Source organism: Odontesthes bonariensis, chromosome 24 (genome assembly GCF_027942865.1).
Source record: "Odontesthes bonariensis isolate fOdoBon6 chromosome 24, fOdoBon6.hap1, whole genome shotgun sequence".
Classification (NCBI taxonomy): Eukaryota; Metazoa; Chordata; class Actinopteri; order Atheriniformes; family Atherinopsidae; genus Odontesthes; species Odontesthes bonariensis.
In genome coordinates, this window is record NC_134529.1 from 28,977,089 (window position 1) to 29,121,267 (window position 144,179).

The 144,179-nt window shown below is 41.9% G+C and overlaps 2 protein-coding genes and 3 non-coding genes across 5 annotated transcripts; 4 read left to right on the plus strand and 1 right to left on the minus strand.

Annotated features, from left to right (window-relative positions):
- The first annotated feature begins 5,192 nt into the window (after positions 1-5,192).
- trnac-gca (transfer RNA cysteine (anticodon GCA)) lies at positions 5,193-5,264 on the plus strand. Its single transcript has one exon. It is a non-coding gene; the product is annotated as a tRNA-Cys (tRNA).
- Positions 5,265-5,822: 558 nt separating this feature from the next.
- Positions 5,823-5,894, minus strand: trnac-gca (transfer RNA cysteine (anticodon GCA)). Its single transcript has one exon. It is a non-coding gene; the product is annotated as a tRNA-Cys (tRNA).
- Positions 5,895-6,016: 122 nt separating this feature from the next.
- trnac-gca (transfer RNA cysteine (anticodon GCA)) lies at positions 6,017-6,088 on the plus strand. Its single transcript has one exon. It is a non-coding gene; the product is annotated as a tRNA-Cys (tRNA).
- Positions 6,089-9,502: 3,414 nt separating this feature from the next.
- Positions 9,503-103,960, plus strand: LOC142375062 (heparan sulfate glucosamine 3-O-sulfotransferase 5). The gene is made up of 4 exons (XM_075458981.1): positions 9,503-9,782; positions 62,897-62,972; positions 92,876-93,017; positions 101,445-103,960. The coding sequence occupies exons 3-4, from the start codon at positions 92,911-92,913 to the stop codon at positions 102,373-102,375; spliced, it is 1,038 nt and encodes a 345-aa protein (XP_075315096.1). The 5' UTR covers positions 9,503-9,782; positions 62,897-62,972; positions 92,876-92,910; the 3' UTR covers positions 102,376-103,960.
- On the plus strand, positions 15,268-17,247 carry LOC142375145 (uncharacterized). The gene is made up of 2 exons (XM_075459074.1): positions 15,268-15,292; positions 15,350-17,247. The coding sequence occupies exons 1-2, from the start codon at positions 15,268-15,270 to the stop codon at positions 17,245-17,247; spliced, it is 1,923 nt and encodes a 640-aa protein (XP_075315189.1).
- Positions 103,961-144,179: the final 40,219 nt, after the last annotated feature.

Below are 144,179 nucleotides of genomic sequence, written 5' to 3' on the forward strand. Positions count from 1 at the left end.
CATGTTTTAAGATACAAGTTTCAATATTCATGGTTTAATTGAGTTATTATCACACAGCACAAAATTGCATAACAAAATTAGCAAGCATTTATTCATTGTTATATACAAAATGATGTGACATATAAGACAAAAGATGTTTCTGTAATAAAATGTGCTGGTGATATGGCCATGGCTGTTCGCCTGCAGGATATCAACAACCCCTCTCACTGTCAGTATGTCGAACACCTTCTCACTTAGTTTGACAGCAGCTTTCTTGATCTCAGTGTTGATCAAGATCAAAGAGCTGTGTCTGAGAGGAAGGATGGAAGCAGGTTGAAAAGGACCTGTGCTCATACCAACAATTATGAATGATAAGTTTTTAAAAACCTGCAAACAATCGAGGACAATAGGGTTATCTTTCAATCTCGCACACTCCAAAATTCTTGTTGAGAAAACTACTGCACCGCATTTCACCACAGCTTCACCTAACATTTAACGGACTCTTGATCTTACATTATTAAAGTTGTTTTAAATGTGTCATTTGCTGTGCTAAAAGTCTTGTTTGTTCAGCCAATACACATTGACCTATGAATCATTTAAGTACAAATGGCACCAAACTGGGTATCTTTAAACTCAATGGGCCTCATGCAAGAACATTTTCGTATTTTTATTCTAAATGTCTCTCACTCTTTTCGTACAAAGGTCTCGTACGAACACGCCACGTCAGATTCAACAAACGCTCTAATTTTGGAAAAAGTGTGTAAACAACCTGTGTAAATGATGAATGCCACCCGTGCGTATTTAAGTGCACGTGCACGAGGATAGTAGATTTACATACTCCACGCCCAAAATGATACCATATAAGGCTGTGCTTCCTCTCTCCTGTGCCAGGAAGTGTTGAGTGTTGAGTCATGAGAATGGCATCAAGGCGCAAAAAGAACAACTTTAGGGGCTCTGAGACTGAAGTTCTGCTTTCAGAGATCCAAAAAGGAAAATCTGTCATTTTCAGCAGTGTCAGCAGTGGAATTACGGGACCTGCTAAAGCCAAGAAATGGGAAGCAATTAGGAGTGCTGTTAATACCATGTCATCTGTGGTTCGTAATGTCACCGAAATAAAAAAAAAGAAATGGTTTGATATGAAAATGGCTTACAAAAAAAAAAAACGTCTCGCCCTGGCCAGGCGCTTGAGGACTGCAACTAAAGCCGTGCAATCAGTTGTTGCCTCATCATGATGGCACATTGATGGGGTGGTCCATGAGGGGGGTCTTCTGGCACCACACCTTCTGGTCTGCCTGGGCTGGTTCAGGTTGTAGGAGACCCTCGTTCATGGCAATATTGTGCAAATCTGGCATGTCTTCTCTGGGCTATAGAGCAGTTTGCCCCCCGCTGTATGGAGACACACCCACCTGGCCTTCAGCTCCGTGCGCTCCACAACAGCACGGGTGCTTTGATGCATATATGTGTGGAGTCTATTGCTCCGATTATGTTTGGCAGTCCAGCCAAAGCATGAAAGTCCCTCTTAATATGTACTTGTTGTGTGTGTATATGTATCTATATATATATATAGATATATATAAATGTAAATTTTTGGATTAGCAGTTTTGGGAATCAAATCAAATCAAATTTATTTATATAGCACATTTCATGTACAAACAATTCAAAGTGCTTTACATAAAATAAAAGCATTGCAGCAGGGAGTGGAAGAAGCATTTAAATACACAAAATAATATAAAGAGAAACAAATAAAATAATTTAAATGAATTTAAAAACAAGCAACAGTCTAGATAAGTTAAAAGATATTTAATGCATAGACACATGAGAAAAGAAATGTTTTTAACAATAGCAGTTTCAAAGATCAGTTAATTGTTACCTCTCATCACTACAACTTGGCATGCAAGAGAACCAACTCCAGAACTCCAGAACCAAAGCCCATCTGACACAATATTGTAAATGAGATTTTAATTTTTGCTGTATATCACATGTTAAACCTGCAATCCTTGGAAGAGCAGGGGGCACCCAGATTTGAACTGAGGACCTCTTGATCTGCAGTCAAATTCAATTCAATTCAAATTCAAAAATATTTTATTTATCCCAGAGGGAAATTAAATGTTGATGTAGCTCAATTAAATCAAGGAGTTATTATAGATGCTGATGGCTGTGGGCAGGAATGATTTCCTGTAGCGGTCCGTTTTGCATCCAAACTGAAGAAGCCTTTGACTGAAGAGACTCTGTTTTCCGATAACAGTCTCATGGAGAGGATGTTCAGGGTTGTCCATAATTCTCTTGATTTTATGCAAAATCCTTCTTTGCATTATTGTCTCCAGAGGTTCCACAGTCGTCCCCAGAACAGAACCAGCCTTCCTTATCAGGTTGTTGAGTCTTTTTAGGTCCCTGGTTCTGATGCTGCTGCCCCAACAGATGACGCAAGAGGAAATGACGCTCTCAACAACAGACTTGTAGAATATCTGCAACATCTTGTTGCAAACCTTGAAGGACCTTAGCTTCCTCAAGAAGTACAGTCTGCTCTGTCCTTTCTTGTAGATGGTTTCACTGTTGTGTCTCCAGTCCAGTCTGTTGTCCACATGAACACCAAGGTATTTATATTCCTCAACCACCTCCACTTCTTCTCCCATGATGGAAACAGGGTTTGATCTGACCCTGTTTCTCCTGAAATCTACAATCATCTCCTTTGTTTTGTTAACATTCAAGATGAGATGATTGTTCCCACATCATGCCACAAAGCGGTCCACCAGCTCTCTGTACTCAGCTTCTTGTCCATCTCTGATACACCCGACAACTGCAGAGTCATCTGAATATTTCTGTAGATGACAGGAGTCTGACTTGTACTGGAAGTCTGAAGTGTACAGAGTGAAAAGGAACGGTGAGAGTACAGTCCCCTGTGGTGCTCCTGTGCTGCTGATCACCTGGTTAGACACACAATTCTTCAGTCTGACAAACTGTGGTCTGTTTGTCAGGTAGTCATTAATCCAGGTGATTGTTGAGGCCTCCACCTGAGTCTTCTGGAGTTTCAGACGAAGCAGATCAGGCTGGATTGTGTTAAATGCACTGGAGAAATCAAAGAACATGATCCTCACAGTGCTGCCTGCTTTGTCCAGATTACAGTGGGTTTGTTGAAGCAGGTGTATGATAGCGTCTTCAACTCCAACTCCATGGCGATAAGCAAACTGCAGGGGGTCCTGATATGTGCTGGTTTGCTTACACAGGTGGGTCAACAGGAGTCTCTCCAGGACCTTCATGATGTGGGATGTCAGGGCAACAGGTCTGTAGTCATTGATGACTGAAGGATGAGTTTTCTTTGGTACCGGAACCAGACAGGATGTCTTCCACAACAGTGGTACCTTCTCTTGGGTCAAGCTAAGGTTGAAAAGGTGTTGCAGAATCCCACAGAGCTGCTCTGCACAGGCCTTCAGGACTCGGGGGCTGACACCATCTGGACCTGCAGCCTTGTTCCGGTTCAGTCTCTCCAACTGCCTCTTCACCTGACTTCTAGAAACAGAAAAGTGGGAGGGGGAGGCAAAGGGGACAGCAGCATCTCCTGATTTGGTTGAAGACAAACTAGTGGAAGCAGAAGAATCCATGACTGAGGTGGAGGTGGAGTTGTTACAGGAAAGCTGTGGGTCAGAGGAGGGTGGGATGTCTCTTTGGCTGGGAACAGGAGGGGAGGATGGTGAGCTTGTTCCTGAACTGAACCTGTTGAAGAATGTGTTCAGCTCATTTGCTCTGTCCAGACTTCCATCCATCCGATCCTCCCTCTGCTTGAGGCCTGTGATCTTCTTCATTCCTGAACACACATCTCTGATATTGTTCCTCTGCAGTTTACTCTCAAGCTTCTTTCTATACACCTCCTTGCTCTCTCTGATCTTGACTTTGAGCTGCTTCTGTATACTCCTCAGTAACTCCCTGTCTCGCTCCCTAAAGGCTCTTTTTTTCTTGTTCAATAGTTCCTTTAGCTCACTGGTGATCCAGGGTTTGTTATTAGGGAAGCATCTCACTGTTCTGGTGGGGATGGTGTTGTCCACACAGAAGTTTATATAGTCAGTCACACACTCAGTCATGGCATTAATGTCCTTTCCATGTGGCTTACAAAGAGAAATCCAATTGGTTGCATCAAAACAACCCTGTAAGGCTTCTTCAGCTTCATGTGACCACTTTCTAACAGTCCTTTTTGTGACAGGTAGTCTCTGGACAAGGGGTTTATATGCTGAACAGAGAAAAACAAGGTTGTGATCTGATTTACCCAGGGGAGGTCTTGATTTGGAAATGTATGAATCCTTGACATTTGTGTAAAACAAATCCAATGTCTTGTTTTCTCTGGTAGAGCAGCTGACAAACTGTTGAAAAGTTGGCAGTGTAGCAGAGAGTGAGGCATGATTAAAATCACCAGATATTGCCACAAAAGAATTGGGGTGTTGTGTCTGTATCTGAGCAACAACGGAACTGATGACATCACATGCAGTGTCGGCAACAGCTGAGGGTGGAATGTAAACAGCCACCAAAACAACACTGGTGAACTCTCTTGGCAAATAATATGGACGAAAACCTACTGCCAATAGTTCAATGTCAGGACTGCAGAGACGACTCTTCACAGTAACACGTCCTGGGTGACACCATCTGTTGTTGACAAGCACTGCCAATCCACCCCCTTTCCTTTTCCTGCTACTCTTTAAATCTCGATCTGCTCGTACAGTCAGGAAGCCCGGCAGAGAGACGCTGGAGTCGGGGATATGATCCTGCAGCCATGTCTCAGTAAAACACATAATGCTACATTCCCGATATTCTTGCTGAGTCCTTGTCAAGGCTAGAAGTTCATCCAACTTGTTAGCTAACGATCTTACATTGCCCATGATGACGGATGGCAGAGATGGTTTGAACTTCTTCTTTCTTTCTCTCCTCTTTGCTCCTGCTCTGCATCCACGACGCCTCCTTTTCAATTCCAGTGGGATTTCTGGCTTCAGTTGTCGAATTATTTCTGCTTTTCCAGTGTTAATCAGCTGCTCCCTGTTGTAAACCACCTTGTTGCTATGGTTATGCATCATAACAACAAATGCTCTACCACTGAGCTATACCCCCGTATGAAGTCTCTGTCAAGTAGTTTTTAGTAAAAGTTTCAATTCCATATGGCAGAAGCATTGACCCTCAGTTTCCCATGTCAACAAAAAAGATGTCATTGATAGAATATGAGAACTTGTCGGGGGGGTATAGCTCAGTGGTAGAGCATTTGACTGCAGATCAAGAGGTCCTCAGTTCAATTCTGGGTGCCCCCTGTAATTATGACAATATCAGGTTGGTTATCTTCTCAATACTTGAAGGAATTGAGAAAACTTTCTGAGGACTGAAGAAAAGACAAATATATTGTTTAAAGCAAACATATTAAACAGGCTGTGGGTTTATGTTGGTAGTACTAAAGTTGAGAAGTGATCAACTTAATCATTGTGTCTCAGGGCACACTGGACAGGATATTACACCATGGACTAGCATGCAACTTCACTTCACATCCATTAAAATATTGCAAAGCAACCTTTATCTGTGGACATAGCAGTGTTAGTTGCCCTATTTGGCCAGGAATTCTCTTTTCTGATAATGTGAATTTCAAGAATGAGTAATATGCACTGAGAACTTATATATATATATGTACATTTTTGGATTAGCAGTTTTGGGAAGTTAACAATAGCAGTTTCAAAGATGAGTTAATTGTTACCTCTCATCACTACAACTTGGCATGCAAGAGAACCAAATCCAAAAGCCCATCTGACATAAGATTGTAAAGAAGATTTAAATTTTTGCTGTATATCACATATTAAACCTGTAATCCTTGGAAGAGCAGGGGGCACCCAGATTTGAACTGAGAACCTCTTGATCTGCAGTCAAATGCTCTACCACTGAGCTATACCCCCCGTATGAAGTCTCTGTCAAGTAGTTTTTAGTAAAAGTTTCAATTCCATATGGCAGAAGCATTGACCCTCAGTTTCCCATGTCAACAGAAAAGACGTCCGTGACACAATATGTGTAATTGTTGGGGGGTATAGCTCAGTGGTAGAGCATTTGACTGCAGATCAAGAGGTCCTCAGTTCAATTCTGGGTGCCCCCTGCAATAATGACAATATCAGAAGCATTGACCATCGGTTTCCGATTTTAACAAAAAAGATGTCTTTGATAGAATATAAGTAATTATTGGGGGGTATCCTACGGTAGCCGACACGTGCAAACGCCGAAACAAATCCAACAATAAAATGCTGCAAGAGGAAAATGCGGCAATCACAAAAACGACCGGAGCACACGCGCTGCAAACCCCAAAACACATGCAAGAGAGAAACACTGCAAACCCCAAAACACATGCAAGAGAGAAACGCTGCAAACCCCAAAACACATGCAAGAGAGAAACTCTGCAAACTTCAAAACACAACGGAAGTTCGCCAGGCCACTAGGGGGTCTCGACCTGTGGGATAGGGGATCGACTATGGGAGATCTACCATATTAATGAAAGAGAAGAAAGTCAAAAGGTACGTTGACATTTATGTCTTTTTTAAACACTTGGCCGTAATCTTTTACCTTATTATAGCGACATAACTCCGCTGCTCTTCTATAAGAAGACTGGGCAACTCTTCTCAATATTCCCATTCCACACAAAATGCAGTTCTTCACAGCATTCAGAAGACCTACCTTCTACCTGCCATACAGTCTGCCTACCAAGAAAAACGTGACCAAATCATATCTCGGCTCGTTACAGACTCATGGTCTGAAAAGAGGCATGAACTCTGTGGTGATGCAAGGTGAGATAGTCCAGGTAAATGTTAAATTGTTACCATTTTTGGTAAATCATTCCATACACCATCATAAACCTAACCCCTGAGAAACTTAACTGATCTGTGTTTTTCTTCTAAGTTTATAGTGCAAAGTACTCAACATACTCTTTCCAAAATGACGCCACCAAGGAAATTGTCCACTTTGAATTGGTTCAGGTAATTTTTCTATGGAAACTAAAATGAACTCTGTGATAGAAGACTGCTTTCAACAGGAGAAAAAACACCTGTGAATGTACAACTTTTGAATATCCATTATGCTCTTGGTGTCAGAAACAACGAGCTGTGTCGCAATGGAAGCGTTGGGATTCCAGAGGGACCTGAACGAGTTGCTGGATTGTGGGGTAGATGTGGCCATGATGACCACAGACCGATCACCTTCCATCCGGACAATATTGAGAAAAGAATATCTATTCTCTGTTGTCCTTGTATATTGCTTGCCAAAAATAAGCGCTTGCTGCACAGTATTGACTTGTCTGAGACTGTTCCTGTTTGCACCTGTACCATTGCTACAATGTTGTGTTTTCTCACCAGTGCAGAGTTCATTCTCCTAGAACTAACACCAGAACCTCAACAAGTTACTCTAAAGTGCCCTAACACTAGAAATTTGAATCTTGTGAATTTCACTGTTTATGTTTTTATAAAAATTTGAAGAAACTGGACAGGTTGAAAACAAAAGTGTCAGGCCTAAATAATATCTCCAACAGATGAACAGTATCTGAGTTATGTCCTTAAAGCTGCAGTCTGCAGGATTTGTTGTTGTCATACGTAAAGTCCTACTTTTTGGCATTTTAAGAGTTTACATGATCTATCAGAACGCTTGAAGTTGAAAACGGTGACCTCCGTAGTCGCAAAATGCAAGAAATGCTTATTTTTTAACCGAAAAATAAAAAGTTATTCAACTTCCTGTCCCGCCCCATCAAAACACATGAGAACACATGCACGTCTACGTGCACGCCAGATGCGCATACACGACTCCTCATTCATCAACTCACCTGTCATTTGCAATCATGGAAGACACAGTAAGTAGACTAGCCCGTAATGAAGTTCAATAGTCTAGATAAATAAGCGTGGGGACAAGCCTACCTTGTATCGCGCGTGCACAATCGGTGACTGACAGGCAGCAGAGCCCAGCTCGTAACCTGACTGGTTACCTTTTACCGGTCCGGTCTGCAATTTTGTAAACAAACCTGCTGGCTTTGGAGGGACCTAGCGGGACATATAGGGAGAACTAATTTTTTTTTGTATTGGGGTATTTAATGTACTACTTTCAGAATCCCCGGACAGTTCCAGGCATTATGCTTGAAAAAGAGTTGCAGACTGCAGCTTTAAGAAATAGGAAACACAATAAAAGTATGGTTGTATTTCAGTTCATCTATACTTTAATTGATGGAGGGTCTGTCTGATGGAGGGATGAATCCTCCCCAGAGCCCGGAGCTCAACATTACTGAAGCAGTGTGGGATCATGTTGGCAGAGAACGGAACAAAAGGCAGCCCACATCCAAAGAAGAGCTTTGGGATGTCCTTCAAGAAGCCTGGAGAACTATTCCTGAAGACTCCTTAAAGAAAGGACAGAAAGCTTGTTTAATATTGAGGACCAAAATTGCCATAATAAAAAATTGACAAAATATTAGGAAATAAATTATTCACATTTTGGAACACCAAAGGGTCAACTTCTGTGTCTGTGAGTGCAGTTAACAAAACCATTCTGTCAGTCACAGTATCTACAATACTACAACCAATGATGACTCATCACTGACTGTATTATTCTGAGCTGAGTCAGCAATTTGCCTGAGTTCACCAGCAATAATAATAATAATAATACATAGGTTTTATCTCCTGATGGAAGTCATTATCTCTCACAAGAAAGTAGGGCAGAGTCAGTTGGTGTCCTGTGGATTTCTTGAGAGCTGATTGGTTGACGCTATTGACCAATCATATTTTAGACCAAGGTTAGTAATGCCCGCCTTATTACCATACACTTGAGTGGAAAAAGGGTGAAGAAAAGTAATAATGTGGAAAAGAAGGAAAATACATATGTGTAGATTAGGAAAAGTGGAAATGTGGAAAAGTGAAAATAAATAAACTAATAATACGTATAATAATAATATAACGCATACGGAAATTGTGCAAATAAAAAAATAAACGTGGACATAAAAAATAAAAAAGTGGAAAAAAGTAAGCAAAAAATTTTTTGCTTACTTTTTTCCACTTTTTTGTGTAAAAATGTAAAAACACACATATTTAATTATCTATTTTATAAAAAGATATTCTAAAATGTTAAAAAAAACTGGTGTACATTTGCAAACTTTTTGACAAAGAGCATCTTTGTCCATCCTCCCTCCTCCTCTCTCCTCCCTCCTCCTTCCTCCCTCTCCTCCTCCCTCTCCCCTCTCTCCTCCCTCCTCCTTCCTCCCTCTCCTCCTCCCTCTCCCCTCTCTCCTCCCTCCTCCCTCCTCTCTCCTCCCTCCTCCCTCTCTCCTCCCTCCTCCCTCTCACCTCTCCTCCCTCTCCCTCCTCTCTCCTCCCTCCTCCTCCCTCTCCTCCCTCTCTCCTCCCTCCTCCCCCCCCCCCCCCCCCCCTCCTGGAACAGCACGGCTCAGCCCTCCCTGCGCAGCCTCCAGACAGCAGCATCAGTGCAGCGGGCTCCACGTCTCTCTGCGGCGGGCTTTCTGGGGGGGGCGCTCTCCGGTTTGTGTGGACCTTAGAGGCGGCTTCTACCTGCCTGCTGTTAGGAAGCTGCGTCAACCGAGGAGAGACGTGACACAGACGCTGCACCCATGGCTTCCAGAGCACGCGTGCCTCACGCCGAGCAGAACGTGCGAGTTGGAGCCCACTCTCACGCCTGACTGCAACTGTCCTGTGTCCTGTGTACCCCAAACCCACGAGACTCCAAGACAGACGTGAGGCAGCTCTCAGGCTCCGCGGGGTGCCGGCTGGTCCGCCCAGCAGCCGCCGCGTCCAGGGGAGGATGCCGAGCAGGTAGAGCCGTCATCTTTTCTAGAGTTCAGGAGATTCCTCTCCCACGCTGCTCTGGCTGCAGTGATTGGAATTATTTCTTTTTACTTACCGTGTTCTTTGTAAATTCAGTATAACATACCACAACCCTTCAGGAAGGAGCAATTTCTTAACTTCGAATTGTTTTCTAGGAATAATCAAATTCAGAGCTCCAAACTTGATTTGACCCCCTTGCAGGATATTATTGCTGAACGTTTTTCAGAGACAATCAATCTGCCTTTGCTGCTTGCATACAATAAAACTCTGCTACTTAGTTTTCTTGAAGGATCATGAAGGTCCCTCCACATCTGGAAGTTGATTTGAATTCTTTCATTGACAAAGGACTCAGCTGAAACCAGACACAATGATTTAGTCTTTGTGGAGCTTTAGAAAGTAAAAAGGTTTACTTCAACATGTTTCTAACTTTCTCCTTTGGCTTAATGCTGGTGTTCCATCAGTCTTGCCCGTACTGATTTACTGTTGTCTCAGGCGACAGGTGGCTGCTTGTCATCATTACTCTGTATTAACTTTCTAACCGGGCTTCTGTTAGTAGTTAAGCGCTTGGAGCTCTGTCGCAGCTGGTGAGAATGAAGATGAAAAGGTGCACTGTGGACTGATATGACACAGGTCATTTGGCTTTGGTTTTATACTAAAATAATGATAGTGCTGCTTATGTGAACCTCTCAGCATACAAGCTTCTCTTAGTTCAGTATAACCACAACCACATTTCAAACTTGAACAGTTATTACTTCAAAAATAAATCAGAATGAAGACGAGGATGTTGGAAATTAGAGCAGCATCTATACATCCTGTGTTTTTCCTTCAACAAACAGCTGTTTTATTCATGACGTAAGAGGGTGATATTAAAAGCACTGTTTCAGATCATGCTTGTGTTGCATTCTTTGCAATAGATGCAGCGGATTGTTGTTTTAATGTACACACACAACATAAACCGGGCAAACCATCCATCCATCCATTATCTATTCCCCCTTCATCCAACTCCGGGTCGCTGGGGGACCGGAGCCTATCCCAGCTGCCAGGGGGTTAGAGGCGGGGGAAACACCTTGGACGGGTTTCCGTCCGTCACAGGGCTTGGGTAAACCAGTCCTTCTGAATTGCTCTATTTTTGCTTTTTTATTTTCGGTTGGCTCTGGTTCTGAGTCTGATATCAGCTCTGATGCTCAGCCAGTGTAATTGTTTGCCACCAGGGACAGAAGAGATGGATGGTTCAACACGTAACTGCTGATTAAGTAAGATCTGGGCTGGGGCTTTCAGAGCTGGGACCAGAGATGTGTGGAACATGGAGAATGGTTTTTTTCTTAACAAACAAACCATCAGTGTCTTTATTTTTTAAGATATAGATGGCTCGCAGTGACGTGCGGTGAGGTTGGCTGGTGAGGCACTGACTCCATCAGAATCAGAGTTACAAATGTATGAATTCAGCAGAGTAGATTATTCACCATTTGACAGCAAGGGCTGGCTAACTTGGTAGCAGCGGCAGCTAGTGGTGGCACTTCCTGCTTCCTGTCTGAGGCAGTTACCACTGCCCTGCCACTGCAAATGCTGCTGTTCGGCACGGAAGCAGGTGGCATAGATGAGATCCTTCAAAATCTCTGGGTTCTCCTTGACCTTAGCATTGTGGATGCTGATGTTCAGTCTCCGCTGTTCATCCAAAGCCAAGTCCATCCTGGAGATCCCAAAAGTTTTTAGCGCGTTCTGGCTTTGAATGTGAGTGGTGGACCGCTCATGTTTGCTGAGGCTTCTCTGCAAACTCTTCATGTCACAGTATCCCATCTGAGTCCAGTCATTGTCACAGGTTGAGATAAGAAAGAAGGGAAGCAGAAAAGGCGGTTCCTTTTCCTGTGTACCGCTCTGTTTGAAAAGAGCGGGTAATCTTCTGTCCCGTAGTCTGAAGCAAACCTTTCAGCTCCGGTGTTGATCTCCCTTTATTTATTACCTCCTGTTCTGACTGAAAGTCCAATTTAGAAAGCAGGCGGGGCCAGGGGGGACATTTTTTAAATCACTGCACTTGACTCACTAATTGTAACCATGGACTCTAAGGCTGTGTTCGAAACCGCCTACTTTTCCCACTATTCCCACTACTGCTACTAACTTTAACTTTTTTAAGTTCCCGGATGCATACTAGATTCGCCGAAATGTTGAGTATGCATCATGTGGTTACTTGTCATACTTAAACTGCCCAAGATGCAACCTAACTTGACGTCGTCGATCGTAATTTCCTGTCAAAACGGCAGTTTCAAGCTAGCTATAACGAGGGTAGGTTCATTTTGTGAAAATAACCGGAAGTGCGTTGCTCACTGCGGCTAGCTTTAGTAGCGCCGAATTCATCTGAACAAAATTGTAAATAGCCGGTATTTTGTCAGGTTTTCAACACGTTGGGGATCTAAACGACTACTTTCTCACCTAAAAATGTTTCAAATGTTGTTAAAGTTATATATTTACAGAGTTTATAGCTTAAGCAAAATCTGCTTCAGGCCGGCTGATTTCGGCTCGGGCAGGAGCGAAGTGCACTGTGTGTAAACGCTCTGCATACTGTCTGATCGATGAGTATGCCGTTTGCAAGTATGTAGTATGTAGTATGTAGTTGGCGGTTTCTAACACAGCCTAAGATTGTTGCGAGCCCGCTGTCACTTACTCTGCAGCTGCGGAGTAGCGTAAGGATTTCTGGGCTCACGAGTGCCCCCTACCTTGAGGCAAGAGAACTGCCTGCTCGCCTGGTGCCTCTTCACTGTCATTGTAAGATGGCTGAGCACACGAGACAGGTTGCACACATACAGTGGGGTGCGAAAGTTTGGGCAGCCTTGTTAATTTTCCTGATTTACCTTTATAAAGCATTGATTGTTTGGATAAAAAAAATCAGTTAAATATATCATATAGGGGACAAACACAGTGATATTTGAGAAGTGAAATGAAGTTTATATGATTTACAGAAAGTGTGCAATAATAGGTTAAACAAAAGTAGGCAGGTGCATAAATTTGGGTACTGTTGTCATTTTATTGATTTCAAAACCTTTAGAACTAATTATTGGAACTCAAATTTGTTTTGGTAAGTCCAGTGACCCTTGACCTCCATACACAGGTGACTCCAATTATGAGAAAGGGTATTTAAGGGGGGCAATTGTAAGTTTTTCTCCTCTTTGCATCTTCTCTGAAGAGTCGCAGCATGGGAGTCTCAAAACAACTTTACAATTGACCTGAAAACAAAGATTGTTCACCGTCATGGTTAGGGGAAGGATACAGAAAGCTATCTCAGAGATTTCAGCTTTCAGTCTCCACTGTGAGAAACATTGTGAGAAAATGGAAGACCACAGGCACAGTTCAAGTCAAGGCTCGACGTGGCAGACCAAGAAAAATCTCGAATAAACAGAAGCAAAGGATGTTTAGAACAGTCAGAGTCAACCCACAGAGCAGCACCAAAGACCTACAACATGATCTTGCTGCTGATGGAGTCACTGTGCATCGTTCAACTATTCGGCGCACTTTACACAAGGAGATGCTGTATGGGAGAGTGATGCAGAGGAAGCCTTTTCTCCGCCCACATCACAAACAGAGCCGCTTGAGGTATGCTAAAGCACATTTGGACAAGCCAGCTTCATTTTGGAATAAGGTGCTGTGGACTGATGAAACTAAAATAGAGTTATTTGGGCATAACAAGGGCCGTTATGCATGGAGGAAAAAGAACACAGCACTCCAAGAAAAACACCTGCTACCTACAGTAAAATTTGGTGGTGGTTCCATCATGCTGTGGGGCTGTGTGGCCAGTACAGGGACTGGGAATCTTGTTAAAGTTGAGGGACGCATGGATTCCAATCAATATCAGCAGATTCTGGAGACCAATGTCCAGGAATCAGTGACAAAGCTGAAGCTGTGCCGGGGCTGGATCTTCCAACAAGACAACGACCCTAAACACGGCTCAAAATCTACTAAAGCATCCATGCAGAGGAACAAGTACAACGTTCTGGAATGGCCATCTCAGTCCCCAGACCTGAATATTATTGAAAATCTGTGGTGTCACTTACAGAGAGCTGTCCATGCTCGGAAACCATCAAACCTGAATGAACTAGAGATGTTTTGTAAAGAAGAATGGTCTAAAATACCTTCAGCCACAATCCAGACTCTCATTAGAAGCTATAGGAAGCGTTTAGAGGCTGTTATTTCTGCAAAAGGAGGATCTACTAAATATTGAGTTTTTTTTTTTTTTTGGTGCCCAAATTTATGCACCTGCCTTCTCAAATATCACTGTGTTTGTCCCCTATATGATATATTTAACAGAATTTTTTTATCCAAACAATCAATGCTTTATAAAGGTAAATCAGGAAAATTAACAAGGCTGCCCAAACTTTCGCACCCCACTGTACATTATATACATCAGCTAAACTGTGGAAAGTCAGGGGGGCATATATTAAAAGTGTTTGACACATTTTATTGGCGACATGCAGAGAGTAACACGCTCTCATTGCATGGGAGAGCACAGTTTGTGAGGGATTGCACAATCCAAGGCGAGGCTCTGCTTGCTGCTGCCTCACTTTGCGTCTCTTCCCCGTATTTGAATGGAAATGTGAAAATTCAGCAACTCTTAATAAAAAACAATCAAAATTGTTTAAGTTAAATGGAAAATTAGTTTATAGTTCAAACCGTTTTTTTGTTTATTATATATTTTTTCCATGATGCCTCTCCTGACCGCACGGTGCTGATGGCTCGTATTTGTTTTCATCATACCAGCTGCCTCAATTGTTGCCTACAGTGAGGAACTGATTGCAAAGAATCTCTGGGGCACAGCTGATTGGCTCTATTCTTAAAATAGATGGACATGCAATAAAAAAAAAAAGTCACACCATTATAGCCATTATAGATGGGGAAGGAGTTATTATTGAAGGAGTTTGCTTTGTGCACTTGTATGTTTGTTCAAACATAGATGGAGATGGATTGTCATGGTTTCTATTCTATTTCAACTAGCCTACGACTTAACCTTCGTCTTGTGTTAGTTCCCTGTTACCATCTCTTATGTTAACGGGTCGGTTTTGACCCGTGTTTTAATTTAGTTGTAAAATACACTAAAAACAATCATCTATCATCCAATTTGTTTTCTCATCTCTTGGTTACCTTGTTAGGCTTCTTTATCCATAAAAATATGTGTTTTAATATTTTTGGTGTGGGCCCCTGGGCCTTGTTTTTGTCAGTATACCCCTCAATTTCAATAAAAACAAAAATGTAAAATGAACCTCACGAGAATCAATAAATAAAAGGTTGTTATGTCACCTGACTATTACTGAGGGGATTTAGAACACATCTCTTAAATAAATTAGTTTTATTTATTTTTTCATTTTAATATTATTAACTATAGTAACATCTATGGTGTTACGGGTCAGTTTCGACCCATATATTTACTTCAAGAAAAAGGCAAAAAAGTCTCTTTTTTTCAGCAATAGAACTTTAGTACAAATACAAAATGAAAAGCAGTCTGTTGGCTGACGGTGAACTTGTGATTTCAGTTTTGGCTCTAATTATTGCTTTATAATCTTATTTTTAAGAACTACTGGACTATTACAGCTGCTTCAGTTTGAGAGTCACTTCTGGAACAGTAACATCTGCATTTCATCGGCTTGAGAAAGGCATTATCACAGGATGTACCATTTCTGTGGTATTGTTTTCCTTGGCCATGAACATGCTGGTGAAGTCAGCAGAGGTGGAGTGTAGAGGACCACTCACCAACTCCGGTATGCGACAGCCCCCCATCAGAGCATTTATGGATGATCTGACGGTGACGACAACATCTGTCCCGGGCTGTAGATGGATCCTCCAAGGCCTGGAGCATCTCATCCGCTGGGCCTGGATGAACTTCAAGCCAGCCAAGTCCAGGTCCCTGGTGGTGAAAAAGGGGATGGTGTCAGAGAAGTACCGCTTCTCAATAGAAGACACCCAGATTCCAACTGTGGGAGAGAAGCCAGTCAAGAGCCTGGGCAAGATCTATTACTGCACCTTGAGGGACACTGCAGCACTCCAAGCAACATCAGAGGAGTTGGGAACCTGGCTGAGGGCAGTGGACAAGTCAGGGCTACCAGGCAAGTTTAAAGCCTGGCTTTACCAGCATGGTATCCTGCCTCGACTCCTCTGGCCACTGCTGGTCTACAATGTGCCAATTACCACCGTCGAGTGCTTCGAGAGGAAGGTCAGCTCTTTCCTGCGGAAGTGGTTGGGCCTACCACGAAGCCTTAGCAGCATCGCCTTGTACGGGAGGAACAACAAACTTAAACTACCCTTCAGCAGTCTGACAGAGGAGTTCATGGTTACCCGAGCAAGAGAGGTGCTGCTATATAGGGACTCCAGTGACATCAAAGTCTCCTCGGCTGGCATAGAGGTGAGGACCGGCAGGAAGTGGTGTGCTCAAGAGGCAGTAAACCAGGCCAAGTCCCGCTTGCGGCACAGCGAGCTGGTGGGAACAGTGGCAACCGGGCGGGCAGGACTAGGGAGCAACCCTAGGCCTTCCTACAACAAGGCCAAGGGGAAGGAGAGGCGTCAGCTGATCCAGGAGGAGGTCCGGGCAGGGGTGGAGGAAGTCCGCTGCAGTAGGGCTGTAGGGATGTGTCAGCAGGGGGCATGGACCCGTTGGGAGGAGGCAGCGGCCCGGAAGGTTTCGTGGACAGACTTATGGCGATCTGAGCCACACCGGATCAAATTCCTCATCCAGTCGGTCTACGATGTCCTCCCAAGCCCATCCAACCTCCACCGCTGGGGCTTGGCTGAGAACCCACTGTGCCCTCTCTGCCAAAGAGCTGGAACGCTGGAGCACATCCTGAGCTGCTGCCCAAGAGCACTAGGTGAGGGGCGCTACCGGTGGCGCCATGACCAAGTGCTACGGGTCATTGCTGAGGCCATCAGCAAAGGGATTTCCACCAGCAAACACCTACAACCAACAAGGCAGGCCATCGCCTTTGTTAGGGTTGGGGAGAAGCCACAGCAGCTCAGGAGCGAACCAGGGGGACTGCTGGCAACAGCCAGGGACTGGCAGTTGAAAGTCGACCTAGGGAGACAGCTCAAGTTTCCGGAGAACATCGCAGTGACCACACTCAGGCCAGACATGGTCCTGGTGTCGGAAACAACGAGGCAAGTGGTCCTGCTGGAGTTGACTGTCCCCTGGGAAGACAGGATAGAGGAGGCCTTTGAGAGGAAGAGGGCCAAGAATGAGGAGCTGTCCAGTGAATGCCGAAGCAGGGGATGGAGGATCCGATGCAACCCCATCGAGGTCGGATGCAGAGGATTCGCTGGCCAGTCTCTTATCAGGGCACTCAAGATGCCGGGACTGAAAGGACTGAAAAACAGGAGCGCCATCAAGAACATCAGTGACGCAGCAGAAAAGGCGTCCAGATGGCTGTGGATCAAGCGGGGCGACCCGTGGGCAAATGCTCTTAAGACACAAGCCGGGACTTGATCACCCCCGGCTGGGTCCCCTGGGCAAGGGTGTCTGTTGTGAGACCCGAAACACCCAGTGAACCCAGGTGTCAACACTGATGATGTGTCTTAAGTTGCACGAAAGTGTATGTTAGAATGAATTATAACTGGGTCGAAACCGACCCTAACAACACAAAGGTCTTAATTTCAACTAGAGCATTTTATAATTTAGTGAAAACAATTTTTTTTGTTTTATTTTGTTGAAATAGAGGTTCCTGACAAAGTCATAAAGCCTTGATACAATAAACAAATTTATATGGTTATGTTATGCATTTAAAACCTAAAAACGGGTCGGTGCCGACCCTAACACAAGACGAAGGTTAAAGACAGAACATCTTTGTTCCTTTAGCCAATGTCTTCATTTTAGTTATATCTTAAATCTGTATGAGAAAAGGTGTGCATTTTTTTTGTAAGACATAAGCACATAGCAGAACTGGCTGTATGAGTATGTATGGTGATGAGATACCATATGATTACTGTGGAAAGAAAACATGTCTATCTACTGAGTTCTTTGCCAGTCTTTTACCTAGGCTGTAGCGAGCATGTTTGTAATACTTTGGAGATTTCCTTTCAGCCTTCAGATCAAAACAATTCCAATGAAGATTCAAAGAACTGAAAAAGAGTCAAACAAAACACATTGATGTGGTGGTTAGCACTCACAGGAAGAATGTTCCTGGTTCAAATTTCAGCTGGGTTCTTTCTGAGTGGAGTTTACATGTTTCCCCGTGCATTGGTGGGTTCTCTCCTGATACTCTGGGCTTTTCCCATACTCCAAAAAATGCATTTTATGGTAAATGGTGATTTTATATTGACTGGAGGAGTGAATATGAGTGTGCCTAGTTGGTGGAGTCCAGGACGTAACCTGCCTTTTGCTCAATGGCAGATTGGATAGGCTCCTCCATGCGACCCTGAATGGATAAAGTGGGTTTGGAAAAATGATTGGATTGATGAAAACTGAAACAGAAAGCACCAAACAGAACAATCAGCTTTTTGGTCTGAAAGATGTATGCATGTAATACACGCTATGACAACTGGGATGTTTAAAAAAAAAGTTCCTGGGCCGATATGATTTGGAAGTTTTACTAAATAATAGCTGGTATTTGTGATAGCGATACTTTTTCATGGTACAGCTCGGCTCAGCTCAACACTTCACTTCTTCATTTTCCCAGTGCTGGCAGCTTCTCCTCAACAAGGGTGGGATCAGCTTTTTAGCATCGTAATGTATTGTGAAGCTATGACGAGTGATGTAACACAAAACTTCTCTCTGTGAGTCATTCTTTCACTTCACTGTAACACTGAATTTTAGAGTGCAAGTATTTGACATATGGTGAGCGTGAGAGTACCAAGTGTGTTCTACAGAGCTCACCTCCAGTTAATAAAAAACATACCCACATTTAAATCCATACTGTGGGTTTATAAATGTGCTCATTCATAGTTTGTGCGACTGGATATGTTATCTCTGTGCACAGATGGGGATATATGTGACTTTTATTCTGTTACTGTTACTCCTACAGATTCAATTCAATTCAGTTTTATTTATTAGCACCAAATCACAACAAATGTCATCTCAAGGCACCTCAATGATAGATAGATAGATAGATAGATAGATAGATAGATAGATAGATAGATAGATAGATAGTACATATGGGTTTAATCATGATCCTCCTGGCCCCCCAGTGAAGAGTTTTATAGTCTTATGGCCAGGGGGACAAAAGAGTTCTCGAGTCTCAGCTCAGAGACAGCAGCCTGCTGCTGAACATGCTCCTCTGTCTCATCACAGTTTGGTGGAGTGGGTGCTGGCCCCCCCTGGCAGTTTTTTACAGATATTAAGGGACTCCAGCCTTCTCAGGAAGTAAAGACGACTCTGTCCTTTACGGTGGATGCTGTCTGTGTTAACAGTCCAGTCCAATTTGTCATCCAGCTGCAGTCCCAGCAGGTACTTATAGGACCTGACCACTTCCACGTCAGAGCCCTCGATGGAAATGGGCTGGAGATGGGGTCTCTTCCTCCTAAAGTCCACCATCTCGCATCTCCTTGGTTTGGAGGTGTTAAGCTGGTATAGTCCAATTCAAGCCAATTAGACTCCATTCATTGTGATGAAATCCAATTAATTAAATTCAAAGTCTAATTCATACATACAGAGCCAATTTATAAAACTATTTCCTAGCTAAGGAAACCAACAGATTGCACCGAAACTTGTCTTCAGTCCAATCTCCCGTCCTGAGCGTGCCTGAGGCGCCTGTGGAGAGAAACGACTCCCTTTGAACAGGAAGAAACATCTGGCAGAACCAGAACCAGGAAGGGTGGCCGTCCGCCTCCACCAGCTGGGGTTTGAGAGGACAGAAAAGAGGGGACAACAAACACTGTAACACCATTCAAAGGACACCTGTTGGAACAGGGAAAAACGAGTTAATGACCACAATAATGTCACATGTACATAATATCATTTAAGAAATTAAACGGGGGAAAAAGAGAGCAAAGTGAGGAAAGGTGTGACATAGTAGCATAACTATGGGATGTTTCAGAGTCACCTGAGCCATCCCTAACTATAAGCTTTATCAAAAAGGAAAGTTTTAAGCCTAATCTTTAAGAGAGGGTGTCTCGGTCATTGAGAGCTTTATATGTGAGGAGAAGAATCTTAAATTCTATTCTGAATTTAACAGGGAGCCAATGAAGAGAAGCTAAAACTGGAGAAATATGATCTCTGTTAGTTCTCGTCAGAACTCTGGCTGCAGCATTTTGGATCAACTGAAGGCTTTTCAGAGAATATGTGGGACAGCCCAATAATAAAGAATTACAGTAGTCCAATCCTGAAGTGAGAAATGCATACAACATCAGTTTTGTCTGAATTTAGAAGCAGACAGTTCTGATTCATCCAGGTCTTTATGTCTTTAAGACATGCTTGTAGTCTGACCAACCTATTGGGTTCATCTGGTTTTATAGATAAGTACAACTGGGTATCATCAGCATAGCAACAGAAATTTATGCCATGCTGTCTAATAATGTTACCTAATGGAAGCATGTATAAAGTGAAAAGAATCGGTCCAAGTACAGAACCCTGAGGAACTCCATGACTTGCTCTGGTGTGTGAGGAAGATTCTTCATTTACAAGAACAAACTGAAATCTATCAGATAAATATGACTTAAACCAGCCTAATGCAGTTCCTTTAATCCCAGTAACATCCAGACTAGCGTCCAGAGCAGGGGCGCACCCCTCTACCTTCAACAAGCTCTTGAAAATTCGGCTTTTCCGAGAATATATTTATTCTCATCTTTAAAATATACTCACTTGTTAATTCTCCTTTTCCCTTGTAAGTCATTTTGGATAAATGCATCTGCTAAATACAGAAATGTTAATGTAAAATATAGTAAAAGGGCACCTACCAGGCTATGCCAGCTGATTCTCTGAACAGGTTTTGTATATTTAAAACAGTGTTTGTATTGTAGTCAGTTGATGCAACCTCTCAAGTGTTAAACTAGCTGATATTTGTATCTTGCAACCAAAAACTTTTATTGGTTTAATGATTAATCAGTTAGAGAAATAATTACGAGCACAATTGGTAAATATGGCTATTGTTAGTTTCAGACAAACACTCAACCATCTAATTAGTTCGTTGTAGGTAATTTCCTGAGGGTTTACTTTAAATGCAGACATTCCCTTTGAAAAGATGAGGTTGTGATACCCAAAGGCACTGAAATAGGTTGAATATTTATTTTCCCTCAGTTTTACCTCAACCTAAAAAGAACTTTTGCATCTCCTCAGAGTAGCACCCATACATCACGTCCCTATAACAACCAATGCATCGAGGTTAAACAATATGTTGTGTTCCTGAAAGTTTAAATTGGGCTGCCAGAGGTCATGGTAGTACACTGTTCCCAGCAGCCAGGCCATCATACTGCTCAATCCATCTTAATGATTCCTGTGGGAAGGGCTGCAGCAGACTTTGGGAAAGGACCTTAGAATCCTCTCCTGTGACCTTCTGAGAGTAACAAATGGAGCGCCTCACTGTTGGCAGACGATCCACCCAAACTCTGTATGTGAGGCTGCCAACTCCATTAAAAGTGTCTGATTTCCAGCATCACTCTTCCCTCTCTCTCACATCTGAGTTGCATTTTACTCATATTCATTTTTCAGTGTGTTTCAGAGGTGCTAATTGAATCCATCCAATATCCAGGCAAAGATCCTCCCATTGTGCCAACTTGACCTTGGTCACTGCTTCTTGTTCATTATACAAAGCAGTACACTTTGGTGAAAGTGAGACCCCACAGCATGTTGTATAATCCCTCAAATTTCATGTTTGTCAACCTGCTATGTCCAATTTACAAAGACATGTTTGGGTTGCTGCAATGTGGATTCATTTCTGCCTTAGCAAGCAATCATGGAGGCAAGTTGGGGCAGACACAGAGAGCTGCAGGGTGACATCTGATGCTGGTGCAAACATTTTCAGCTCTGAACTGACACCATTACACAAGCTCCTTACAGATGGTGATATATGACTAAGGTGTCTATAATCATGATTCACAAAGACATCCCCCTTTTTTTTTTTTTACCCCTGCCGTCCTGTTCTCCTGGGTCTGATCAAGAATGCTCTATTATCCTGCAGTCATGATTTGTGGTAGTCTGTGTTGCTGAGCATCTGAAGGACAGTGTCAAAACAATATCATAACCTCATCCATTAGCCATATGGGTTCCATTCCCCCATTCATTTAATTACCCCCCCCATCCTATTCTGCCTTTCACACACTTTGCCAGATGATGGTTTATGTTTGATATTTGTCTTATGGCAAGAAAAGAAAAACTCCAAACAAGAATAATTATTTCATGGTTTATTTTAGTTATTTATTACTGAATCTGTTATTTAATCAAATTTCATTTTAAGAATGTGAAAAAAAATGCCATCAATTTGAATTATTTTTCCCCAATTAGCAGTTTGAAAAGTTTTTGTCAGCATCATGTCAAATTTGTCAGCATCATGATTTCACAAGAGACTGTTTTGAAACCACTGTCATTTAAACATATGACAAGCACATGGTTTGAGAACAAATCCTTGTCCTATGTTGTTTACAAATGATACACATTTCTATGTGGTAAATAGTTCATTTCAAGAAATCTTGACAAGCCGATTTTCACTAGTTCCGTTGCCATTTTTCGTTGCTTATTTCAAGCAAAAACATCTTGTATTTGTTGTTTTTTTTTAACTTATTTTCGTAGGGGCATTTTTTCCAGTGATGGTCATCCAAAATGAAACAAATTAAAAAACATGTTCAGCTGGTTGGCTTTATCCAGGCTTCCATCAGTATGATCCTCTTTCAACTTAAAGCTGTGAGTTATGATCTTTTACACTGCACATCCCTCACATTGTTCTGTGCTTTCTGCTTATTTTGTACACCTCTTTGCTCTCTGTCTTTATCTCTCTATCTTCTCAGTAACTCAAAATCTTCTTTTTTTTCCATCTTCAGCAGCCATTTCAGGTCAGTGGTGATCCAGGGATTGTTATTGGGGAAGCCCCTTACTGTCTTTGTGGGAATAATACTCTCCACACAGAAGTTGATGTAATCTGTCCTTATACTCAGTCATGGCATTAATATCATATCCATGTAGCTAAAAGGTCCTACTGTTATGGGTTGCAGCTTAACAATGGGTGTATAGTTGGAAGTAAGGAGAACCAGATTATGGTCTGATTATTCTAGTAGAGGCAGGGCAGAGCAGCTGTCCAGGAGTGGGTCAGTGATATATTTGAGGTGGGATAGCACCAGGTGCTCAAATCACTTCATTACCACATTGTGGTCAGGATGACATATCTGCAGTCATTAAGTCCTGTGAGCCTTGTTTTTTTTTACAGATATATATATTTATATGTCCTGCCCCTAATTAGTTGAAATATCAAAAATAATAAATGTGGGGCGGTTGGTGGCGTAGTGGGTTAAGCAGCCACCCCATGTACAGAGGCTACAGTCCTCGCTGCAGCTGGCCCCGGTTCGACTCCCGCACCGAGCGGCCCTGTGCTGCATGTCTTTCCCCTCTCTCTGCTTCCTGTCTCTCTCAAACTGTCCTAACATTAAAGGCATAAAAAGCCCCAAAAAATACTTTTAAAATAAATAAATGTTTGATATATATATACAGTATATATATTTATATATATGATATTGGTGTCATCTCCATGTGGCTCGAAGGTTGTACTGTGGGATTGTGTGGGGATCATTGAAAACAGGTAGTTAACTTTTGGAAGTACCATCATTTTAATGGTTGCAACTCTCCCCATTAAGTGATATGAGTAATGACTTCCAACGAGTGAGATCGTCCTTTACTGTCTTTAAAAACTGAACATAATTTAGCTTTGTTAGCTCTGAGAACCTGAAGGAAATGTTTATGCCTAAATATCTAAATATCTAATATTTCCTGACTGTAAAGTGATAGCAGGTATATTCTGGAAACTACAGTTAATTGGCAGTATTGTGGTCTTAGACCAGTTGATAGAGTAGTCAGAAAGTGCTGAGAATTTATTTATGAGTGTGATTGTGTGAGTGAGAGATGTCTGTGAGTTCTGGAGGAAAAGTAATACATCATCAGCATAAAGACTCATTATTAAGGGAAGACTTTCCCTGACAATTTATAAATGGGGAAATTTTGTGGTGGGATGGATGTTTACTGTTTACTGACAGGATGTGCATATCATTCTCTGTATTTATTCAAGTCAAAAAGCAGGTTTACTTGAAGAATTAACTCCACTTAAAATGTGGATTATTTATCAACTCTCTGAGATGCGTCCCAGCAGAGTACCCTTGTAACAGATCATAGATCTATTTTGTCTGCCATTGGTGCCTTTGTCTGCACGTAGAACCAGTGATCAGGGCGTGATGCTTAATTCTTCATAGCTATCTCTTGCCATCAATGTGAGTTTTTATGGGGAGGTGCTTGTCAGTTACCATAGCAACCAATGTCGCTGGCACTGCATTGCATCCCTTGCAGGGTTGTGGATGGAGTGCTTGAAAGTATCACTAAACAGTACATTTTAAAGAGTCAAAGTCTTTCCCACCTGAGGACAGAATCAAAAAGCTTGAAATAGTAATGTTGGCAGACTTATGCTGTTTGTTGACCAAATTTCTACTCAACTTCCTGACATTGTATAAGCTGTTGAGGCTTTTTTAATTGCTAACGGATAGTTTTGACAATTTAAGGAAGTTGCAAAAGTGTCTACGAGGCAGAAACAGTGACTTACGAGAAGCAAGCCCAAAGTTTTATAGCACCTACTACTAAGTTAGCTGCTTCCACTCTTTTACAGGCTGTGTAAGAATTCTATCGAATGAAAATGTCTCACCTAACAACTTGCTTTTTTTTGTATAATGTGCTTTATGAGCATTTGTGCTATGATTTTTCTAAATGTTTGGATATATTGGTGAGTTTTACCAGTATTAAAAAGGAGAATTCAAGAGATGTTCACTTTCAGATCGGAGCCAATTTTTGGGGAGTTTTAGGGACTTGGTGAGTTAAAGGAGCACTAGGTAGCATTTTCACCTAAAATTATAGCCTTCAGGAGTTTAACAAAGGTTAAACAAGTCAAAGGTAAGCGAATGAAGCCTGTCTCGCTCCCAACAGGGGTCTGTATGCTGAAAATCCCATATGTAACTTCGGCAGGAGCGACCCGCTTCTGAAGTGTCGTGATGCGTGAGAAGAGTCGTTTGTGTTTACGGCACTTAGCTAGGTACTGTATACTAGCTGTAGTTGTAGGCTATGTGTTCGCTTGCGTTGAAGAGCCAACACCAAGCGTTTCATATTCTGCCTTTCACAGACTGAATATGAAACGTTCGATGTTGGTACTTCCCATCTTTGTGAAATTTCTCCAAGTGTGATCTTGTTCATCTACCATAGTGACCTGGGTTTTAGATCGCAAAGAGACAGATGATGACGGTGCTCTAATTCCTCCTGAGTTCGAGAAGTAGCCTAGCTTCAGAAATACACGGACTGACCTGATTATAATAAGAATAGAGTTTTGATCCGAAAAAGAATTGTTATCTACAAATGAAAATTGATTAATTTGTGATTGTAATCGGAATAGTGTAGAGCTAGTCTGCGTTTATTGCAGCGTGTGTTGGTAGTGCCTGCGCGCATCTGTCTAAGATGTAATTTTTGTAAGTGTCTGCTAATACAAAGGAATCACTCCACGAATACTCCATGATGAGGGAAGAATCCCATTCAAGATCAGCAACAGTCCATCCATACATCCATACATCCATTATCTTCAACTTGTCCGGGGGTCGGGTCGCGGGGACAGCAGCCTGAGCAGAGAAACCCAGACGAGCTGTCCCCGGCCACTTCCTCCAGCAACAGAATTATAGCATATTATCTTGAGTTCTCTCTACAGAAAATCTCTGATTATAGTATCTTACGTGGGCAGTCTACACTTGTGAATCAGATGACCTAACTGCACTGACTAAATAACACAACGGCAGCATTCGCCACGATGGTTAGTTAGTGGGTGTGTACAGGTGGGCATTTTTACGACAGTGTAGAATTTCAGTTTGACCAATAGAGATCGCTATACTGCCGCTAAACTACCTTGTATCCCTTTAAGGCCCTTAATTTTGATAAACGTGGAATGGCAAAATTAAACTTATTTGCCCACAGGCCAACAAATAGTTGAAATTTTAGTATTTTCCAACCAGAATTTCACACCTTGCAGCCAGCAAGGAAAGAGACTTTAGTCTTTAGTTATGCAGCCCTCCCTTAGATTATGGGCAGGTCCCACGCTTAATCTTTTATCAGATATGAAAATGATAGATTTACAAATGTTCCAAGTCAGTTATGAGATATTTAAATGAATGTGTTTGTATGTCTGAATGGTGTTTAAAGTTCCTGATGTGTGCCTTCAAACTGATGTGTTAAGTGAACCTGTCTCATGCAACCATTATTGCCATAAGCCTATAAGCGTATAATAGCCATTATAAGCCATAAGTCTGGCTATGACATAATGTGAAATTAAAGTTGATAATTTCTGATATAAATAATTGCTGATTAGTCTATTTTTGTTCATCTTATGCTATCATTAGTAGTTTTAGCACCTTTTATCTTCAGCATATATAGAACTATATATTTACATATATCTATATACATATGACATATATGTGAAGCTTTCAGGAAATATAATTCAAATAATACATGAATTAGTTTCAGTGGCTAAAATTGTGAAGGATTCCGTTTTTATGCTGTAAATCCAGCAGATGAAGAGTAGTCACCCATCCTGTTAGAGGACAATAGCATTTGAAGTATTTTGTCGTTGCCTTTCTGTGGTTGCTGATCTGTAGTAATATGAATCTTCTTTGTGAGCACGAAAAACACCACCAGCTTCCGAGCTTCCTTCTGTCTCTGATGTCTTTACTGATGGAACACTTTGTCTCCAGCCCAGCCTTGTTTTCAAGTATTCTTTTTACTTACATTCAATCAATAGCTGTTATCACGTGTTAATGATGAGTCATGTTATTAAATGTGCTGACCTGTGGCCATATTGTATTACCATGCTCTCTTGCACAGCCAGACTTGTGTAATTAAGGTTTAAGTAAATGCAGCTTGAGAATCAGGTTTGAGACGAAACTCAATCATAATTAGCCTTTATTATTCAGCACAGTTAAAAGTTTTAATGCTTTTTCGGTTTCTGTCACCTGAACAGATGAATGTTTTCTTTAAATTGATAGTGAGATAGAATAGAGCTGCACAAGTGGCAGCGTAATAATTTGCAGAAATGAACAACCAGTACCAGTCATCCTAATTCACTCTGTTTTCACTTTTGTATGGACTCTGTTGTAATTGTATGTTGAAGATCTAAGGCAGCCAGGCCCAGGAATGTTTACACTCATTGATGTAATATGAACAAGCTGGATGACAGTGATGCGGAATAGGGCTTTCTGTACTTTTAGTGGTTTATTCTTGAACTTACAAAATTGTAAAAAAGGTCAGATATGTGATTTAATTTGAATTTAATCAGTCAAAGGTCAGTGAACCTCTTTATATTGGCTGCCACCGATGATAATAAAAGCAAAGAATGGACCTACTTATGCTGCTCATGTGGTGTATTAAATGATACCTCACTGACTCATTTTATGCCAGGAAAAATTATGATAAGAGGGAATCAAACACTTTCACAAGAACTGGTCATGTGTGGATTTTATCAATGTGGGTTCTCTTGAGTCAGATTAGAGAAACAGAGATGCTAACCCAAGTCCCTCAACTCACCTAATCCGTAAAATTAGGGGAGAGAGGAAATGGGGAATATTTTGTTGAAATCACCGGTGGCACCCTCGGATTTTGGTTGCCACTGCAACCATTTCAAAGTTTTGTTTTAAAAAAACATTCCTCATAAAGGCTGCAAATGTTGGAAAAGAGCATTAAATGCTGATGCATTTTTTTAAATAACACAAATACTGATAATGGAACATTTCATGTCATAAATTTGAATTCAGGGCCAATAAGACTTGGAATGATTTTGGTGACTGCTGGATTGATGTGACGCTGTGACACTTTTCTTTGTTAGACGTATTGCATCACTTCCTGTTACCTTGCTTGTGTACTGTGGAATTTCTTGCTCTTCCTGGACTACTAATAATCACTTTATTTCTACCTATAACTTGCACAATTTTGCATAGTTAACTCTATTGCTTACCGTTCTGTTCTAACACACTCCTACAGATATTTAGTCTTTATTTTCACTTTTTAGCAGCGTGTCTGGTTCTCTAGCTTAGCATGGCTACCAGTTCTCTCCCTCCATCTCCTGCTTTCACCTGCTCCGTGTGTCAGATGTTTAGTTACTCCTCTGCCTCCTTTAGCGATAATGGTACATGTAACAAATGTAGTCTTTTTGTAGTTTTGGAGGTGAGGTTATCTGAATTGGAAGCTCGGCTCTGCACAGTTGAAAATCACCGATAGCGAGCCAGGTCCCTTTAGCCAGTGCGGAGCCACCTAGCGTAGTTAGCTCCATTAGCCGCCCCCCCTAGCAGAACCCGAGCAGCCGGGACCCCGGGACGTTAACTGAACAGTCTCACTCTCAAGGTGTCTCTCAAGGTGTCTATCAGAGGATGCTGTAACCAGATTTAAAGAGTTAATTCCATCATCCTTTTCTTCACTGCCATGTGCAGATATGACAGAGGACGACTACCTAAACTTTACTCCAGCAACACTTGACTCTCTTGTTGACAGCACTATAGTTTCAATGCGTACAGCACTGGACAATGTTGCCCCTCTGAAAAGGAAGGTGATCAGTCAGAAGAGGCTGGCTCCTTGGTATAATTCACAGCTGCGTGCTTTAAAGCAGACTGCAAGAAAGCTGGAGAGACAGTGGCGTTCCTCTAATTTAGAAGAGTCTCAATTAGTCTGGAAAGATAGAACTGCTTATTATTCATCATTGATAGAAGAGAATAAGAATAATCCCAGGTTTCTTTTCAGCACTGTAGCCAGTCTGACTAAGAGTCCGAGCTCTGCTGAGCCAGTTATTCCTTTAACTCTCAGCAGTGATGATTTCATGAGCTTCTTTATTAATAAAATTGTTTCTATCAGAGAGAAGATTGATGGAGTCCTTCCCACTATTATCAGTGATGTATCATCAAGTACAGCAGCTTTAGAAGTATCTTTAGAAACTGATTTGTATTTAGACGGCTTCTGCCCAGTTGATCTCTCTGAACTAACAACAGCAATAGTCTCTTCTAAACCATCAACTTGTGTTTTAGACCCAATCACAACCAGACTGTTCAAGGTTTTCCCCTTATTTGACACTTCCATATTGGATTTGATTAATCAGTCTTTGTCGACAGGATATGTACCTCAGACTTTTAAGGTTGCTGTAAATAAACCTTTACTTAAAAAACCTACTCTTGATTCAGAAGTGTTAGCTCATAATAGACCTATATCCAATCTCCCTTTTATGTCTAAAGTTCTTGAAAAAATAGTTGCAGCTCAGCTTTGTGATCACTTACACAGAAATAATCTGTTTGAAGAGTTTCAGTCAGGATTCAGAGTGCATCATAGCACAGAAACTGCACTGCTGAAAGTTACCAATGATCTCCTCTTAGCCTCTGATAGCGGACTTGTGTCTGTGCTTGTCCTGTTGGATCTCAGTGCTGCATTTGATACGGTCGATCACAGTATCTTATTACACAGACTTGAACATGTTATTGGGATTAAAGGAACTGCATTAGGCTGGTTTAAGTCATATTTATCTGATAGATTTCAGTTTGGTCTTGTAAATGAAGAATCTTCCTCACACACCAGAGTAAGTCATGGAGTTCCCCAGGGTTCTGTGCTTGGACCGATTCTTTTCACTTTATACATGCTTCCATTAGGTAACATTATAAGACAGCATGACATAAATTTCATAAATTGCATTGGGGGGGGAGGGTTTAGGCTTCACTGGAATCTTTATCTTTTTTCAGTAGAAACCTGGAATTGTCTGTTAAATTTTTCCCAACCAGTTGTTGGTTAGCAGTAGCCTTTTGCATTGCACTGATAGTGGAATCTGAACCTTAGTCTGCTGAGTCCATTTTCTGAATAGGACATACTGTCAAGTTTCAATTCAGGACCTAAAAGCAGACTCAGAAAGCAGGGCAATGATTTTGGCGATTTATTAAAAGAAAAGCAAGTAGGCAGGTGAATATGGTTTGCAAGAGTGCAAGCTCTCATGGGCCTTGATATATCCAGGGAAGGGCAGGCTGAGTGTCTTAATTCCCAGGGGCAGCTGACTTGGAGCAAAGAGTTCCACAGTAATTGTAAGGTTTCTCTCAGGCCTGACTAAATCCAGGAAGCAAGCAGGTTTGGGCGACCCAAGTTGCAAAGTCCAGGTACAAGGAGAAGTAGGTAAATAACACTGGACAAACGCATGAACATAAAAGACATTGAAATTAGGTGTCAAATTTATTGTATTTTCAGTTTACTGATTTGGCGCAGAGTGAGTGCAGTGACCAGCTATTTCTGGAGAAGGTGACTAATGAGCAGCAGCTGCAACCGGGCTCTGCACACTGGACACTGCTTCTGCAATCAAGCGCAAGAGGAAAAGTAAGAGGAGAGAGACACTGCCTCGGCTGTGCTCAGCACTCTCCAACATCATTAGGAGAATATGATTTATATTTTAATAAGAAATAAGAGAGCACGCTTAGTGTGAGGAAGATTAGACAACCATAAAGGCCATTTTTTAGCGAATGCTCTATTGAGCAACTTTATGTGAATAAAAGGCTCTTATTCAATTGTCCTTAATCCTTCACAATCCACCAACATGTCCTCATTAGTAAAGAATGAAGGGGAATTGGACTTTTCTTTTAGCGTTGGGTTGAGCACAACAACACAATTGACATTGTATTCAACTAGCCTCTAAAGATCCCCTCTTGTCTCATAAACATTATACTGCTTTATCTTTGATGCTAATGTTATTGCTGTAATGCTTAATTATTTTTTGTATCCTTTTGGTGACCTGAATACTGTCAGCAGGCTGCATCCATATTACCATCCAGAAAATCAGAAGTGAACTGCATGTGGTCCTCAAGGTAGATTATTACTGTAATTACTGTTTTAAGTGGCCTGTCCCGCAAAGAATTAGCTGTCTGTGTTCTAAACAGTGACCTGCAAGAGTTGGACATTGTAGCTTAACTTCTGATGCCTGACTTCAGAAGGTAAAGTTTATTATAATGACTTAACCCAAAAGAGGCACAGATTTTACTGTCAATCCTGGCCTAGAGACTGAAGCATTACAGTTATGAGTTTTGGGTGAGCTTTTCTTACTTCTTCCTCCACTCACTAATGAATATTACGCTCACCATACAAGTCAATCAATATGTAGTTTCTTTTGTTAACCTTCTTTTGGAATAGTCAGGATCACAAGGTTGTTTTTTTAAATATTGAAAAGAAATCTTTATTTTGTTGATTCACTTCATCATTCTTCTCGATTTAAGCAAAAAAAGAAATGATCCGGTCTCATGCCTTCTGTAATCCTAACAGCACACTAACTGAGGGCAATGAGCACTGCGTAGTTAGAGGCAGAGAAGGTGAGTCAGGATCTCACCATGCTTGAAAACTTAAAGATAACTGGGTACACACTTCTCAACATGATGTACATCACGAGTTCAGAAGAGGGTACATTTAATGCGACTGAAAAATACAAGTGGACTCTCTATATACCTTGGAATGGCAATGAGAATGAATTAATAAAAGGTGAACTACCTTTTATTTTATAAAAATACAAGGAGTTCACCATCACGCATCACATGATACTTTTGAAAAGCTACAATCAATTTCTATTTTACTGTTCAAAATTCTGACTAAAGTACGGAAGCCCAGAGCGGACGTGGTACGTATAAACTTTTTTTTGGTGGTTTTTCTCGAGATAACGAGATAATTATGTTGTTATCTCAAGAAAACAATGATCGTTTTCTCGAGATAACGAGTTAATTTAGTAGAGATAACTTTCATATCAGCCCGCGTCCTTTAAGGAGACGGCCGGCTCGACTGCAGCTCAACAGGCGTTTACACCTAAATGATCCTGCTGATACAGTCAACTTCATCAGTGACCAGCTGATGAGACCAGGCCGTCTCCATGGTTACCGAATGATGCACGAGAGGTGCCGTAATTGTTTTCTCGAGACAACGAGTTATTTATCTCGTTATCTCGAAATGCTTGTCACACCAGCGGGATTTGCTTTGTGCATTTTCACAAGCAGAATTGTTAAACAAACTCTCCACATTCCATGTTTGATTCATAGGCTACTTTATTCAGTTTTCAATGAAAGGGGGATAAAGATGGGTACACCTGTGCCAGATATACATATAAACAGGGGCAGACTGGGGAGAAAAAGTGGCCTCGTAAACCATCGGTAAATTAACTCGTTATCTCGAGATAACGACATAATTATCTCGTTATCTCGAGAAAACCATCAAAAAAAAGTTTATACGTACCACGTCCGCTCTGGGCTTCCGTACCAAAGGCTTGCATTTTCTGTATATTTTCTTCTTTACGTCTTAATATGTGGCCTGCTATGCCTGAACAAAATATGCTCAGATTCATTTTGTGGTACGGAACTGCAACACAGTTAAATATCTTTGTGGTCTTCATATGATTTAATTGCATTTTTAAATGTTTAATAAACAATGAACATTAAATGTATTATGTTAGCCTTTTAGTGTAACATGAAATACACAATGTCAATCCTGCATATTTGCAGGTAACAGATTCTTTTCTCTTCTTGGTATTTAACCCATTTAATTACAAACTATATTTTAATAAGCTTTGATGCATAGATTTCACCATTTTGAAACATTTCATGAACCACCGTTAAACTCTCTTTGTGTGGATCCCATTTCCACTTTACAGCCTTTCCAAAAGAAGGAAGCATTCCCTATAGGTTTATTACATTTTTAGGTCATTCCTCCAACTCTACATTCAGGTCAGCTTTAAAATGCTCATAGGGATTTTATAAAGAATTTGTCAAAGGCAGGGTTGGAAAGTAACGAATTACATTTACTCACGTTACTGTAATTGAGTACTTTTTATGAGTAATTTGTAATTTTCGGAGTAGTTTTTGAAATATGTAATTTTTACTTTTACTCGAGTACATTTTGACCCAAGTACTTTTACTTCGCTACATTTGAAACCCCTCACGTTACTGAGTAAAACAAATATTGATGGTGAAAAATTAAATGCGGGCGGAAATTTAAACAGCTGTCATGAACTGAAAGTCAATTGCGTGGCCTTGCCTTGCGGGCGCCCTTTCCATTGTTAAATAATCTGGTGTGGTGGATCTAGTAGGCGACCTGCGCTTTGGAAGATGGCTGTTGCTAACCTAGACGTGGACACTTTGGAGGAGGAAAGGTCCGAAGACGAAGAGGATACACTTGGCCGTAATCTTTTACCTTATTATAGCGACATAACTCCGCTGCTCTTCTATAATAAAGTAAAATATTACGGCCAAGTGTTTAAAAAAGACATAAATGACAACGTAACTTTTGACTTTCTTCTCTTTCATTAATATGGTAGATCTCCCATAGTCGATCCCCTATCCCACAGGTCGAGACCCCCTAGTGGCCTGGCGAACTTCCGTTGTGTTTTGAAGTTTGCAGCGTTTGTTATTGCCACATTTTTCTCTTGCAGCGTTTTACTGTTGGATTTGTTTTGCCGTTTGCAGCGCGCTTGCACGTGTCGGCCACCGTAGGGAAGGGCTCTGGTTCTGTTCCTTTTCACCTTTTACACTGCAGCTCCCCTCCTGTCACCTGTCTAAGTTTGGTCCATCACAGGGCCACACAGCGATACACAACCATGCATGCTCATACTCACTCTGAGGGACAATTTACCTCAATTTACCCACGCATACACAGGGAGAACATGCAAACTCCACACAGGAAGGCCCCAGCTGGGAATCGCACCTGGAACCCTCTTGCTGTGAGGCGACGGTGCTAACCACTATTCTCTGTGGTGATTAATAAAGTAATATTGAATTGAATAGAGATAGATAGATAGATAGATAGATAGATAGATAGATAGATAGATAGATAGATAGATAGATAGATAGATTTTATTTGTTGTAATAAATATGCTGCGTAGTAAACAACTACCGTCCCAGTGGGATGATCGTTTTTCACTCCATTGATCTGACTTCTGTTTGATGAAACACCTTCCCGTGCCACATAATGACCTGTGACTCTGCTAAGTTAAGCAGTCTCACTCTTTACATGGGGGTGGATATATGTGGAACTGATTGCATTGTGGTCGCTATGTATCTAGAGATGTGGCTCTGCAGCAGCCATTAGATTTAAAACAACCATTTAAAGCAAGCTTCAGAGCGTTACATGCTTTTCTCTTTATTTTTGCCCCCTTTATGAAAATAATGTATTTTGATTACTGCATATATGAAAAACGACTCCCTGAGATTACGGAGCACTCAGTTGGTGATAGACTTGTTCATTGTTATTGCTGATTAACTATAAATGTGATTCAAACTATTACCGCATCACAAAGATTTTGCCATAACCAGACAAGCAAAGTTTCTCACATTTGTAAAGGTGTGTTTGAAAGGAGTAGAATATAAAATTTAACCATCTCTGGGCGTGGCTGCTGTTCGTTGGGCTGACTCAGCATCTCCTGCTGGATTGCATTGCATATTGACACATAATAAGAGAACAAGAACTGAGGCAGCATTCTCATCTGTGTTTTGTCACAATAATGGCTTTCACTGTTTAGAAAAATTCCTGATGATTTTTTTGCTTATCTCATTTGACAGAAAGTCAATGAAATATGTTTAATTCAAAGTCTATAGTGCATTAGCATGGCTATGCAAATAGTTTTCAAGCATAACAGACTCCTGCTGCAATGTGTTATTATTAGTAACTAATAATGAATTAGCTTGCCATTTGTACATTTTTTGCCTTATCTGTCAGCAATTGTTTCCCATATTTCATTTCCAGGAAAGGACTTCTCATTGTATTTGGACTGATACAGCAGCAAATCTAGGTTTAGCTTATTTCAGATAGAATAATATCAGTGTACAGACGATTGAGCCAGAAAACTCAAACCACCTGGTTTAGGGACCAAACATACCTCAGAAGGCTTTCTGTATTTGGGGCTTCACATTGGCATGTCTACATGTTATTGTGTTTCGCCGTCACTTTGGGGCAGTATCAGAAATATGGGAAATTATCTGAGCAGTGGGCTGTAAATCTGTCCATCTGTGGTGAAAAATGGTTCTGTGGAGGTTGAAAGTGAAGCCTGCACTCCTTTGATTGTCATTTTCTGAGGGTGTAGCTCGTTATAGATACATCATTATCAGTTTTTAGAAATCAATGCCAATATCAGCTTAAATCAGTTTATTAGCAAATCTGTTCCAGTATTGCGAAAATGTATGCTAAAGAAAACAAGATGAGGACAGCATATAGAAGGTTGAGCTCTCCATCCTGCATCCTGCCTGACACTGCTGCATAATGCACCAACAAGAAGAGGTTGCAGGGGAATCTGTCCAGATGTGACCTGAGTTGAACAGAAAGCACACGGGTCTATTTTGGTCTCATTTGTGGCACAGAACAAATGGAAGAAGACCAAGATCTGGGTTATGAGGCACAGTTTACCTGAGAGTCGTGATTGCTGGATGCATTCATTTACCTTGCTGTAAATAAACGGGGCTGCATGGTGGTGTGTTTGTTAACACCGTCACCAAAAAAAGGTTCCTGGTTTAAAGGGATAGTTCGCCTCTTTTGACATGAAGCTGTATGACATCCCATATTAGCAACATCATTTATGAACATGTTCTTACCCCCTGCTGCGTCCTGTGAGCCGAGTTCCAGCCTCGTTTTGGCGTCCACGAAGGTAGTCCGGCTAGTTGGCTGGGGCTTGAAGAATAAAGCGTCTTGCTTCTCAAAACAATATGCGTTCAAAAGAGTAATACATTTGCATCACAAAATCGTTCTCGATGAAAATGTCAGACCTCACATCGCTTGGCACTATTTTTGCCTCCCTTGATATCAATTCTTGTATAACTCTTTTGAACGCATATTGTTTTGAGAAGCAAGATGCTTTATTTTTCTAGCCCCAGCCAACTAGCCAGACTACCTTCGTGGACGCCAAAACGAGACTGGAACTCTGCTCACAGGACGCAGCGGGGGGTAAGTCAATGTTCATAAATGATATTGCTAATATGGGATGTCATACAGCTTCACGTCAAAAGAGGCGAACTATCCCTTTAACTCTCAGCTGGTTCTTTCTGTGTGGAGTTGCATGTGTGGGTTCTCTCCGGGTACTCCTGCTTCCTCCCACAATCCAAAAACATGTATGCAGGTTAATTGGTGAGTCTAAACCGACTGTAGGAGTATGTGTGTGCACGTATAGTTGCTCGTCTTGTTTGTCTCTGTGTTAACCTGTGATAGACAGGCCACCTGTCTCTGTACCTGATGGCAGCTGGGATCGGCTCCAGCCCTCTTACAACCCTGAAAAGCATGAAGCACGTATGATGTGATCGTAATGATGTGAGTGACCATAAGCAGTCACGTAAAATTGCCAAATCTCATTCACATATTTCCCTTTCTTTTAAGAAAAGTGCCATGGTTTGTAATCCCACTTGGGCGTTTGTATATTTCTTTAATTTGATTTCTTTTGATTTGATTTGATTTTTTTTTATTCTTTTGTTTTAGAAATATGCCCACACTTTTTCTGGTTATTTTTGGCAGTAGGATGAAAAACTTGATATTAACCTCTTGTTTTTGTAAATAAAACTTTGAGTTGTATAAATAGCCAAAGTTTTGGTTATTTATCCATTTGTTCCTAACAGAAAATGGGTTATACTCGCTGGAGCTGTACTCTTGATGCTGATGCCGACCAGAATAATTACTACTGGATGCTGTAACATCAACTGCTGGCCTTCCATAGCCAGATTTTTTTTTAAAGTGCTATTGCTGATGTTTTTAGAATAAAAAATATAGTTCCAGCAAAAACAAGACAACATATTCTGTACACGATTCCCACCTTTGTGTACGCTGCATTATGATCTTTCCTGAGCTTGAGAGTTCTTTGTATATGTGTGTTTGAACTTTGAACAGGCTAACACTTTACCACTGCTTCTCTTCTTAATTCTAAGCAAGGCTTACCAAGTCCTTACTTTGGTTCCATGCTTAACACAAAGATGTGGAAACATGTCTTCCACTTTGGATAAAAGAAAAAAGTTAAATGTATCTTAACTCTTGAACTATTTCTTTATAAATACTACAGTATACAGTATGAGGGCATTGTATTGACATACTTCTAGCAGGAAGTGAGACAGAGCTGTCTTCGCTCCAACCATCAGGTGAATCGTGAGTTTTTCTCTGAACTTGGCACACAGTCTGAGCCTCCTTTACTGAAATAACTCGTGGTTTCAGTGACTTGATATTCAGCTTCCTGTGCTGTTGTGATTTACTTTGGGCCTCCAGCTGACGCCTTCCACATTATTTGTCAACACAGCCAAGCATTACTTATTAATGAGTTATTCATGCTTTATTAAACTTACAGTCCTAACACCTCTTCTGTGCAGGGAGTTCACTCGTCTTCCCAGTAGTGAAAAATAACTCTGTCAAGCCGAAACCAAAAATATTTAATCTGTTTTCCTCAGAGGATGAGACACAACACTGATTAGTTCATCCAACTTTAAATGATGAACCAGATGACCAGTGCCAGATTACCATATGTGTCTTGGCCATCATAGAGGAGACTGTTACTAAGGTGTGTTGCATCCGACAGAAGAGAGGGATGGTTTTGGCTGAGGCTTCATCAGCATTGACCTTTTCTCTTTATGTCCATTTATAGAGGTTTATGCCTGATTATTTCAACAATTTAAAGTTGTATGTGTATGTATCTATGTGTAGCCATCCTTCCCTTCGTTCTGATTACTCTAACTCCTCAGAAGCACCTCCACAGCATGATCTTCCTAGATATGACATTAGCAGCCAATAAGCAGTGGTGAGTGTTCTTCAAATGTTAGTCATTCAGCAAAACTTTTTTTTAAATAATATACGAGTGATTTTTATTCAGGTTATTCATATATTGCCTATTTACCACAAAAATAATTTAAAGGCATTTTAAAATTGCAGTCCACATGTACATGGAGAGTAAAGCGAGCAGAGTGAGTAGATGTGCATCAAAGAGGTCCCCCAACAGTTTAGGCCTTTAGCAGCATAACTAAGGAACGCTTAAGGGTCTTCTGAGCCATCCTTAGCTATAAGCTTTATCATGGAGTTTTATCAAACTGGAAAGTCTTACACCTAATATTAAAGACAGTACCAGGATTCATGAGATTGAGAACAGTGAGCCCAATATGCTCCTTCTGGATCTCTATAGTTCTCTCAGGAATACATCTGTTACTGTTGTCCTTACACACTGTTTTCTTTTGTTGTTCCATGAAACAAAGTATCAGCTGCTCTAAGGTGGGTTTCTGCATAGCAGTGATATCAGTGATATGTGTGTTTCAAAAAATGTGAGCACAGAACACCCTTCTATATATCCTATTATATCATATCTTACTAGGTATTATAAAAACCAAGAGTGTGTAGCTGGTTCGATGCCATAGTTTTACTATGTCAAAAACTCCAAATCAGTTTAGCAAAACAAGAACTGAGGAAAGAGCTGCAGCTTGTATTGCCTTGTGGTTCTCTGTCACAGACAGGAGAAAGGTTTTAATGTAGGGGCCCCTCTAAAAGGTTGTTCTGGGATATCTTAACCCTGGTCGAAAACTTCCCTTTCAATAACTTTAGATGAGACTGGAAGTAGCTAAATTGTCTGATAGTCCTCAACTTGACTAGGGTTGAGAGAGGCTCTATGAGCAGAGGCTTCACTTGAACCTCTTTGAATGTAGATGTGGCTCAAAGAGTTCAATTTCACCAGAATTTTTTTTTTTCCTTTTTGTTAAAAAGTATTGTTTTAGATGTGCTTTGGCAAACTGAAAGGGTCCAAAAATGTCCAAAAGTCCTCTAACAGGAGGATATCACTGATCTTTAAAGACAAATCTCATCGTGAGTCCCTCTGGCCAGGTGAAGAGAGGTCAGTGTCATTGAGAGAACAGCTCATTCAAGTGTCTGTGATGCAAAGAAAGAATGTTGGATTTTGCTTATATGTGTCTAATGTAAAATTAAGTGTACACAGTGACAACGTCTGTTGTGCTGATTTAAAGTATGTGTAATCCCCTAAAACATATTAAATATCTTTATGAATATGAACAAAAAATCATTATATTTTCATAAAAGGCTATATAAAGGATCTAATAATATATGAAACAGTAAACAATAAGTGTATAATAATGCAACTGAATTTTCAATTCTTCAGCTACTCTCATTTACATGTTTTCTCTTTCTTTTGTCAGGTGGCTAAATGCTTCAGAAATTGTGACTAAAAATCGGCCAAGAAAAATCACGAGTCAACTTGTGGTAGTTTAAACGGGTTCTAGACTGTCAGTCTGCTCTAATGACAACTAACGAAATCACCATTCAAATAACTTGAAGGTGACATATTATGCCCTTTTTTCACAATTTGAAACGATGAGGTCTTATTGAGATGTACGAGACAGGCTTCGGTCAAAATACCTGTTGCTTTAAGCACGATGGCGCCTCTCTGACCCACGATGAAGCGTTACTATATGTATGTTTGTAACTTAGCTAAGGACACACTGTCACGCAGGCTGTCGCTGACACAACTTTATATCAAACAATGTGTTTACATACAGTATGTTACATGTCATCAAAACCTGGCCATCCGTTGTGTAATTTAAAGCAGTAAACACAACGCGATGAAGCTATTTCTCCAGTCATAGACACTACAGCTTGATGTATGAGTATAACTAGTCCTATATTGGTCCAAGCAGGAAATAGTTTAGCAGTGTTGCTACAAGTTAGCAGATGATGCTAATAAACAATGCTTTCTCATTAACTGATAAATGCACGTCTATTCATTTCTGTGTTTACGTATTAGTAAAATTAGATAATCATAGTAACAGACATGCCGAAAATATGTTAATATGTTAACACACTGAGAGTACTACGCAGCGTTTAGTGTAACAGTGTTGAAAACACACCTTTCCAGACAGCTGCAGGTTGTCTGAGTTATAGAACGTAACCGTTCAACTAGAAAGCTTCAGTTAATAAAATAGAATAGAATGCCTTTATTGTCACTATACACAGTACAATGAGATTGAAAGCAACTCCTCATTCAGTGCAAACATGTCGGCAAAAAAAGTAATATATCAACATCAGTGCAAAAGATACGTGCAACAGAAAAACTGCTAGTGCAGAGAAATTTGCTGTTTGTATTGTGGTATTGTACAGAAATGTTTATATACAGATATTGCACAGAAAATGAGTTTACAGTATTTTCAAGTGTTATTGAATATCAAATATTAAGTATTCAAATATTGCACAGTACGTGGGTAGAAGAAGTCCAGGGGTTGAGGGGGTGAGAAATCAGTGCATGTGTGAGTTCAGAGTGCGTATGGCTTTTGGGAAGAAGCTGTTCTTGAGTCTGTTGGTCTTTGTTCTGATGCACCTGTAGCGCCTCCCTGAGGGCAACAGGTCAAACAGATCAAAGCCAGGGTGGGAGCTGTCCTTGGTGATGACGGGAGGTGTAAATGTCCCTCAGGGAGGGGAGAGGGCAGCCGATGATCCTCTCCCTGTCTGCCTTGGTGCAGCTTCCGTACCATATTGTGATACAGTACGTCAGCATGCTCTGGATGGATGAGCGGTAGAAGTTCTGCAGCAGGTTTGAGTCCAGATTGTGCTTCCTGAGGACTCTCAGGAAGTGTAGCCACTGCTGAGCCTTCTTGATGACCGCTTTGATGTTGTCTGTCCAGGACATGTCAGCGGAGATGATGACGCCCAGAAACCAAAAGGCGTGGACCCTCTGCACACACTCGCCGTTGTTGTGGGGCTAGGTTGGTGCTGTGCTTCCTGAAGTCGACGATGAGCTCCTTGGTTGTCTTGGTGTTCAGAGCCAAGTTATTCTCTGAACACCAGGCTGCCAACTTCAGGACCTCCTCTCTGTAGGCTGCCTCGTCTCCCTTTGAGATGAGCCAGCTGCAGTCGTAGGTGTAGAGACAGTACAGGAGAGGGCTCAGCACACAGCCCTGAGGAGCCAGGGCTCAGCGTGCGAGGGGAGGTGGGGTCCAAGTCTCCCGGTCTGGGGCCGGTTGGTGAGAAAGTCCTTTATCCGGGCACATATGAGAGGGGGGAGTCCGAGTTTGTCCAGTTTGGTGATGACAATGTCCAGAATGATTGTATTGAAAACTGAGCTGTAATCCACAAACACATGATATCAGCATTCGTGAACAGCAGCTGACGTAAGGGATATAATGCTAAGTTATATGATGCTAAGTTAACTTTTATTTAATGTTCTGTATCGCGGTTACACCAGGTCAAATTCCTGTGTTCGTTGCACATTTGGTGAATAAAGAGATTCTGATTCTGATATAAATAAATAAGTCAAATTTAATATAGCGGTCACATTTGCCTGTAAGACTCACACCAATCACTTAGCTTTTCATCAGTCATTTCAAATTAAGACTCCAGTAATGGGCTGACAAAATCTACTGTCAATATTACCTGCAGCATTTGACTGATGAAGACTTGCCCCTTATTCCACATTCATATTTTGCTTAGCTGATTTCTGACATTTTGGTGGAAGTGTGGCTTCATTGTGGGAACGAGCCTGCCTTTAAGAAGGTGCTCACCATTTATTTCATTATCTCTAAACTAGTATTTCTCTTACATTTTAAGGAAATAAGTAACATACATCAGCTCTGCTGTTGGATCAATTGTACTGATATTTAAGATGGGTAATAACAGAAACCCTAATGAGAAGTCAAATCAGCTTATACGGGTATGTGTCCTTCACAACGTTGAGGCACAAGTTATGAAAGAACTGTCAAATGCCATTCGTTTGTCTGTTCTGTAGAAAAACAGGTAAATGCAAAGGCCCTGCTGGCTTCTTTGTTTGGATTATCCTAAACAGGCCTGGCAGGCTGCTTATCACACTGCTAATAGTTCATGGCACCTACAGTCTTCCTCAATTCTGTGGGTGGGCAAACTCCCTTATCTCTAATGAACACTCGCAGTCCCTTTAAAAGCTTTCACGTTGGTCCTGACAAGAAAGGTGGCCAACTGGAGTGTCAGGGGGAGCACCAGTCATCTCTTACATCAGCCCATCTTTTCTCAGCTGCTTTATAAATCTGTGTCTTCTTCAGAAAGTGTAGGTAAACTCTTGGTTGTTACTCATCACTCTATTTTACATTTGGAAAGGAAATTTTCATTCTCAAGCTGTTCATTTTTTGTATGGTCACTGAATTTTTTTCATCTTAACCTATTCTTCTCATAGATCATATGTCTAAGATTTTAGTTTTTAAAGGGATAGTTCGCCTCTTTTGACATGAAGCTGTATGACATCCCATAGTAGCAACATCATTTATGAACATGTTCTTACCCCCTGCTGCGTCCTGTGAGCAGAGTTCCAGCCTCGTTTTGGCGTTGACGAAGGTAGTCTGGCTAGTTGGCTGGGGCCACAAAAATAAAGCGTCTTGCTTCTCAGGGACCACAATGGTAATAAGCCTTAGGGCTTTTTTGTGTTATCCCTGACTATTTATTTATTTTAATGTATGGTTTAGTTGCTGTACCATGTTTTACAAAATAATAGTCAAATAAATTCATTCATTCATTCATTCATTCAAAACAATATGCGTTCAAAAGAGTAATACATTTGCATCACAAAATCGTTCATCCAGAAAAAATTAGACCTCACAATCGCTTGGCACTATTTTCTCTCCCTTCGTATCACTACAGCTGTGTAAACTGTGCAGACCGAAGCGCAGACCGAGCAGTCCGCTGCTTCCGAGCAGCAAACACCGTAACAGGCGCGGCTGTCGGCAGGCGGCAGCAGGCAGTGATACGAAGGGAGAGAAAATAGGGCCAAGCGATTGTGAGGTCTGACTTTTTCTGGATGAACGATTTTGTGATGCAAATGTATTACTCTGTTGAACGCATATTGTTTTGAGAAGCAAGACGCTTTATTTTTTAAGCCCCAGCCAACTAGCCGGACTACCTTCATCAACGCCAAAACGAGGCTGGAACTCTGCTCACAGGACGCAGCAGGGGGTAAGAAGATGTTCATAAATGATGTTGCTGATATGGGATGTTACACAGCTTCATGTCAAAAGAGGCAAACTATCCCTTTAATATCTTATGATATGTCACAAACACTGGTCAAAATCAGATTAAATACAGAAAACAGTTTCTTCGTCCACTTCTTTTTACATAAATCCCAGTTATCAGAATATTTTGAAATTCCAATAGTAGAAAATAGCTGAATTTCTTGGCAACTCAGGGGCTGAACACAGCGAGCTGTCTCGACAAATCTGGAATCGTGCTCTCCATGGAAGAAGCTCTGATTTTATATGGCCATTTGGCTGCTAAATTTTCCACTATTCTCATGAGCTAGTTGATAACTTTATTTGAAGTTTTGTCGCTGTGAAAGGTGGCATCCTGGAGTTCTATCCCAGGTTGACAGAACACCAAGCGCCACTTCTGATAAATGAGAAGATGTTGTCTTGTAAACTGGGTAAAGACACCACATGACTAACACATATCCTAATGGTAGTCAACTTGCCATTCCAATTAGCCACATAGTAGATTAAAGACATATTGATTCCTAACAGCAATCTCTGTATTCATTTGTACATTCACCATGTTCTAATTATGCTTGTCCTTGCCTAATGGTTTGCACACACACCCACTGATAACACTGCTTTCTCTTTGAAACCTCAGATTGTATCAGCAAACGCGACTCTTGTGAATAGACACAAAACAAACAAACAAAAAGAAAACATATTAGCATAACTCCTTTGATTGGTCACATATGTGTGCTTTACAAACTGAATCAGCCAAGATCATTAGCGAGAATTGGTGTGGAAGCCTGATTCAGCTAAATGAAAGGCTGAACTGGGGGAAATCTTGAGTGTGGGAAATCTTCGAGCAGGTCTATCTCTGGCAAACAGAATCTCCTCCTGTCTGATTGCTGAGCTTCCAAAGCACCAGCGAGCAGAGAAGCATGGAGATGGTGAGAGGACACAGAGAGGGTGTTGTTTATTTGATATGAAGGCATTGCAGTCCAACTAAAAGCTGGCAACAGGACTGCATGATTGACTGTTCGCCCCATAGAAGTTATCACAGTGGGCTCAGGAATAAAGCAAAATAAGCCCAGTGCTATCACATGCCAGTAGTCCCAGTGTAAAGGAATATGCATGTCACTTGAGTCTGATGGGCTGTCGGTGCAAATATAACTGTGGCTTCTGAGATAGCAAGGGATTCCATTTTTCATTAAAGCTGCACAAGGCAGCCGGGAATGTTAGCGGCTCTGAACATCAGCCAGTAGTCACATCATGAAGTTGGATGTCAGTAAACTGCAAACAGAAGGCTCACATTTACTCAGTCAATCACACAAATGAAACTGACTTTTTCCTGAAAACCAGCGGTGTGACTGCCAAGTTTTAGATGGTTTTCAATACTAGTGTATTTACTAGGATACTAGTGTATCTTCTTTGAGCTTATCCTGCTGTATAAGCAGTTTTTAGCCTGGCCGCCCTCCACCCTAATTTCCAGGGATTGACAATGTGTTCTTTAAAACTTTGTTTCATATTCACTTCTGACATAACAGTTCAGATTAAACTGTAGTAAAAGTATCCAAACAGATATTATTTGCAATGGCATCGATGCCAGTTTCTCTGTCTTTGTCGCTTCAGTTGACAGACTGCAGACAGTAAACAGGGCCCCTGACACGCAGCTGAACACAGGGACACTTTGTGACCATTTTGGAGACAGTGTGACAATAATTAACAGCAACAAGCCAGGGCAGCTTCAAAAAATGGTTTTAATTATTCTTTTTAATTTTTAAACGGTCATTATCTATCCGTTCTTTTTTTCGATTAACTATCTTTTTTCTTGTTATCTACTACATTGTGACATTTTTTCTTTAAATGAAAATAATTTAATAATTTAAACCAAATAATTTCTTTAATGCAGTCATGAGGAAAAATAATATGAAACTGTTTAATAAAGTTGATTTAACCAGTGTTCCTTTTTGGACTGCTGCTCCTATTTTCAGTTGGGAGCACCAGTGCTGCAAGTGGAAAACATTTATCTGAAGCTGTTTATCAAAACATTTGATACCTCTGAATTTCTTATTTTCCTTCCTCAGTATCGAAAATGGTATTGGGTATTGAATATTTTCTTTGGTAATGGCAAGAAATAAAAGAACATGATCATCACAGTGCTGTCTGTTTGTCCAAGTGAGAGTAGGTTCTTTGAGGCAAGCAGATCTGGGCATCTTCATCTCCTTAAGGGGGTTTTCTAAGGGCAGATGTAAGAGGCAAAGTAATACAGAAGTCTGGAATTATTGAGGATGGCCACGATTGTCTAATGTGGAGAATTCTTCTTCTTCTTTAGATAAAATCCAAGATAACTGTTTTGCAAAGAAAAAAAAAACAAAAACGTGTAAAACCAGACTAATACACCCAGGTAATGCGGTTGGCTTTCAAATCACACGCAAAAGTGGTGTGTAAAGGGCGGATTATAGTTCTCCGTCTATCGTCTTGACGTGTTGCTTTGCTCTGGTCGCGAACCACTTTTCATGTTATGGTTCTGCAACCTCGGTCTGGAATTTCTCGGGACGCACAGCAGTTTCCCCTCGCGAGAATTTCGGTGGGCGGTGACGAGAACTTCGGGGGCGCCGGCGGAAGTGTTTATTTTTCAAAAAAAAAAAAAGTGTATGCAAGATATGGATCTGGAGTTGCTCGACATCGAAGAAGAACAGCTTCTTTTATTGGAGTTGGCGAAAATGCAAAGGAGGAAGCCACACAGACAACCGGAAAGGCACACCGAGGACCAATCACAGCCGCTTTTGTCTGCGCACTTCCGTTGGTGGTCTGCGTGCGTCTGTCGCGTAGTCAGGATTTTTCTGAGGTGCACGACAACGCGCGCAGAGCCTCTGCGTGGGGGAGTGGTCAAGATTTTGACGCTCGCAGAGGCTCTGCGTCCGAGCGTCAGGGGCTTTGCGTCTGAAGCATAAATCAGCCTTAAGTGTGCATTCATTCAGCTGAATTCCCAATGAAGCCTCTCTCATTCACATATTATTCTGTTTTTTTGTCAGATGGCTAAACACGTCAGAAACAGGGATTGAAAATCAGCCCATTAAGACTACATGTTTTGTGGTCACTTCCAAGCATTTCCAAACTGTTGCTCTGTTCTGATATGATTGATAGCAACATCACTCCTGTCGCCATCCCTTCGCTACAACCTCTGTGTCTAACTATAGAGGAGGTTGGAGCTGAGCTCAGGAGTCTTAAGTCAGGGAGGGCTGCAGGCCCAGATGGAGTCTGTCCAAGGTTTCTGAGGGACTGTGCTGGTCAACTAGCAGTCCCTCTTCAGAGGCTCTTCAATATGAGATGCGGAAAATGGAAAAAGATGGAAAAAGTCCTGGTGCTGTGGAAAATTTGGAAAACCCAAATTAGGGCAACCGGTGGAGCTGAATGACTACAGACCGGTGGCTTTGACATCTCATATCATGAAGACCTTGGAGAGACTCATTGTTCGTCGCATGAGATTGCAGGTTGCTGAGGCTCTTGACCCCCTCCAGTTTGCCTACCAGAAACACAGGAGTGGGAGATGTGATTCTGTACATGTTGCATCGGGGATATGCTTATCTGGATGTGCCTGGTTCATATGTGAGAATCATGTTCTTTGACTTCTCCAGTGCCTTCAACACCATACGACCTCCCATACTGAAAGACAAGCTGCTCGGTATGGGTGTGGCCCCCTCCCTGACATCATGGATTATAGACTATCTGTCTGCCAGACCACAGTATGTCAGGATGGGGAAATGTGTTTCTGGAACACTGGAATGCAGTACTGGGGCTCCGTAGGGTACTGTTTTGGCTCCTTTTCTTTTCACCCTGTACACATCGGACTTCAGGTACAACTAATAAACTGGAGTGGTCTGCCAACATAGAAGCAGTGTACAGGAGGGGTCAGAGCCGTCTCTTCTTCCTGAGACGGCTCAGGTCCTTCAGTGTCTGCAGTGATATGATGTGCATGTTTTATGCTGCTGTCTGCTGGAGGAGTTGCACTAAAGACACAAACTGTAGCTGGTTCTGTTGTAGGCAGAAGGCTGGACCCTCTCGGTGCTGTGGTGGAGAAACGGATGAGGAGGAAGTTAGATTCTGTTTTGGAGAATAATAAACATCCTCTCCACAGCATCCTGCAGTCAGAGGAGCAGCTGCAGTGAGAGGCTGCAGGACTGAGAGCTTCAGGAGGTCCTTTGTTCCCACAGCCAGAAGGCTTTTTAACAGGGACTGCTGACATGTTCTTCTCAAATTGATTGATTGATTTTTATTCATTTATTTAGTCATTTATTATTATTAATAGTAGTAGTAGCATTTTTATTAGAATTGGTATTATTATTGCTAATATACAATCATTGTAAATATTTATAATTTTTTTGAGCTACTTGACTTATTTGAATTTCCCCCATTGGGGGATGAATAAAGTATTTTTCTATCCTATTTCTTTCTAATAAGATTATGATTTTAGAGGGTTAAAAGCAGCAGAATGTCTTAAACACAGTCAACAGCGTAGTGTCATTATACATCTCATATAAATCAATTCCCAGGATACTGGGACAAAGGAGAGTTAAAAAGAGTCAAATTAACTGACGAAGTGGAGCAATAACCTTAGCTCGACTTAACTGTGCATGTAACTATATTGTTTGATTAAGACTACAGCAAGAAGTTCAGAAGCGTGCATTCTCTCATTTGTTTTCAGATGAAAATGACATAACTGGGGTCAGCTTAGCAACTGGCATTGAACATGGTCAACAATTTAAAGGCTCTTACAATTAAACAAGAGCACTTCTTAATTGAATATTAAGAGACTACGAGGTCTTTTATATTATATTTGACTATTATAAATCGTTTGGGTGGTAAGCAGCTAATGGAAGAGCGACTGCTAGTTTCATGCACAGATAACTGCTCATGTGTTCTACTTCATAAAGTAGAACTGAATCCCTTGTAAACCAGTCTGTCTGATCTTTGGTGTCATAACCCTGGTAAGAAAGGTCTGTAAAAATGTTGCCAAACATACACCTTATTTCCTGGAGGTTTATGTAGGATTGTCTCTGATTTTAAAGGAATAATATGATAAATGTTCACATTAGATATTTGTCAGGGGAGTAGCACAGATATATTCAATAATTTAAGTAGTATCTGCACAAGAGCAAATCAATCCTTAACTTCAATCCTTTAAGTGTTTGTGGTTTCTGCCAAGTAATTGGCTGTCTCCAGTTATGAGTCCTCTACATATCTGATTGGAGACTGATCATCTTTTATTGGCCAAGGCTTTAAAAATCCTTCACAGTAGACTAGGTCATGCTGCCTTCTGAACTGGACACCAGCAGGACATGCTGATGGATGAAGACTCAGCTGATAGTAATGATCTGGACTAGGCTTTGGATGATGCCTGTTATTTTTACAGCTGACCTTGAGCAGAAATCCTCTCAGTTATTTATAGCAAATAATGTTCTTAGGAGTCCCATTTCCAAGATTCACTGTCACCTAAACCACGTTGCACCATCACTCTACCTCAAAAGTCAATGTTCATTCCTGACATGACTGTCCCATAAAAAATATTGCCTGCCAACTTGGTGTCCTATCCAATTATTTGAAGAGGAGATTAATACTTTTAAAAGCAGCCACTTTTAACACTTTAGGCCTCAGGCTTTATTACTTCCCATGCTGTGCCAGGATGGCAGTACACTGATTTAATAAGCACTAAACAATCTCATTGATCTTCTTCTCCACTGCCACGATCTTCACCTCTTTCTGCCGATGGAAGCCGATCTGTCCAACGTGGGAGGCAGAGCCTTCAGTTATCAGGCCCCTCTCTTGTGGAATAAGCTGCCAGTAAATGTCCGGGAAGCAGACACCCTTTCCACTTTTAAGACCAGGCTTAAAACTTTCCTTTTTTATAAAGCTTATAGTTAGGTCTGTTGAATCTGATAGTGTGTCTGCTAGTGTGTCTTGTCCTGCCTCCACCTCTGGCACCCTCTATACTTTCATTACCCCCTACCCGAACCAGGGTTTGAATCCCATTCCTGCTTATCTTACCTCTTTTATTTCTCCCCCTACCCGAACCAGGGTTTGCATCCCCACCCCGCTGTGACTGGTGTGCAGTTGGTGAGAGGCTGAGGTAGCTTGTGGCTGTAAAAGATGGTTCTATATATGGATCTATATAGGGAGTATAGGGAATTACTCACTGAGTCTGGTCCTTTATTTATTTTCGTTAGCACAAGTTTCTTGTGTTTACCTTGAATAGGGATGGCTCAGGTGATCCTGAAACATCCCATAGTTAAGCTGCTATAGGCCTAGACTGCTGGGGGGCCTCATCTGTCACACCTTTCCTCACTTTACTCTCTTTATGTATATGTGACATTATTGTGGTCATTAACTCGTGTTTCCCTGTTCCAACAGATATCCTTTGAATGGTGTTACAGTGCCGCCGCGGCCCTCCCCCCTCCCCCCCTTTCTGTCTTCTCAAACCCCAGCTGGTCGAGGCGGATGGCCACCCTTCCTGAGTCTGGTTCTGCCAGAGGTTTCTTCCTGTTAAAAGGGAGTCGTTTCTCACCACAGTCGCCTCAGGCACGCCGCTCAGGCCGGGAGATTGGACCGAAAAAACAAAAAGTTTTCAGTGCAATCTGTTGGTTTTCTTAGCTAGGAAATTGTTTTTGAATTGGCTCTATATGAACGAATTGGATTATTTTATGAATTATGATTATTATTAATTAATTGAATTCCAATTGGCTTGAATTGGACTTACTATCTAAGTGCCTTGAGATGACATTTGTTGTATTTGGCGCTATATAAATAAAAATGAATTGAATTGAATTGAATTAAATATTCAAACTATTAGTAATATGAAGTCAGAAGCTGGAAAATGTGGGATTCAATCAAATTTGAGCTTTTTGTTTGAAATGCAAACATATTGCTGATAAGTGCAGACTGACTCTAACCAAACCACGTTTCAATACAAAACTATGGGCATGAGCTTTGGAGAGTGACCGAAAAAGCCAAATCAGTCACAAGCAATTCAATCTGTTTACTTCCAGGTTGGCAGGGTATAAAATTAAATTTTTTTATTGTTCATAAATTATGTTGTACCAGACAGTTGTGTTGAGTCTGAAGCCTAATTCACATTACAATTTACAGGAAAAAAAACACATAAAAGAAAAATGACTAACGTACAACAAACCTGATGGAACGCATGCTTAGGAAACTACGTTCTTCTCAAGCAGAATTTGGTTACACGTGAGTGAGAACGTCCAGGTCTCTTGATGTTTCCAGCCAACAAGTGATGACAGATTAGAGAGAGTAAATCTATGAAGAGAAATTGCCAGTTTTATTAACACACCATGTAATTGATTGAATCACCAGGACTTACTTGTATCATACTGTAATTAATTATATGAGAGAAACTCGTTGGCTCGAATACCGGCTGGGGCCTTTCTGTGTTCTACTCATGCATGTGTGGGTTCTCTCCAGATAGTCCGGCTTCCTCACACTATCCAAAAACATGCATCTTAGGTGTATTGGTGATTCTAAATTGACACTTGAAGTTGGTGTAAAAGTGTATAGTTGTTTGTCTTGTTAGTGTCTCTGTGTGGCCCTGTGATGGACTGGCAACCTGTCCAGCAGGGTGTACCCTGCCCTGCACATGATGGTAGCTTGGATGGGCTCCCAACCCCCCTGAATTAGTTTAAGCGGGAATAGAAAATGGATGGATGGGTAACACCATATTGCAAGTTGAAACCTGTCTTAGTGCTCAGGCAGCAGAAATGTCGACCTGATGGTAGTGGTGAGAAGAGAGAGTAACCAGGGTGGCTGGGCTGTTTGAGGATTTTCTTAACCCTTGATGTGCATTGTTCTATATAAATGTCATGCAGGTTGGGGAGGGTAGTGACGATGGTCAGCTCGCCTGAACAAACTACCCTTTTGAGCGCCAAGAAGTCCTGCCTGGAAACTTTATTTATCCCTGAGAGGCAATTAGGAGGGCAAAGAGCAACGCATACATTTAAAGTCCAAGAGAAAATGAAAATAAAAACAATAAAAATAAATATGTATGTATATACCGTAAATTCTGTACTATAAGCCACTACTTTTTTCCCAGGCTTTGAGCACCGCGGCTTATAATACGGTAAGGCTAATATATCATATCAAATCAAATTTATTTTTATAGCACATTTCATGTACAAACAATTAAAGCAATAAAAGCATTGCAGCAGGGAGTGGAAGAAGCATTAAAAATACATAAAAGAATATAAAGAGAAACAAATAAAATAATTTAAATTAATTTAAAAACAAGCAACAGTCCCGATAAATTCTCATGTGTCTATTCAGATTTCCTGCATAGACACATGAGAACAGAAATGTTTTTAACCTGGATTTAAAAATGTCTCCATTTGGTGAAAGTTTAATCTCCACTGGCAGTTTGTTCCACTTGTTTGCAGCATTACAGCTAAATGCTGCTTCTCCATGTTTAGTCTGGACTCTGGACTATTTGTTTATGTTACCATACACATTTAATTAAAAATTTAAAAATCCTCACGTGTAAATCTTTCTGTGTAAATATTTCATATTAATATGTGGACACCCGCGGCTTATAATCCGGTGCGGCCTATTCAAGTACTTAATGGATTTTCTTTTTAAAATTAGAGGGTGCGGCTTATATTCAGGTGAGCTGAATATATGTATGTATCAATAAAAATAACAAAATACACACGCTGGGTGGGGCAAAGCAGAAGATTGTGGGCATTGGCAGGCCTGCTGCTAGTAACGGTATTATTGGTTAATGCTGAGGTAATAAGGCAGAGTCAAGGTGTATGGTACTGAATATGATAAATATAAAAATGTAAATAGCAGATAAATATTTAAAAAAGTAAAATAGCAGATACAGCAATAAGCTATATATTACAAATATGCTACAGAAGAATGAGCAGCAATGAGCAGCTATGAGGTAATATTGCACATGAGGATATAATGATATTGCACATTATTGTAATATTGCACATCTTAAATTATTGTGACCCGTTTGAGTTCAGGCGGAAAATGGAATTGGGAACTGTAGATGCTTCTGTCCAAGTGTGTGTGAGTCAAAGATCACATGGGTCTCAAAAGAGTGTTTATTTTTTATTAAACTCGGAGGGCAGGAAAATGGGAGCATTACTTTTCATCATAGCAGGCAGAACCAAGTGAATCCCGATAATCTGAACACCCACAAATACACAAAGGCGGTGTGACCCCTGCTGGGCACAATGTGATCATCCATAAATGATCTACAGGAACAAAAGTTGCTCTCCTTCTCTGGGTTTTACAAGCTGGAAAGCAGAGCCTGCGACCAGATGGCAGTCGCTCAAATGCTGGGAATAGAGCGTGTGTTGAGAATGTGTTGCTTGACGAGCCTCTCCATGGCCTTCATCACCTGAGAGGAGAGCGCCACAGGGCGCAGGTCATTGGGGGGCTCCTTTTGGGAAAAGGAGCAGTGGTGGAGTGTTTCCAACACTTGGGGACAATTCCAGTGCTGATGGAGGTCTGAAACAGGTTCTGGAAAAAACTCCCAAACTGGTCGGCACAGTATCTGAGGACCCCGCCACGGATGTTATCAGCACCAAGTGCGCTGTTGGCCTTAGACTTCTTGAGGGCCCTCACCACATCCACGGTGGATGTGGTGGGTGGATTTGTTGGTTTCAAACAGGGCTGGACTGGGACCAAAAAATGGCCCGGGCATTTTTTGGCCATGGCGGCCCACCATGAATATTTATACGATCACACAAGTAATCTCATCACTTTCTGTGAAAAATGCAATTAAATCCTAACACAAATGTATTCATTTAAATAAATCTCCTCACCTTACAAAAGCAGTTTTTTCATTAAATCGCTCTTCTCTGCCACTCTGTCAATCACTGTGTCAGTATCAAGGGACACAAGAACATCTTTCTCGGTGGCCATCAACATAAAGGCTTCCAGTTTGCTGGCAGAAAGGCAACTCCTCAGTCTGTGTTTGATGTAGCGGAGGGTTGAAAATGACCGAAAATGACAGAGGCAGGAATATTAATTTCGTATTATCGGTTACCTACCAATCCATTTCAGCAAAGCAATGTTTCTCTAATATTACATGGGCAACTGTAACCTGTAACACCTGCAAACAATATAGTTATCACAAGCTAAAATAACACTGAACACTTTGGTGTCTACATGAGTGTCATAAACATTAATGACACACTTGATATCTATGACTGATGTCATTGGGTATATTTGCAATATCTGCACACCAGTCAACTTTACATAAGCCTACAAAATGGAATGGCACTGGATACGTTATAGCCTTTCCAACATTAATGATGGTTTAAGTACTGTAATGCTAATGACAGGCGTATGTCACTTTTACACCTTCAAATAAAGTAAATCTACTCATGGCATTAGTTGAAAATAAAGACTGAATGATCTCTGTGACAGAAACGCGCACGTGCAGACACACACACACACACACACACACACACACACACACACACACACACCACAGTCAGTGCCACCTCCTAACCAACAAGGTTGTGCAAAAAACAGGCTAGGCTTTTTATTCGTGCTCCAGCCTGACTGGATAAAATAAGTAATAATTTCAGCATGATCAATTCCCCCCATACTGATGTAGTGAAGATGTAGCCTACAGTCGTTTATCTAGAAATACCTCATTTAAGTCTCCACGCACACGGAGGTATCCATTCTGCTATTGTCCTCAGTCCTCCCATTAAAAAAACATGCTGTCATTCTGCTAACATTTCGCCTAACATTAGCCTACTGCTTACCGGGCTGGCTATTCTGACCTCCTCAATCTGTCCCTGGGTCACGTCTGTCTCCTCCTTCTCCTCTGAATCCACCTCGATAGCTTCTTCCTGTGTTTGGCCTACACTGTTCTACGGAGACACGTGCACTGGGGGCTGCTGATGTTGACGGCCCTGGCCCTGCACCTGATGGCCCAGCACCCGGTGCTGTGGTCGTGTTGGAAGCACTTGCAAAGATGTCAGTAAGCTTCACACATTTTGCTGCTTGTAGGCTTTTTAGCCTTTTATCTCGCAGCTTCTGTGCACCACCCTTTCGTTTCTGTTGTTTATCCATTTCGGTTTTTGACTGTTCTCTCCTAGTCTTCTTCTTCTTCTTCTTCTTCTTCTTCTTCTTCTTCTTGTTCTTGTTCTGTTTAATGGCGGGTCATATCTTTTCGACATATACCGCCACCTACTGAACTACTTCACAGGAGTGTGTAATAAGGACATAGCCTATGACATTTCATTTCAAATCAACAAAGTAAACTAAAACAAAACCAAATAAACAGAAATAAAATTAAAAATAAAACATTATTAAATTCTTTTCCATAAACCTGTATCATTTAGATACATAAGTAAATATCTGACTCTTATTTCTTTCATTTCTTGTTCCTGCAATACATTGTTAATTTCATTTTCTGCCTCAAGGTTTTTCCATATCTGTCTGGATTGATCAAACTTTTTACATTTAAATAAAACATGTGCGACATCTTCTAACACTTGACATTCTGAGCACATGCCATTACTTTTCCCTATCAAATATAAACTAGCGTTAAGACCTGTATGACCCAATCTCAGTCTGGTAAATGCGACTTCTTCCTGTCTGTTAAGACCCAATGATGTAATTCTTTTCCCTCCTATACTTCTCTGGTTCTGATGGTAGTGTCTGGCATTACTCTCTGCTTCCCATTCATCTTGCCATCTTTTCATAATTTCTGCTTGGATAAATGCTTTAATATCACCTTTGCCCATTGGAACTTGAATCGTAACTTGCTCTGATTCCATTGCCTTTTTAGCTAGTTTGTCAGCCATTTCGTTTCCCATAATGCCATAATGGCCTGGAATCCAACAAAACTGAATTATTAATCCTAAATTAGAAATATTTAATAACAGGTGCTTCACTTCTAATATCAGATCCTCACGTGTTGTGTTTCCTGTTATGAAACTTTGTAGTGCTGCCATAGAGTCAGTACAGATAATTGTTCTAAAAAGGCTTGATCTCTTCCACCCATCGTAGGGCTGTTATTATTGCAGTCATTTCTATAGAGTATATTGATAGGAAGTCACTCACTCTGTATTTGTATCTCTTATCAAATTCTGGGATGTAAATACCAATACCACACCGACCATTGAGGTCTTTAGATCCATCTGTAAATATTTTCATATATCCATAATAATTATTCAAATAGTTTAAGCAAGCATTAGTAAAACTTTGTTTGATACTATGTTCTCTTTTTTCTGCCAATAAATCAATGTTTACTATTGGATCAGGGAGCACCCACGGAGGAATACAACTTAAAGCTAATGCTGGTCCACATTTTATCTCTTTTAAACCATAATTATTAACTAATTTATCAATATTCCAACCAAACTCATTGGACTTTTTAGAATATTCCCAACAATCATTAAATACAGAGAGAGATGGGTTGTCAGAACTTCCCTTCAGCCTGACCCAGTAGGTTAATGACAATTTATCATATCTGAACTTAATAGGAGGTTCCTTGGCTTCTACTAATAAAGCACTTGTAGGAGTTGTTGAATAGGCACCTAGGGCAATCCTTAGAGCCCTAAATTGCATTCTTTCAATTTTCTTAAGGGAAGACTTACATGCTGAGCTATATATTATACAACCATACTCAATATTTGATCTGATCAGTGCTATATATATGTCAATCAAAGATTGTCTGTCAGTTCCCCAGTTATGACCAGTGACCATCCTCATAAGATTAATTACCTTTTTACATTTGGTTTCAATATATTCGATATGATATTTCCATGTGAGTTTGGAGTCCAACATCATTCCCAGATACTTAAATTTTTCCCTTCTCTCAAGTTGCTGATTATATAGCATAAGTTTGTGGGTTTCATGAACTTTCTTCCTGGTAAAATACACAACCTGTGATTTTTGTACAGAAAATTTAAAACCCCAATCCACTCCCCATTGCTCAAGTATATTAATATCCTTTTGCATCTTGCCATTAACATATGTGATGTTGCGCCCTCTTCTCCAGATGACAGCATCATCTGCATATAATAAACCTTCATTATTTTCTCCCAGTTTCTCGTATATGTCATTAATCATTATATTGAACAAGATCGGACTAATAACACTTCCTTGAGGAATACCATTTTCTACAATAAATTCATCGGATAGTGTATCTCCTACTTTGATCCATATGGACCGTTGAGAAAGGAAGTTAAGTATATAGTTATACATTTTCCCATGAATTCCTAATTTTTCTAGCTTGATCAAAAGACCTTCTCTCCACATAGTATCATAAGCTTTCTCAATATCCAGAAACACTGCAACCATCACTTCTTTCATTACTAATGACTTTTCAATTTCATTGCATACTTTTACCAAAGCATCAGTTGTTGACTTGCACTTCCTAAATCCTGTTTGATATCCTTTAAGAGGGTTGGTGTATTCCATCCATCCATCCATCCATTATCTATACCGCTGAATCCGTCGATCGGGTCGCGGGTGGGCTGGAGCCTATCCCAGCAGTCAATGGGCGAGAGGCGGGGTACACCCTGGACAGGCCGCCAGTCCATCGCAGGGCCACATAGAGACATACGAGACAAACAACCATGCATGCTCACACTCACTCCTAAGGACAATTTAGAGATGCCAATCAACCTAACATGCATGATTTTTTGGACAGTGGGAGGAAGCCGGAGTGGGTTGGTGTATTCTAAGAAATAATTTAGACGTGTTACTAAAAGTTTTTCCATTAGTTTGCCAAGATGTGAAGTGAGTGCAATAGGTCTATAATTTCCTGGGTCACTTGAGTCTTTCCCTGGTTTAGGGAATGGAAGGATTCTCGCCCATTTCCATATATATGGTAATTTCCCTTCATTCCATACTTTGTTAAAAAGATTAAGTATTTTTTCTAAAATATTGTTCGGTAATTTCCTGAACATAACATAACATAAGTTATCATTCCCTGGAGCAGAGTATGCAGTATTATTTAATGCCCTTTTAAGTTCAGTTTAAACTCTGAATCCATAAAAGACATATTTGATTCTTTGGTGTATAAGATATTCCGATTTACTTTCATTACTTCTTCTTTCCGTTTTTTATATCGTTCCTCAAGATGGTTACCCTTGTGTATATCTGCAAAACCTTTAGCCAGCATATTGGCTTTATCAATATCTGAAATGGCTTGAATCCCATCTTTGATTAAAACAGGGATATGAGGAGGTTTATATTTTCCTATCATCTTCTTTATCATCATCCAAACTTCATTCAAAGTTGTTTCTCTACCTATTGAAGAACAAAATTGTCTCCATGATTCCCTCTTAGTCTCTTTAATTATTTTCCGAGCTACAGCCTTCTTCCCTTGATAACTAATAAGATTGTCCATCGTAAGTGTTCTACGTAGTATTTTAAAGGCTCTATTCCTATCCTTGATGGCTTTAGAGCACTTATCGTTCCACCATGGAACATTAACTTGTTTCTTTTGATTCTGATTAATAGGAATACTTTGACTAGCAGCAGAAAATATAAACGCACTGACATTTCCATTCATTTCATCAACTGTTTGTTCATTATTAATGGATAGATTTCCACTTCCTTCACATATTTCTACATATTTCTCCCAGTCTGCTTTTTTAAAAACCCATCTTTGAGGAACATAGCCTTGTTCAATCTTAATCTCAACATCAACTTGGCATATAATTGGGAAGTGGTCACTACCCATGCTTGTATTTGTATCTATTTCCCACTCACATCTACTAGCAATTTTCCTATTTACTAAGGTAAGATCAATACAGGACATTTCATTTTTATAAATATTAATTCTAGTGCCATGGCCATTATTTAAACATACTAACATTCTGTCATTCATCATGTCTTCTACTGCTTCACCATTCAAATCTGTCTGTTTACTGCCCCATAAACTATTGTGAGCATTGAAGTCTCCACACCAAATCTCTCTGCCGTTTTCCTTGACAATACTTTTCAATAATTCACTAGTTAATGGTTTACATGGGTTGTAATAGTTAATGATTGTAAAATTCCCACTAACTTCATTAAATATTTCAGTAATCACACATTCATGATCTTTGGACTTAGTATATCTATATGGAACTCCTAATTTAATAAATGTCATACACCCCCCACCTCTATCTTTTTCTCTATCATATCTGATGCTATTGTATCCTTTCAGTATAAAATCCAGGTGTGGTTTAAGCCATGTTTCCTGAATGCATATTACTTCAGGTTTCTTTTCTAATTCATGTACATATCTCTTAAATTCTTGGCCATTCGCAATTAAACTTCTAGCATTCCATTGTAGAATGAGAAGTACCATCAAACTTTTAACTAGTATTTTGCCCAGCATATTTATTATTCATCATCTCTTGTATCTTGTTTGTTTGTGAACTGAATCCTAAAAAGTCATTGGCAGTTTCTACAATTAATTTGACCTTATCAATTCCCTGTGGGAGATCTGTTATTTTAGTAATCACTGTGCAAATAAAGGCAAGAAAGTCACTTTTCTTAACCAACATCATTTCTTCTGACATTTTCTTTTTGAATTGGCAGCATTCTGACTGATGAGCATCAGGCTTATTGGCCTGCTGGATTCTCTCATTATAACTCCTGGGATTCACTCTGGGGTTTGCTCCTACTGGGTTGTTAGCACTTAACCTCCCAGTCTTTTGTTCAATTATATCGTGAGGAACTTCACGGTTATTTTTCTTCACAATATCAATTTTCTTTGCAGCCTCTGCATAAGAAACTTTATGGGAGATTTTATACTTCTGGACTTCTCTGGCCTCTTTGTGTTTCTCACAACCTCCATAAGCTGCACTATGGTTGCCTCCACAATTACAGCATTTCAATACAGCATCTTGTTCGCATTTACCATATTTATGCTCTACTCCACACTTAGCACATCTAGGTTTTCCTCGGCATTGATTAGCAACATGACCAAATCGTTGACACTTAAAGCATCTTAATGGAGGGGGAGTATACTCTCGCACTGTATAAGACATATAGCCCATTTGAACTCTGGTTGGTATCTCTTTATTGAAGCATAACAAAATAGACATACTTTCTATTTTCTCTTTGCCTTTTGTCAGGCGTTTAGCTTCAACAACACCGTACTCTTTTAAACTTTCCATAATCTCCTCTATTGTTACCGAAATTGGAATTCCAGATATTACCCCTCTGCTCTTAGATGTTGCACCAGGAATGTGTGATGTTATCTTAAGTGAATTGAGTGTAGTTTTCTTGAGAATGTTATTTTGCTGCTCCTTAGAGTTTGCAAAGATCAATATCCTTCCATTTCCCATGAACCGCGCATGATTAATCTTGCCCATTTCCTTCTCAATTGCTTTCGTTATATGAATTGGGTGTAGATCGGGTCCTCCTTTTTGATCAAAAACTACAATCACTTTCCAAACTTCATCCTGGGCTCTCAATGGGTTGCTCAGTTCAGCTTTGTTCTTCTTCGCCATTATCGTTGATTCTATGGAATCCCCTTCACTGTCTGATCGTTGCCTTGCTTGCTTTTTGTTATTTATAACATCCTCCCAAAACATATTCCCATCATCAAGCATGTTATCTAAACTTAGAGATGCAAACTGTCCACCAGATGTCTCAGCCATTGTCCAAATTACATTCACTGTGAATAGTTTACCGTCCTTCTGTTGTTTTGCTTCACAAACGATATTCCCGCTGTTAGTGTTTTTCCGGAAACGAGCGCCGTGCCAACTTCGATTGTCACTCCAACCCCTCTCCTAGTCCGTTCAGCTCAAATGGTAGGATTGATGACCTGTGTTAACGGTGAGGGGAGGGGCGGGCCAAAGAGGTGCTGAGAGATTTCATTGGACTAGTCCCGTCTACATGAAATCGTGGGCCGCCCGCCGGTCACTGTTTTTTTTTTTTTACATTAATCAAAAAAAAAAAAAAAATCCCGACATCAACGGCCCTCGAGGGGCGTCGGCCCACCGGGATAAATGCCCGGTATGCCAGACTGTCAGTCCAGCCCTGGTTTCAAATCTAGAGAAAAAAGAATTAAGGTCGTTGGGGAGAGATGCTGGGGTGCTGCCAGGGATGTTTACAGGGTTGCTGTTGGTAGGTAGGTTTACAGGCGCCATTCTCTTAAGGCCCTGCCAAGCTGAACGGAGGTTTCCCTGAGAAAACTTTTCCTCCACTTTGTTCTTGTAGTTGAGCTTTGCAATCTTAATGGCCCTGTTACCCTCCTTATTGACCTCCTTTTTCTCTGTCTCTGAAGAAGATCCGTTTCTCATTGTTGTTCTCATTGTTTGTGACCCAGGGTTTTTGTTAGGGAAGATGGTGACTGTCTTGGGTATGGTGTTTTTCTCACAGAAGTTGATGTATGATGAGACCACCTCAACTTGTTCGTTTAGGTCATCAGAAGAGGAGAGGAGATTGCTCCAGTTGGTGGACTCAAAGCATCCCTGGAGAATGGTTATGCTCTCACTGGTCCACTGCCTGATGGTCTTAGGTGCTGTTTACACATACCCGGGTATTTTGATAAACGCATATTTTCTAACCTTCGTTTTAAAAAAAAACTTGGTGCACACAGCCCCGTTTTCAAAAAAAAACACGTCTACATTGCTCCGCATAAATACGCTATCAGGAGCTGTTAAATTACGCCAAGCCTGACGGTGGTATGGCCGGGCTCTGTCTGCCAACAGAAGCTCCGCAATTGCTGCTCTCCGCGCCGTAATGCGCCTTTGTTGTTCAATACATTGTATGACTGTAATTTTCAAAATCACACAAGCGAGTATAGCTCTCAACAACAGAAATACTGCTAGTACCTCCATGCTTGCCAGATAGGGGCGGGGCTCTGTACTATGACGACAACTCCGCATTCCATTCTGAAAACTCCGTTTTCGTCTCTTTCAACCAGTTTACACACAAACGCTAAACGGAGTTTTTAAAAAATCTCCACTTTTGCCGGAGTTTTTTTTTAGCTTCGTTTTCGGAGTAAAAAACTCCGTTTGTGTATAAACGAAAGGCACAAACGAAGGGAAAGATCTTCGTTTTTCAAAATACCCGGGTATGTGTAAACAGCACCTCAGTCACCTTCTTGATTTTCCTGATGATTGGGGTGTAGGCAGGAGCAAGCAGGATGTTGAAGTTATCAGCTGAGCCTAAGGGGGGAAGGGTGACAGCTGTGTTGGCATCCGTAACCGTAACATCTGTCGAGTGTCTTGTACGTGTCGAATGCTCCTGCAAAAGTTGTTGGTGCAGGTGTAGAAGTTCCTGAGCACCTTGAGGGGTAGCTTAAAGTCTCTCATTCTTCTAAGGAGGTACGCATGCTATCTGGCCTTCTTCACAAAACTGGTCCTGTGAGATGGTTGCTCCCAGGTACTAAAAGGTGTCTTTCCCCCTGAGAGCCATTGATGAAAAGTGGATGGAAGCCCCTCTGGTACTTTCTGTTGAAGTTCACTATCAGTTATTTTGTTTTGCTGACATTAAACAGGTGATGGTTCTGGGCCTCAATGGCTTTTTAGCAGCTATTCTTCCCTTGAAGACTTGTTCCGTAAATCATCTGCTTATGGTCATTCTGCAGATTTTCTCAGACTCTGATGTAGAAGCATTCATCTCTGCCTGAAGATCAGCAGTGGTCTTCCTTATGTCTCTAGTACTTAAAATCTTGAGGCGTCTGACATCTGCTTCAGTCATCTTTCATTTCCTGCCTCTTCCTTGGTGCATTTTGTAAGTACCAGTCTTGGAAATTGACTCCAAAGCATACTTGACTTGTCCCAGAGACCATCCAGCATCATGAAGTGCTTTCATGCATGGACTCTTTCATTTTCCATGAGCTCTTGGCAGTTTACCATTTTGAACAGGATTGAGGAATTTCAAACTGAATTTCCCTTTTATACCCAAATTTGAACCAGCTAATTGGGCTTCTCTGAAAAGTCAGAAATAAATCAAGCTTGACATTCAACCACCAAAACAATCTTTTTTTTGTTCAGGAATGCAAGTAGATAAATATAATTTGACATCTTAATGAAAACAATAATAATGTGCTTTACGATTTTTATTTCTTATTTTTTGAAAAGCAGTACATTAGAACATTCCTGAATAACAATAATGATTCTTGGCATTACATTAATTGGGTAACCTTTTAAAATATTTTTTTTCAAAATTATTCACTGTTGACCCATGTATATCTGTTCATATCTGTGTCATTCAACAGTACGCTCTCCAGTAGAAAAAAACACACTCTCACAGCAGGTTCTAATTTTTTATTTACTGGACAATGAGAATATTTTACCAGCATTTCAGACACAGTCTCAAGATTTCAGAAGTGTACAGAGTCTGTAGAAAACAAACAAAATGTATGTAGACAAGTCTCCTCCCATTATCCTTTTTTCTCCCTTTTCACCTCTTATGAAACATTTCAGAAAACTATTTTACATTAACTAGGAATGTATAGAAATAGTGCAAAAGCTTTGTTGGCGGATGATCCAGTCAACTATCACGAGGTTGAGATTGGTCTACTCACAAAAGAAAAGAAAATTCTATTTAGATCAGACAGCATTTTCTTTAGGTAATCGGATAAAACAAATAAATAAATCAAACAAGGAGATGCATCAAGCAGTACAGCCAACTACATCAGTAACCCACAATATATGTATTGATACCACCAGCAATTGTCTACTATACATGGGGTGTCTATTCAGCCCATAGTTTCACAAATCTATTCATTTGAAGGCAATGGGAGAATGGGATTTTTTTTTAGAGCCTATCCTAGCAGGGTACACCCAGGACAGGTCGCCGGTGAGGAGAAAAACAATTTTACACTAATTCGTTTGAACTATTGTTTTATTCTCACCTGCAGACTTGATCAGACGTAGACATGTTCTGAATGGTTGGAGACATGGCATTTTTCATTATATTTTCTGCTCTCTGTCCTCTGAACTCGGTAGAATTTAAGGTTGTAATCATCCACTTGATTTGATTGAATTTCTCTTTATATATTACAGATCCTGGATCAGCAAGTCTGCTTCAAGAAGTATCCAGGTGCAAAACACCACCTCTGGCAGACATGAGGATTAAAGGGTATGCACTAATCTTTTCTCTCACCATATTACTTCTCTCATTCCTATTGAAGGACCAGATGCTCCAGTTGATGTGAAAGGTGTGAAGCTAAGTTAAAAACGAAGTAAATCCTCCAGAATGCTCAGTGACTACGAGCACTGTCAGTGTGGAGCTTCAAATGCAAAGAAAACAACAAAATTAGGGAGGAGTTTTCATAATGTTTTGGCTCATGAGTGCATTTTGTTGAATTGGTCTAATGTCTCTGCTGGCTGGCACAAAGCAGAAGAAGCTCCTTCCCAGCCTGACCTTAGCTTTTGTCCTTCTTCTGTTCACCTGTCTTGCTCAGAGGGCTGGTGAGGCCTGCTGCTGCTTCTCCTGGAATATGCTGTTCGTTAAGTACAGACCTGAGCTAGCTGGGGCTGGAGTTGAGTGCAGGTAGCCAGAACAGTAAATCCAACTATAGTCAAGCGTGGCCGTGTCTCTCTCCCTCCCTCTTTCCCTCCAGCTTAGCTGAGCTCTGTTTCTGCTTATACACATTCCATGGCACATTATTAATCCTACCCCTCATATCTCTTCTCATGTGTCAGCACCTCTGCTGCTTTATAGGCTCATTCTGAAATGAAGTGACAGGTCTGCTTTGAAATATCACCAAATTAAGACTGCTGGCATGTGTAAACAACACAAATATACACCAAAAACTACGAATCAAATGCAGGGCACTGTCTAGCTCCCCTGTTAAAACTTTGTTTAGCCTATAATATTTCAAGGTTGACTTGTGTTGTTCAGCATGTTCAGCCGATTCTAAATCAGTCACCCGTCAGGTTATTTTAGCAAGCTACAGTTGAATTATATCTGTGATATGCATTTGCTCCTTAAAAAATGACATTCATTAATCACAGTTAAATAAATACTGTTAATTAATTTTCCATTATATCTGCTCATTTTCCAGCAAGAGTTGAATTGAATTGAATTCAGTTTTATTTATATAGCGCCAAATTACAACAAATGTCATCTCAAGGCACTTAAATAGTAAAGTCCAATTCAAGCCAATTGGAATTCAATTCATTGTAATCATAATTATTTTCAAAATAATCCAATTCATTCATATAGAGCCAATTCAAAAACTATTTCCTAGCTAAGGAAACCAACAGATTGCACCGAAACTTGTCTTCAGTTCAATCTCCCGTCCTGAGCGTGCCTGAGGCGACTGTGGAGAGGAACGACTCCCTTTGAACAGGAAGAAACCTCTGGCAGAACCAGAACCAGGAAGGGTGGCCATCCGCCTCCACCAGCTGGGGTTTGAGAAGACAGAAAAGAGGGGACAACAAACACTGTAACACCATTCAAAGGATACCTGTTGGAACAGGGAAACACGAGTTAATGACCACAATAATGTCACATATACATAAAGAGAGTAAAGTGAGGAAAGGTGTGACAGATGAGGCCCCCCAGCAGTCTGGGCCTATAGCAGCTTAACTATGGGATGTTTCAGGATTACCTGAGCCATCCCTAACTATAAGCTTTATCAGAAAGGAAAGTTTTAAGCCTGGTCTTAAAAGTGGAAAGGGTGTCTGCTTCCCGGACATTTACTGGCAGCTTTGAAGACGTCAGTCTCAGACAAAGCTATCCTGTCTGCATAACACCATTAAAGTGGAATTAGCACGATTCTAACCAAGAAAAGTTTCACGTCTCATTATGACTTTTGTTCAATTCAAAAGCTGATCTATGTTGAAGTCTAAAGATTTTCATTAGGATGATATCCAGTCTCCTAAATACTGCTTAGTATTGAGTTCCATACACAGGGGAATGAATGAGGAAGATGGGAGGGTGTTCCGACACAGATTTGGGAAAACTGCAGCCCAAAAAATTAATTTTCTATTAATTAAAGTTAATTGGATTAACCAGTTCTTTGTGTGATCAACTAACACAGCACAAGCACAGCAAGCTCATTTAATACAGACCAAAGAAATCTACCATGACAAACAAAGTAATGTTGAATCACTAACAATCACATCTGTTAGTAATCAGAAGCAGGTTATGTACTGACAATTCCCGAAAAGCTTGGATCTTGTGTAAATAGTCTTTGACCATGACAGTGACCTCACTTATCACTTGTTGAAAAAATTTGAGCTTGCCTGTTTGGGTCTGAGCAAAGCAGAGTGTCCATTTACTTCAGGAAATAAACTCCTACCACTACCCAAGGATCATGAGACATCAGTCTTCAGTTTAACAGTTTAAATTTGCATGACCGTGGACAGTTCACAAGAATAAAGATAAAGTTATTAAGGCCTCATGAAAATAAAAAAGAATTTGATCGATTTGAACTCACCAAACAGTTGACTATCTCCATAATCTACTGTCCACCCTTCAATTTCTTTGAAAGGTTGCTGTTCCAGAACAAGAAGAATGGTGAATATAAACTTTCTATTGTCTGAAACAGTTTAAAATTTTATATACCCCATCACTCTCAGCCCAAAGCATGTAGATAAAAATGCTGACAGCTTAAGAAGGCATGGTACATTGAAAGAAAAGAAAAAAAACTTTCTGCTGCCAAATCAGCAAAGACCTCTGGACCAAACAACACAAACAGAGAAGATAAGAGAAACGGGCACAAACATATTGTAATTCCATATGTGGTAGGGGTGTCTGAGAAACTTTGAAGGATCTTCTCCAAACGTGACATTCTGGTGCGTTTCAAACCCATGAACATCCTCTGACAGACAGACTGGTTCATCCAAAGGATAAAACACCCAAACACAAACCGAGTGGTGTTGTATATGCAGTGCAGCGAGGAGTGTACAGACCTGTATACAGGAGAAACTAAACAGTTTCACACGGACCAACACAAGAGAGCCAGCTCTTCAGGGCCAGACTCAGAAGTTCACCTCCATCTTAAGGAAGAGGGACTCCCTGAGGATGGTAACATCTGCCTTCTGGACAGAGAAGATGGATGTTTCCAGGGAGGAGTCCAGAAAGACATCTATGTTAAACTGGAGAAAAACTTTTAGAACACAGGCGCGGTCTCAGGTAGCATCTTCCCAGCACCTACAATGCAGCCTCGACTCTCCTCCCCAGGTGGTTTCACACCTTACCCCAAAACGTGCTTTTTCAGAATCCTGTATGGACTTGGATTGGCTGACTGGTGTTGTCTGTTCATATGCAGCTTACAGAGACATGCTAATACCCACTAAGAGGGTTCAAATTTACCCCAACAAAAGAAACATGGGTTGATAAATCTGTGAAGGCGGCAATAAAGACAAAGATATTAACACTGAGCAACTTAAAGGGACAGTTCGCCTCTTTTGACATGAAGCTGTATGACATCCCATATCAGCAACATCATTTCTGATTATTTTCTTAAAGCTGAGTTATACTTCTTTTAACTGCCCTTGCGCTTGCGTCTTGCACTTGTGTTAATGGCTCGAGACGTTTATGCTTCATTTAGCTTTGCCGGCGCTTGCGTGTGCTGCGTGGCGATTCACCGCCAGGACAGTAGGTGGAGCAGCAGGTTTTTTCAATGACAAGCCTACTATGATGAAAGGAAATTCACCGCCAGGACCTCTTCGAGTGGATTCATGCTTCTTCTTCTTGTAAATAGCCGGTATTTTGTCAGATTTTCAACACCTTGGGGGTCTAAACGACTACTTTCTCGCCTGAAAATGTTTCAAATGTTGCTAAAGTTATATATTTACAGAGTTTATAGCTTAAGGGAAATCAGCTTTTCAGGCTGGCTGATTTCGGCTCGGACAGGAGTGAAGTGCACTGTGTGTAAACGCACTGCATACTGTCAGATCGATGAGTATGGCGTTTTCAAGTAGTAGGCGGTTTCGAACACAGCCAGTGGCTTGCGCTTGCGTCTTGCGTAAAGTTTAGAAAATTGAGGTGACATACGCAAGCACGCAAGGGGGGGGCTTGCAACCGCGCAAGGGCTTGCGTTGCGTCTTGCGTTGCGTCTTGCGTCTTGCGTTGCGTCTTGCATTGCGTCTTGCGTTGCGTCTTGCGTTGCGTCTTGTGTTACCGACTATAAACCAGGCTTTACCCCCTGCTGTGTCCTGTGAGCCGAGTTCCAGCCTCGTTTTGTTGACGTTGACGAAGGTAGTCCGGCTAGTTGGCCGGGGTTTAAAAAATAAAGCGTTTTGCTTCTCAAAACAATATGCGTTCAACAGAGTAATACATTTGCATCACAAAATCGTTCTCCAGGAAAAAGTCAGACCTCACAATCGCTTGGCACTATTTTCTTTCCCTTCGTATCACTGCCTGCTGTGTAGACCGTGCAGACCGAAGTGCAGACCGAGCAGTCCCCTGCTTCTGAGCAGTAAACACCGTAACAAGCGCGGCTGTCGGCAGGCGGCTGCACGCATTGATGGACACACAATATTTCAATATTTGGTATGAGATTTTATGATTTTCTATCCCTCAGTGGATATTTCCATACCAGTAGATCTCAGTGGAATGTGTGCTCTCGGGCAATGTCTCTATCCAAAAAGAGTGGATACAGGCTGAGGATTTTCTTTACAGCGCACAAGCCACCTGCTGGCGAGGCAGGGGATTGCAGTACTTCACAAAAGCAAGCTCTGTAACCTGATGTGGGTTACATAAAGTTACAAGTTTCTAAAGGACTTGACGAATGTGAATATGGGGGAACAGAGGGAAAAAATCTGTTCAGCTGTGAATGATTTATAATGTAGAAATCACCTGCCGCCGCTCTATTTGCAGTAGAGATCCATCCATCCATCCATCCATTATCTTCCGCTTGTCCGGGGATCGGGTTGCGGGGGCAGCAGCTTGAGCAGAGAAACCCAGACATCCCTGTCCCCGGCCACTTCCTCCAGCTCTTCTGGGGGGACCCCGAGGCATTCCCAGGCCAGCCGAGAGACATAGGCTACGGCTACACGGAAACAAAACGAGTTTTTTTTTTAAAACGGGTACGAAAATTCTTGCAACCACACGACAACGCTGCTGTAAAGACTCAGGTCCAGACGAAAACGGATGAAAACGATGAAACGATGCAGTACACACGCCACTGTGTCACGCCACGCTGTGAGACAATAGAGAAGTCTCACACCGTCAACGTTTGACTGACGCAAAAACGTTTTCGCTGTAATAATGGAAACGAAACGACCTCGTTTCCCACTCTGGAACCCGTTCTCAAAAACTATTGTTTTGGGGTAGTGGGAACGCCGGCTCCGTGTGGCCGCGACAGCGAAACGATAAGAAAAAGTATCGTTTACAGTGAAAAACGTTTTCGTGTAGCCGCAGCCATAGTCTCTCCGACGTGTCCTGGGTGGGACGGGCCCGGAACACCTCACCAGGGAGGCGTCCAGGAGGCATCCTAACCAGATGCCCGAGCCACCTCATCTGACTCCTCTGGATGTGGAGGAGCAGCGGTTCTACTCCGAGCCCCTCCCGGATGTCCGAGCTTCTCACCCCATCTCTAAGGGAGAGCCCAGACACCCTATCGAGGAAACTCATTTCGGCCGCTTGTATTCGCGATCTCGTTCTTTCGGTCACTACCCACAGCTCGTGACCATAGGTGAGGGTAGGAACATAGATTGACCGGTAAATCGAGAGCTTCGCCTTCTGGCTCAGCTCCTTCTTCACCACGACGGGCCGGTGCAGAGCCCGCATCACTGCAGACGCCGCACCGATCCGTCTGTCAATCTCCTGCTCCATTCGTCCCTCACTCGTGAACAAGACCCCGAGATACTTGAACTCCTCCACTTGGGGAAGGATCTCATTCCCGACCCAGAGAGGGCATTCCAACCTTTTCCGGCCGAGGACCATGGTCTCGGATTTGGAGGTGCTGATTCTCATCCCAGCCGCTTCACACTCGGCTGCGAACCGCTCCAGTGAGAGCTGAAGGTCACGGCCCGACGACGCCAACAGAACTGCATCGTCCGCAAAAAGCACAGACCCGATTCTGAGGTCGCCAAAACGGACCCCCTCAACGCCCTGGCTGCGCCTAGAAATTCTGTCCATAAAAATTATGAACAGAATCGGTGACAAAGGGCAGCCCTGACGGAGTCCAACCCTCACAGGAAACATATCCGACTTACTGCCGGCAATGCGGACCAAACTCTGACACCGGTCATACAGAGACCGAACAGCCCATATCAAGGAGTCCGGCACTCCATACTCCCGGAGCACCCCCCACAAGAGTCCCCGAGGGACACGGTCGAACGCCTTCTCCAAGTTCACAAAACACATGTAGACCAGTTGGGTGAACTCCCATGCACCCTCCAGGATCCTGCCGAGGGTGTAGAGCAGGTCCACTGTTCCACGGCCAGGACGAAAACCACACTGCACCTCCTGAATCCGAGATTCGACTATCCGGCGGATCCTCCTCTCCAGTACCCCCGAAAAGACCTTACCAGGGAGGCTGAGGAGTGTGATCCCCCTATAGTTTGGAACACACCCTCCGGTCCCTCTTTTTAAAGAGGGGGACCACCACCCCGATCTGCCAGTCCAGAGGCACTGCCCCCGATGTCCACGCGATGCTGCAGAGGCGTGTCAACCAAGACAGCCCTACAACATCCAGAGCCTTAAGGAACTCAGGACAGACCTCATCCACCCCCGGGGCCTTGCCACCGAGGAGTTTTTTGACCACCTCGGCAACCTCAGCCCCAGAAATGGGAGGCCCCACGTCCGAGCCCCCCAACTCTGCTTCCTCATCAGAAGGCGTGTCGGTAGGATTGAGGAGGCCTTCGAAGTATTCCCCCCACCGACTCACGACGTCCCTAGATGAGGTCAGCAGAGCCCCGCCCTCACCATACACGGTGTTGACGGTGCACTGCTTCCCCCCCCTGAGCCGCCGGATGGTGGACCAGAAACTCCTCGAGGCCGTCCAGAAGTCATTCTCCATGGCCTCCCCGAACTCCTCCCAAGCCCGAGTTTTTGCCTCAAAAACTAATTTCAAAATAATCCAATTCACGTCCCAAGAGCCGGCTTCAGTAGCCGAGGATCAGACCGCCAAGGTCTCTGCCTTCGGCTACCGCCCAGCTCACACTGCACCCGACCCCCATGGCCCCTCCCACGGGTGGTCAGCCAGTCAGAAGGGGGACCCGTGTAGTTTCTTCGGGCTGTGCCCGACCGAGCCCCACGGGCACAGACCCAGCCACCAGGCGCTCGCCGGCGGGCCCCACCCCTGGGCCTGGCTCCAGGGGGAGGCCCCGGTAACCCACGTCCGGGCAAGGGTACACGATGTCCAAAAATATTCATCATCATACTAGGGGTTTTATGAGCTGTTCTTTGTCTGGTCCCTCATCTAGGATCTGTTTGCCATGGGTGACCCTACCAGGGGCTTAAAGCCCCAGACAACATAGCTCCCAGACTCATTGGGGCACGCAAATCCCCCCATCACGATAAGGTGACAGCTCATGGGGGGGGGGCAGTAGAGATCTAGCTATTCATTTTCCTTATTTCATTTGTTCAGTTCTACACAGGCAGCTCTGAATAGGGTTGCCAACCGTCCCTTGAAAAACGGGATGATTCCGTTTTTTCAAGGTACGGTTGGCAACCCTAGCTCTGAATACAGTGACTAAAGATTGAACAAGAACAAAAATTATGACAAATATGACAAATCTGTGAATGTATTCTTTTATCTTCAATTCATAGATAAAAAATATTTGTATTCATTGTTTCATTTCGTGAAGATTTTCTCTCGTGCTTCATTAAGACTTCAAAAGGAGAAAGAACTTTATTTCTACTTTGAACAGTCAATGAACTAACTTTAGATGTAACTCATACATATTTGTTCTTAAGAAAATTTCCATGAAAACCAAGCAAACAGTAAAATCTGTCTTTATACATCATACATTATTTCTTGTTATTCAAATACCAACCAGTAATATTATTTATTGAGGAGGCTGTTGTAGTCTGTCATAATTTTCAACTAATCTGGTGTTTTCTTGCATCATGTTTGGACGTGTGGTAATTACAATCCTAAAGCCACAGATGAAACTCTTCACTTACATTGCCTGAGTTGATATATTCATGCCTGTTCAGACCACTTCACATTATATCTTGAGCCTATGTTTATGTAAACACACACAAATGAGCTAAATTTACATGTAGCTTTTAATGTTGACTGTCCTGTAACAATGGAGCAGCTGAAGGATATGTAAGATCATTTGTATACTTCTTTCTTTTTTTGTTATTTTGTCTGTTTTTAATCGGCATATTGGTAGTAAAGTACAGAATCCCTGAGGCATCAATTCTGGGCATCAATTTTCTAAATCTGATCAAATGAACATTTTCTCCTCACTTAAAGAAAGGCAAGCAGTAAAAAATGAATCAATCTGTTCATCTGTTTTTTAAGTCTGACAATGTTTTTGTCACTCTATGAGCACAGAAAGGCAAAACTGAATTGAATTGAATTGAAATGAAAAGATGTTTTAAAGCCTGACCAAATTGACCTTTTCTCCTCAATTTAATTAAATTCAATTCATTTTATTTATAAAGCGCCAAATCACAACAAATGTCATCTGAAGCGTTTTGGTTTCTTGGTTTTCTTTTGGTTTCCTGCAGCTGTATTCATTTTTGAATGAAGTGATCAGGCACACAGCCTTTGGTCTTTGACTGTGTGGACATTAAGGTTTGTATCTGTCTCCAGGCAACCTCAGAGTTGAAAGCAGATTAATTGTTTCATGTCTTCAGAGGAATCATTTTGATGCTCATTGTGGCTGTGCTGCTCTGACTTCAGTACTCCCTCAAGCTTCTACCTCATGTGTGGGCCACTATTAAAAGGGTGTGGCTGTAACTACAATGACACAATTTCCACTAATTCAATGCATGTGTTGCTCCTTGACAAACCTTAGCCTTTGGCGCTCCTTTCAGCTGCATAACATCAAAGTTATTTGATCTATTTTGCTTAAGGTGTTTCACTATGTATAACAAGCAGCTGGTTAAAAGTTAGATAACTGGACAACTGCTTTCCAGTTTTTTTGGATTGTTTTGGTCGTTCATATCTCATCTCCACCTTTTGCCAGCAGTGAAACTGAGAAAAGCATTTACACTGTAAGTGTACACCTATGAAAGCACAGACTCTTTTCTGGTCAAGCAACACCTTAACTTGTCATAATTTACAGACTGATTATGATTGATTTCTAAGAATTCAAGTTTTCTGTCATTTGGAATTTAACCAAATTACTTTATACCAAATACTACAAGACCAACCTGCCTCAGCTTATTTCACTATGAAAAGATGTGCACTTCAGTGCTATAACAAATGAAAAATGCTTTTATTTTTCAACTTCAAAATGAAAAAAACTGTAGTGAAAAACTGACAAAAGCTGAACGAGCAAAGTTACATGCTACAGGTGCTTCTCTGTCCTCTCCGTCTGTGTACATGAATCTTGAACTAACTGGCACCACTTCCAGCTTTATTGTTTCAAAACAAAAGCACGTATTTCAAAATAGGTTCACAGCACGGCTGCGATTTCACACTTCATGTAGGTCTTTCATGCAAGAACTGCATGTGGACCAAACTAAAATTTAATCAAAAGTAGATTTATTATTCATAACCCTAATGACCAGCCACCTAATACTGAGTCGTTCCACCTCAGGCTAGACCAGTGGTTCCCAAACGTTCTGCTGGGCGTAACTCATAACATCAGAATCACAGAAATTGAAAAGTGTCACAAGTACAAGCAGCAGAGTTTCTAAACCAATGCAGAATTATGGAGAAATAAGTAGTTGAGTGGGAAGCTTAAAAATAGGAACTATACACGATGTGATCGAAGCTACTGCAACTTGCGTCTCCTATAATATGCCCCGTTCTTTAAATTCTAGAAATGCAGTTAAAAAAAAAAAAGAATGCATGAATTAAATGAATAATGAAACAGATTTCTACTTCTGTTTCTGTTTCATATAGTTATCTAACCTAGAAAGTTACCATGAGCAGAAATCGTAACCATAACCAACAAAAAAACAGTCTGGACTTACTTTTTTAGGAGCACCTAAAATATTTTTTCCAAAGAACTCGAGTCATAGCTCAGCCACCATAATTTGGATCATATTATGAATATGCAAATAGATAACAGTAACTGCACACCTGTTATATCATCCAAAGGTTTGAAAATAGACATACTGACTCCCACTTCAGTGTATTTTTGTGTAATGGTCTTGTAGTCTTTGCTCTGGTTTAGTTTCTGTTCTGTGCTCTTTTTTGGTATTTAGTTTGAGCCTTATTTCTTGCATTCTGTTTCAGCTTTCAGTGTTAAGTTCTGTTGTAGTCTTGTTTCTTGTTATTACCCCTGCTGTTACTGGAATCCAGTGTTTCTCTGTATCTTGTTGTCAGTCTGTCCATTTGTCCGTCAATCTATTAGTCAGTAAATCTGTTGGAAACTCTATAGTTCTGTTATTGTGACTTATTTCCATGATTTGCAATCGTGCCTCTGCAGCGACTTTTGTTGTTTCAACTACTCCATCATTCATCTTATCACCCGTCTTCTCCTGCTCATCTGGTAGTCCTGCGTTTGGGCCCTCTTCCTCCTTTTCCTTCAAGACTCAACCACAAATCTTAACACATTTTCTGCTTTGATGATAGGATTTGCTCCTTAAAATGGAATTGTTACGATTCTTTTTCAAACAGATGGAGCAATTCCTTGTTGCCCTTTTGGTCATTCTAGCTATCATGTACCATATCAGCAGTCTGATATTAATACAGATAGAGGCTCATAACAGGAAGGTCACTGATTTGATTCAGAGACAGACAACGTATCTATCAACAGCCCTGTGTGCTGTCAGAGCATCCTTGAGGAAGACGCTGAGCTAAGTCCTGTTCACTTCACTGTTTCCCTCTTGATCAGTATCAGCTAAAAGTGAAGTACAAAGGAACGGTGTTCAAATAAAATCAAATCTAATTTATTTATAGCACATTTCATGTACAAACAATTCAAAGTGCTTCACATAAAATAAAAGCATTGCAGCAGGGAGTGTAAGAAGCATTAAAAATACATAAAATAATATAAAGAGAAACAAATAAAATCATTTAAATGAATTTAAAAACCAGCAACAGTCCAGATAAGTTAAAAGATAGCGTGCAGATTTCATGCATAGACACATGAGAACAGAATGAAGGCCTCGCCTTCATTTTGTAACATCTGTTTTGTGCATTTATTTGATGAAGCTCCTTCTCTCCCTTTAGTTTTGTTGTTTTCTGATATACTTTTGGTTTAATGTAAAGTTAGTATTTGCCTTATAATAGTCCATTGGTTTCACCTGTATCTTGTAACGGTTGGTTTTCAGGGTGTGCGTAGCCTCGTCTGTCCTGCTGTGCTTGGTTAGTGTGTGCGTTCAGCCTGCCTGTTTATCAACCCTGTGTTCACCTTCCCTGTGTCCTCCCGTCATTTGGCCACTTTTGTTTTTCTTGTAAGTCTTGGTGTTTGATGGAGCTTCAGTTTGCCCTCCTGTAACTTTACCTTACTTACGGACTACCTCCTTTTTTTTTTAGCTTTAATCAAAGCTGGCTTTTGTTTGTTTGCCACACCTGCGTCCTGTGGCTGCTTTTGGTCCTCCTCCAGTCACAACAGTTAACATGAACATGGGTATCCCAGCTCTTAGTCTGTGCCTGGTTTTGATTAAACTGGGGACATGCAGTACTTTGCAGTAGTGTTGAGCCGGCATTCATTTCTTTGTTTTACTTCCAAGAAGTCCGACTTTGTTTGAATTATTTAGTGTTTTTTAAAGGAAAATAATTCAAACAAAGAATGACATGATTGCCTCAACTGTTTTCATTTTGACTTTTACATATGCCTCATCCTCAGTTCTCATCAGTCAATTTGGTATTGTCAAGAGGCAGTTACAGTACAGCTAGCAGCCGAACGGGGTAACAGGTTGTTCAGCATGAGGTCACTGGAGAAACACAATCCCTCTGGCTGTCGTATAATATTCCCTCTGATCTGCAAGGCTCAATAGATGTGGCACAGATGTTTTTTTTGTTTGAATCCTGATAGGAAAGTGTGCTATATATTGTGATCTCAGAGAGTTAAAGGTAGCACCTAATTATACTGCAGCATGCAGACAGCCTGATGGTGAGGTGATCTTGGCATTAGTGACAGACCTCTGTTGTGGAAGGCGGATGAAATTTGAAACATCCATACTGGTTTCTTTATGCAAAGCAGAGCAGAGGGCATGCTGGAGGGGATCAGAAAATGTTTCATGGCTGGAAACGGTTGAAAGGTTTAGTGAAACATAGCTAATTAGCTCTGTGCATGTGTCGCCTCCTGCTACAGGGTTATCCCCATACCTCAAACCCACCTCCTCTTCATCTTCAGATTGTCAAACCCTGTGAGCATCCCACCTGTGTAATACATCTGAACATGGTGGGTAAATTAGCCTGAGAACTTGATGTGGTTTATGAAGGGCGTACTCAGACTATAAAGCATCCACCCCTGATTGAAACTGCAAGCATGACTCAAGGTTGCTGCATTTCCAGTCAGGAGCTCATCTGAAGATAAGCTGCAGATCCGGTGAGTGAACGGCACACACTGGTTGTTCAGCATGGAGATATCTTAGCTAACTCTTCACCTTTAAACTCTGTTAGCCTCCTTTCATGATCTACTTCTGTCCCTCTTAGGGTCCCAGCCAGCTCATCTAAAACTGTCCCTGGTTCAACCCTAAAGACATCACTGAGTTTCTTCTCATCTTGTATACCAGTGTCAATGAATTAATCATTTGTTGATAAGAAATACGGGCTAACTGATTCACAAAAATATATTTACAATTTGATTTATCACCCCTCTGAGTTCACTAACTGGAAGCTTAGCTTTTTCAGCTAAAGTCCTCTAATCAGTGAGGGAGAGTAACTCTTTGTTTGCACTTTTCATGAGTCCTAAATGGTCATTTAGCCAAAAAAAACATTACAGTTGATATTGTTACATTTAAGGAAAAAAATGTACTTAAACTTAAGTTAGAATTGTTATTGTACCAAGATATATCAGATATATCATTATCATAAGTGATGTCAAAGTTGATGTGTATTCACATCAATCTATTATCTGTTAAACAAGATGAGACATTCACCAAAAGTAGGAGAAATGACTCTTTGCCTTTGAATCAGTGAGTTTAGTTTCCACCTGACAGAGAGCTGACAATGTAACAAGCAAAACTGGCACCATGGCACCATGGTCTCATTTTCAGAAACTTTGCAGTATTCAGAACTTCAGAAAATCTGCAGTATATTCTGTCAACTATGGCACAATGTTGCTTTCAGTGTCTTGCTGAAGGACATCAAGGAAGTTGTGTTTGTTATTTTAGCTGACCGTCATCACTTTTGGACTCATGCCGATGACTTTTGTAGAAGCTTGTCACCATTATAGATTTATCAGCCCGGCTTCTTTTATAAGTGGATAATCATTCTGCTGCCCTGGGGCCAGTGGTGCAGTTATTTTACAGTTTGATTTTTTTAACTTCATATAACACTTTCCGTACTCGGGTCTGTTTAAAATGAGGAAGCATTTGTAGATTGTCAGACTTCTCAGCCTTCATCACAACAACACACAGTGCCTACACTACAGTCTGCTCGCCCTCCGTGAATCTGCTCAGTGAATCGGACCCCTGGGGAGTCGCCCTGCATTTCATTTATAAGCCATTCGGTGGAGAGTTTGTTAGTTTAGCTGAGCTGAAGCCACAGAAGCAGGCTGCTGCAGAGGGTTCTGGGAATTGAGCGGAGGCACCTGGAGGCCTGGCAACCTGCCAGTTTGTTTCTGTCTCTGTCTGCCTGAAGAGCCACAGCCAGGCCCCAACAACGCCCTGCCTCATTCAAAACTGAGAGATGGATGGCTGTTTGGGCATCCTTTCCTCTGGGGTGCTGGTGGTCCACAGCTGCTGCTGAGACCTCACTGTAAGCAGGTGTTTGTACCTGGTGTGATGCAGGATTCTCCCAGAGGAGCCCATAGCCCCGCCCATATCTCACACACACATGCCCTTCAGTACCCAGCTTTCCACATGCCTCGTAACAAATCCCATTAGAACACTTAACTCAAAGGCTAAAAACAGGCCTGACTTAATCGTGTAAGTTGTCATGGTGTGCAGTTAAGATGTGACATAAAGCACACATTCAAATGAACCTCAAAATAGAAACGCTGGAAATGCTCAGTAATGGATTAAATCTGACATTTGTTGTTCTGGCTTTAGTTGGGATAATGGGTTCCTTTCAAATTCATCATTTTCAAAGCTCAGTCTCACAGAAAAATGGAATAGCAATCTCCACTTTGTTAAGGTTTTGTACACAGGCAGGATCCAGCAGCGACTGAGGGAGACGGATGAAAAGAATGTTAAGTGATTAATTTACAATGAAAGTCTTGGGTTCGTAACCAGATGGCGACAGCAGGAAGAGGGTGGCATGGGTCTCTGGGAGGGGAGGTGCTGGTTAACAAAGAGTGAATTTGAATTCCAGAAAGTTTGTACTGTAAGTTGTTGGTTTGAAACTTAGAATAACTTCTTTGTGGGGAAGCAGACTTATAGTGGTAATGGCGCTGGGGGTGCAGAGTGGCTTTCCTCCTGATAGTTGCTTGGAGAAGAAGTGGCGGATGCGGGTACAGTCTTCCTGTAAGGTAAGTGAAAGAGATTGTGGCAAGGTCCACAAAACACACAAAAAAATTGAGTTACATGAAAAGGTGACTGGTGTTGTACCATTTGGGAGAACAAACGAAGGGCGACCCGAGGAGAGAGAACTGGAGCTTTTAAGCAAGAAGCACAGAATCAGCGACAGTTGAGGAAGACGAGTAATCAAAGTAACACCAGCCACCACGCTCACCAGGAAACAGGAACCATAAACACCAACAGGGAGACGACATGGAAAAACCCAACAACAAACCCTGACACCTTTACTATAAAAATACTAACTGTGGTAGATGCAAAACCGCAACATGAGTAAATTATTCAAAATAGCATACATCATTTTACTTTGGCGCTATAAAAGTACAGTTTGACTGTGTTATCCAAATACAAAATAAACGCTCTGTATTCAATGATTACATTTTCACAGAGATGTCTTCTGTTGTTATATTCACCAGTTCGTTGGAAACTTTTTTATGCAGTCAGTTTTATCAGACAGTTGTTGAATATATCATTTCAGTCATCACACTGAAACCTTTTCTAGTCGATCGGCAGTTGCAATTCATGGCGAATAGTTCTTTGTTGCACTTTTAAATAGATCTATTCAGGGTTTCTTGAACAATGTTGGCTGCATGCAGTGTTTCAGTTCAGCCAGTTGGAAGCTGTAGCACCAACAAGGAGACTTCTGTCCTCAGAGGTCCAGCAGGAAAGAGAAGATGGTGAAAGCAGTCTCTGTGGTCTTACTGAGTGGATTCAAGGGTGTGGCTACCTGGAAAGGAAGTCACGGACTTCCAGAGTAAAGTCCAGTTTCCTCCACAGATGAATGACTTCAGTTTGGAAGGTGCCCAACATTCTGCATGATGTAAAACCATCAAATCAAATCAAATTTATTTGTATAGCACATTTCATGTACAAACAATTCAAAGTGCTTTACATAAAATAAAAGCATTGCAGCAGGGAGTGCAAGAAGCATTAAAAATACATAAAATAATATAAAGAGAAACAAATAAAATCATTTAAATGAATTTAAAATCAGGCAACAGTCATGCTTCTCCATGTTTAGTCTGGACTCTGGACTGGACCAGCTGACCTGAGGCCTTGGATCTAAGAGCTCTGCTGGGTTTATATTCTCTGAACATATCACAGATGTATTTTGGGCCTAAACCGTTCTGGGATTTGTAAACCATCAGCAGGCTTTTAAAATCTATTCTGTGACTGACTGGAAGCCGGAGTAAAGATTTTAAAGCTGCTGTGATGTGTTCAGATCTCTTAGTCCGGGTTAAAACTCTAGCAGCAGCGTTCTGGATGAGCTGCAGATGTTTAATGCTCTTTTTGGGAAGTCCAGTTAAAAGAGCGTTACAGTAATGGAGTCTACTGGAGATGAATGCATGGATGAGTTTCTCCTGGTCTTTTTGGGAGAGGAAACCTTTAATTCTGTTGATGTTTCTGAGATGGTAAAAAGCTGCCTTGGTGACAGCTTTGATGTGGCTGCTGAAAGTCAGATCTGAGTCTATCAACACTCCGAGGTGTAAGGGCCCGAGTCTCAAGATATTTACCAACGCTGACCCTCTTCTCTTTGCTACCAAACAGAATGATCTCAGTTTTGTCTTCATTTAATTGTAGAAAATTCTCTCTCATCCAGGTGTTTACTTCCTCCAGACACTGACACAGTACGTCTGCTGGGCTGCAGTCGCCATGGTGACAGAGACACAAAGTTGTATATCGTCTGCATAACAACTAAATAAATTTTAATTCTAATTTAGACCAAACTTTTCTGGGTGGATCAGACTTCTAAGAAGTGCAGATAAAAGAGCATAATGCCCATAATGTCAATTATTCCATCTCAAACTGTATCCATTATTTTACGTTATGATGACATTTGGTTCTATTCTCTTCTGCTGTGCACCATTAGTAAATCACAGGCTCTTGAAGATCAACAGGTCTACTCAGATGATTCATGCTGCTTTTGGTAGACTGCTTTGGTCATTATTTAAATGAGCAGGACATCAACCACATCATGACACTCCCATCAGTTGTTCAGTGCCACATGTTAATTTGCCTTGTGTAGTAAATCTGGGCCTAAAACGATAAAACAACATTAATTTGAACAGCTGAATAATTATTTCATATTTTCTTCTCATTGAAGAACTCATTTTGAATTAAAGTGTAACACTTTATGCAAAGTTACTGTTTCACTGCTGACAAGTCTAAACATTTGATAATGTATCACACACATGGATTAGTTGCTTTTTTGTGTAAATTCTTTAAAAGTTTGACCTTGTAACAAAAACTGTCAAATGTGGTGGTATAAAAGTAAAAAAAAGTACGGCGCCTCCTCTGCTTGGCATGTGTGAATTATGAGGGGGGACTGCTATGGTTTAACAAGGACATCTTTTTTTTTCGCCTAAAAGGTGCAGCTGATACGGGAAAAGGGCATAAAACTTTAAAAAAAAAAAAAGCATAAAACTTTTTTTTTAAAACATAAAACCGCAAAGAATGCTTTCTCTTTCAGAATCTGTGGATTGTTGCTAAATTGTAAGACAATGACCTTTCATAGATTAATTTTGCAGTAATATGATTACTTCTTTCAAAAGTAATAATAACAGTTAAAAATTTGAACTATCAATATGGCTTTGACATTTTAGATACCTAATCTAGAAGCGGTGTAAACGGTCCCATCTTTACATGAGAATTAGTCTTGGTTGCTTTTCCTACTCTCAATGCTGGAAGTGAAGCTTTTGTGTTGTAAGAAATATTGAGGAGCTATTATTCCCTGCATTTGTCTGCTAAGGCAAAGTTAGTGTGATTAGCGGTCAACTCTTACTTTAACTACAAAAAAAGTGATAATGAAGACATGAGAAGAGTCATACAGTTCGTCAGTTCTCTAATGTCTTATCCATTTCTGCACAACAGCACACTGAAAGCCCGCTGAATAGGGAGACTGCAGAGTCTTCGTGAATCACGTGAAGTGTAGAAAATGGCATTGATCTGACTTGATAAATCTTGGCACAGAATGGCAGTCCCGGAAGCATGAGGATTCCCCTTCAATTCAATTCAATTCATTTTTATTTATATAGCGCCAAATACAACAAATGTCATCTCAAGGCACTTAGATAGTAAGTCCAATTCAAGCCAATTGGAATTCAATTAATTAATAATAATCATAATTCATAAAATAATCCAATTCGTTCATATAGAGCCAAGTCAAAAACAATTTCCTAGCTAAGAAAACCAACAGATTGCACTGAAAACTTTTTGTTTTTCGGTCCAATCTCCCGGCCTGAGCGTGCCTGAGGCGACTGTGGAGAGAAACGACTCCCTTTTAACAGGAAGAAACCTCTGGCAGAACCAGAACCAGGAAGGGTGGCCATCCACCTCCACCAGCTGGGGTTTGAGAAGACAGAAAGGGGGGGAGGGGGCGGCGGCGGCGGCGGCGGCACTATAACACCATTCAAAGGATATCTGTTGGAACAGGGAAACACGAGTTAATGACCACAATAATATCACATATACATAAAGAGAGTAAAGTGAGGAAAGGTGTGACAGATGAGGCCCCCCAGCAGTCTAGGCCTATAGCAGCTTAACTATGGGATGTTTCAGGATCACCTGAGCCATCCCTATTCAAGGTAAACACAAGAAACTTGTGCTAACGAAAAAATAAATAACAAAATAAAGGACCAGACTCAGTGAGTAATTCCCTATACTCCCTATAGAGATCTGCTCCTCACACCACAAACAGCCAGCTGTTGCTGCACTGTCGTCCCCTGGAGTAAGTCCCAGGGCGCCACAATTAATGTGTGAGACGTGTTCAAAAGGGATTGGTGGCATTTCTGCAACTGCAGTATTTTCAGTAGGCCTAATACTATGAATAAACATCAAAAAGGAAAAAAAAAATCTATTAAGAACCTATTTCTATTATTTTCCTTTTGTGCCCCTCTAAAAATGAGAGCAGGGTGCATATTGTTGGCAGAGCACAGAAAGTACCCTAATCACTGAACAGGTTTCTATAATATCTCACTGTGTAAAGGCACTTTTTTGTTAAGTTCATGTATATCATGTTTTAGTATTTGGAAACCCGTTATAGTTATTTTTGTACCTGTAAACACAAAACACACGAAAGAGCCAGTCAGCATTTTGTCAGGATGGGGTGGGGTGGTAGGACACGGATGCGGACTCAGAGGATGTAGAAAGCAAACTTGGTTTTATTTCACAAAAACAAACGTTAAACAAAAGGCGCGGCTGAGCCGGATGACAAAAAAACTAAACTGTGGAAAATAAAACATTAACAGGACTATGACAAAAACAAAAGAAACGACTAAGCATGGCATGGAAAAAAAAACCTTAACTTTACCGTGGAGACGTAGCGTGGCATGAGGGGTGAAAATCAGGTAAGGTAGGGTAAAGATCCGACAAAGAAACAGGGGAGCCTGGAACCTAAATAGGGACTGAGTGATAGGTGAGTGAGTGCAGCTGAGGGGAAAAACAGGTGAAGTGAGGGGAAAAGCAAATGGCAAAACATGAACCCAAGACATAAAACCTAAAACATGATAAAACATAAAACTAAAAACATGGGGAAAATTTCATGGGCGTGACACATTTACCTCGCTGTGTCATTACTCTTTAGTGCTGCACTTTTCTCAGACTCAATAGTAGGGGTGTAACATCTACTTGACTTAATTATTGAATTATTGAGGTCTCTCAAGTCTCCACAGCAGGGATAAACCATAACTTACTCATCTTTTTTCCAATTTTCCATTGTACTACTGTTCCCTGATTACCACATGACCAAAACTTTTGCCAAGTTGTTTTTATAATATAGTGGCCATGCTTGCACCAAACTAACTGTAGCTTATTGAAACTGTGTGTTTCAGGGTTTCCTGATCCTTTCTTTAAAGGGGAACTCCGGGGCATTTGAAGCGCAATCCCATTGCTAGAGGTTGTCAAATACTGATAGTAGGACACAGAGAGGTGCAAATCGGCGCTCCCTGTGCGGCGATTGCGCTGTTTGCGCAGCCTGTCATGCGAGGCTAATACGTGGTGGCTAAGGGGCAAGTGCTAAACCTTCCACGTAAAACAACAACTTGCACACTGCAGAAACATCACACCACTTTATAAACCATCCGACAATAAAGTCACAAGCCTTACCATCAAAACCATATGCATGGTTCTCACATTACTGGCATGGGGACGTTACAAAACAACTTTATAAACAGCATGTCACTTACCGGTTGTCGGTATGCTCGCGCATGTGAAAGCCCAAAAGAGTCAATGGACGATACTCCCATATACAAAACAATTATCTTCTCTAGAAAAACTGCGTTCAAGTATTTAAAACATTACAACAATACATGCCCAGTAATATAAAGTGGTGTGACGTTTCTGCAGTGTGCAAGTTGTTGTTTTACGTGGAAGGGTTATTATTACCCATTGGCCACCACGTATTTGGCTAGCATGACAGGCTGCGCAAACAGCGCAATCGCCGCACAGGGAGCGTCGATTTGCTCCTCTCTGTGTCCTACTGTCAGGATTTGACAACCTCTAGCAATGGGATTGCGCTTCAAATGCCCCAGAGTTCCCCTTTAACCAGACCGCATACAGTTTTAAGTTGGATACTGTATGAAACAGGACAGCTGCAGCTGAAGCAAACAAACAGCACAAAGCCAGTGAACAGACCCCGTAAGGGCAGCTTAGATCAAGCTGGTGGCCAGGCAATGGTAACATCGTTAAAGTCAAATTAGTGTACAGTACGCCTACGTTGTTTGGTGCTTAATATGATAAAAGTCACTGAAAACCCAATAAACATTGAGCCTTTACATGTACCAGGGCCCTTTGTTAACTCCAGTTAAACCCTAAGTATAGCATGTACAGACATTTGAATGGATACATGTCATACCTCTGATGCAAGAGATGCAAAAATCTTTTTAAAGCAGAGAGTGTTTTAGTGAACTGAGTTGGACTTTTAAACTTCAAAATGAAAACAGTCCGACCGAGACTGCCTTGTGGTAGGGATTGCGGTACCAGATAAGTGATCCAGAAGGAGCAAACACTCGTATGATTTAGTTTAAAAAGCTGTCCTCAGACCCAGAAGGCACTCTGTAGGCAGTATAAATTGTCTCAATTGGATTCAGGCTGCCATAGGCAACCGGTGGACTTCAATAAGTAACGAAGTGTTGTTTTTGGTTTATCAACATGACAGATCTCGTTCTGGAGCATTCTCAAAAGGTTTCCCTGTGCATGCTGGCAGACCTGCAAGTAGAGCAGTGTTGAGGTGAGAGGTTACCAGGACCTGTACCAGGAGTTTGAGTCTAGTGCCGAGCCAACTCACAAAAGGACCCAAAAGCAGACGCTGAAACAACAAAGGTTGGGTTAAAGGAGAATTCCGGTACTTTTACAAACATATCCCATCTGTTGGAGACCAAGGAAAGTTTGCCAAAGGGAAAAACACGAGAAATTTTCATGCCCGCAGAGCAAAGTTGTCCGATTGCGCTGATTTCCATGAAAGCGGGCTCTATCGGGCAAGCTTTTAACCTTTCCTGAGGCTCTTAACGTGTATCAAAATACTTTTGACCGAATTGGCCGTGGTGTCAGTAGCAATACAATTCAACCCAGGGGCTTACATACCATTAGCTAGCACAGACATTATACATTTTGAGATTTCAAAAACAGTGTACTTACCTTTCTCAGCTTCCGTGTTCCACAGGCGTGCGCACAAATTAATCGATCACCGAAGTCATGGCCGCAGTGGGGGAAGCAGATAGGTGTGGCTGATGGATAGTTGTGGTGTCCAAATGGTGGGGTCTCATGGCAGGTTGAGAACCAGATCAACCAGGGGTTTTTGCCATGGACCCCCTGGTCGTCGGTTTGTAACCTTAGCAGCTCGCTCTGCTGTCATCCATTGGGCCCACACCACTAAGTTTACGTGTCATCGCACCATCACCCTCCTGCAATGCTACTTTTGGTGGCCATCCCAAGAAATGGACACAAGGGACGGTGTGTCTGCCTGCACCACTTGTGCCCGAAATAAAAGTCGCAACCATCTTCCGGCTTTCTGCAACCCCTGAAGGTCCCCAGTCGGCCATGGTCTCATATCTCTCTGGATTTCATCACCGGTTTTGTTTACCTCCCTAACAAGGTAAAACATTCTCACTATTATCGACCGTTTCTCTAAAGCTGCCCATTTTATCCCGCTAGACAAACTGTCATCATAGGGAAATAGTGTCAGACCGGGGGCCCTGATTCATCTCTCAGGTAGGGAAATCTTTGTTATCCTCCGGTTATCATCCTCAATCCAATGGACAGACGTTGCATTTAAATCAGGAGCTTGAGGCTGCCCTCCGCTGTGTCACGTCCAACAACCCCTCCTCCTGGAGCTTGGATAGTTGCTGAGTGACATTTGAACCTTCTGATTATATTGAGAGACTGACCAAGTGTGCTTCATTTAGACCCATTTGATTTTCAGAGTTGAGCATCTCATTTCTGAGTTCCAGATACTCAGCATTTGTTTTATAGTTTTATAGTGTTCTTTCCTCCTGATGCTTGCCACCTGGTTAACATGTCCTTGCCATAAAACCCTACGTGGAGTTTAAATATATCAACATGTGTGAGAATCTGCTTTCCAGACAAGATAAATAACCACGGGGAGCAGAAACAAAACTTTTTTGTTGAAACACGAGTTTTACCAGAATTGTAGATAAGAGCTGTGAAGTTTGCTTCAACATTTTCTATTTTTCTATTTCTCTGGCGTATATGATTCTTTGTAACTGTAAAGCACAGCTGCTGTTTAATCTCTGAGCTCTCCAACTAAAACAGGTTGCTTAAGAGTGCAGACTTTATGGAAGATAAACTGCTCAATTAATAAATCTGTATTTGACCCTCTTAGGCTCACTGGCTGCTCTTCTTGTTGTAACTCCTTGATAGGTCATACAATTGATTTCTATGTACACTTATGTATCATTCATAAAAACTGTGAAGCAAGTGGAGCCCTGTATTCATTAGGACTTTAGCCGCATTTGGACAGAGCAGAGCTAAAGAACGCAGTTCTAAGAACGGTCCTCCTTGAATTTCGTTCTGATAACTGCCCTTCCCCAGCGGAACTGTTTCAGTCTGCATTCGCACTGAGTCGGGACTGATGGGACGCAGCCGTCTGTGACAGTGACGTGTTACTTTAGCGCCACATTCAACAACAAAACAAAACAAAACCCGGTAAAAGTAAGGAGAGAAGAAAAAACACCACCAAGAAGCTAACATGGAGAGCGGGGAGGCCACCGTATTCATGGTCTGCATGATGGTGATATTAATCATGGACGATCACATGGGGCGTCTAACATGGAGGCTGGAAGAGCTCACAGAGAGAGTCAGGAGACGAAGGATGGAGCGCAGGCCATACTTCTTGGTTTCATGAAGGAAGGAGAGCAGAGCGCCGCAGACAAAGGAGACCACGTGGAGGTTTAACTTATTAAACACGCCAAGGTTGTGTCCGTGTCGTATGAGGAAACATTTCAGCCTGATAACATGACAAGGGGCGGAGCTACCAACCACCAAGGGGCGGAGCTACCAACCACCAAACACCTCCGTCAGATGTGTTCCTATAGAACCCAGAACAGACCCTGTAACACCGCATTATGTAATAACGCCGCATTATGTAATAATGTAATAAATTTGCACGCCATTATGTAATAACTGCCGCATTTTGTAATAATCTGCCCCATTATGTAATAAACTTCTTGAACGCAATATGTAATACATTTTGCCGTATTATGTAATAAGTTATTACATATTGCGGTTGTTACTACATAATGCGGGTGTTGCGATTTTTTTCTTTAGCAAAATGTAACAATTGGTGCATTATGTAATAACCAACTGAAATTGACATTAAAACAGCAAAATAATGTGTATTTTACTCAAAATGAATGATCCTAGTATGTCACAATGTGGGACCTATGGCGACCACATAACTCTACAAAGGGCTGCTGAGATTTTCAACGTTCAGTTTCTTGTTGTCTCCTCACTAGGTGTTGATGCATCTTCCATTATATCTCAGTCTAATAGATATTGTGACAGTTGTCCTTTGTTAGCCCTTGGACACATTGTTGAGGGACATGGAGAACATTACTTAAAGGTTGGGTAGGGGATCTTTTTCTGGAACATTTTTTTACATATTGTTTGAAATACTCTTCACACCCCCATTGCAACCAATTAATTAAAAGTTTTGACACAAATATGAAAAGTTTTAGTGGCCTCTAGAACGTACAATCTAGGAAAAACAGTATCCAATCAAACTGAACGGACCGTCAACAATGATTGGATTCTGATGCGTCTATCAAACTGCAATCTGCTCCTCCCTCCCCCTCCTTCCCCCTGTGCGCGTACCCTGCTCCGTGAACGAATTACGCGTCCAGAAGCTTGGCAGGAAGCTAAACTAGAGCCAGCTTGGCTAGCACCTAGCATTATTAAACGTATAGTTAGCATATACTAAATACTAAATACGGCAACGATCGATGCGTGCTGTCAGAACAGCGCTCGTGCGCGTACATGTACTCTAGAGGCGTGGCTTCGGGGGGAAAGTGAAGAAAAGGGTTGGGACTTTTTACCTGTGTATTTTCAAAATGCAGCTTCGCTGGACTCAAAATCCAGGATCTCCTACCCTACCTTTAAGTCTGGAAGGATCAGTCTCTTCATTTATTGAAAACATCTTAGAAGCAGAGAGAGAACGGATAATTCAACATAAAAATGAATCAGACCAAGAGAGTGATAATGAAGAACTCACACCAAACGACAACACAGACAATGAAACTCTTACTGATGGACCACACGATGATGCCACACTGAATGAACCTCACAATGATTCCCAACTAGATGAACCCCAAAATGATGTCCATCTAGATGATCAGTCCAACGATGATGCTCAACGAGAGCAAGATGATGTCCAGTTGTGTGGACCTCCAGATAATGATGCAGAAAACAGAATGCATGGCACACCCATCTTGCCTACAGAATTGCTGTCATTTATCATCCAGTTGACCCTTAATGCAGACTCCTCAATGCTCTGGGCATTTAATAGAGTTTCTAAACTTTTTCGAGATCTTGCAGATCCGTTCCATCCGCAAATCTACATTAGAGAAACTTTAGCTGACACCCTAAACTTGGATTATGATCATGACAATTCCATAAGCATAATGAGGCTCTATAAATCCGCTGGACACAGTAGTGGTCTTGCTATTAGACTGAGGGAGCTATTCAGCCAAAATAGCAGGTGGATGATGGCCTGGCTTCTGATAAAGCACATTGGCCATGGTCATCTTAAAATCAAGGACATTTTTTGGAAACCTTAGGGCTATATTTTGTTTTGCATTGTAGGTAGATTTTCATGAGTCTCCCGAGTTCAAATGTAGATTTTTAGATGGGTTAGTTGTGTGGTTACATGTGTGCCATGGCCTGTAATAGGTCTAGAACATTGTTAAATTTTACGTTTCCACTTTATTATCCACTACAGTTCCATTGTGTGTGTGTTAGGCTCTATGCTGTGGCTGGATTGTTTTTCATTTAGTTGATTGAGATATTAGGCCTATTATCAAAGATTGCCATAATATTTGCTGTTCATAACACATTGCTCATCCATGACGTCTGTACCTCTACAGGATGGTATAGTATTGGGCTTTAGAGAATAAATCATTTGAAATAATTAACTGTTCGACATCAGTCATTTGTTCTGCAACTATTTTTTGTCTCTTACTCTGGGTTTGCATGATATAGGCTATCCTACATTTTTGTGTCAGAATAATACTTAGTATAATTTTGTGACACTGCCAGTGCTACATTAATGCAGGTACTATTACTGTAGGTGTTATTGGAAATATGCATTATGAAGAAAGGTTAAGGTTACATGGAACATGACCTTTATTGAATAGGCTAGACTACATGGTGTTGTTGTGCACAGCCCATGTTTAATTATTTGGTGTTGTATGTCTTTTCTTTACTGCTGCTTGAGCATAGACAGAGATTTAGTTGACAATTTTCTAAATTGGTTAACTATCAAAAGCACTTACCTCCAAACTTGATCTCATGACTAATCTAACTGCAAATATGAATTAACCCCTTGTATGTTTAAATGAGCACAACCAAAGTTAAAAGGTGGATTGCTACAATGTAAGCTGAGCAATAGTTGACATACTGTCCTCTTAATTATTATTTTTGAGTAAAATACACATTATCGTGCTGTTTTTAATCAATGAAAATGTCAATTTCGGTTGGTTATTACATAATGCACCAATTGTTACATTTTGCTAAAGAAAAAAATTGCAACACCCGCATTATGTAGTAACAACCACAATATGTAATATCTTATTACATAATGCAGCAAAATGTATTACATATTGCGTTCAAGAAGTTTATTACATAATGCGGCAGATTATTACAAAATGCGGCAGTTATTACATAATGGCGTGCAAATTTATTACATTATTACATAATGCGGCGTTATTACATAATAGTGTTACAGACCCAGCTGAGGAGAAGGAGCTGAAATGGTTATAGGAACTCAGGGCGATGGTCCCAAGTTCCTGTATGTGCAAATGCGGGAAAAAACGGCCCTATTCCTGAAAAGGTTATAGGAACTGCCAAAGGTTCCTACAGTGGGAATGCGGCTTTTGTTGTATCTACTGAGTCCCACTGCTGAGTGGGAACTATTCCACAGTATTTGGCCTGCACTCCACACGTATTAATGAGTCTGATTGTGTAGTTTAAAAAAAAGAAGTGTGTGTTTGTGTGTGTGTGTGACTAACTATTAAAAGTATTTCTAGTTATCAGAACAATTTTGTGTAGCAAATATTTTTTAGTTTTCTGATGAAGCAGTATGCCATTGACCATACTACCTTAAGCAGCAAATTATTACACTATAGGAATATTAGATCGATGACGATGCTAAAATGTCAGATTATAAAAGCCTAGATCAGAAAAAGTTGAGATGGTATGGAAAATGCAACTTGAAAAAAAAAGAACAGTGATTCCTGCATTGGCTTATTTCACTACTGACAGACTGAACATAAAACATTTTACATTTTCTCTCATCAACTTCAATTAAAGTGGTGATATACATTCATTTTTGCATTTCAAGCCGACAAAAGTTAAAAGGTAATAATAATAGGTGATGTCAACAGATGACTGTAATAACAATTTCATACAAAAGCAGCATCCCTGAAAGGCTTTGAAGAGCAAAGCTGTTCAGAGGATCTCCAGTTTGTCCACAAATGTGTGAGAAAATCATTTAACTGTGTAAAAACAATGTTCCTCAAAGAAAGATTAGAAGGGATATACATGTTTCTCCCTCTAAAGTGCAGAATATCATAAAACCATTCTCGGAATCTGGAGGAATTTCAGTGTGTAAAGGGCAATAAATAACTGAATAAATAAAGTCTATTGTCTGAATCCAAAAAGCCCCCCTCACAGGAGCCTGTCTCTCTGGAAGCCCCTCTTAGGGGGAGACACCATTTGAATTCCTTGAAATCTCAGGGATCAAACATAATGGCCAAAGTGTTGAGCAACTAGGGATCTCTGATCTTTGTTTCAAATATTGCTATTTTGTTCATAAATCCTGATTTTCGGGCCTTGCTTAATGTGAACCAGGTATACAAACCCTCATGGATGTTTCACTTAAGATATCTTGTTCTTAAAAAGAATATATTTGGCCAGTGTTGGGGTGTAGGAAAACAACTCGAATCAAGGTGCTGCATTGCACAAATATCCTTAATGGGAAATTGCCACTGGGTAGCTGTGACACTGAGCTGTAACAAGCAAATTCCCCCCAATTTTTTAGCTCAACCATAAGCGAAAATAGCTGAGTCTTAAAAAGTGACCGATTGAAGCATCACATTCGTGTTTGATAACATATTTTTATCTCTTTGGACAAAGGGGGGGACATATTTTGAAACCCACTTTGCTGGCTCTGTTATATTGTCACGTGTGTTATCTTGATTTTTGCTGATGATTACTTAGTCAAAAACACTTTAATTCTTTGATGACAACCGTGCACCAAGTTATTTTTCAATATTTTCAAGTGACCTGTGACACTTTTTATTCTCTGTAGCATTGTAACAATCTCTGTAATATTAAAGGCTGTCCTCTTTATGAACATGATCCCATGGGACACAAGTTCATGCAGCAGCTATTTACAGTTCCTTACTGAACGACATTGTGGTCATATTTAAGGGAAAGAACAATGACCTATAAGGGCGTTTTATTAGAGGATCTGTTGTATAAAGATCTTTTCCAGGGACGTCCATGCATTTTTCAGGCAGACCATGTAAAAGCACATTCTGCACACATTCCAAAGGCACGGCTGAGGAAGAGGAGGGGACGGGTGCTGGACGGGTCGCCCTGCAGTCCTGACCTGTCCCCAATACAGGATGTTGGAGAATTTAGAAATCAGAAAAATAACACAATGATAACGTTGTACTGTTGTCCAACTTATTGTACTGTATGTTTGCAGGAAGAATTGACCAAAATAACACCTTAAGCTCTTCATCGCATGGTATCTTCAATGCATCTTTCATATGCTGTGAGAGGAACTGACCTGCCCATCAAATAAAAGTTGAAGTCTTTTAAAGTTTTTCTTTTTTTCTCTTTTCCATATGCCTCCTCTTTTTCTGCCAAGAATACATTGGAAAGAGCTCATATAAACAACTTTTAGTCTCATACACTAACTTGAAAGATGGACATGTCTTTCTGCTCAACATAACGTTTCTGATCAAAGAAAACAATTGTTTTTCATATAGATATCACTCAAGTTTATTGATCTGTTCATGTACATTGCATGTGTTTGTTGTATGTTAGCAAGTCAAGTTAGCATAAAGTTATATTTTTATTCAATGCAAAGAGGAAACATGCTCTATTTAAGTTGGAATCAATGTATTACTCCCATTTATTTCAATGACGGGCGGTAATGAAAAGCTTTTCTTCACTAAACGAGGCTCACACAAAGAGCCGTCCCCTGGCTAACTAGCTTTATTCCTCTGCTTTGCCAGACTGATGAAACTGGGATTGCTCTGTTGGTCTCCCTTCAGAGGTCATGTTGGGGCAATATGACAGAAATGTTTCCAGTCACAGGGGGATCAAAAGCCCCCTGCCTTTGTTTCTGAGACTCTGGAACATCAGCTCTGTTGAGAATGGTGAACCATTTTAGACGCAGGATGAGAGCTAAATTCTCCGTTTCACAATAGAGCCTTGATTCCACGATGTAATTTACCTGGTTTCACTGAACTCAGTGTGCAGATGCAGAGAGAATCTCCTTTGATCACAATGAAGCGATCTGTTTTTTGTTTTAGTTAGAAAGGATATGGTGCCCCCTTTTGGAAGAAGAGCCAAATTATTTCATTTTCTGTGAGGATGAAAAGAGTAATAAGGATGAACATAATGGGACTATTTATATAAGGAATGTTTAAGTCATCTTTTAGCTTAAGGTTTTTAAGATGAACATCGTGAAGTAAGGTCTAGATTAAAACAATAAAAAGGTTCAGCATGAAAGAAGAAATGGAGCTAGTTCTACAAACTCATTCCATCCAAACAACTTGTTCAAACCAATTCCATTGATTAAAAAGCATATCATGCCTAGCTGTTTGGGAGTTTTATGAGTAGGAATCAAACTTCCAGCATTTTCCAAAATATTAGGACAGCGTGTAAAATGTAAATAAAAATGAAAGTCAGTCCTGAGTTTACATGAATACAAGACAACATATCAAAACTGGACCTGTATGATTTTGAACTTTGAAAAACAAAGGCCCATTCTGAAATTGATGCAAGAAATACACTGTAAAAAGTATCTCCAATTAATGCCCAAAGTAATAAACTGCCTGAATAACAAATGCTTAGAATCAATATTGTCTGTCATTAATCAATCATTCTTTTCCCTTTAAAACTGCTTTTACTAAATAAGTGACTTCTATGGAGGTGACGGTGATGGAGATGGCGATGGATGGGTGGGATGTTAGGCGTGGGGGGGTTGACAGTTATAAACAAAACATTCTATATGTCATTAGAATGAATAATCTCCACCTTTATCTCCAACTTCACTGAACAGCTGATAATTCTCTGATTAGCTATTCTTTTCAGAACATATATATATTCCACTATTAATCATTACTGCCTCTTCAACAAAACCATATCGCTTGTGTTTGAAGTGTTGAACCTTTTTTAGTTTTTCATTTTTAAGACTAGTCCACATTGCACACCAATGAATTAGATGAAATCTGGTTCTCAACTTGCTGATGTAACTCAGTGGTATATGGCAGATGAGCATTGAGTGTGTGTTAATGAGCATGAGTCAGTCTCTTCTGCCGTGGTGAATAGTGCTTTATGGACTGTGCTCTCTGCAGGCTGAGGACGCAGTCCTGAAGATTGATGGAGGGCCATGCTATTCAAACAGCAGGCATTGCTGAAACAGAAGCTCTTCGTTGTGGGCAGCCTCGCTATTGGAAGTGTCCTATATCTCATGGCCAGGGTCGGGACTTTGGATAAGTAAGTCATCATTGTCAGATTAAAGACATACATGACTTTTATTTGAAGTAACTTAAAATATGATCTGACATTTTATACTCACCCTCTCTCTGAATCTCAGTATGTATCCCTCCACTTTGTTCAAGTATTTGGTAGTGTTACTTCACACACTCATGATTTGTTTCCATTTTTGATACACATTTAAGAAATTAAAGGGTGAATGGCATGTTTTTTCCACGTTTTCTGCTTTGACATCAATGTTAAACCTCAGTACTTTTATGCATAAGTAATGTGTTTTATCCAGTAGTGGGGAACTCTCCCGACTGTGCGACTGTTTTTATGAACAAGCCCCAGTCCAGTCCTGGCTTTGCAGAGAGAGGCTATTCTAACACTAAAAGGGCACGAGTGTGAAACTAAAGCAGCAAATGAAATGATTTGAAATGTCTGTTATGCTGGCATTAGGCATACAAATGCATTTTAGTACATCATGGGTACACTGAGTAAAAAGGCAGCAAAGGGGACTAATGGTATATTGTGTTAATACTGAACTAAAAGTATCCACTTGTTGCTTCAACATCGGCAACATTCTTTTGTGTGTGTCATCAATCAAAGAAGTTACAACAGTTATCCAAGATGTAAGTATCTTGTTGAATCTTCTCCATGGTACATAAAGTGAACATATACAGAAGTAAAGAAATGTTCTCAACAGAGAGAGCTGTTTTTCTCTCTGTCTCTTGTAATCCATGCTCTCATGTCCTGTGTTGTGGCAACTGGTCCAGCTATATGCACACATCAGTGCAGGTGAGTAGCTTTTGTGTCATATTGAGCACTCAAATTTAAAAAAAAAAAAGGTATAGGAGTTCTTCCACTAAGAAAGTGAGGGGGATGCAAACACGTGTCCCTGTGAGTGAAACAGCCTATTAGTGTTGAGATTCTTCTGACAACTCTGGGTTAAATAATCACTGGATTTTATGATGGATGAATGACGGGGACAAATAATAACGGAAGACAAACAAAGCTGTCTGTAGGATCCTAGAGTGTATAATTCCTGCTGTCATCAACCAAGAGAGAGACAAGTAAGCAGAGCTGCAGGACTGCAGGTAAGTTCTGAAAATGTGGATCTGTTAATGGGTTTCAGGTTTCAGTTACCATGGCAGGCATTTTGTTGCCTCTCTCTTAGTGAGGGGAATGAATTCTGAAAATGAAGTATTGCTAACAGGGGAAGACAGAGGGCCTGTGGTAGGAGTGCTACATGTAGCAGAAGGTTTTTGCCCTATGCTCAGAGGAAGCGCTGGCTTGGATGGTGGTGTGTCAGTAACCAGGGAAGGGTGATGGTCACTGAATCATTCAAAGAATTGACTGCTGATTGTCATGGCCTTCTCTGTAAAGAATTTGGCAAAGTTGTCAGCGGAGAGGTTTGTGGTTGGAAGAGGATTGAGTAATGCTTTGGAAGGGGAAAATAGCCTTTGAGTATGGGTAGCAGTGCTGATCTGATGCTGGATGTGAAGGAGAATAGGAGTGATTGATTATCCCATGAGATCAGCTCAGTTCCCAAATTTGGGCAATTTTCTCTCAGCTACTCTTAGATGGACACATAGCTTTTGAAGTGAATTGGTCACCCACGGGTAAGGCAGGTTAGATCAACCAGGCCTGGGGGATAAAGGCCAAAGGCTATCCAGATATGAGCTTAGTGTAGAGCTGAGAGACTCAGTAGTATCATTAACTTCTGGTGAGGAAGGGAAGAAGTGGTACAGCACAGGCCACTACAATGGAAAAGTGGCTAGGAAACATTGTTCGAAGATTGTGCCACAATGAAGGCAGAGGTGTTGAGGGGGATGGTCGGAGGCCCTGAAAATCTGTTAACAAATGATATTGAAAATATCTAATGTAATCAGATTGCTTTTACAACTTGGATGTGAACTGATATTGATGCTGAATGGGCAATGCACAATTTCACATTTTTCTGAGCACTGACTTAATGATGAATGAATTCTTTATTTTGAACATGATATTTAAAAAAAGCCATCATATTAACTCATTGGCTGCCAGCCATTTTCAGTTCAGAGACACCCATACTGCCAAGTGTTTTACAGTATTTTGACTGATTTTCCAAGACCCACAGAAAAGTGTGTCTTATGACTATGTACACACCGAAATTACCAAACGAAAGAGTAGACTCTCTTCTTTCATCAGGAAAAAAAGTTTGTTTCTACCATGTTCAGTCCTTTAGTAATAGACAGTAGAACATAGGTTGGTTTCACCAAAAACAGCTGTTTGACCCAAAAAACGGAGAAAACACGCTTTTTCTTTTTTTGTGCAAAGTGGCACTGCTGCCACCTTGCGGGTAATTTTGCCAGTATATTCTCTGTTTAGCGTTTACAAGCCTAAGATTTAGTGACGAACTCCGCTAGATTGTCCCCCAGCCCGCTCCGTTAAAAAACGCAATTGACGTCTATAGACGTCTTTGGCAGTCAGCGTTTTTTTTTAAATTGACGTCTATAGACGTCAATGGCACCGAAAGAGTTAATATAATATAAACAAAATATCTCTTTATCTAATGCACACATATGCGCAATCTATTCATATATACATATCTATGAATATGTATATATGAATATCTATACATGTCACGCCCAGGGACTCGTTTTTAGTTTTCATGTTTTAGGTTATGCTTTTGTTTCTCAGTCCATGTTTAGTTTTTAGTCATGCCTTAGTTTCCCTGCACTTTGTTAATTAGGTTCACTCACTTCACCTGTGTTTTTTCCCTCAGCTGCACTCACTCTCCAATCACTCTCACTCCCTATTTAGTTTCCTGCCTCCCCTGTCAGTTGGCCGGATCTTTGTTGATGGTCACGTTTGCCATCCATGCACGATTCCTGCTCACTCCATGTTCCTTGATATCACGAAGCTAAGTATTTATTTATTCCATGCCATGTCCGTTTGTTTGTTTTGGTTATAGCTACGTTTTTCTCCGGTTCAGCCGTGTTTTATGTTGACACTTTGTTTTTGTTTAATAAATCTACCTTGTTTTTGGAAAGTCTGCATCCGTGTCCTCCCTTCCCCACACACCAACCTGACAGAAAGATCCGCCCATAAAATGGACGCGGCGGACTCGGACAAATTCTGGGATCTCTACGAAGAGTTGTTTTTAAGTATTGAGCGGGGCTCCGCATCGGAGAGACTTTGGGTGGCTGGTAAGCTACTGGCGTTCCTGTCGGTGAGGCGGGGGCTCCGGGGGTGGCATGATAACCTGGAGGGCGCTTGGGATCATGCCAGGACTGTTCACCGCGCTGCTTCATTGGACATTTTTGGCTTGGAGCCAGAACAGGTAGCTGCACGACTCACAACCTCCCTCACCTCTCCAGTTTTTCATTCCAGCACCCCCAGCCACAGTGTCCAGAGACCCAGCACCCCGAGCTGGCCCCAGCCACAGAGGCCGCAGGGCCTGACCCCGAGCCTGACCAAGAGGCCGCAGGGCCTGACCCCGAGCCTGACCAAGAGGCCGCAGGGCCTGACCCCGAGCCTGACAAGAGGCTACAGGGGCCGACAAAGCCTCAGAGCCCATGGGGCCCCGGCCCATGGACTCACCTCTTCAGGCCCCTCCCTCCCACCCCCAGACGTTGGATGTCTGGGATCCATCCCTTGAAGGGGGGGCTCCCCTCCCGCCGGATGTCCGGCCGACCGTGGGACGGTCCCCGGCTCCTCCTCCCGTCACGCAGACGGAAGTCTGGGTGCCAACCGGACCACCGCCTGCTGCCATGTCGCCGGGGGGTCCGGGCGTCTGCCGGACCACCGCCTGCTGCCACGTCGTCGGGGGTCTGGGCGTCCGCCAGACCACCGCCTGTTCCTGTCACGCCGTCTGCAGTCTGGGCGTCCACCAGTGTTTTATGTTGACACTTTGTTTTTGTTTAATAAATCTACCTTGTTAATATATATTAACCTGTTTTCATATGCATATATTTATACATTGATCTATACCTATTTACAACTTTTCAAAAAATGGCTTATTTCACTATATTCAATGACCCTGTCCATCCATTATCTTCCACTAGTCCAGGGATCGGGTCACGGGGGCAGCAGCTTCAGCAAAGAGACCCAGACGTCCCTGTCCCCGGCCACTTCCTCCAGCTCTTCTGGGGAACCCCGAGGCGTTCCCAGGCCAGCCGAGAAACATAGTCTCTCCAACGTGTCCTGGGTCTTCCCCGGGGCCTCCTCCCAGTGGGACGGGCCCGGGAGGCACCCTAACCAGATCCCCGAGCCACCTCATCTGACTCCCCTCGATGCGGAGGAGCAGCGGTTCTACTCCAAGCCCCTCCCGGATGACCGAGCTTCTCACCCTATCTCTAAGGGAGAACCCAGACACCCTGCAGAGGAAACTCATTTCGGCCGCTTGTATTCTCGTTCTTTCGGTCACTACCCACAGCTCGTGACCATAGGTGAAGGTAGGAACATAGATTGACCGGTAAATCGAGCGCTTCGCCTTCTGGCTCAGCTCCTTCTTCACCACAACAGGCCGGTGCAGAGCCCGCATCACTGCAGACGCCGCACCGATCCGCCTGTCAATGTCCTGCTCCATTCGTCCCTCACTCGTGAACAAGACCCCGAGATACTTGAACTCCTCCACTTGGGGAAGGATCTCATTCCCGACCCGGAGAGAGCATTCCACCCTTTTCTGGCCGAGGACCATGGTCTCAGATCTGAAGGTGCTGATTCTCATCCCAGCCACTTCACACTCGGCTGCGAACCACTCCAGTGAGAGCTGAAGGTCACGGCCCGACGACGCCAACAGAACCGCATCGTCCGCAAAAAGCACAGACCCGATTCTGAGGTCGCCAAAACGGACCCCCTCAACGCCCTGGCTGCGCCTAGAAATTCTGTCCATAAAAATTATGAACAGAATCGGTGACAAAGGGCAGCCCTGACGGAGTCCAACCCTCACAGGAAACATGTCCGACTTACTGCCGGCAATGCAGACCAAACTCTGACACCGGTCATACAGAGACCGAACAGCCCATATCAAGGAGTCCGGAACTCCATACTCCCGGAGCACCCCCCACAAGAGTCCCCAAGGGAAACGGTCGAACGCCTTCTCCAAGTCCACAAAACACATGTAGACCGGTTGGGCGAACTCCCATGCACCCTACAGGATCCTGCAGGGGTGTAGAGCTGGTCCACTGTTCCACGGCCAGGACGAAAACCACACTGCACCTCCTGAATCCGAGATTCGACTATCCGGCGGATCCTCCTCTCCAGTACCCCCGAAAAGACCTTACCAGGGAGGCTGAGGAGTGTGATCCCCCTATAGTTGGAACACACCCTCCGGTCCCCCTTTTTGAAGAGGGGGACCACCACCCCGATCTGCCAGTCCAGAGGCACTGCCCCTGATGTCCACGCGATGCTGCAGAGGCGTGTCAACCAAGACAGCCCTACAACATCCAGAACCTTGAGGAACTCAGAACGGACCTCATCCACCCCCAGGGCCTTGCCACCGAGGAGTTTTTTGACCACCTCGGCAACCTCAGCCCCAGAAATGGGAGGCCCCACGTCCAAGCTCCCCAACTCTGCTGAGCCGCCGGATGGTGGACCAGAATCTCCTCGAGGCCGTCCGGAAGTCGTTCTCCATGGCCTCCCTGAACTCCTCCCAAGCCCGAGTTTTTGCCTCAGCAACCGCCGAGGCTGCGTTCCGCTTGGCCTGTCGGTACCCACTGGCCAAAAAGGCCCGATAGGACTCCTTCTTCAGCTTGACGGCCTCCCTCACCACTGGCGTCCACCAGCGGGTTCGGGGGTTGCCGCCACGACAGGCACCGACCACCTTACGGCCACAGCTCCGGTCGGGCGCCTCAACGATGGAGGCACGGAACATGGCCCATTCGGGCTCAATGTCCCCCACCTCCCCCGGGACATGGTTGAAGCTCTGCCGGAGGTGGGAGTTGAAACTCCTCCTTACAGGGGATTCCGCCAGCCGTTCCCAACAGACCCTCACAATACGTTTGGGCCTGCCAGGTCTGACCGGCTTCCTCCCCCACCAGCGGAGCCAACTCACCACCAGGTGGTGATCAGTTGACAGCTCCGCCCCTCTCTTCACCCGAGTGTCCAGGACATACGGCCGCAAGTCCGACGATACGACCACAAAGTCCATCATCGAGCTGCGGCCTAGGGTGTCCTGGTGCCAAGTGCACATATGGACACCCTTATGCCTGAACATGGTGTTCGTTATGGACAGTCCGTGACGAGCACAGAAGTCCAATAACAGAACACCACTCTGATTCAGATAGGGGGGGCCGTTCATCCCAATCACGCCCCTCCAGGTCTCACTGTCATTGCCCACGTGAGCATTGAAGTCCCCCAGCAGGACGAGGGAGTCTCCCGGAGGAGCACTCTCTAGTGCCTCCTCCAGGGACTCCAAAAAGGGTGGGTACTCTGAACTGCCGTTCGGTGCATAAGCACAAACAACAGTAAGGACCCGTCCCCCCACCCTAAGGCGGAGGGAGGCTACCCTCTCGTCTACCGGGGTGAACCCCAATGTACAGGCGCACAGCCGGGGGGCAATAAGTATGCCCACACCTGCTCTACATCTCTCACCGCGGGCAACTCCAGAGTGGAAGAGAGTCCAACCCCTCTCGAGGAGGCTGGTTCCGGAGCCCAAGCCATGCGTTGAGGTAAGTCCGACTATATCTAGCCGGAACCGCTCAGCCTCGCCCTGTCCCTGTCCTCCACCCCAAAACATGCAATCCAAATATTCATGCCTTCACAACTCAAAATATTTAACATCAAACCTGATCCAAATACTGCTTTATAAGTGTTTTTTTTTTTTTTTATAATAATTCTTAAACTGGTTTATATTTATCAGCTATGTACATGCTCGTCGTTGTTGTTTCTACTTTGTTGTTGTTTTTTAAAATTCAACTCTCCCCTCAGGTCATAACCTCCTTCAGGTTCTGTGAATCTTTTTTTTTATATATAATTTGTGCATTGCATTGTACATCATTTGACCAGTTTAACATTTGACCAAATCCATATATTTCAGCAGATTTGACTTGAAAAATAGGGAGTTTGTGTGCTTCACCTTATAAACTATCCATATTGCTCTTTTTTTGTAATGTGCATAGTGGATGTAGTGTGCTTTATGTGTTATGCCATATCTCCACACAGCAATTCAAGTACAGTGATACCATTAAACAGTATGAAATAAACAATGTTTTCTAGGTCAAGATGTACCTGGTTTTTCCCAACACTGCAATACTCTTTGCTATTTTTGCTGTCTTAACATGAGCCTTCCAGCAGTTTTATGATCCAACGTCACACACAAATTTGTACTCATACACCCTTTCTATACACTTATTATTGACCATTACTTGCACTTGATTAATTAGTTTTCCTTTTCCAAACCATATCATTTTTGTTTTGCTTAAATTTAATCACAATTTGTTCAAATCAAATCACTGTTTCAACCTGTTCATTGGTGTTGTGATTATCTCTAAAAGCTGCTGTGAACTCTCATCAGAGCAGAAGTCATCTTCAAATAATATAAATTTCAGTATGTATCTTACATTAGTCATTTATGTATTATATGAACAATTTTGGACCAAACGGGACACCACAACATACTGTATGTCCTTGCAGTTTGATTTGTATTCACCTATTTCTACAAATATCTGCCCCTTTCTTAAGTAGCTCATTACCCATTTCAGTCAAAACCCTCTCATTTATACCTCCATCCATCCATTTTCGATACCCGCTGAGCCTATCCCAGCGGTCAATGGGCGAGAGGCAGGGTACACCCTGGACAGGTTGCCAGTCCATCACAGGGCCACACAGAGACAAACCAGACAAACAACCACACACTGTGCTTTTCACCCGCTTTATGTAAAGGTATTACTTTTGTTCTTTTCATCTCGTTTGAAAAGACAAGTTACAGATATAAGTTAGTGGTTTTCCAATTTCTTCAATAAGCTTGTCACATCAATATCATTCCAGTCAGCTGATGTTTCATTCTTGCATTTTTTTTTAAATGTCGCAGATTTCTTTTCCCACAACTGTTCTAAGAAAGATGGAGCAAGAATTCCTTTCGCCAATATTTCCCTCAACCCCTTCTGATTCCTGATTACCTTCCTTTTCAGAGGGGCAACATTGTCCAGTGCTGTACGCATTGAAACTATAGTGCTGTCAACAAGAGAGTCAAGTGTTGATTTGTAGCCTCAGGGCTTTAACTTCCTCCACCAAGCTCATTATTGTTTTTTGCTGTTCTTGAACAACACAAACCCCCTCCATCTGCATTACAGGGATCTTTTAATGTCATCCACCTCTTCGACAGCTGGAATATTCTTTTTACAGGCATTCTGTTTTGTTTTGAGACGATAATAGTTTAATCAGTATTGATTTCATAATTAAGAAGTTCTATTGAATTTGTTTAGATCAAAACTGTCCTTTTTTCCTTCTCTGTTTCAGGCTACAGCCCATATACCCAATGGAGACCAGATATCCCTCTTCTGAGCCAGTGGAAATCCCTCTCCGAACTCTTCAATTTAAGCGTGGGCTGCTTCATGAATTACGTAATGGCAATGCCACCAAAGAGCAAATCCACAGGCACAATCTGGTCCAACAGCTGCCTCGAGCCATCATCATCGGGGTGCGCAAAGGGGGGACCCGTGCCCTACTGGAAATGCTCAACCTGCATCCAGCAGTGGTCAAGGCCTCGCAGGAGATCCACTTCTTCGATAATGACAAAAATTTTGCCCGGGGCATTGAATGGTACAGAGGGAAAATGCCTTTCTCATTCCCTCATCAGATCACCATTGAGAAGAGCCCTGCTTACTTCATTACTGAGGAGGTTCCTGAACGCATCTTCAAGATGAACTCCTCCATCAAGCTGTTGATCATTGTCAGAGAGCCCACCACCAGAGCTGTGTCTGACTACACCCAAGTGCTGGAGGGAAAAGAACGTAAAAACAAGACCTATCACAAGTTTGAGAAACTGGCCATTGATACCAACACTTGTGAAGTGAACACAAAGTATAAAGCTGTCCGGACCAGCATCTACACCAAACACCTGGAACGTTGGCTGAAGTATTTTCCTGTGGAGCAGTTCCACATTGTGGACGGAGATCGCCTCATTACTGACCCGCTGCCGGAGCTGCAGCTTGTCGAGCACTTCCTTAACCTCCCCTCCCGGATCAGCCAATATAACCTGTACTTCAACGCCACCAGGGGATTTTACTGTCTGCGATTTAACATTGTCTTTAGTAAGTGCCTGGCCGGCAGCAAGGGCCGCATCCATCCTGAGGTGGACCCATTTGCAGTGGCTAAACTACAGAAGTTCTTCCACCCCTTCAATCAGAAGTTTTACCAAATCACTGGCAGAACATTTAATTGGCCATAATAAAATTGTGGTCCCGCCAATGATATTCCTTGATATGTTTTTTTTTTTAGATATCTCACAAGACATGGATAAAACTTTCCTTGAATTTAATAACTAGCTGCACGGTGGTGTGGTGGTTAGCACTGTCGCCTCACAGCAAGAAGGTTCCAGGTTCAACTCCCAGATGGGGCCTTTCTGTGTGGAGTTTGCATGTTCTCCCCGTGTATGCGTGGGTTCTCTCCGGGTACTCCGGCTTCCTCCCACTGTCCAAAAACATGCATGTTAGGTTCATTGGTGACTTTAAATTGTTCTTAGGAGTGAGCGTGTGTGGTTGTTTGTCTCTGTGTGGCCCTGCGATGGACTGGCGGCCTGTCCAGGGTGTACTCCGCCTCTCGCCCATTGACTGCTGGGATAGGCTCCAGCCCCCCCACGACTCGACCAACGGATTCAGTGGTATAGATAATGGATGGATGAATTTAATAATCGAAAACAATTTTACCAAATACAAAATAGGTTTGTCTTGACATTTGCCAGAATACAACAAACTTGCTTGATGGTTTGGTTTGAAGATTAAGTTCAAAGCACTTGGTATTGCAGATTAATTCACCTGCCAGTGTTTTACCTGTGGGTAAAAACCCTCTGAGCTGTGAGATTAACTAAAGAGGTTATTTTTCAGTCTATCAAGCAAAGATATCCATGCTGTTAAGATAGGCATTGAGTGTAATGAGTTATTAAAGATAAAATACCTTTTAGATGACGAAATGACATCTGATAAACAACAAAAAACAATTTGTCTCCATCATATTGTGTGCTTGAACCCAACTGCATGTGCAATCCAGATGCTATGATATCATAGTCGACTGTTATGTTACTTGTCTGTTTGTTCATTATCTTTTATTTGACAATAAAATTAAAATATTCTTTAAGTAATTTGTTAAAAGGTATGCTCCTTTAATTATCAACAAAGTTACCAGTCTGAAGAGCAGACTAAACTTATCATATCTTCTAGGCTTGACTGTCACCATGTCAGAAAACCTCAAGGAATTTAAAGCTGCCGTCGGCAACTTTTTTTTAAGTCATATTAGCTTGAACTGTCATGGGATTCTGAAAGTAGAATATTAAATAGGCTGTTTAGGAAAAATCCCGAATTCTGTAGCTCCCTCTAAAGCCTGTAATCGTGCTCGCAAAAATCGAGCGCTCCCGGCTGTTTTTAACCAATCACGATGGGTTTATTATTTATCTATTATCTGAGCTGAACAGTCACCAACCACGTCTTCCATGCTGAGCGTGAGTCTGCCCCAGCTTGTGTGCGCGCACACTGGCGTGAACTCACGTGCACAACCTCGTCCACAGAGGGGGAGGGACCTGAAAGTTGTATCAGTTCGAATTTTCCGACTTTAGACTCAGAATTTTGAAAACCTGCCGACGGCAGCTTTAAGGCTTGAGCTTGTTTTTATTTTCTTTAAGTGTGCACTTTTTTCCCCCTGCAGCTCTTTCACCTAGTTTGCCCAACAATGATGCAAAAAGCCGTAGTGAATAACAAAAACGTTGTTTTACATGATCATGAGCAAAATTGGTTTATTTCTGTGCAAATACTTTCTGTATCATAGTGTGTTGTTAATAAAAATGTTAAATTAAACATGTAAACATTTGTCAGATGACTTATTGTAAAATGTTGAACCACTCAAAAGGAGTGCTGCAGTTCAACACAACTACTCCCTAACACTGCCACTGTTAAATTAGTGAGAAGGTGATATGGGTAATTGCGAAGATACATCATGTCGTCTTATGTGTTGGCAGGAAACTGCTGCTTTTGGAAGAAATGTCCTTCAGAGTCAGCAATCACTATCATCTGGTTAACGTGTTTGTTTGTTTTTTGGTGTGAAGTTTGCCAGAATGCTTAAACAAGATGGAGAAAGAAAGAGAAAAATATATCTATCTATATCTATCTATATAGATATATATATAATAGAATAGAATAGAAAAATACTTTATTCATCCCCCAATGGGGGAAATTTAAATAAGTCAAGTAGCTAAAAAAAACATAAATATTTACAACGACTGTATATGAACAACAACAATAATAATAATAATAATAATAAATACTATTACTTCTACTACTAATAATAATAATAATAAATGACTAAATAAATAAATTTGAGAAGAACACGTCAGCATCACTGTTAAAAAGCCTTCTGGCTGTGGGGACAAAGGCCCTCCTGAAGCTCTCAGTCCTGCAGCCTCTCACTGCAGCTGCTCCTCTGTCCTGCAGCATGCTGTGGAGAGGATGTTTATTGTTCTCCAAAACAGAATCTAATTTCCTCCTCATCCGTTTCTCCACCACAGCACAGAGAGGGTCCAGCCTTCTGCCTACAACAGAACCAGCCTTTTTCACCAGTTTGTCCAGGCGCCTACAGTTTGTGTCTGTAGTGCAACTCCCCCAGCAGAGAACAGCATAGAACAGTGCACTCTCAATGATAGTGTGATAAAACATGCACATCATGTCACTGCTGAAATTGAAGGACCTGAGCCGTCTCAGGAAGAAGAGACGGCTCTGGCCCCTCCTTCTATGTTGGCAGACCACTCCAGTTTATTATCCAGCACCACCCCCAGGTATCTGCAGGTCTGAACAGTCTCTATCTCCCCTCCATCAATGCAGACTGACTGGCATGGAGTTTTAGATCTCCTGAAGTCCACCACCAGCTCTTTGGTTTTGGTGGTGTTCAGGAGCAAACAATTCTTTTTGCTCCAGCCATAGAAGAACTCCACAAGGTCCCTGTACTCCTTCTCCTGTCCACCGCGCACACATGCCACAACAGCCGTAATCAGAATACTTCCTAATGTGGCAGGACTCTGAGTTGTACCTGAAGTCCGATGTGTACAGGGTGAAAAGAAAAGGAGCCCAAACAGTACCCTGCGTAGCCCCAGTACTGCATTCCAGTGTTCCAGAATATACAGAATATACACTTCCTGTTTTATTTTGACACTTAGGACTCAGACCTGAGCGCTTCAGGGAGAAATTGTCTAGCTATTTCATTACTCTACATGGTATTTCCTTGGCTTCTAGTACTACAGTGAGGAACCTTGGAGTTATTTTTTACCAGAATTTATCGTTTGCCTCACATAGAAAACAGGTTTCTAGGACTGCCTTCTTTCACCTTCTTAAAATGATTAAAATCAGGAACATCTTGTCTCACAGTGATGCAGAAAAACTGCTCCATGCATTTGTTACTTCAAGATTGGACTGCTGTAATTCTTTATTATTGGGCTGTCCCACAAAGTTTTCCAGCTTACTGTAGCGCCACACTCAACAACATAACAAAATCAAACAAAACCCGCAACAAGTAAGGAGAGAAGAAAAAAAACACCACCAAGAAGCTATCGTGTTCATGGTCTGCGTGGCGGTAATATTAATTATGGACGATCACATCGGGCAGCCTAATTTCAGTTGTTAATTTTCTATTTCACTTTTTTTTATTGGGGTGGGTTGGGAGAGGGAGAAAAAAAGAAAAGAAGAGCAAAGGAAAATTAAAACTAATCATGTCTAATCTACAGGTTCTGGAGAGGGCATGTACTATTCCAACAGATGTGGAAGCAAATTATTCAAGTTTGTGTCGACTCATCAAAATTACTCTTTTTTTTTCTCTTTGGTCTTTAAAAATGATCACACAGTATTCTGCTGGTTGGATGTAGGGCCATATTGATATCAATTTGCCATTTGTAGTTTGTAGTGTATGTTGTACCAGGTCATAAGTGAGGACAGCATGTGAAAGCCTACACAGAGACAGGAAAGAGCTGAGTGTAAGTGGCAGGTTAATGTCCCTGGCTTTGCCTGAGGTCCCTGAACAAGGGCGATTTTAGGATCTGGTCTTTAGGGGTGCCCAGCCCCCAGTGCTCACAGAGGCACATTATTTCTCACTAATTGAGGCGAACTAGTACATTTATACATTTTGGAGCCGTATTGGTTTTGCTTTGAGTAGTGTTTTCCCTTACAACATTCAATTTTGACCAGGCGCAAAACTACCAGGGTGGCACGGGGTGGCAGCCGCCACCCCTGAAAAGGGGTCTGCCACCCCACCTGCCACCCCAGTAAAAAAATACCAACTGATGATTTATTGGATAATTATTATTAATATCGTTTTAAGATCAAATCAAATGGAAAACAATCCGAAATCGGTGTCAAACTGCAGAATGTTAATTTTGAAAAAGAAACACGTTGGTCCACCCCCCTCCCCCCATCACGAATGGTTGCATCCATATCGCAGAATCTCTTTGCCTTGACGTGGAGTCAGTGTGGACACAAGCTGTCAGGTGGAGCTTGTTCACAGGTGGGTAACATGCATCAAAGTGTAATATGGTTTCAAAACGTTTATAATTCCTCATAGATGGAAGGCGCTGTACAAAATAAAAGTATTGTAACGACCCAGAATTAAGGTAAAAGCACACGGACTGGCTTGTTTCCTCCTCTCCCTGTCAATCACTGGACCGCAGGTCATGTCACTGAGGTGTGGGCTGGTGATTGGGGGAGAGGAGTGGGCGTGGGCCAGTCTGTGTGCAGGTTTGGTGTTCTCCTGGGGTTGGTTGCGGAGCAAGACTGAGAATCACCCGTGTTCTTTGATTGTACTGCTAGTGTAAAACTTAAAGGTGATAGAGAAAGGTTGAATGGGGCATTAATCCTTGTTCTGTGATGTGATATGTAGCCCAAAAAAAATTGGTTGGGTCTGTAATGGCTCAGAACCTCCCTAAAAGGCTCTCTGAAACAGCTGTTACTATGCTGGGTTTAGAATGCGTCGTTTGCCCTTATTGGCGTTGTTTCAGAGCTTATCTGGCAACCTCATTATGAAATGCAGGTAGGTGTTGGCGCTATTCGGTTGCCGTTGCTTGATTGGCTGCCCTTGCTCTCACTGAAAACAGAGCTATAGAGTAATACACCGACTGAAAAGAAAGCTCTTCAGAATCAGAATTCGTTTTATTGCCATTGTTAGTGAACAGTGTTCACTAACTAGGAATTTGCTGCGGCGTAAGGTGCAAACATGTAACATAGGATATAATAATAAAAAATAAAGAATAAAAATATATGAATATAAAATGTACAAGGTGTGTACAATAATACACAGTATCCAGTATACAGAGCAACAACAGTGCAGCTTCATTAGTGCAATTTTAATGATGGTAAAGTGACTGGGCAGGTTATGAGGTGATTATGAAGTGTTAATAAGTCCAACTGCAAGGGGAAAGAACTGTTTTTGTGACGGGAGGTTCTGGTCCGAATGGACCGAAGCCTCCTGCCCGAGGGGAGTGGTGCAAATAGAGAAGGGTCAGCTGTGATCCGACCTGCTCGCCCCATAGTCCTGGAGACGTGCAGGTCATGGATAGATGGCTGCAGTCGATCACCTTCTCAGCGGAGCGCACACCTCGCTGTAAGTCTGTCTGTCCCTGTCGGAACTGACCATCTACTGAGCAAAAAATTCCGACTGAAACCTGCTCGGAATTGTGCAAGGTTTGTGAAACTGTACGTGAAATGCGCAGAGCAAAGGAAAAGTCGGCGGTTGTATGTACTGGGGATGCTGTTAAAAATAAATAAAAGCGAACATTGCTTTCCGGGGGAAGAATATGTAACGATCGTAGTCCGCTTTCACAGCCTTGGAAGGCACATCAGTTCCTGTTTCTCGCCAAAGGGGCGTGTCTGAAAGGGGGTGGCTGTGGATTTGGGTGTGGGGGGGCGATTGCGCCAAAAGATACGTCACTTAATGCTCAAACACGGATTTGCCCATTTTCTGGCGGCAATTCAAAAAAGGGGGAGTACTTGAATCAGAGGTTCTCACACTTGCTGGCACTTCATGTGTACTCCCCACAGCGGGGAGACTCAGAACTAAAACCAAAAACGTGAAAAAGATGATTTTGATTCTCTATCCCCTTTAATAAAGAGCAGTTCGGCAACCGCTGGTCTCAGAGCCTCCATGAAGTCACCACAGTATTATTAGGGACCGAGCAGTGAAACTGCAAGGACCCTATTGCATCTGTAAGGATTATTATTTGGGACCGAGCAGTGAAACTGCAAGGACCCTATTGTATCTGTAAGGTTTATTATTATTAGGGACCGAGCAGTGAAACTGCAAGGACCCTATTGTATCTGTAAGGTTTATTATTAGGGACCGAGCAGTGAAACTGCAAGGACCCTATTATATCTGTAAGGTTTATTATTCCGTCCGTCTTTTTCTTCTTCTTCTTATTCTTTGCAAAAGGTATGCGAAAACTCAGGAAATTTTGCGAGCGCCACGTGCTAGTCGACGACATGAAAGAATCTAAACATTATATTTTTGGGAGTCGCTCATTGGCTCTGTAGCGCCCCCTACGATGCATAAAAATGGTTCCCTTAATAGGATTAGTTTCGTGTGGGAAGACGAAAGTCGGTACACTCATTCATCATGCCCAGACGCACAAAAAAGTCTCATGCCGCCATGGTGCCACGTCCACTGGAAGGCGGCCATTTTGGATGGAAAGTGCGTTTTATGTTCTAGAATGCGCCGCTGAGGGTGGCAGCTCGTTGGAGTAGCTCTGTACCTCACATTGAGATTTTTTCTTTTTTCTAAATTTCATTCCTGTTTTTTCTTGGAAGAAATTGCATTTTTTGGACAACTGTTCCTTCCTGCCTTGGATGCTGTGCAGCTGGATTAATTTTTCCCAATACTTTTGTATATTTTACTCTTTTGTTATGATGCATAACCATAGCAACAGGGTGGTTTAAAACAGGGAGCAGCTGATTAACATTGGAAAAGCAGAAATAATTCGACAACTGAAGCCAGAAATCCCACTGGAATTGAAAAGGAGGCGTCGTGGATGCAGAGCAGGAGCAAAGAGGAGAGAAAGAAAGAAGAAGTTCAAACCATCTTTGCCATCCGTCATCATGGGAAATGTAAGATCGTTAGCTAACAAGTTGGATGAACTTCTAGCCTTGACAAGGACTCAGCAAGAATATCGGGAATGTAGCATTATGTGTTTTACTGAGACATGGCTGCAGGATCATATCCCTGACTCCAGCGTCTCTCTGCCGGGCTTCCTGACTGTACGAGCAGATCGAGATTTAAAGAGTAGCAGGAAAAGGAAAGGGGGTGGATTGGCAGTGCTTGTCAACAACAGATGGTGTCACCCAGGACATGTTACTGTGAAGAGTCGTCTCTGAAGTCCTGACATTGAACTATTGGCAGTAAGTTTTCGTCCATATTATTTGCCAAGAGAGTTCACCAGTGTTGTTTTGGTGGCTGTTTACATTCCACCCTCAGCTGTTGCCGACACTGCATGTGATGTCATCAGTTCCGTTGTTGCTAAGATACAGACTCAACACCCCAATTCTTTTGTGGCAATATCTGGTGATTTTAATCATGCCTCACTCTCTGCTACACTGCCAACTTTTCAACAGTTTGTCAGCTGCTCTACCAGAGAAAACAAGACATTGGATTTGTTTTACACAAATGTCAAGGATTCATACATTTCCAAATCAAGACCTCCCCTTGGTAAATCTGATCACAACCTTGTTTTTCTCTGTTCAGCATATAAACCCCTTGTCCAGAGACTACCTGTCACAAAAAGGACTGTTAGAAAGTGGTCACATGAAGCTGAAGAAGCCTTACAGGGTTGTTTTGATGCAACCGATTGGATTTCTCTTTGTAAGCCACATGGAGAGGACATTAATGCCATGACTGAGTGTGTGACTGACTATATAAACTTCTGTGTGGACAACACCATCCCCACCAGAACAGTGAGATGCTTCCCTAATAACAAACCCTGGATCACCAGTGAGCTAAAGGAACTATTGAACAAGAAAAAAAGAGCCTTTAGGGAGCGAGACAGGGAGTTACTGAGGAGTATACAGAAGCAGCTCAAAGTCAAGATCAGAGAGAGCAAGGAGGTGTATAGAAAGAAGCTTGAGAGTAAACTGCAGAGGAACAATATCAGAGATGTGTGGTCAGGAATGAAGAAGATCACAGGCCTCAAGCAGAGGGAGGATCGGATGGATGGAAGTCTGGACAGAGCAAATGAACTGAACACATTCTTCAACAGGTTCAGTTCAGGAACAAGCTCACCATCCTTCCCTCCTGTTCCCAGCCAAAGAGACATCCCACCCTCCTCTGACCCACAGCTTTCCTGTAACATCTCCACCTCCACCTCAGTCATGGATTCTTCTGCTTCCACTAATTTGTCTTCAACCCAATCAGGAGATGCTGCTGTCCCCTTTGCCTCCCCCTCCCACTTTTCTGTTTCTAGAAGTCAGGTGAAGAGGCAGTTGGAGAGACTGAACCGGAAAAAGGCTGCAGGTCCAGATGGTGTCAGCCGAGTCCTGAAAGCCTGTGCAGAGCAGCTCTGTGGGATTCTGCAACACCTTTTCAACCTTAGCTTGACCCAAGAGAAGGTACCACTGTTGTGGAAGACATCCTGTCTGGTTCCGGTACCAAAGAAAACTCACCCTTCAGACATCAATGACTACAGACCTGTTGCCCTGACATCCCACATCATGAAGGTCCTGGAGAGACTCCTGTTGACCCACCTGTGTAAGCAAACCAGCACATATCAGGACCCCCTGCAGTTTGCTTATCACCATGGAGTTGGAGTTGAAGACGCTATCATACACCTGCTTCAACAAACCCACTGTCATCTGGACAAAGCAGGCAGCACTGTGAGGATCATGTTCTTTGATTTCTCCAGTGCATTTAACACAATTCAGCCTGATCTGCTTTGTCTGAAACTCCAGAAGACTCAGGTGGAGGCCTCAACAATCACCTGGATTAATGACTACCTGACAAACAGACCACAGTTTGTCAGACTGAAGAATTGTGTGTCTAACCAGGTGATCAGCAGCACAGGAGCACCACAGGGGACTGTACTCTCACCATTCCTTTTCACTCTGTACACTTCAGACTTCCAGTACAAGTCAGACTCCTGTCATCTACAGAAATATTCAGATGACTCTGCAGTTGTCGGGTGTATCAGAGATGGACAAGAAGCTGAGTACAGAGAGCTGGTGGACCGCTTTGTGGCATGGTGTGGGAACAATCATCTCATCTTGAATGTCAACAAAACAAAGGAGATGATTGTAGATTTCAGGAGAAACAGGGTCAGATCAAACCCTGTTTCCATCATGGGAGAAGAAGTGGAGGTGGTTGAGGAATATAAATACCTTGGTGTTCATCTGGACAACAGACTGGACTGGAGACACAACAGTGAAGCAATCTACAAGAAAGGACAGAGCAGACTGTACTTCTTGAGGAAGCTAAGGTCCTTCAAGGTTTGCAACAAGATGTTGGAGATCTTCTACAAGTCTGTTGTGGAGAGCGTCATTTCCTCTTGCGTCATCTGTTGGGGCAGCAGCATCAGAACCAGGGACCTAAAAAGACTCAACAACCTGATAAAGAAGGCTGGTTCTGTTCTGGGGACGACTGTGGAACCTCTGGAGACAATAATGCAAAGAAGGATTTTGCATAAAATCAAGAGAATTATGGACAACCCTGAACATCCTCTCCATGAGACTTATCGAAAAAAAAGAGTCTCTTCAGTCAAAGGCTTCTTCAGTTTGGTTGCAAAACGGACCGCTACAGGAAATCTTTCCTGCCCACAGCCATCAGCATCTATAATAACTCCTTGATTTAATTGAGCTACATCAACATTTAATTTCCCTCTGGGATAAATAAAGTATTTTTGAATTGAATTGAATTGAATTGAATTTTCGTGCCATTTTTGACCAATTCCACGCCTTGCATAAGATCAAACTCGTCCTACAGATTTCATGCTACAGACTTGAAACTTGGCCAGGTTATTCTTAAGACATGGGGGGGAAAAATCATGGAGAAACTTTTTCAAAACTTAAAGGGCGTGGCCGTGGCGACTTCTCAAAGTTTGATGACTCACCATCACTCGCCACAAAAAATGAAGTCGCTTATAACTCCCACATACATTATCCAATCTGTCCCAAACTTCATACGGTGAATGCTGGACCCAGCCTGAACGCGTACATATTATTATAGTGAAATCCACCTATAGCGCCACCTGTTGGTGCTTGGAAACATCTTTTTTTATCCACACCTAGCATTTGATCGAACTCCTCCTACAGATTTAATGGTAACAGCTCCAAACTTGGCCAGGTTACTCTTAAGACATGGGGGGAAAGAATCATGGAGAGACTTTTTCAAACCTCAAAGGGCGTGGCCGTGGCGACGCCTCAAATTTATGACTCGCCATGAAAAATTAAGTCGCTTATAACTTCCACATACATTATCCAATCTGTCCCAAACTTCATACGGTGATTGCTGGACCAAGCCTGAACGCGCACATATAAAATAGTGACATCCACCTACAGCGCCACCTGCTGGTGTTTGGAAACGTCTTTTTTTTCCACAACTCACATTTTATCAAACTCCTCCTACAGATTTAATTTTACAAGCTTCAAACTTGGCCAGGTTACTCTTAACACATGGGGGGAAAGAATCATGGAGAAACTTTTTCAAACCTCAAAGGGCATGGCCGTGGCGACGGCTCAAAGTAATGACACGCCATGAAGAATTAAGTCGCTTATGACTCCCACATACATTATCCAATCTTTCCCAAACTTCATACGTTGATTGCTGGACCCAGCTTGAACGCGCACATATAACATAGTGACATCCACCTTTAGCGCCACTTGTTGGTGGTTGGAAACGTCTTTTTTTTCCAGGCCTCGCATTTGATCGAACTCTTCCTACATATTTTTTTTTTACAACAATATATTTATTGACATTTTCTTACATTACAAAACCACATTACAAACGAACAATACACATACACATCACAAATATCACAAACATCCACTTCTCAGCCACAAAACATTTGTACAGAATTTACTGTCTTCCTATAATTGCGGGTATTGAACTCATTAAGTCTGTTACAAGGTTTACATAACCAACTACTTATGCCTCTTCATTGTCAATTGTCAGATCAACACCATTAACAAACACCTTGAACGGTTCCCATATCTTCTCAAACATATCCTGTCTTCCTTTTCGTATATATGTCACTCTCTCCAAAGGAAAAGTTGTGAGCATTTGTTTCACCCAATATGTAACATTTGGTCTGCTGATCTTTTTCCAAAACATTGCAATGGATCTTTTGGCGTGCAACAAACACATATCTATTAATATTTGTTCACTTTTATTATATTTGTGACCTTTTGGGTAAAGTCCTAAGACAAAAAATGCAGGATCCATTGGAATATTTTTTTAAATCATTTTTTCTATTGCTGTTTTAACCTCCTCCCAAAAAGATTTTATCTTGCTACATTGCCATACACAATGAAATAATGTCCCCTTCACCTCAGTACATTTTGTACACACATCTGGGATATTCTTATTGTATTTATTTAATTTAACTGGCGTAATATAAACTCTCATCAACCACTTATACTGCAATAGTCTAAATCGAGTGTTGATTGATTGGGTGTGAGCCTTAGTACATATAGATTGCCAGTCCCTTAGTGATATATCTGTGCCTAGATCTTCCCTCCATGCTTCTCGTTTATGATTTGCATTTTCAACCGAATTTGATGACAAATAGTTATACAACTCTGCTATAACACCTTTACTTAAACTGTCCTTAGACACAATTTTTTCCAAATCAGAAATTGGAGGTCTGGTTAAAAGACTGTTTTGGCTTGTCCTAATGTAATCCCTAAGCTGGAGGAATTTAAAGAAATATTTTTTATCTATGTCATATTTATGCCTAATTTGTTCGAATGATAACATGTTATCCGAATTGGGCATATACAAATCTTGAATTTTTCCTAGTCCTTTTGATGCCCATTTTCTAAATACAGCGTCCGCTCTTCCTGGTATAAAACACTGATTTCCCCAAATAGGAGTGTACTGAGATATTCGACTAGTTTCTTTAGTAAATTTTTGTACTTCAAACCATACTCTTAGCATATTTTTGACAATCGGATTAGTAGTTTATTTTATCAAGTTTGGCACTGTATCAGAGTAAAAATACAGGGGTAGCGGCAAACTCAAACATTCCTCTTCCATTTCTTTCCATTGTGGAACATCCCTTGTTGCAAAATAAAATTTAATAGTCCTTAACTGTACTGCCCAGTAATACCATGTTATATTTGGACACTTTAAACCTCCATTACTATGTGTTAGGTGTAACAGGGATAGTCGAATTCTAGCTCTGTTGTTTTGCCAAATGAAACCAGAAAATAGCTTATTAATTTCCTTTAAAAAACCATCAAGTGGAGACATCGGAATGTTCTGAAATAGATACAGTGTCTTAGGGAGTATGTTCATTTTTATAATGTTGATTCTACCAATCAAGGATAAGGGCAGGGATGTCCATCTATTAATTGACTCTGTTATTTCCTCAGTCAATGATTCATAATTGAATTTTACAATTGGAGCTAATTTGGACCTAATTTTTATTCCCAAATATGTAAACTAATCCACCACTTTGAAATGGGAAGCTTCTCCAAGTGGATTTTCTTTCTCTCTCTCGTCAAGTAATAAAATTGAGGACTTGGAGTTGTTAATTGTGTATCCTGAGATGCCACCAAATGTTTTTATTAACTCCAGCAATACAGGAATAGATCTACAAAGTTGTGAGACAAACAGAATAATGTCATCCGCATACAACGCTAGTCTATGCTCTGTTTGACCAATTGTTATTCCAGCTATTTCAGTATGTGATCGTACAGCTATTGCTAAAGGCTCGATCGCTAAAGTGAATAACAGCGGAGACAGAGGGCACCCTTGACGACATCCTCTTTTAATTGTGATCGGTTCTGATATATTTTTATTTGTTAATATTTCTGCTGTAGGGTTTACATACAACAGCTGAACCTATTTTAGAAATGTATTGCCATATCCAAATCTTTCCAAGACATTAAAAAGATAAGGCCACTCCACCTTATCAAAAGCTTTCTCAGCGTCTAAAGATAGGAGGGCCTTATCCGAGGGGTCTCTCAATCCTTGAATAACATTAAGGACCCTTCTAACGTTATGAAATCCTTGGCGTCCTTGAACAAACCCATTTTGATCTCTATGTATTATACTAAGTAATGTTTCTTGAAGCCGTCGTGCTAGAATTTTGCACAAAATTTTGAGGTCAGAATTTAATAAACTTATTGGTCTCATATTTTCACATCTGTTGTTGGGCTTCCCTGGTTTTGGCAACAGTGTTATTACCGCACCGGTCATAGATTTTGGTAGGCTACCACTTTGAAATGCTTCCAAAAACACTTCTAGTAACGGCTTCAGTAATTTGGACTTAAATTTCTTATACAGATCAATTGGTAATCCATCTGGGCCTGCCGTCTTTCCTGCTTTCATACCATCAATAGCTGTGCTTATTTCCTCTTCTTTTAGGTCTGCCTCAAGTTCTTCTACGAGTTCGGCAGAAATAGTTGGAAATTTCAATTTATCCAGGAATGAATTTTGGGACTGCGGGTCATATTCTACTTGAGATTCATATAAATCTTCATAGTATTTTCTAAATTCCTTATTTATTTCAGTAGGGTCTATTATAGTATCCCCATTATTATTTTTAATTGAAGCAATAGTTTTCCTTGTTTCTAACTGTTTTATTTGCCAGGCCAACAGTTTACCGGGCTTCTCTCCTTGTTCATAGAACGTTTGATTAAGCCTGATCATATCTAAGGCTGCCCTATCGGCAGATAGTTTGTTATACTCTGCTCTTGAGAGCAGTAATTCTTTTTCCATAGCAGGGGTTCTATTCCTAAAGACCTGTTCTTGGAGAGTTTGTATCTTAAATTCTAACTGCTGTCTCTTTAGCCGCGATTCTTTAGTTTTGGATGAGGTATAGCTAATTATGTGTCCTCTTAAGAAGGCCTTAAAGGCATCCCACTTAATACCTGCGGTTGTTTCATTTGTGTTGTCTTTAAAATAATTATCTATCTCATTCCCTACATACTTAATAAAGTTTTCATCTAGTAGCCATTTCTTATTTAGACTCCATCTAGGTGGATCCTTTACCAGCATCTTATCCACATAGATCAGACAACATGTAATTTTGAATTTTAGCCGAATGAATGAATAGGCAGCAGGTCTGTGGGCTGTCTGTTGTAGTAGCACGATGATGACGTCAGTAACACCCACTTTACGACAAAAATTCAAAATTACAGTAATCCGGATTTTTTTAAGTAAGCGACGCACCTCCACGTTATCAGTGCTAGTGTACAGTAATTAATAAATTATAAACAGCATAGTTTGTGCCTGTATAACATTGCCCATAGGAAACCGTTTCATGGCCGAATATCTCAAGAGAGCAGCCAGACGCCTCTCGAATATCTTCGGAACAGCTCCAAATGACCAACAACAAGCAGGGGTGAGTAGAACATCATGTTATAATGTGAAATCAAGGGCCCAATGTCAAAAAAACGGTCTTGTCCTTTAATTTCTGAAAAGGGACATTTTTGTCCACTTCTAAAATGATACCCAAAATACCATATGTTAATATTTTTTTCAACTTTTTTTTTCAGAAATCTTTTCTTCCACTTCAGTTCTGATCATAACCACCAAGTTTTCAATTATTTTAAAAAAAAATAACCCTTTAAATACCAGTATATATGAGGTAAACACCGATTTCTGTTGAAAAACACACACAAAAACTGCTGTATTTTCAATGTATGCAATGCAAAGTGAAATTTTCTATGGGGGATTATTAGGTCTGGGATGTGTCATTGATGAGCAACAACATCAGTTTTTACAGCTTTTTAATTTTTCTGCAATTGCATAGATACAGGATTGGAGAAATTCCCAAACTTGGCCACAGGCCTGTGGGTACTGCACATCAAATACATAGAAACTTTTAAAACACACATCAACGGCCTCAGTAAGACATTTGAACTCAATTGCCATGCCGTTTATGATCACAAAGGCTTGGGAGCACTCATGATCTCCACTTGTAAGCATCAGGACACAGGGCACCTCGGATGTTCGTGCACCGAGGTTTTCCGGTATGTTCGTGCCGAGAGAGAGAGAGAGAGAGAGAGAGAAATATGAATAGAAGTGTGAATGTTTTAATGTAGTTTTGTTTAACAACCTTGTAATAACCAGCCCCTCGTTCCACACTACTGTTACAGAGGGCTAAATAGTTCGCTGATTCCATGATTACAAGTCCCATCACCAACTATTCCATAATTCCACTATGAATGATTAAACTACAGTGCACTACTCTGGACGTCTGGAGTGTTGCCTGCCGTCTCCCAGCACGTAGTGTCTGACTGCGTAAACAAACTTAGGCCCTACTTAGAAGGCCGCCCGCGAGTACATTACCAAAATAATGGCGATTAAGATGATACAAAATAATGACGGTTAAGGTATTAAAAATAATGAGAAATTCTATATGGACAACGTATAGTATGTCACAGAAGTGAGTACACCCCTGTGAACAACAAATTGAAGCGGTTATATATGTTGTACACAGGTTACTATTCATTGTGTAAAAGGGACATTTCTTAAATGTTATCCTATGGAAAGATATACTTACAAATCTGCAACAATGTGAGGGGTGTACTCACTTCTGTGACATATTGTATATTCTGTGCACAGATTTTAAGACCTACACATTAAAATTCAAGCCTTTTTCAAGGGTTTTTAAGGTATTATTTCCAAATTCTTGAATTCAATGCTTTTAAGGCTTTTTAAGACCCCGTGGGAACCCTGTATTATGTACTGAGAAAAATACTGGGCTGAACATCCTGATTATTCTGAAACATTGTGCAACTCACATGTTGTTCGTCAATGAAAGCCTTTGACGACTCTAGTAGACTGGGTCTCCAATATTTCCTGCCCACTTTGTAAGTACCAGGAGGGATGATTCTGGGAAGGAGCAGCAGGGCAACATCTCCTCTTCTTTCTGGAACATTTAAAATGGAGATTAAAGAACAGAAGAATCAAAATCAAACTCTGATGTTGACATTGCAACCAATAGTAAACAAAAAACTTTTCAACAAATCACAATATAGTTTTTATTTTAGAGAGTATCCACAGACTTTTTTCTCATGACAACTTGGAATTGTCCTTAAGGAGTTCTCAGAGGTGTCATAGGAGTGCCATTAGACCTCCTTAGCCATTGTAAAAACAGTTTAACGCAAGGTCTCTAGTGGCTTATTGCTGTTTCTAAACCCGTTTGATAATGTTTTCCCAATATCATTTATTCAAAGATGGAACCCTTGCCACAGTTTGCAACAACTGATTCCATGCGGAGTGATATCGAATGTTAAGGGCCTCTGCACACCACTTTCGAATTTGACAATTTTGTTTGTCTCACACACCAGCGGTTATGGTCACTTGCCATACTAGAATATGGGTAGTCCTTGAGCCAGATTTTATATCGATGTTTATATATTTTTTTTAATTTTCTGTTTAAAAAAAACAACAACAACATGGCAAATGCAGAGCAGGCCTACAGTAGGCCTAGACATGTCCAAATTCTCCAAGACATTTCCAAGACAACAGCAAAACAAAAATCGTCTTGTTCCTTCTTAATGAACAAATAACTTAACAAAGTCCAGTCTTGGACAATATAATGAGCAGGGAGGACGTTCGCTTGATGGCCGATCTGGGTAGCGCAGAGGGTTAAAATATCAGTGCAGAAAGTGGGAGGGGTAAATCATCAACCACCGTAGGGATCGACTGTCTTGTCCTCACATGCGTGCCATCTCCACAATATACATACATTTCAGTGTTTACCAATATTTGGCTGCGTACGCAGCCAGGGATTTCAAAATGCTATGGGGCTAGACAGACATCTTAACATATGGTCGCATTTGCAGTGGATTAGTAGCATATTAGGGTAATTTCTCCGGGCCATTTCACAGGAATTGAAACTGTCGGCGAAGTTAACGGAAATATTCCGCTATCTTTACTGACATGGTGCGTTCCCATAAAACTAGTCGCGTCCAAATAAAGCTTTAGTTTGACGGTTTGGATGGAGAAATGCCTTGCTGCAATCTTCATCAGAACTAAGCTACTGCTGCTCTGCTCCACAGACCTAGTTTAATCTAGGTCTGTATTCTGCTCCTACTGCTGTCAGTGCCGCCGTGTCTCATATGTGTGTGCAGCATGTGTGCACAACCCAAGGTGACACTCTTTCAACTGATTGGTTACGTGCAGCATTGTTTAGTTATGATTGGCTATTCACGTGTCTGTGGAAACTGTGGTGTTTTTTGTTTTTTTTGAAGGCGTCAGCTTATCCTAGGGCAATCGAAAGTGTTATTTCTAATCGTAGATTTTTTTCACATCGCAAATAAAATCGAAATCGCCCAGGCCTAGCTGTAAGTGTCAATGTCTAAACTAATAGATACACGTTATACCTTCAGAGAGGCTGTCAATGTTGATGGTTATATAGGTCCCCAATCTTGTCCTTCCCAGCCATGGCAATAATCTTCTCAGTAAAGTGTGTCCAGTTGGATATCAATTTGTTTGTCGCGTCTGGCTGTAACATGGAGAAATCCTGGGAGATCTACATGGGGATGTCACAAATGGATGTCACAATTACTAATTTTGGTTGAATAGTGTAAAGCCATAAATCATACATTATTCATAGGTCTCACCATTACATGAAAGATCTTGAAAACTGTGTGTAATATTACAGGTGAGGAAACCTACCATACCAGATGTGTCCACCAAGCGTGGAAATTCTCTGCAAATCTCATGTATTGGCTTGGTTCCATTTGCTCTTATCCACTGGGCTCTGTGGACAGCAGTTTCAAGCATAAACTCTGCTACTTGCGATGACAGGTATATATTGTTTCTCAGCCACTCAGCCAGCTCCACGGCTCTTTCTGGTGTTATGCTGGAGACTGAAGAAATTAAGTTGACACAAAACAAAACAAAATTGAAAAACACTCTTGGAAAGAATGTGTTTGTTTATTACTTTGACTATACTTTTGTGAATTACATAAACCTAGACTGGAAAACTGAAAACACCAACCAGGCTTTGATGCTATAATGCTATCCAACTAACCTACTTTCTCTCCAATATCGCCATACTTCAGCAAAAATTGCCACATGCACGCATTAGCCAATTATACAGTTTGTACTGAAATACCAAAATGTATAAATTGCATGTTAGCATGCACACGGCAGACAGACATCTAATGGCCTAAGAAGTTAATACTGGTTGTCATCAAAACACAACAAAAGCTTGCAAGTAATATCCCCTCCCAACTCTGTAACCCCCCCCATTTTAGAACATCAAAACCAGAGGGCTTTAGGAGTTGGAAACAGTCCCCCTCAAGTTACCTCAAAAAGGACAAAAGCTGCTCCACTGACTTTGTATGGGCTCATCCCTTTATTACCTTTTCGAAATAACATGTGGTCAAAGGAACTCACAAGGCAAGTAAAAATTCATCAGAAAAGAACCCCTTGACAACATTTAGACCTACATTTCAAAATTTGACCAGAGAAGACTATAGAAGAGCATAGAGTGCAAATGGAAGAGCTCATACAAAGTCCTGACACTGGTATTTTACTTTACCACCAAAATCTCCCTCACATATCCTCTGTGGCCTATGTTGTTGTACCTGGTAAAATTGCTGAGGTCTGTGGCAGTGAGTCTTTTTGAAGAGCTGCTTGGGGTGTCGAACTCTGCCGTCTGCCCTTGTGAAGCCTTTTTCGGACATTGTGTAGGCGCTCTTCGAGAAAGCCTGTAGCAGGTCTATGGTTCCTGGATGCGGTGAACCATGCATCCTAGCATTGTTTTAAAATAAACAAAAGTTGAATTCAGGCAGATGTACTATGTAGAGCAGATTTGAAGATTACTGAATCAATGAATTTCCATGACGTCTTTGTGAATTTCCATAACATTTCAGCATTTATTTTCCAAAACAAACAATAAAAACAGTATATGCAATGGTATTAACTAAGTATGAAAGGACAGCAAAGACGGTCATCTCCACAAAGCATGAGGTATTTGACAGTTCAGAAATGGTTAGAACTGAACATTTGTTATTGAAGCCTATTAAGCTGAAGTTATACAGAATGTGGTTTAGACCTAGCCTACTATAACGACTCATCCTATTGTTAAAATTTAATTTAGTAGACTCAACTTTAAGCTAGAGAAATTATGTGTTGGTGTAGTTAAACATAACTTACATAGCCAGTGCCTTCAGTGTCCTTGAGACAAGGAAATTGCTCCACTACTGAAGATGCCAGCTCTGCCTTAATAGTCGAAGCTGGGCTAAAAAAGAAAAGAAAGATATATTACCTTACATGTGTGCAGTAGGGATATAACGGTATGAAAATTTAACCTCACAGTCATAGTGTACGAAATTATCATGGTTTTCGGTGTTATCAGGGTATTTTTTAAAAGTGTGTTCAATCTGTTCAGAAAATACTGATAGGCCTACACAAACTGAAAAAAGTGACAAGACACATCATGGGGGGTGCCAAAGGACAAATGGTCAGAGGCCATAAGTGAGATACTCACTTCTCGCCAAAGCGCTGCATCAAGTGGGACACCAAGATCCGGACCATGGACAATCTCTGGGTGTGGGATATAATGCCATTTTCAAGGCTGATTACCAAATCTCGCCCATCAGGTATTTCATTGAGAATTTCCCGTACATTCTATCAGTGAAAAAAGGAGGAACACAGTGTTGGGACAGTCATTCTTAGGCTACAATGGACATAGTGATTTCCATTGAAGGAGGAGAATGCCAGCATGTTTGGACCTATGTTCCAGTGCTAAAGGTCTTTGTGTACTGTCAGTTGTCAAAAAATGCAACAAATCGGTGCTACCTCAGCTGAGATAACATGGCTGGTCAGGCAAAGTAGCTAATGTTAGTCGCTTTGGATAAAAGGCATCTGCTAAATGTAATGTAACGTAAAAATTCTAATCTGATGAAGGAACAGCGAAACGCGTTGTTCACCAAATAAAATAAAATACCAGCAAAGAAGACCAGTGTGCGGTGATTTACCCCTCCTTTACCTGGTAAAAAATCTAATGTCAAAGTAAACAGCTCTTTTGTGCCACTGAAGAAGCTACACTCCACTTTCTAGCACTCAAAGACCTTTAACAGAGTGATTTAAGTCAAAACGTGCCAGTGTTCTCCTTTAAAATTGAATTAAACACTACATTTTCACACCCAGTATAGCCTTGAGATTACTCCAATAAAAGGCAATTAGTGATTATATAGTAGAAAGAAAATACTTACAAATATGCCTTCTTTCTCCAGTCTTACACTCTGTTGTGAGGAACTGCTTGGGGACAAGGTGAAAGCTACTGGTTCTGGGGCTAGTGCTGGTCCTGGCATCTGGCAAGCAAATGTCTTCGTGAAAAACTGATTGCCACTGTCCATAATCAGTCAGTTTCACAACAAAAAGTTAACTCGCACCTTAAAGATGAGGAGTAGATATCCTCTAAAACTAGGCAGTAGATCTAGACAAACAGTGGACCCTTAATAACAACCTACAGACAAAACAATGTACAGTGGACCCTGAATAACAACCTACAGACAAAACTATGTGTCCTTATCATTCCAATGATTAAACTAGCTTATATCTCAAGGAAATGTAGTAATCATCATCATTGCCCTTATGGGACATCACAACATGGAGTGGATGATGGTCAACAATCAAGTCAATGTCAACCCCCTTGACTGAGGAGGTAGGAGACACAGTAAAGGCAAAAAAATGCCTTTCAAATCTCCCAGTTTTTCAAAATCAGTTTGATGGTTTTGTCCACCAGCACAATTGTTTGAATGGTTCCAAACTGTGGGTCACAATCAGCTGACATAGACACGAGAAGCGTCATACCAGGCCTGTAGCTGGTACCCTTGTGCTTAATCCAAGATGCCAAATACAACTCTGTGTACGTACCAATTCCCTCAAAACCAGATTTTACCCTTTCAAAGTCCTTTATGGTACCAAGGAGTTCAGTAGTTCCTGGGCCAACCTGGAAGTCATGAGAGAACAGCTGACCTGACATCAGGGTGTAGCACATCTGTAGTTGGTGCCTATATGCTTGCGTTTTGCAAATATTTAGAAAATTGCAAGTCACTTGACTCACGCGCTTGAAAAATGCATGTTTCGCTTCAAAACGCATGCACCAGAAATTAATAATGGGACCCAGTTTCCTGATTGCACCGGGATAGTGGACCATAAAATGGTGCTTAGGCTTCAAATGGCGATCAGGATAAAGCTCTAGGTAGCGACAATGATGCTCCTCAATCAAGTGTCTCAAGAAAGTAACAGCTCCTTCTGTCAATTCTGGAGAAAAGATTAACTCCATACAGCTAAGCAAGGACAGGAGCAATTCCCAATGTCTGTTACCCTCTGGCACCAGATCACCCACCATGAGAGGCAGTAATCGTAGCAAACACCATGTCTGTGTCGCAGTCTGTCTGAATGACCCATCTGGATTTTTTAAATCCTGTGGTCTGATGAGAGATGGCTTATTATGGCAATCAGCAAAACCATAGTCAAAACTTGTCAGTCTATAGTTCAACTGGTCAAGCGTCAGAATCTTCTGCTCAATGAGTGAATTCAGGACAAGCTTCAACTCAAAACCCCCAACCCCCTTAAGGATATCGTGCATGATATCAGGAGCCACATTGTCTGTCACATGATAAAACTCCAGTTTGTTCAGGGAACACTCTCTTTTGACACCGGTCTCTGTAGGGTTATTGAGCAGCAAATCAGACTGATAGTTCACCTTGGTACGCATTGTAGAGGGATCCTCAAGAGTTTGCACCTTTAAAACTGGTCTATGTACCCGACACCATCGGCACACACTATTTGCAGAGAAACTTTCTGTGTAACCAAGGATGCTGTTAAGTCCAAGGTTGTCTCCACAGACCTGTGCCACCCCTGCTTTAATGCTGCCTTGAAACTGTGCAGTTCCAACCTGAACACCATTCAACTCCATTTCTTTTATTTGACTCACAATTGGCTCCAAGACAGCATCCATTACATAGCTTTTAACATCATCTGTCTTGTACACTGCAAGGAGGAAGTGTGACTTCAGGCCGGACAGGTACTCTTGCGGCAAGCATTTAATGGTGAAATAGATGAAACCAAGCTTGTGAACTGATGTCTTGGAACTGAGAGGATTCACCATCTCACATTCATCACAGTAAAGAACTAGAGGAATAGACAACGCATCAGAAAAGAGGCTGTTAGTGGCAAAAATGGTGCCATCTCTAAAATCCTCAATCGCGCCCCTTTGAGCCTCTCGCCACTGTAAAATTCTCTCAATTGTGCCAGCACTTTCCACAATACGCTTCAGTGTTGGTTTTAGAGGAACACACTGAAAAGTATCACGCACTGCCACCTGTCTCACAATCCCAGTCTCACGGTCTCTCTCTTGGGTGTATGAGAAGTAATGGAAGAGGTACTGTCTCTGGCTGTATGAAGTTTCCTGACTGAGTAAAGTATTTAATTTGCTTAAAGTCCGTTTCTAAACCTTGAAAAGGCTTTGCTGCAGTATTGAAGTGCTTTAGGAGCTCTTCAGCCTCTGGACTACCTGCATGTCCCTTTGCTCTTAAAAACATCTCCGTTTTGAGCTTTAGGTCTCCAACAATGTCACTGATCAAGCAGCTAGTTTGTTCTATTGAATCTATGATTCCACTAACTGTTTGTGATGATCTTGACCTCAGCCGTGCTATAAAGAGAGCAACTCTTTCTTGCACATAGTCAACCTCTAGCTCTCCACATTCTTCAATCTGTTCACTTTCTACATTAACGATATTGGGGGGAGACTCATGGCACTGCTCTGAAATGTCTCCTACAGTTTCTAATTCGATACAGTGCCCCAGCAGATGTCTGCGGAATGATCTTACATGGCTAAATGTTCGCTGGCAGCCATCTTCAGCACAGTGAAAGTAGCTTGATGAAGTATGAATATTGTGTGCCAGTTTCAAATGCTCAAAATAGTCACGGACAGTATGCCCTGTACTCTGCCTTCTGCACTTAAAACAAGTGTAGCCCATCTTGTTTGTCTCGGTCTAAAATACCCGTCTTACCTCACACAACTTTTTTAGATTGGATGGAATCTTCAGTTGTGGTCCTACATGGGGGATAATTATTGACAGGGCACTGGCATCGAGTAGAAGGAAGGCCTCTTCATCAATCTTCTCAGCTGCAAAATACCATAAACATAAACATTACACATACCACAAAACCCAAATGCACAATATGACTTACCTACACATTTTCTGTGAGGAAGGATTGTATTTTGCACTTCTGGAAGTATTTTGCACATTAACATGGACCACAACTGACATGGATATATCAGAGTACCTGATGTAGATGTGTGTGTGTGTGTGTGTATTTATTTATTTATTCATTAATTCATGTATGAGCTATTTCATATAAGGCCATGATACAGGGCAAAGTGCAATATATGCTGCTGGCTGTGTGCAATATATGAGGCAGTGTGCAATACTGGGATAAATGTCGGATACTGAAGCTTTTATAAGAGTCTGAAGAGTTTTTGCAGCATTCTGTTCTATTAACATTGCTAAAAGCATGAAATGGACCAAATGTTTAGAGAGCAAAAAACATATCCAAATAGGTAACACATTTGTGTATGTTATGGGGGGGGCTTGGAACACCCCATTCGTCTTTGACCCCAATATGGCTGAGCCATTTTCATCATCTACACTTTGCTTAAAAAAAATCTACAATTTGCTTGTCAGTTTGTTTGCTGAGAGTAGTATTACAGATGTACACGCACTATGAATTTTACGCTAAATGTTTAGAAGGCTTGTCATAAGCGCGTTTTCTACTCTGCAATGACACAAGTACCAAAATGTACTTCATAACTATCAAAAAAAAAACTATCATACCTTGAAATGCAGAAATCAATTCTTCCATGCCCCATTCAGTCAGCTTGTTGGCAACATAATCATCCATCTATAACAAAATAAAAATAGTAACATCATTGAGCCAGACCATGACAACCAGATCAATCGTGTTATGTTAACCATTAAAAGGCTTGAAATGACTTGCCACTGCAGTGACAGTTAAAAGAAGACCCATGACATTAAAAACGAGACATTTGGGAGCTTTGTTAAGTCTATACACCGATCCGAGAAGCATTTTATGGGCGCCGCCTTCTTGCGCTGGCGCCATTGCTGGAGTGTCGTTCTATTCAGGGTCGGACTGGGAAAAAAAATCGGCCCTGGCAATTTTCCCCGGGACCAGCCCCCCCACTCTCAGTATTAATTAGTATCTCCAATCTAATTAAATAAAAAAAAAAAAACGAGCACAGACCGCTCATACAGTCAATGGCACGCACCCATAGAAAAAATACACACTCACACACACATCACACAACCTGACTATCGACTGCTAACAACCATGATCAGTAACCTACACAAACCCAGACACATAATGGCTCGGCGGCCAGCAATCGGATAAACCAATGAAGTGAATCAAACCTGTGAAAGAATGAAAACAAGTGGATGAAACCTGCACTCACCCATTATGAAGTTAACTCTGCCAGCCCCTCCATAATCTTGCCCCTGCTCAGCCAACTCCTTGACGTCGGGTCTGGTTGGTAATGTTACGGCGGCTAGCATTAGCAACTAGGCTGCTAGTCTTTTTAGCTACGTTATATTATCACCTTTCTTCTCGGCTATAAGTTAACCTTTGTTTACGGCCACTGGCCCTAACCTGACGCGCTAGTACTGGCGCACAGACAAAAGCTCGAACGTCAACGGTCGCCATAATGCACAGAGCGATAGAAAATCGTCTCTCCAGACATATCTTTCTTTCATTCCGCCCAGATGAAATTTAATGCCACTCTTCGAAAATCGGCGAAATTTAAGACATTGTAAGACCTTAAAAAACGTATTTTTTATTTAAGACTTTTTAATACTTTTTAAAAGACAACCCCAGCTTGTTGTTGGTAATTTGGAGCTGTTCCGAAGATATTCGAGAGGCGTCTGGCTGCTCTCTTTAGATATTCGGCCATGAAACGGTTTCCTATGGGCAACGTTATACAGGCACAAACTATGCTGTTTATAATTTATTAATTACTGTAGACTAGCACTGATAACGTGGAGGTCCGTCACTTACTTAAAAAAATCCGGGTTACTGTAATTTTGAATTTTAGCCGAATTAATAAATAGGCAGCAGGTCTGTTGGCTGTCTGTTGTAGTAGCACAACGATGACGTCAGTAACACCCACTTTACGACAAAAATTCAAAATTACAGTAACCCGGATTTTTTTAAGTAAGCGACGCACCTCCACGTTAGATAAATACATTTAAAAATCGTATATTTAAAAAAAAATAAAATAAAAAATCGGGGGCCACCGGCCCACTGGGCATTTGCCCGGTCGCACAGATTGCCAGTCCGAGCCTGGTTCTATTCATTAAACCCGTTATGCCATGAGCGGGCTAACTGGCATTTAATCAAAACGAGTTTGCTAATAAATTATGGTTTCACTTACAAAGTTCAAAATTGTCTCGTTTTCAACCCCAAGACCCTCCTTGGTCTACCAGCGAAATGTTGAGCAATTTAGGCTTGTTAAATGGTTGTGTCATTTGTTAGTTGTCAACATTGCATGTTGTTCTATGTTAGCTAGATAGCTAGTTCTAGACTTGTGTATTTTACCTCAGGTTGGCTAGTTGTTAGCCGCTAGCTCGCCTGGGCCAGTCATTTCCACCTGTATTTATTCAGCGATTTATAGACTTTCAAAGCTCCCAAATGTCTCGTTTTTAATGCCATGGGTCTTATTTTAACCGCCACATATGTAGGTATATTGCTTGGAAATAGACACTGACTGGTGTATTGATGCTCGTCTCAAGCTAACGTTAGCATAGTTCTAGTGCTATGGGGAAACGGTGCAGACTGTATGGTAGGCTAATAATTTTCCCGCTGTCCTAGCTACCTGCTTCTGTGACCGTGAGCATTCGTAGAAATGCATTGGCTGACTACCTCACATTGGTCATTCATCATACAATTAAATCACAACATTTATTGACATAATATATTTTACATTAGCTGTCTGTACCAGTTGGTTAGCCAAGAAATCGGTGCGCAGAGCCAGCTAATGTAAGTGTCCATGAATGATTATCTGAATGTCACGAACCATATGAATAGTTGGTAAAATAATCCAAAATGACAGTCTAGCTAGTTGTACCTGAGCAGATTGATGCGCTGAAATAAGGAAATAACTAGTAATAACTAGTAATAACTAGTAATACTATTAATAACTAGTAATAACTATCAAATGTATCTTCTAGAATGCGCTGCTGAGGGTGGCAGCACGTTGGAGTAGCTCTGTACCTCACATTGAGATTTATTCTTTTTTCTAAATTTCATTCCTGTTTTTTCTTGGAAGAAATTGCATTTTTTGGACAACTGTTCCTTCCTGCCTTGGATGCTGTGCAGCTGGATTGATTTTTCCCAATACTTTTGTATATTTTGCTCTTTTGTTATGATGCATAACCATAGCAACAAGTTGGATGAACTTCTAGCCTTGACAAGGACTCAGCAAGAATATCGGGAATGTAGCATTATGTGTTTTACTGAGACATGGCTGCAGGATCATATCCCCGACTCCTGACTGTACGAGCAGATCGAGATTTAAAGAGTAGCAGGAAAAGGAAAGGGGGTGGATTGGCAGTGCTTGTCAACAACAGATGGTGTCACCCAGGACATGTTACTGTGAAGAGTTGTCTCCGCAGTCCTGACATTGAACTATTGGCAGTAGGTTTTCGTCCATATTATTTGCCAAGAGAGTTCACCAGTGTTGTTTTGGTGGCTGTTTACATTCCACCCTCAGCTGTTGCCGACACTGCATGTGATGTCATCAGTTCCATTGTTGCTCAGATACAGACACAACACCCCAATTCTTTTGTGGCAATATCTGGTGATTTTAATCATGCCTCACTCTCTGCTACACTGCCAACTTTTCAACAGTTTGTCAGCTGCTCTACCAGAGAAAACAAGACATTGGATTTGTTTTACACAAATGTCAAGAATTCATACATTTCCAAATCAAGACCTCCCCTGGGTAAATCAGATCACAACCTTGTTTTTCTCTGTTCAGCATATAAACCCCTTGTCCAGAGACTACCTGTCACAAAAAGGACTGTTAGAAAGTGGTCACATGAAGCTGAAGAAGCCTTACAGGGTTGTTTTGATGCAACCGATTGGATTTCTCTTTGTAAGCCACATGGAGAGGACATTAATGCCATGACTGAGTGTGTGACTGACTATATAAACTTCTGTGTGGACAACACCATCCCCACCAGAACAGTGAGATGCTTCCCTAATAACAAACCCTGGATCACCAGTGAGCTAAAGGAACTATTGAACAAGAAAAAAAGAGCCTTTAGGGAGCGAGACAGGGAGATACTGAGGAGTATACAGAAGCAGCTCAAAGTCAAGATCAGAGAGAGTAAGGAGGTGTATAGAAAGAAGCTTGAGAGTAAACTGCAGAGGAACAATATCAGAGATGTGTGGTCAGGAATGAAGAAGATCACAGGCCTCAAGCAGAGGGAGGATCGGATGGATGGAAGTCTGGACAGAGCAAATGAGCTGAACACATTCTTCAACAGGTTCAGTTCAGGAACAAGCTCACCATCCTCCCCTCCTGTTCCCAGCCAAAGAGACATCCCACCCTCCTCTGACTCACAGCTTTCCTGTAACATCTCCACCTCCACCTCAGTCATGGATTCTTCTGCTTCCACTAGTTTGTCTTCAACCCAATCAGGAGATGCTGCTGTCCCCTTTGCCTCCCCCTCCCACTTTTCTGTTTCTAGAAGTCAGGTGAAGAGGCAGTTGGAGAGACTGAACCGGAACAAGGCTGCAGGTCCAGATGGTGTCAGCCCCCGAGTCCTGAAGGCCTGTGCAGAGCAGCTCTGTGGGATTCTGCAACACCTTTTCAACCTTAGCTTGACCCAAGAGAAGGTACCACTGTTGTGGAAGACATCCTGTCTGGTTCCGGTACCAAAGAAAACTCACCCTTCAGACATCAATGACTACAGACCTGTTGCCCTGACATCCCACATCATGAAGGTCCTGGAGAGACTCCTGTTGACTCACCTGTGTAAGCAAACCAGCACATATCAGGACCCCCTGCAGTTTGCTTATCGCCATGGAGTTGGAGTTGAAGACGCTATCATACACCTGCTTCAACAAACCCACTGTCATCTGGACAAAGCAGGCAGCACTGTGAGGATCATGTTCTTTGATTTCTCCAGTGCATTTAACACAATCCAGCCTGATCTGCTTAGTCTGAAACTCCAGAAGACTCAGGTGGAGGCCTCAACAATCACCTGGATTAATGACTACCTGACAAACAGACCACAGTTTGTCAGACTGAAGAATTGTGTGTCTAACCAGGTGATCAGCAGCACAGGAGCACCACAGGGGACTGTACTCTCACCATTCCTTTTCACTCTGTACACTTCAGACTTCCAGTACAAGTCAGACTCCTGTCATCTACAGAAATATTCAGATGACTCTGCAGTTGTCGGGTGTATCAGAGATGGACAAGAAGCTGAGTACAGAGAGCTGGTGGACCGCTTTGTGGCATGGTGTGGGAACAATCATCTCATCTTGAATGTTAACAAAACAAAGGAGATGATTGTAGATTTCAGGAGAAACAAGGTCAGATCAAACCCTGTTTCCATCATGGGAGAAGAAGTGGAGGTGGTTGAGGAATATAAATACCTTGGTGTTCATGTGGACAACAGACTGGACTGGAGACACAACAGTGAAGCCATCTACAAGAAAGGACAGAGCAGACTGTACTTCTTGAGGAAGCTAAGGTCCTTCAAGGTTTGCAAAAAGATGTTGCAGATCTTCTACAAGTCTGTTGTTGAGAGCGTCATTTCCTCTTGCGTCATCTGTTGGGGCAGCAGCATCTGAACCAGGGACCTAAAAAGACTCAACAACCTGATAAAGAAGGCTGGTTCTGTTCTGGGGACGGCTGTGGAACCTCTGGAGACAATAATGCAAAGAAGGATTTTGCATAAAATCAAGAGAATTATGGACAACCCTGAACATCCTCTCCATGAGACTGTTATCAGAAAACAGAGTCTCTTCAGTCAAAGGCTTCTTCAGTTTGGATGCATAACGGACCGCTACAGGAAATCTTTCCTGCCCACAGCCATCAGCATCTATAATAACTCTTTGATTTAATTGAGCTACATCAACATTTAATTTCCCTCTGGGATAAATAAAGTATTTTTGAATTTTGAATTTGAATTGAATTTGATGGTCTGCACAGGTTGAGACATAAAAATGGCCACATCATCTGCATACAGTGAAAGATGATGGTCCACATTCCCAAGACGTATTAGTTTGAGAGCTGGGTGTTGCCTGATACTAATAGCAAGGGGTTCAATCGCAATTGCAAAGAGTAAGGGGCTTAGAGGGCAGCCCTGCCGTGTCCCTCTATGTAGTGAGAAAGGAGTGGACCGATCTTGATTAGTTAGGATACATGACGAAGGATTAGCATACAGTATTTCAATCCACGAGATAAACTTGTTGCCAAATCCAAATTGCTCCAGCACTTTCCACATGTATTTATATTCCACCTGATCAAAAGCCCGTTGAGCGTCTAAACAGAGTGCAGCTACCTCCTGGCCCTTCTCATATTTATGATACAGTATGTTCATTAACCTTCTTACATTAAAAAATGAAAATCTACCTGGAATAAATCCAGTCTGATCCGCGTGAATGATAGTGGTAATGTACTTGTTTAACCTATTTGCTAAGATTTTAGTAAAAATCTTCACATCTGTATTTAGCAATGCAATGGGACGAAATGATGTGAGATCCATCTCATCCCTCCCTTCTTTTAATAATAATGAGATATTGGCCTCATATAAAGAACCTGGGAATTTCTGAGCTTCGAATGAGTGATTAAACATTCTTAGCAAGAGGGGGGCAAACTGTCCTGGAAATTTCTTATACAATTCTATACCATACCCATCTGGGCCTGCACTCTTACCATTGGGGAATGACTTTATAGCATCTAAAATCTCCTGAATGGTAATGTCAGCATCTATCGCCTCCCTTGCTTCATTGTTCAATTTAGGAATGTCTAAACGTGCCATCCAGTCAGCCATGTTTCCCTTGGCTTTTGATTCATATAGTTCTTGGTAATATTCCCTAAAGGACTCATTTATGCTCTTAGGGTCTGTTATAATCTCTCCAGTTTTTGATCTGATTTGATGTATGGCCCTGTCGGCCTGCAAACTCCGCAGGTGTCTGGCGAGAAGTCTTTGGGGTTTATCTCCTAATTCAAAATATCTTTGTTTCAGTTTCAGTAACTGGTGCTTAACTTGATCAGATAAAATATTATTATATTCATACTTAAGCTTAAGAATCTTTTGCAGAATGGAAGAGTCAGTAGTGGCAGATTTATAAATGGCTTCCAGTTGTGTTAAGTCCCTTTCAATGTCCTTAAGCTGTTTTTGCTTTTCCCTTTTCATTGAGGATTCAAAAGAAATTATATGTCCCCTGAGCACAACCTTAAACGTCTCCCATAAAGTGGAGTCTGTTACTTCTGCATTGTCATTAGTGTTCATGAACTCAGAAATTTTAGAGACAATAAACAAATGAGGGATCAGAAAGCAGTGAAGGGTGAAAGCGATTAGATTAGAGTCTAATAAAAAGTAATCAATTCTTGAGAATGATGCATGTCTCTGAGAAAAAAATGAGTAGTCCCTGTCTGTGGGGTGTTGCAGCCTCCATATATCTACCAAGTTCAAGGAGGTTGCTAGACTCTGCAAAACCTTAGATGCAGCTGAAGGAGACTGACTTGTCTGGGCCGACCTATCCAAAAAATAATCTAGCACACATTGAAATCACCGCCTATAATTAGGTGTGTATCAGAAACACTGGGGATCAAATTAAACAATTTAGAAAAAAAATCAGGGTCATCAAAATTTGGACCATAAATATTCAAAAGAGTAATATGAAATAAGTATAAATGGCCAGTTACCAGTATATATCTGCCATTTGGGTCACACACAGTGGAAATATGTCTGAATGGTATAGTTTTACGGATCAGAATTGCCACGCCCCCGGAATTACTAGAAAAAGTTGACTGAAATATCTGGTTAACCCAACTACACCTCAGCAATTTCACTCCAGAGGGCCTAATGTGAGTTTCCTGTAAGAATAAAATATCTGCAGCTAAAGATTTTAAATGTGAAAAAACTTTGGCACGTTTAACAACATGACCCAATCCACGGACATTCCAACTGACAAATGTAATGCCGCTACCTCGCGGAGAAGTGTTAGGATTCATCAATAATCAAAATGATAGCAAATTGTGCACATGACTCACCCAGCAAAATAATAAGAAAACCATACACAAAACATTCGAAATGGAACAATAAGAAACCCCCCCCACCCCCCTTCCCACTTTCCCAAACAAAGTGAGAGACTGATCCCCACAAGCACACAGAGAGGCAGCTGGACCATAATGCTACAATAAAGGCCACTAATCTAAGTCCCTCTCCAACAGTTCAAAATTAAGCATTTCGGTCATAAGAATGTCATACCAGTGACATACCATGCAATCAAAGAGTATCCCCAGTGGGCTTTATATTGAAGGTATAGCAGTCTTTGCGAAATCCCTTGCTTCTTGAGGTGTCACGCATATCTTCTCTTCTCTGTTCAGCGTGATCCGCAACTGAGCCGGATAAAGAAAGCCAACCCTCGCACCAGCATCTTTGAGCTTGTCCCGGATATCGTCGAATGCTTGCCTTTTCTTCATTACCTCCGCTGGCAGGTCGGGGAAGATGTGAATCGCCTTGTCCCTGTAGCTCAGTGGAAACTGCTGACGTGCAAGCTGCAAAATCTTTTCTTTCGTTTGATAATGGTGAATCCGGGCAATCATTACACGGGGTCGAGCTTGAGCCCTCTCCCTCTCGTCAGCGGGCAGGCTCCCAAGACGGTGAGCCCGATCAACAACGATTGGCTTAGGGAAGTTGCTCACCCCTAGCAGACCAGGCAAAAACTCTGTCAAAAATTCACATGGACGTCCATTCTCAATCTTTTCGGGCAGACCAACGATTTTAATATTCTGTCGCCTTGAACGCGCTTCCAGATCTACCACTTTAACGCGGAGTTTGTTATTCTCTGCTTTCAACTCAGTGCATATCTGCTCAAGATGAGAGAGGCGGGCCTCCACGTTTGAGGTAGCATCTTCCACGTCGGTCACACGATTCCCCAGACTCTGCAGGGACGTCTGGGTAGATGCTAAAGTTTCCTCTAACACGTCAAAGCGATCAGTCATAGTCTTGCTCAGATTTTGAATAGTCTTGCTCATAGTTTGAATGGCCGCGAGGATATTTGTTGGGTCTGAAGACTCGGCCGAATCCAGAGATGCCTCGTGCGCAGCTAGCTCCGAGCTAGCTCCAACGGCTTCAGGACCCTTTTCCTGCTGTCCTCCACGTTCTGACTTTGCTGATGCATTGGTTTTCTGCGTTCTCCCCATCCTCAATCCTTCAATAAGTGGCAACAATCACAAATTATCGAAAAAACTGTCAACTATTAAAGTAAAGACCGAATTATTTCAGATGTTGGAGAGGAGCTCCTGAAAGACACGTCTATTCCATTCGGTGCTCACTAGCGCCCCCCAGGGTACCTGCTTTTAACTGTGATGTCGTTGAGTCCACGGTAATCAATGCAGGGCCGTAGAGTCTTGTCCTTCTTCCCCACAAAGAAGAAGCCCGCTCCGGCAGGTGAAGACGACGGCCGGATAATCCCAGACTTGAGCGCGGAACCGATGTAATCCTCCATGGTCTGACGTTCAGGTCCCGACAGGGAGTACAGACGACCACGAGGAGGTGAGGTGCCAGGAAGCAATTCTATTGAACAGTCATATGGACGGTGAGGAGGAAGGGAAGTGGCTCTTGTTTTGTTGAATACCTGCTGAAGGTCCAGGTAGCAGGAGGGGACAGATGACAGGTCCGGAAACTCCTCGTCGGCATCCTCAGGTAAGGAGAGACCTCCCCTCCCGTCGGACTCTGCTGGCCTCGAAAAACACTGCGTATCACAGTTGTTGGCCCACGACAGGATCGTGCCGGAGGACCAGTCAATATGAGGATTGTGAAGGGTTAACCAGGGAAATCCTAAGACAAGTGAGTGTTGGGGAGCATCAAAAACATGGAAAGTAATCCGCTCCGTGTGAGAATCAGAGAAGGTTAGGGTCACAGGAGAGGTGCAGTGAGTCACAATGTACATAACGTGCCCATCTAAGGCGGTGGCAGGCACGGGAGAGTCTAGAGGAACAAACGAGAGATTAAGTTTCTTGGCTAAATTACCATCCATCAGGTTAGCATCAGCACCAGAGTCAATGAGAACAGATTGAGGAATGGTTATAGTGTCAGAGGAGAGAGTCACTTGGGGAGAAATGTCGGATAGACGTCTCTCTACTGGAAGAGCTACATACCCTCACTGAAGCCTGATGAGTCGACCCACTGCGCCGTATGGGGCAGTTAGCCAGGAAATGCCCCATCTGAGCACAGTAGATGCACCTTCCCTCGTTGCGTCTACGAAGACGTTCCTCAGGAGAGAGCCGGGTGCGTCCGATCTGCATAGGCTCCGACGTGTCACTGCTGGCGGTGGTCGTAGGTGGGAGAACGGACGCGGATGCATGTCGAGGTGGAGAGCTCCGGGATGAATGGGCGGCGGGGTACCGGCCCGGGAGGAAACCTCTGGTCCAGTCGCGATCCAACATTCTCTTATCAATTTAAGCAGCCAGAGAAATTAATGCGTCTAACTCAGTGGGTAAATCTAAAGGTGTTGATGAGTCCTTGATGCGGTCAGAAAGACCATTAAAGAAGGCATCCCCCAACGCGAGCTGATTCCAACCACTGTCGGCTGCTAATGTTCGAAACTCGACAGCAAAGTCCATAACACTGCGTCTCCCTTGACGCAAAGAAACTAGAGCTTTAGCAGCCTCACGACCGGGAATAACAGTCTGAAAAATCTGAGTGAACGTCTTCTCAAATAATGGCAGAGAGCTACAAATGGCTGACCGGCGATTCCACTCGGCCGTGGCCCAGTTCTTGGCCCGACCGGACAAAAAGGAAATCATGTAGGCTATCTTGCTGCGATCGGAGGTGAATGCTGCAGCATTAAACTCAAAATGAAGCTCACATTGAGTCAGAAAGGGTCTGCAGTCGCCAGATTCACCAGAGGACCTTTCGGGGTTGGATAGCTGTAAGTGAGCCGGTGCCGGGGAGGTGCGCGGGCCACCGCGTTCCGGCTGAAGGAGCACGGTGGGTTCCCCTTGCTGCTGACCGACCCTCAAGTCGCTTAGTTGGGTAGACAATGTGACAAACGCCGCTTCTTGGCGTTTGTTGGAGTCGGCTAGCTCCTGCCTTAAAGGTCCCATGGCATGAAAATTTCACTCTCAGAGGTTTTTTAGCCTTAAAATGAGTTCCTCTAGCCTCCTTAAGTCACCCCAGTGAGTAGAAATTGCGAAATGTATTCACTGAGCAGTACAGCATTTCCTCCGTGTTTTGAATAGAGCGCCTCCAAGTGTCTCGTTGACTCAAGGCTCCTGGTATGACGTCATGCCAGGATAGAGCTCATCAAAATTTCCCACCCCCTCTCTCCGCCACGCCCTCTGTCTCCACCCACACCTGCATTACCTTACCCGCCCAACTCATGTGGAGTAGACCGAGACTCGCCAAAGAAAGAAGACTCGCCACGACTGAAGACAGTCACAGAAGATACAGCAATGGCTTCCAAACGACGTTACCATGCGAAATGTACAGTGCCAGGATGTGAAGATGAAGAGAAGAGTCTGTTTGCGCTTCCATCCTCTGTCCCTTTGAAAACGGAATGGCTTAATTTCATTTACGAGGGACGGGTGCCCATGCATGTTCCAAAGAGCGTCAGTGTTTGCGAGACACATTTCAGAGGAATGCTTTCACAACTTGGGACAGTACAGGGCAGGTTTTGCCCTACACCTGAAGTTGAAGCCTGGATCAGTGCCAAGCCTTGCCGGTCCATCAGCTACCCACACCGATCAAGTAAGTCATAATTATTTGCTAGCCGCTAGCACTTTATGGGTGACAGCTAACTAGCCAACATTAGCTGTGGAGGTATTTATCCATGAAACCTACACTGCGCTACAAAACCAATACTCTGTTAAACTGGTTAGATTTGGAAAATTGGTTGTAAAACAAGACATTTGTCTTTTGACCAAGTATCTTACGTGTAGGGGACTACATAAAGCATGAATACTTAGGTAAGCAAGTCTAGTTATGTTCTGCGGCTAGATACGTCTGTTACACGGAAAATGACGCCCGACGAAAACAATTCATATTTTGTAAGCTTTCTTTCGATTGGTGACTTTATATTTTGTAAGCATTTGTTACGGTTTGGTGACCTTTTATTTATTTATTTATTCATTTATTTTTACGTCGAGTCGTTTCTGCGTCTTTCGTGTGGGATACGCGATCGGGTGTTGTGGCTAGGTGAAGTTTAGCAAACGTTTGCTGACTACCCTCGAACATACACCATTAATTTATGTATCTGTCAATTCGAACACAGTTTTGACTTCAAATCTGTCGTGACTCGTCAGTTTATCACGAGTGTAATGCTCGGCTTTCGAACCATGAGATGTGTGCTCTCTGTCTGCATCAGGTTCACTCTTCACGGGCCAGCACATCAAGTGCTCACGTCCAGACATCCCGGAGCAGGGATGCTGCCTGCCTGCCAGACTGAGCCCATTGTCAATAGGACTGCAGCCACACCGAAGAATGTTGTCTTTCTCTATATTGGAATGCTTTGCAGGTGAGATGTTTTACCTTGTAGTTGTTGAAAGTTTTTGTTGTCTGAAATGTCATTATTGAGCCGGGTTTCTCCAGCACTATAAGTCTTGTGAATGTAATTTATATTTGATTTACCAAAAAATGTATACTTTTAGGGGGTTTTCAGATCATAGTTCCTATGAAACTTCACAATATATAAAAGCTTTTTCCAAAATGCTTTATACCTACTTTCAAAAATATTGTTTTATTTGTTACTACCATTAAAAGCAGCATTTAAATGTTTCAACATGTTATGTAAATCTCAGCTAATATCACTTTTCCTGATGCTTGAAATCAGATTTAAAAAAAGTAATGAGAACAGCTTTTATAGCATTTTGGAAAAGAGCTTTTCATATGCTCTCCCATGATGATGCATGTGTCTCTACCAGCTAACCCCCACCACCATGACAAATGAAAATTCTGTGAGAAACACCGTTTACACATTGTTTCTTGTACTTTCAGACGGTACTTGGCGGCGATCCACTTTAATGAAAATGCGAACCGACCACAGGCCCAGACAGCAGACGGTGTACCTCTCTTCAAAATCTCCTTTCCCAAATCCAAGAAGGGAGAGTGCAGTCAAACGTCAAAAGACTAAGCCAACCTTTGGTAAGACCTCAAAAGTTCAAGAATTCAAGTCCAACTACTTTTGCCTTTATCACATTTACTGAGGTTAATTCCAACAAATAGAAATACAAAAAATGTGAGAAATATAAATCTAAACAAACGTAAATATATAGAACAAATATAAATATATAAATAGATATAAAAATAAACATTGAAATGTACAAATGACTAACTGAAATGTACAAATGTTGTGCGTGTACAGTGTGTATGAATGTTCTGTGTGAAAAGGGTATGTGGATGTCCTGATGGACCTAATTTTTCACACGCGAGGCAGTCTAAACCCGGTGCAGTGTCCTTCATCATCGGGGTACTCGGCACGGATACGCAGGACCACACAGGCAGGAATGACCACTCTGATCCGGCGACCCAAAAAGCCCCAGCACCACGCCACAAACTGCCTGTAGGCCAAATACCTGAAGCGCCTGGAAGAACAGATAGAAAAAATGACACTTGCAGAGAATGTTGTTGTTCTTCTGTTATTGCTATGTTGTACATATTTACATATTCCTATGGATTATTCTTGATTGTGTTTTAATGTCTTGTAAATAAATCTACAAACACTCTTCATACTGTCTGCATAGTTGAATTATCAGGCTCTGTTGGGTGGGTATACTGTAAACTCTATGTATGTGGCTATGAGTGATTATTTTACAACGCTTACCGATGCGTTCTTCTCAGGCGTAAACTGCCAAATGGTGCCTGTAGACTCGCCCAGCGGTTTGTAGCGAATATACATTGAGACAGACCGGCTCAAACCCTGGATGATCCAGCATACATGCTGGCTCTGCCGCCACTTCTCCTAGTAGTGCTGTGACCTAATAAAGATTAGAACTAGACATGGTAAGTGTCATTTCAGGAACAGGTGGATCGAAATGTTTACAGTGTTACCTGAGGGATCTCCATGCAGCATCTACTCTCCCTTTCTGTGGGCATTATCTCGCAAATTCCACATTGACACCTATTATTAAAAAAAAAAAAGGCAGTGTAATGATATTCTGTTTTCAGGTAATGCCGGCAAATATAACAATGAAACATCTTTAGTGGCAAGTAAATGAGTTAACAGGTGAGCATGGAGAATAATTACATGCTGGTCAGAATACTATCATGTTTTTTGCATGCCATAGGCTACTGTATAACTACATGGGCAACGCACAGCTGGCTGTTCCCAGTGAAGACAGGCTACTAAAAAGGTGTACACAGAAATATGTAGCATAAGTTTCACTTCGTGTAGTTACACTTTGGATCCAGCACCTGGTCAGGATATGATGAGGTATGGTTTTTTTTGTATATTATAACATGTAAACCTTTTTGTCTAGAAAACTTTGTTATAAATTGCTCCCCTTATGTCAACACTGGGTGGAGAATCATTTGCCAAACAGGACAGTGTTTGTGGGGGTAATTGCAATTGCAATTTTCATGAAATTACCTGCGCTGAAATGCGGCTTTCTTCTAAGAGGCCAAATCTGCGTTTTCCGGGTGAATTTTGAGAACGCCTGGGGGTATAACATCCTGAAGCCTCCGAAAGCCCATTTAAAGTGCCGCTACTATACCATGCCATGGGAACTTTAAGGAGGCCATCTGATCCTCCTGCATGCGGAGCCACTGAGCTTGGGTCTTCAGCGCCTCCCGGAAAGAATCTGGTACTGCAGGGTCCATGGTTCTGGTCAGATTGTACTGTCACGACCTGACAGACAGTGGACCCACAGAGCAGACCAGAGGCAGACGAGGTAGACGTAAAAGGAGTTTATTCCAAGTCGGTACACGGGAAGGCAGTCAGTAAGGCAAAGGTACAAAATCGCTAGGCAAAGGGGTAATCCAGAAAAACGGGCAAGGATTCGGAATAACCAGAAATGCAATCAATATCTCGAGAAGTAGAACGCCGGAAAGCTAGCAAAATGCACAGACAATCTGACAAAGACACACTGGGGAGCAAAGGTATAAATAAACAGAACACAGGTGAAAACAATGGGCAATCAGACACAACGGGAGTCAAGAAACCTAAAATGACGCACAACAGGAAGTGAAGGAAAAATAAAACAGGAAGCAGACAAGACTATCAAAATAAACCATGAACAGATAACACAGACCCTGACAGTTTTCCCCTTAATCAATACTTCCATATTGGATTTGATCAATCTGTCTTTGTTGACAGGATATGTACCTCAGCCTTTTAAGGTTGCTGTAATTAAACCTTTACTTAAAAAACCTATTCTTGACTCAGAAGTGTTAGCTAATTATAGACCTATATCTAATCTCCCTTTTATGTCTAAAGTTCTTGATAAAATAGTTGCAGCACAACTTTGTGATCATTTCCACAGAAATAATCTGTTTGAAGAGTTTCAGTCAGGATTCAGAGTGCATCACAGCACAGAAACTGCACTGCTGAAAATTTCTGCCAAATGCACACGAACATTCCGTATGCTTGGAATGCATTGTAAAGTCAGAAATGAGTCATTTGCACAAAAACCTTAATATTTTAAAAACTATAAAAGTTAGAAACACCAAAAGATATAACCATCATGTGTCACAGCTCCTGACGAGCTGTAACCACATTCACCTGTTCCTCATCTAGAGCCTGGCTCGGGCCGGATTTTTCTGTCCGAGCCCGGCCCTCAACCGACAGAAAAGTTCTCAAATCCGACCCGAGCCCGAGATTAATTAAAATATTTGTGTCCGAGCCCGCCGGAAGCCTGAGACCAGTGACCAACGCAAGACGGCGCACCCTAATCAGTAAATACACATGGGTGACAGTGCACCATTATCCACCATAATCCATTATAAAACATAGGCTACACATTAATGGCGGTGCACCATAACAAATGCACAAGCACTCTTCGACCAGAATAAACACCCATTAAACTCAATACAGAGAGAAAAAAAAGTTGACTAATAAAACAATAGAAACATTCTCATTTTCCACGACTTTCAGTTCTCCAGAAGCTATTTTTCTTTTAATGTCCTCCATAGCGCTTCCAGCCAACTGAGCTCGGCTGCACTGATCGCACGTGTTTAATGTAAAGTTGTTCGAATGTTCGATATGCGTGCGTGCGCACCGAGCATGCACAGACCACAGATGCACACAGATGCATGCTGCACGGCATGAGGCACGAATAGCCTACCAACATTTTCATTTATGCATATTCAATTATTTATAATTTATAATATTATATAAAGAGTTCAAACAAAAACAAATGCTAGAAAATAAATAAAATGGTCACTAAAATAATGCATCCTTAGCCCTTTTTCCATCAACGACATGATTCGCTTTAATTTGATGCGCATCAGAAGTTAGTGCGATACATGTGATGGAAAAACGGTTAAATCGCTAGAACGCCTGTTTTGTCGCATTAAATCAATTCGCTCGAAATAGGTGGTTCAGGGCTAAGTTGTATCGCTACAGAAGTGATGGAAAAGGTTAATGCGATTCAGACTAGCCACGCATGCGCAGATGGTATTGGTAAAGCGCGAGGATTCGAATGTTGTTGTTGAGCCGCTCAGCCGCCCCATTTCACCTATCCTGTCGGTATCAAAACAGCAGCAACAACTAGTAACAACAATGTCCGATGATAAAAGAAACAACTGGTCGAGAGCAGAGACTCTGCTTTTTTTAAACACAATTCGGGAGGTCCTGAAGCAGCATAATTAATTCTCGCCTCGCTCTCATCGATGAGAGCGAGGCGAGAATTAATTATGCTGCGGATCCTGCGGATGAAGGATCCTCCTTCTTAAATTTCTGACGGCAATTATAAGCTGACAGCAGCACTAGCAGCATGTTTAGTCCTATCCTACGGTCCATAACTCTAAATAAGTAACTAGCCTAATAAATAAAACGAAAGCCGGTGGTGAAAAGGTACGTAGCCTTGAAAGTTATAGCAACTGTTATAACAGGAGGCTGACAATAACAGCGCGAGCAATTAAATTCCCGCTACCGAGCATTCTAATTCGCTACAATTCGCCACTTTTGTAATGGAAAATCATCTGGTCGAGTCAGAATAATGCGCATCAGCACGTTCCGGTGATGTCATTTTATTTCGCTAGAATCGTCCTGTTTGATGGAAAACCAACCGAATGCATCTTATATCGCAACAAAGTAATGCGATATAACTTTTAATTCGCCACAGAATCTGATGGAAAAAGGGCTCTTGAGCAAAAAAAAAATGTGTTTTTGCATAATATAATATTTAAGAAATGTGCTGAGCCAGGGGGTGCCGAGCTATCGCACGGTGGTGCCTTGGCTCCACTAAAAATACCCTAGCCTCGCCCCTGCAGCAGAATATCAGAATCAGAATCAGAATCAGAATCGCTTTTTATTGCCAGGTATGTGGACACACACGAGGAATTTGACTCCGGTTACACCTCACTCTCTTTAGTGCAACACTTACAAAAAAATAGACAAAAAAATAGACATAGAACAAGATTAAATCAGAAGTGCAAATTGGTGCATGGTGCAAGGATGAAACACTGAAGTCCGGTTTTAGCTGTTTAACACAGAGACAGCCTGAGGGAAGAAACTGTTCCTGTGTCTTGTTGTTTTGGCGTACAGAGTTCTGTAGCGCCTTGCAGAAGGGAGGAGTTTAAACAGTTTGTGTCCAGGGTGTGATGGGTCTGCAGAGATGTCACCTGCCCGTTTCCTGACTCTGGACAGGTACAGATCCTGGATGGAGGGCAGGCTGACACCAATAATCTTCTCTGCAGACCTTATTGTCCGTTGCAGTCTGTTTTTTTCCTGTTTGGTGGTTGATCCGAACCAAACGGTGATGGATGAACAGAGAACAGACTGAACAATGGCGGTGTAAAACTGGATCAGCAGCTCCTTAGGTAGGTTGAGCTTCCTGAGCTGCCGCAGGAAGTACAACCTCTGCTGTGCCTTTTTGATGGTAGTGACTGTGTTGGTCTCCCACTTCAGGTCCTGAGAGATTGTGGGGCCCAGAAACCTGAAGGATTCCACAGCAGACACTGCGTTGTTGGTGATGGTGATGGGTGGCAGAGTGGGGGGGCTTCTCCTAAAGTCCACTGTCATCTCCACTGTTTTTAGCGTGTTCAGCTCCAGATTGTTCTGAACACACCAGCAGACCAGCCGTTCAACCTCCCGTCTGTATGCAGACTCATCACCGTCCCGGATGAGGCCGATGACTGTTGTGTCATCTGCAGACTTCAGGAGTTTAACAGACGGGTCTCTTGAGGTGCAGTCGTTGGTGTAAAGGGAGAACAGCAGTGGGGAGAGTACACACCCCTGGGGGGCACCTGTGCTGATGGTCCGGGTGCTGGATGTGATGCTCCTCAGCCTCACCTGCTGCTTCCTGTCAGTAAGGAAGTTTGTAATCCACTGACAGGTGGAGGAGGGCACAGTGAGCTGGGTGAGTTTGGTGCGGAGGATGGCTGGGACGATGGTGTTGAACGCCGAACTGAA

Coding starts and splice junctions, on each gene's coding strand:
- LOC142375145 (XM_075459074.1), top strand. CDS start 15,268: ATGAAAAGCAGTCTGTTGGCTGACG. Junction 15,293..15,349: donor AAGCAGTCTGTTGGCTGACG/GTGAACTTGTGA, acceptor CTTATTTTTAAG/AACTACTGGACTATTACAGC.
- LOC142375062 (XM_075458981.1), top strand. CDS start 92,911: ATGCTATTCAAACAGCAGGCATTGCTGAAACAGAAGCTCTTCGTTGTG. Junction 93,018..101,444: donor AGGGTCGGGACTTTGGATAA/GTAAGTCATCAT, acceptor TCTCTGTTTCAG/GCTACAGCCCATATACCCAA.